Source organism: Rhinolophus hipposideros (assembly GCF_964194185.1).
Source record: "Rhinolophus hipposideros genome assembly, chromosome: 6".
Taxonomy (NCBI): domain Eukaryota; kingdom Metazoa; phylum Chordata; class Mammalia; order Chiroptera; family Rhinolophidae; genus Rhinolophus; species Rhinolophus hipposideros.
The window spans coordinates 51,433,030-51,577,208 of record NC_138052.1 but is presented as its reverse complement, the minus strand read 5'-3'; the positions used below and the strand labels follow the sequence as shown (position 1 = coordinate 51,577,208).

At 35.3% G+C, this 144,179-nt stretch overlaps 2 protein-coding genes and 1 pseudogene across 5 annotated transcripts; 1 reads left to right on the top strand and 2 right to left on the bottom strand.

Annotated features, from left to right (window-relative positions):
* Window positions 1–3,308: 3,308 nt before the first annotated feature.
* LOC308499041 (small ribosomal subunit protein eS4-like) lies at window positions 3,309–4,084 on the bottom strand (annotated as a pseudogene). Its single transcript has one exon. The product of its transcript is annotated as a small ribosomal subunit protein eS4-like (transcript).
* A 41,096-nt stretch (window positions 4,085–45,180) lies between these two features.
* On the top strand, window positions 45,181–118,739 carry LNPK (lunapark, ER junction formation factor). 3 transcript variants are annotated; one of them, XM_081051667.1, is made up of 14 exons: window positions 45,345–45,490; window positions 50,636–50,724; window positions 52,259–52,300; window positions 53,458–53,645; window positions 62,419–62,477; window positions 69,295–69,335; window positions 75,073–75,156; window positions 75,239–75,290; window positions 90,023–90,235; window positions 106,829–106,934; window positions 108,142–108,212; window positions 109,095–109,265; window positions 110,801–110,883; window positions 116,337–117,919. In XM_081051667.1, exons 2-14 carry the CDS (start codon window positions 50,698–50,700, stop codon window positions 116,343–116,345), a joined length of 1,146 nt encoding a protein of 381 aa, XP_080907793.1. In that variant the 5' UTR covers window positions 45,345–45,490; window positions 50,636–50,697; the 3' UTR covers window positions 116,346–117,919. The 3 variants fall into 3 exon arrangements, with proteins under 3 accessions (XP_080907791.1, XP_080907793.1, XP_080907792.1); XM_081051665.1 differs by lacking the exon at window positions 110,801–110,883 and having other exon boundaries at window positions 45,181–45,490; window positions 116,337–118,739; XM_081051666.1 differs by lacking the exons at window positions 45,345–45,490; window positions 110,801–110,883 and adding an exon at window positions 46,041–46,332 and having other exon boundaries at window positions 116,337–118,733.
* LOC308498897 (ubiquitin-conjugating enzyme E2 C-like) lies at window positions 93,049–93,739 on the bottom strand. The gene has a single exon (XM_081051668.1). The coding sequence runs from the start codon at window positions 93,731–93,733 to the stop codon at window positions 93,194–93,196; it is 540 nt and encodes a 179-aa protein (XP_080907794.1). The 5' UTR covers window positions 93,734–93,739; the 3' UTR covers window positions 93,049–93,193.
* Window positions 118,740–144,179: the final 25,440 nt, after the last annotated feature.

Here is a 144,179-nt window from a genome sequence, read left to right as displayed (position 1 = left end):
GTTTGTCTGGGTTCTGTGAACCTTTGAGAAACCCTAGGAATGTGCAGCTTGAGCCAAGGCAGGCAGTTTGCATGAGAAAGACACTGAAAGCAGGCTGGGTGTGCCCCAAAGTTGAGCGGGGCCGGGTCTGAAATCGCCAGGGCAGGGCCAACGAAGAGCGGAAACTCAGAAATGGCAGCCACCTGTGTTCATACACTAGGAAGGTGGAGGGCTCAGCAAAGAAACAATGGCGTCTGCCAGCTCCCCCATCCAGGAGAAAGCCGCCTCTCCAGCTCCCATCCCAGGCCAGACAACTCAATTCCCCACCATTTGTTCCTGTCGCCTTTCCAGCTGCTGCCCCAGCGCTGGAGCTCAGAGTGAGTGATTCCAGTGGTGGGTAAGTCCACGTGCAGTCCCTTTAAGAGGAGCGCCTGTGAGTGCAGCCACACTGTCTTACTCAGTCACAAGCTCCGCTGGTTTTCACAACCAAAAATTATGGGGACTTTCTCCCTGGCACTGGAACCCTGGGCTGGGATGAGGCTGGTATCTCTCGCTCCTTTAGGGGATGGGGGGACTCCCACAGCTGAAATAGCCCTCCCGATCTTTAATGGTCACACACAGGTGTGGGACTCTCCTGTTCCGTGTTTCGGACCTTCCTACCAGTCTGGAGGTGGCTTCTTCTGCACATCCTTAGTTGAAAGGCTTCAGTTCGGCTTGATTTTAGGCGATTCTCACTAACGGTTGTTTTGTAGATTAGTTGTAATTTTGATGTGGTTGTGAGAGAAGGTAAATGCAGTAGTTACCTACTGCGCCATCTTGGTTGTCCCTCCAATCTACTTTTATTTTAAAAACTGTTTTAGTAATCGCTTCGTCCAGATGATTTCCAAATTCTGCACCCTACCCAAGGTAGGCTGGGTGACTCTCCTCTGCGGTCCCATGATACTTTGTACACATTTTTAAAAAATCACTTTGTTTGCCACATTGTTCCAAAATGGTCTCAAATGGCTGTTTGCCCCACTCGACTATGAACTTTCTGAGTATGGGACCATGTCTTACTAATTTTTGGAATCTTGGCTGCAACCAAACAGTAAATAAATTATTCATTTGTATTTTGACCCTCCCATCCCTTTCCCCTGCTGATCTCAGTAAGGCAGCCATGATGATTTATAACTTGTCACTGAAAAACAGATGTGGGAAATTGTCCCATTTCAAGGCTGATCTCAACTAAAGTTAATGATCAGAGAATCACAGATTCTTAGACTTGGGAGAACAATTCCATGTAATGTAACTTATCCACCTGACACTTGGAGGCCCTTCTTCAACAATTCTGTAAGTTGTAGGGTTATGGAGTCCTTCAAGTATGGTAAAGTGGTGATAGGGTCGCGGAGAATCCTCAGCTTACTGGAGGCTTCCTCATTTCTGCCTTCCTCTGGTTCAGAATGTTGTGTGTGGCCATACTGGAGCATGAAGTTATTTGTACTACAGCACATATGTATTTACATACACACACAATGTAGGCTTAAATCTGTAAATTGCTTAAGATGATGAATGGCAGTCTATTACCTAAAATGTTAAATGTAAGTTAGGGACTGAGTAGTACCCAGAGAGAAAATTATTTGTAATTTGAAGTTAAAACCATCTGTCAAAGCAAGGGGCTCAGAGTAAAAAGCAAATGGGTAAGTAGATCCATTGATGGGTGGCAGGGAACAAGAAGAACCCAGGCAAGGGGCTTTTCACTAGAACTGGCAGTCTGGGTACCAGTCTAACTCTACAACCAGAAGAGGAGACTATAAATCTTGAGTAAGCCATACATAACTGCAGAGGCTTCAAGTACCACTTTCCTGTCAAAGTTTTGTGAGAAACCCCGTATGTATTGTGAACAAATCCCAGTTGAATCAAATGTATTTGAGCTGCTTAAGATTGTATTTCACCTAAGTCAGACAGAAAAAGCAGAGAACCCTATGATTTCACTGATATGTGGTATATAAACCAAAAACAATGAAAGAACAAGACAAACAAATGAGAAAGAAAAACTCATAGACACAGACAATAATTTAGTGGTTACCAGAGGGTAAGGGGGTGGGGGGTGGGTGATGAGGGTAAGGGGGATCAAATATATGGTGATGGAAGGAGAACTGACTCTGGGTGGTGGACACACAATGGGATTTATAGATGATGTAATACAGGATTGTACACCTGAAATCTATGTAAATTTACTAACAATTGTCACCCCAATAAATTTAATTAAAAAAAATTGTATTTCACCTATGAGTCAAGAACTTCTATTTACCTATCTTTTTTGCTTGTTGGTCTTGTAGGAAATAGAGGTGTAGTCATGAGTGAGAGGAATAATAAACCATTAAGGAATCAGAATTCTTTAAATTCTGCCTTTGCCTCTTGTTATTTGTTTCTAAGTAGTTTGGGGGTAAAAACTGTCTATTATAAAGGAAAGTATTAAAGTGTTAAAAAGTGAAAGACTTACTTTTGTCCAGATGTTATTTGGTCCATCTTAGTTTAGTCTTTTTGGTAGCTATTCCTTTGGTTGAATTGAAATCTGTCTTTTCTATGGCTTCCACTCATTGATCCTAGTTTTAATCCAGGACCACACAGAACAAACCCAAATGATCTGCCACATTATAGTCCTTGAACATTCTGAGGCATCTTGCTTATGTGATCAGAAGTCACTGAACTTGTGAATATCCTGCACCTAGCACAGTGCTGGCCCATGGACCCACCTCATAAATGGTAGGTGTTGTTATTAGTTGTATTATCACACTCCCTTTGAGCCATTTCTGTCTTCATAAGCCAAGCCCTTTTAGAAAAGTGGTTCACATTGATGTCACAGAATTGACCAAACAGATGTTCCTACTTAATTCCACCAATAACTTTATGTGTAAATGTTAGACACCAGAGTGCTAGACAACTGGAGATGTCCTATTTCTCTCCACTACATGCGCCCTACCTTTATGAAGTGCCAATTTATCTTTGAAGACTTGGCTTAAATTATTTCCTCTTTGAATCTCTTTTCCCTCCTCCAAGGAGAATTGACCATTTCATTTCTTCCTGTGAATACTGTATTTCTTTTTGATATCCCTTCCACACCCCACCCCACCCCTTTATCTAGAATGCTGAACTCTGTTTTCTATCTCTAATGTCAAGCAGAATGCCTGGAATATAGTATGTGTTAAATATTTATTAAAGGAATGATAATGTTTTTGGGTACCATGTCACACAATATGTATGTATGTATGTATGTATGTATGTATTTATTTATGCTGTATTATCTTTAAGTACAAAGACTCTTCCAATCAGGTCACCTAGAAATCAGGTCACCCACTGCTCTGTTTGGTCGTCAGTCTCTTGTCTCTCTCTTCAGCAATGATGAGGTGGATATCTTTTTCTCAGGGAAGAGAAATCCATGTCTTGTTGTCTTTGCCAATAATGAAACTGTTGGCAAGCCAGGTGGCAAAGCTGTTGCCACTGGCATCTTTCAGATGAACCACATCAAAAGAACCAGTATGTCTCTGTTGGTGATCATAGCAGTTCTTTTCAGGTTGGCACTTTGGATCACCATACCAGTGTCACACTTGATCAAGTTGGGAAATCTTGCCAGTTTCCAAATCAATCTGAATGGTGTCATTCACCTTGATGAGAGACTCAGAAAAGCAGATTATGTGAGCATCAAGGGTCCCTAGATGAGGGATTCCTTTTGTGCCCACAAAGATCTTCCTCACTTTGCACAACTTGTGCTTGGCCTCCTTAAGTGTAACATGATGAATGACAAAGCTACCTCTGGTGTCATAGATCAGACAGAAATTCTCTACAGTCTGGTCAATGCTGATGTCGTCCATAAAACCAGCAGGGGAGGTTATATTAGTTTGAACTTTGCCATTATTCTTGATGAACTTTCATGCAGATCTTTACTTCATCTCCTGTTAGGGCATACTTAAGTCTGTTCCTTGGGAAAATGATGAGAGGGAGACATTTCCCTCAGCTTGTGGAAACCAATCGAGGGACAAGAAGCGAACACACTGATCAGTTTACCCAGCAGCCAATGCTATGGAGATGCAACACATTTCAGATGCTTCTTGGGACTAAGAGCCATCCATGACTGCGCTAAGTGCAAAAAGAGGACTGCCCTTTCTTTTGGTGTGTGGAGAAAATAGCTAGGTTATGAAATTTTTGGAGCTGGATGGAAATTTCAAAGATTTCTCTGTGCCTTACTCTTCCAGTTCAGTAGTTTCTCAGCCTTGACTTTGTATTGGAAAACATTGGGATTTTAGAAAAATCCTGAAGACTGAGTCCTATCTACAAAACTTCTGATGTAATTGGTCTGGGGTGCAGCCTCGGCATCAAGATGTCAAGTATTATACTATTTTAGGTTGCTGATTCCAGTGGGTAACCAAAATATTCCCTTTTTGTGGATGAAGAAACTGACTTCCAGGGAGGTCATATGTCCTGCCCACGTTACATGGTAGGTGAAAAGGAATGGAGAACTCAGGTCTCCTGACATCTGTTATAACCACTATTCATAGTATATGAATAGTACTATTCATTTTTGTCTTAAATGAGATACCGCTCTCCACTGGGGCACTGAAGAGCAGCCCCTGGTTTACAGGCAAAGGGAAGCATGTTCACCTTCCAATTTTAGGACAAAGGATTAAGAAGTAGCTTTCATCATTCTGCTTTTCAAGTGGAGAAAGAAATAATATTTTTGTGTGGAAAAATATCACTTTCCTCATTGTGATTTTAGTAAAGGGAATAATTTTACTTTGATGACATTCTACTCCCTGCATGGGACTTAATCAAAGTAACCTCATTTTGAATGAAAACAAAATGCAGTCTGTAAACTTTTAAATTTATGACTGACTTGGCCTGTGTTTGTAAAGGATCTTTACCAGCAAACTAGGGTACAATGTTTAATGTAAATTGTTGTTGCCTTTGCCCAATGTGAGGGGGACCAGTATTATATACCATCTAAACATTTCTCCAAACCTCCTCAAACTGGACGGAGTGGTATTTGTACCAATATCACGCTTTTAGTTTCACCTTAGGGACCATCATTTCAACTCACTTGCAGAAAATAGAGGGGATGTGTTCTGGTTACCTGTTGCTGTATGACAGATTATCCAGAAACCTGGCAGGTTAAAACAGCAACTACTTTATGATGTCTATGATTTTAAGAAGCAGGGCGGGACTCAGATGGATAAGTCCTCAGTTTCAAGTCACATTGCTTGAGGTCACTCAGAGAATCAGCTGCAGGTTAGGCTGTTCCGGAGGGCCTAAGATAGCTTCACTCCCTTGTTTGGCACCTGCAGGGATGGTTCAAATGTCAGGATCAGCTGGGCTGATCAACCAGAGCACCTACATGTTGTCTCTCCAGTGATGATCTCAAGGTATTAGAATTAGGATTTTTCTTCTCCTTCTCCTCCTTTTTCTCGCCATCCCCTTTCCTTCTCTTCCCTCTTAAAAAATGTATGACATAGTTTGCCATTTTTTCCTGTGGCAAAATACATATAACATAAAAGTTACAATATCAACCATTTTTAAGTGTAAAATTTAATGGCATTAAGTACATTTGCAAAGTTGTACAACCACTGTCCGTTTCCAGAACTTTTCCATCATCCCAAACTGAAACTCTACCCATTAAACAATAACTAGCCCCACCCCTTAAACTTGGGTAACCACCATTCTACTCTCTGTCTCTATGAACTTTTCTATTCTAGATACCTCATATAAGTGAAATCATGCAATATTCATTCTTCTGTGTCTGGTTTAGTTCACTTAGCATGTCTGTAAGCTTTGCCCATGTAGTAGACCGTCATTCCTTTTTATTGCTGGATAATATTCCATTGTATATATACCACATTTTGCTTGTGCATTCATCTATTGATGGATGCTTGGGTTGTTTTCACTTTTTGGCTATTGTGACTAATGCTGCTGTGAACATGAATGTACAAATATCTGTTTCAGTTCTTGCTTTCAATTGCTTTGGATATGTGAGGTAGAACAATTAAGTTCACGAACTCATCCTAGAAAAAGTGCTGCATACCTCATTACTGAATATCACTATGGTCACCTTTTAAGTACTTCCCTTGGGAAGCTATGCACTGATGCCAGCACCTAGTCCACCCTTCAAATCAATTTTGGAACTCTTTTTCTGGAATTGCCATCAGCATTGTCATCGTATTACCCATAATGTCTTGAATGTCATCAAAACTTCTTCCTTTCAATATTTCCTTTATCTTTGGGTAAAGAAAGAAGTCATTGGGGACAAGATCAGGTGAGTAGGGAAGGTTATTTGTATAAACAATACAGTTATTTGTTTACTGGCTAAAAACTCCCTCACAGACAGTGCTGTGTGAGCTGGGACATTGTCGTGATGCAAGAGCTATGAATTGTTGGTGAAAAGTTCAGGTCGTCTAACTTTTTCATGCTGCCTTTTCAGCACTTCCAAATAGTAAACTTGGTTAGCTGTTTGTCAAGTTGGTACAAATTCATAATGAATAATCCCTCTGATATAAAAAAAGGTTATTAACATCATTGTAATAAGTTTGCAAACTTAATTATCACAACTTCATATACATAGGAGTGGAATTGCTGGATCCTATGGCAATTCTATGTTTAGCTTTTTGAGGAGTCACCAAACTGTTCTCCAGAGCAGTTGCACCCTTCTACTTGAGCATTCCAATTTCTATACATCTTTACCAACGGTTTTTATTTTATATGTTTTTGATAATAAGTGTCCTAATGGGTGTGAAGTGGTTTTATATGCATTTTGCTAATGACTAGTGATGTTGAGCATCTTTTCATGTGCTTTTGGACATTTGTATGTCTTCTTTCGAGAAATGTTCATTCAAATACTTTGTCCATTTTTAAAGTTGGTTATTTTGTTGTTGCAAAGTTGTAAATTTGACTTGTTACCTGACAGCTCAGGGTATTCAGGGAGAGGATTCTAAGAGACCCAGGTGGAAGCTGCACGATTTCTTATGACTTAGCTTCAGAAGTTCCAGGATCTCACTTCTGCTGTGTTTTATAGATCATGCAGGTCACTGAGGTCAGCCCAGATTCTACGGGAGGGGTGGCAAAAAATTTTTTTTTTTCCAGAATACAATATTACAATGAACTAAAACAATTCAGTTGTTTGAAAAATAGCAATAATAATAATGAATGCTGCTACAACTTTGGATTGATATTACTTCTTTTCTTGAAGTGTTTTCACCCATCAAAGCCTTCACCATGGCATTTTTACACATTTTATAGATCTTAATTATACTATAGAGCTGGGCATAGTTACTTGATTTTTTTCAAAATCGTTTAGTCAGTTTGCTTTATAATGGCAGGGTGAAGCAGGAGGCCTGGGTTTCAGTCTTGGCTCTGCCATTAACTGGCTGACTTGCCTGTCTTGGAGGATGGGCTAGACATTCTCTAACTTCTCCTGTCACTCGGACACAGTATTATTTTAAGAGGGAAGATGAATTGGTCAAGAACTAGGATGTAAAACTGTCTAAGTATAGGTTCATTTGTTGCCTAGAAATATTCCCATGTGTCATTTATTCACTGAGACAGAGAAATAACTCAGCTTAATTGTAATCATTATAACAGGATTAAAAAATAACATCAGTAAGCACACACACGCACACACACACAGTTATGATGGGAGATGAAGGAGGGCTGAAGAAATGTCTTAAAGTGTTGAGGAAGAAGGACAAGAAGTTGACAAATAAAGCAGTTCACAGGGCAGCCATGAGCAAGGGAACCAGGAATATGGTTTTCTGGACCAAAGTATTAGTCTTAAGAGTGTTAGATAGCAACAAGATCTCTGAACAGTGGATAAATCCGTAAAACAAAATATGTGGCAAAAGAATAGTGATGGGTCAGGAGAGAGGGAACTGAACATTTGTAGTGTGTGTCTTTCATATGCCAAGTACAGGACCAGTCGTTTTCATACTGAGCTCATTTAATTTCCATAAGCAACCACAAAAGTAAGCATTACTTTCCCCTACCTCCTGTTCTATTCTGCAAATAAAGAAACTGATGCTCAGTATTCTGCATATGGTCCCCCAGCCAAAGGCCTGGGAGATACCAAAGCTCATGTTTTTCCTACATCAAGCTACTTTCAGCAGGCTAAGAAGCTGTATTCATAGGCAAAAATTCATGTGTTCCCCTTTTTATCTTGGAAGAGCTTGCTACTTTGGGGGATTTAGTTCATTTAGTTGCCTTGTGTACTCAGGTCTTTAATGGATTCAGCAAAAATTATGATTTTGTAGAAAATCATAATTATCTGGCTTTTTGTTGTTCTTCGGGGGGGGGTTGTGCTCTCTAGAAGCTTCTAGATAACCACACAAAAGTAGATCTCTAGATTATATTTTAAAAACCCTTTGTATTATGGAAATTTGTAAACATTCAAGAAGCAGAGAGAAGAGCAAGTACTCACCACTCAATTTCTGCAAGAATTTATCATTGACATTCTTCCATATCTATACATACAGATTCACGTCATTTTTTTTTAGCAGCAGTATAGTATTCTGTAGTATCGAAATATTTCAGTTTATATAACCATTCTCATACTGATGTGTATTTGTCTCCAACCAGTAATAATATTACATCAAACATTTTTTGTACATATTTTTTTGTATTCTAGTGTGAGTTTTCACTTGGGATGGGTTCCTGAAAATCTGTTCAGTGGGTCAAAGGTTATGCATATTTTACATTTTGATAGATAATGTCAAATTGTCATTCCAAACATCTCTACCAATTATATTCCTTCCAAACATTGCATGAGTGGTACAAAAATCTTAGCCTAACAAAAATCTGAGGCTACTTATTCTAATAAAACAATTAAGTTTCCAGTTTGATTCATTAAAGACATTCTCAATGTAAAAATCTATTTGCCATTTCAAAAGAGCATTTCATAGGTGGACATAAACATTGGTCATTAGTTCTTTTACTCCAGTATTTATAGCTGAAGCTATTTGCTATTTAAACACGGTTCACCAAAATTTAATCGCACGAACAACAATTCTGGTTTCTATTAACTCCCTATCCTTGTACATCAGAGACTTTAGTAATGGTTCTGATGATTTATGTCATAAGCAAAAAATGTGCTTAACTCTTGACATTAAAGGTAAAGTGGCTAAATGGCATTCTATAGCTTCCAGTTTAAAACAAAAGAATAACATCATCCACAGATTTGCTTAAACTCTCATACTTCTAATTATTTGAAATTCTAGCATTTCATATGTAAGTTTTCTCATTTAATAAATATTTATATTTAGTTCCTACAATATGCCTGTGTATTCTGCTATGTACTGAGAGGATTTAAAAAAATAGATGTGGTTCTTTTTTTTAAGAAATATATATATTTATATATGTATATAATATTTATAACTATAACTATATATTTGGAGAGAGAGGGAGAGAGAGAAATCTGTCAATCTATTAATCCATCCATCCATTCATTCTCTTATTTATTCAGAAACATTTGTCTCTAGTGTCTCTGTTGTAGTAATGCAGTGGGAACTCAAAGTTGAATAAAAGATGGTCCCTGTGCACAAGAAAGGACAATATAGTGGGAGAAACTAACATGGTCGTGTCCTACTAGGGGATTAGAGAAGGCTTTCCAAGAGAGGTGGCATTATTGATGTTTGAAGGGTATGTAGGATTTCAATAGATAGTGTAAGAGAAAGTTCATTCCAAGCTAAGGAAATATAAAATATGCTGGGCGAAGGCATGCAGGTGCAAAATTACACTGAGAACAGGTTAGATGGAGAGCTTGAGTGATACAGTAGATGTGGAAACTGGAATTGGAAAAATGTTGGCTAGGATCAGTATGGATAAGGGGTATCATTATGGGTGAGAATGATTAGAGAAGACTTTGTGGAGAAGGAGGAAGGACTTTGAAGAATGGGTAGGATTTGATAGGCAGATTGCAGGTGGAAAACATACCAAAGAAGAGAGAACAGTGTAGCATAGCTTTGGAGTTGACCAGGAGCCTAGCGTTCTTAGGGAGCAAAGGATTGGATCTATTTTGGAAACAAGAAGTATCTAACATTGTATCACACTCTTTCCTGCTTCAGAATTTTCACATAGGCTGTTTCCTCTGCCAGGAATCCTCTTTGCCTGTAACAGAATTCTTTTGATAGCCAACAAAAAACCCAAGTCGGATGGACCAGGGGTTTGTTTAGCTTTCAGTTCATAATACCATGAGGGCTCTGTTTCACTGTAATTACCCTGGTTCTTCCATCTCCTGTATGTTGGTTTTATTTTCAAGCTGGGTTTTCTCCTGATAGAGAGATGGCAGCTGCTAGCTCCCAGGCTACATGTCCTTGTTCACGCCCAGGGAGAGAAAACAGCTCTTTACCTCCCTCCTTCAAACAGAAGCCCTGATGATCATTCTGATTAATCCAACTTGGGTCACACGTCCACTAAGAATCAATTACTTCAACCTGAAGTCTGTCATGTACTGATTGGCTTAGGCCAGTCCATCTCTGAACAAATCACTATGGCAAGGAGATTTGATTGGACCAATCAGGAGTCCAGTCCTTGAGATGAGGACAGGCTTTATACCAAACCTGTGGCTAATACACTATGTGTGTAAGAGGTATGTGGGGTGAAAAGGTATGGAGGAAGGTCTACTTTATTTCTTCACTGAATTTCCCAGCCAACTCACATTCTTTCTTTAGTTCTGACCTTAATTATCAGGTTTTCAGGAAGGCTTTCCCTGATCTCCCAAAATAAATTAGAGTCTCCCTGTTTTAGCTCATGGTACCCTATAATTTTTCTTCATAACATTTAATCACCTTTAAATTATATACTTTTCTGTGTGACTATTGGTTAACAGTCTTGTTCCCCCACTAGACTCTAAGCGATATGAGAGCAGGGACGATGGATTTTTCTCAGCACAGGTCCCTGGCTGGCACATAATAAATAGGCACTCCACAAAAGAGTGTGAAATGAATGAATAGATTAATCTCAACTCCTACTTAATGAGGAGAAATCTTACTTTGATCAGCTTCAAAATTGCTATCGTATGAGGGGAGGGGGAACATAAAAATGAATATTAAGCTCAGAGCTGTGTCACAATGTGACCCAAAACTGGTAAGTACCATGTACAATAGATAAGACACTCCAGAAATTACATGGATTAAAAGACTCAGTGTTATTGTAAATGACACTGTCAAGTGTCAGTTTTGCGTAAAAAGTTATGTCATTTGTAATAGTATTCATTTCCACTATCTTTTCTTATCAAGGTTATATCTCACAGCAGAATAAATTTTATATGCACTTACACAGAACAGGACTATCTTGCTTTTCTTAGAATAAATTATCTGCATCAGAAACGCACAATTATGGAATCATAAAGAGGTTTATATGTGGGCTAAAGAAATGATTATAAGCCATAGAACTGCTGTCATTCAAAATATACATTTTGATTCATGGCTATTTCAAAATTTATTTTCATTTCAATTTTGGTATAGTTTTCAATTAGAGGTATTTAGGAAAAATCAGGTTTCAATACTTTGAAATATTCATGTCATGAAATATGTCTACTTTACCCCATCAAACCTCAGCTTTCTGGTTAAAGATGTTTGGAAAATCTACCTGTAGAACATTAATTAAATTTGGTCAAATTCTTTGGACAGCCTTAAGGTAATCAATTTCTATGCTTTCAATGGCAAAAAGTCTCAAGGTTAGATAGGTCCTGAATAGATAATGAAGTATTTTAGTGATCACAATAACTAGTTATAGATTTTATCACTTTTATAATAAACATATTTTTGCATTGTTGTGCAAAAACAACCCAAGTATCATATGTTCAGATTCCTATTAGAATACATGAAGAAATGTATATTTAATGTGATTTCATCTTATAGTCTTTTATTCGTTCTTATGTTATTCTGGGCTTACAGAATTTGAAAATTTCAATTCAGTAGTAATATGAAAATTGAAGGTTTAAGTAATATTTGTTTAATAGGGGATCTAAAATCAGCATTTGGTAGGATGAATGTGGGCTAAACTATTTAGTATAATAACTTGACTTTGGCAATCTCTGGGAGTAAGCACTCATTTGAGAAAATAAATCTTCAGTTGAAAGAAACTCTTTCTCCTCCTGCCCCTCACTCATTGTCTTTATTGATTATTTCTGATATTATATATAGTATTGATTAAAATTTATTATAATCTCATTTTATGAAGAAATAAAGACAATATGTACAATTAAAGAAATAAAAACCCTAGGCCTTTATTTGACTACAAGACATATTTTTAGATTGTGCGTGACAGAGGTAAAGCAGTGAGATAGATTTTTGTGCGTTTTAAGGATTTGTTGGCATTTTTTTCATGTGGGTCACATGTATATCTCAGTCTTATTTTGTTCTGCTCAAGAAAACATTTTAGACAGATCTGAAAGACACCCTTCACAAAACCTAAACAAGAAATTAGCTTTTCTTTAAAATGTATCATTTTTTTTGAGAAACTTCCTATATCTAAGTTCGGTTTTTAATAGCGCGTTAAGAAAACCAGCTTAGCCTGCTGAGATAAAAATCTACATTAGGACATCTGTGTCCCAGTTTTATCTCAACAGTAACTTTGGATAGCTGCACGTGATTGTGTGCCTAAGTTTCTCCATCCGTAAAATGCTTTGCAATACATTTTCAGTGTTTGTTGAGTAAATAAATGAAATAATAAAACTAGGACTTACTGAGTGCTTACCATGGGCTAGGCATGTTACATACATACATTACTACGTACATTGAAGCCCTATAAGGAACATGTGGTTATTAACTATTTTATAGAGGAGAAAGTTAAGCTTAATTAATTTCCCCAAAGTCACACAGCTAGCAATGTGTGAAATTCGAACCCAGACAGGATAAACTCAGTGCCTGTGTTCTTAAACATGCTATGTCTGAGTCTTCCTTTGGCTCCAGGAAAAGAAAGTCAGCTAAAGAAAACTAACACTCCAGATATCCTTTGCCTGTTATACCACGTGAAGAAGGAATTGGGCACCGTTGTCATCGCCCACCATGTGGTGTCAGTAGTTTTGGGTGCAGGTAAACTCCTTTACCTTTTGTGGTCTTGAAGATTGCATTACTAAAGTCCTTCTAAACCAAAGAGAGAGAGAGAGAGAGAGAGAGAGAGAGAGAGAGAGAGAGAGAGAGAGAGAGTAATTAACCTGAAAATATTAAGTCAAAGTATTGCCCTTGGATCCCTTTGGAGGTAGGTGAGGGGTATAGAGCTAAGTGTTACTGCCATCTCTTTCAGAAATTTAAATATAACACCTCCAAAAAGAAATTTGACACCCGGCAGAACCAATGACACATGGATGCTTTAGAACCAGATAGCAGTGGTTGGAGGTTTGGAGGAGGAGGGCCCACTATAGTTTATCGGAGATGCAGAGTATCCTAGTTAATATTTGGAAAGTGTATACATGGACACTGAGGTTGAGTTTATAAAACTCTGAAAACCTTCATTTCATCTTGGAAACAGTGCCACATAGTGACCTATGTGGAATTTGAGATGAGAGTCTATGTTCTTCCTTATAGCTTACATTCTATATTTTGGAATCATATTGAAATCTGATTTATCTAGTGCACACATTCTAGGGCATAAACTGAATGTTTTATAAAGCTGAAGTGAAATGAGAGTGACTCCATTCCCATTGTGGGTGTCCAAGGTGTGTTCGGGCAGAGCTAACTACTTGAGTTTTGAACAAAATTGGAGAAGCTGCTGCACGTGTGAAAGGTCAAGGGGAATGCACAGCTCATTAGGGCAAGCATGAGAAACAGACATCACGGTGGAACAAGTTTATAGCTTCCCTAATCTATTTAAAAAATATTTTTTAAAAAATGCAGTGTAGCTGAGAGGAAGAGAATAGAGAAGCTACCCCAATGTACAAGAAGAGGTTAGACATAGAGTGGAGGAGAGAAATGTAAGGAAAAGAGAAGAAATGTGATTTCTGAGTGTTTCCTTAACCGGAATCACATATCTAAAAGTCATTAATACTTCACAAACTTTCAAAAGTATTTATCAAAACAAGATATTTTAAGTCTCTCCCTCTGGAAAAAAACAAAACAAAACAAAACACAAAACTATTAAGACTGTAATACAAGCCAGTAGACAGCAAAATACTCTGTTAATTTTAGAAGCCTACCATATGTCATCACATATCTAAAAGAGATTAATGCTTCATAAACTTTAAAAAGTACTTATCAAAACAAGAAGATATTTTAAGTCCCTCCCTCCAGAAAAAAAAAAAGAAAAACAAAACTATTAAGACTGTGATACAAACCAGTAGACAGCAAAATACTCTGTTAATTTTGGAAGCCTACCATATGTCATTGCAACACAACAGAATGCTGTTTTAATGGCTCTCTTAACATACCCTGTGGTATCTGAGTATTGGATGACACAGTATCTTTCTGGTTTAATTGTGCATTTCCTTGCTTCCTTTGGTTTCTGTTTCTGTCTGTCAAAACAGAAATATTCTAATGTTGATGTATATAAATATAAAAAATTGTTAATAATAGAACAATTCAGTATCTTTGAAACATTTTTAAAATACAAAGCAAAGCATACATGAAACACTTTACAAATTTTCAATAAGAATGTCTAAAAACAGTTTCCTCTGTTATTTACCTTCCAAATTATATTTAGTGAGAGCGATTTTAATGCAGTTATTCAAGCCATGTACAATGCGTAATTATTAAAATGGATGTAGAAAACAGGGGTATCTACCTCTGAAGAAATTACTTAAATTATGTAAAACAACAGTAAATGGTATTAAATTATTAACTTATAAAACTGAGTAACATAAATGTCTATTTATGATATCGGAGCACAATTTCTTGTATTTACTAAAAAATACTTTTCCTTGTATAAAATATCTAAATAGCTGTGCTTTAATCATTTGAAGTACATTTATATGCATTTAAGATATTGTGTTTATGGAATCAAAACTTATTAAGAAAACATCTGAGTGTTTGATTACCTGTATTAGGAAAAATAAAAAAAAAAGATAAAATTGCTTAGTGTACTTTGAGACAGTATTAATATTAATGCATTTAAGAATGAGGACAGAATTCTTACTCATAATACCGCATAGGCAAATATCATCTTTCCTTTTCTCCACAGGTCTACTTATTTCCACGTTAAACTTAAAGGGAACTTCTCTTTTTTTAAAAAAAAAATTAAGGACAATGAAATGTTATAATTAATTTAATATTCTGGGTAACAAAAAAATTGTCACACATATGAAACTTTTAGTTCTTGATCGTACATTTCAAGGAAATAGAATATAACAAGACAACTTTAACATTAAGACAGTCAAACACAATTGTACTGCTTTGTACTTCAGAAGACACTTGCATCTTGCATAAGTTATTGTCTGTGGCTACAAAGAATTCTGGTTATTTGGCTCTGGCTAGATAGGAGCTTATGTTATTTGCTTCAGTTGTACTTTTGACTCCATATAAATAGTACTGTAAGTGAAATGGTTTTTAGAACTTTTCTTAAAAATCTTTTTATACTACAATAGACTCTTCTTGTGCTGGTATTTTCTTCAAAACTAAAAATCACAAAAGACCTGCAATAACTTATGTTCTATTTGTTCATTTACTTCTAACTTAATGTACTACATTATTAACTAATATAATATTAAATATAATAATATGTACTACATATATTATGTCAGAAGTAAAAGTCTGTCTATCTAGCTATCTATCATCTATCTTTCTATTTATTTATCTATCTATCTATCTATCTATCTATCTAATCTATCTGGTATTAGGTAAATCAATGTAAAATTACATTTATAATGTCTATGACTGAATAGTGCCTCCAATTTAAGAACCAAGTTTAATTGGGAGCTCAGTAAGGGGAGAATATCCTTTTGAACTTTTCAATTTTTGAAACTATATACATGTATTATTGTTTTCAAAAAATGAAAACAAAGTAATTGACATTTTATTAGGCTATAATGGGGCAATAGCATTCTATTACTTTTACCACAGGTAAAATGGCTTATTTTAAAAAGTATCTTGCAGAGTCAGAATTATAATTTTATTTAATTCTCATCTTTTATTTCTGGTAATACTATTTGAATTTCAGTTACTATAGTATGACTATGTCTAAAAAATGATTAAAATAATACAAATCATCCATTTTATAAGAACATTATGACTAAGATTAGAGATCCTGAGGACATTAATGTTTTGGAAAAACATGTATCATGTAAGAAAAACCATTATTATGTTTTTAGGACAATGCACTTAAAGGCCAGTTTCACAGTGGTTCTTTTAAGGTAGTTGACATTTTCCATATTGGAAAATGTGCCTGGCTGCAAGGGAGTTTTTTCCAGGTGACTTAATAAAACCGCATATATACATACATAGTTATGCATGAGAAGATACAGGACATGTATATTATTGTTGATTTTAACTAAGGATAGTTTAGAACAAAAGGTAGGACCTAATGATCTGGTGTTTCAGTGGAATTAAGGAGGCAAAATAATATTAAATACTTGATTTTGGTGCCAGAAATTGAGATTTGGAAACTGGTGACATCTCATCAATTTTTGAATTGACTATTACGCAGCCTAAGTAATAGAAGTCACATAATTCTTATTTGGTTATGTCTCCAAATTTGCTAGTGCTTTTTAATAAAAATATTTTATTGACTTCCCTAATGAGATAACTTGGTCAGATAACTTTCCTTAAGCTCCTAGAGAGTCTTGCTTGCTTCCAAATGTTTAGCTGAGTATATGTCACGGCAATAGTTCATTTTTATTGAGTGCTTACCATGTGCGAAACATTTACATGAGTTATCCCATTTAATCTTCACAAAATATTTGTAATGTAGGCATTATTATTATTTGTACTTTACCAATAATGAAACTGAGACTCAGAGAAGTTAACAAACTTGCCAAAGAGCCTGTTCATAAATGTCAGAAATGGGACTGATTCAAGTCTGTCTGACTCTAAAATCTGAGCTCTTTCTCCTATGCCATCATTAGACTCCAGACCTGAAGTTCATAACCAATTAGACAATATTTTGTTAAAGGGTTAAAGTTTGAAACATCTCTCAATGTTTTGACAAATTGTCCTTAATTCATTGCAGTAACTAATGGGCCACCTATTTCTTCTGAATTTTGTTCCGGTATATTACTAATTCAGTTTTATTATCTATTGTTGTTTCTTTGCTTTCTTTTTTTTTCTTTCTTTCTTTTTTTTTTTTTTTAGAGATTAGATTCTAACTTGCACAGGGATGTTCCAGATCTTTAAAAGTGACAGACATAACAGAGTATTTCACATTTCTAGTTTCTTGCTGTTCCACGTGGAAGTCATTGTCCTTTATGTCATCACAGAAGATACCCAATTTTATTCTTATACCTTTCTTTCTGTGACAAACAATCGAATGCCAGGAAATGCTTCTGTCTATAAGATAACCACGCATTTCAGAAGAATTCAAATCTGAGTTTGCTTTCAAAATAAAATGATTAGCAATGCAGAGAAACTGCTTTGGATGAAGGAAGTAAATAAAGACAATAAAACACCTGCAATGGGTTATGGCCATCTTAATTAACCCTATTTTATGTGCCCTGAGCATTTCCCCTTATAATTTCTACTGCATTATTTTGTTGTTATTCATGCTTTGTCAGTGTTCTACAGTTTCATGCATTCCTCTTTTGTCATCTCAAGTGCTTTCTTGTTTCACCAGAACGGTAACCCCATCTTCTAGTTTTCTGGATTTGTTTTTAGATATCATCCTGAAGATCTCAGTATTATGAATAAATCAGCACTCAATAATACCTACTGAAAATACTGAAATAATCATTTCTGTGTGAAGGGAAGACTTTACACCATAAACCAAGAAATATGCTTCATTTATGAAATACCTTTTCCTAATTCTAAAATCACAGTGTACTTTGAATTATGTGCCTCCTCAAGAGCAAACACCAAAGGATTAAGCTATCAACAAACTCAGTTTTTCATGGAAAATTCATGAGGGGAAAAAATATGTATTACATTTTATAAAGGCAAAACCTTAGGTGGTGAGTATCTCACTGTTCTCAGTTGCAGGTTTTGAAAAATGGAAATGGGAAGAGCCTAGAAACCTTGTTTTGGCACAAGAGCATCACCCTTGTTTGTGGGCATGTTACTCAGACTTGTGGTCCTTCATTAGCAAACCAAGAACACTGGTTTTACTATTAATATTTAGTTTGTCTTTCTGCATTAGATTCATGTGTAATTATTTGCTAAGGATTATAGACTCATAGTATTTGGATCTACACTATCTGGACTAAAACATTTTCCACCACATGGAACTAAGTATGGCATAGAAAGAGGGAGTGACTTGCCCAGAGCGTTTTTCTACTTAAATCTGATGTTTTCCATTCTTGAGACTATTTTGGGGGGTATAAGATAAACACCAGGTGCAGCTAGCAATAAAACTTACCTCTGAAGACTCCAGAAAAGATGCATGGGTTCTATGGGAACGCGTTGGATTTATATTAGACATGATTTCTTATTTTGGAAAATGGTTGAAGGAAGGTCTTCCGAAAAGGGCCCAGGATATTTCTGACTCCTCTCGCTGCCCCTCTCCCACCCCATCAAAGTACTTGCTGAATTTCCTGATGCTGGGGCAGCAGTTAGACCCATAAAAATGAAGTTCATTAATGAGAACTAATTGAAAATTAATTCACCACGACTCCAGGGAAGAGCTTGCATTTAAAATGTTGTGTTGTTAGTGAGCAAGTCTGTAATCATCAGAGCATGGCAAAATACTTCAAAATGACACATAGGTTAATGAGGTGGTGAAGCATCGAAGAACAAAGTCTTGTAATATTAAAATAGCCACCCAGCTTAAAACAGCTGCCTTGTCCCTCCCTTCTGACTTCCCTTTTTTCCTCATTCCACCTTCTGGTTTCACTGTCACCAGGCAGAGCAGACACCACATTATCCCTTCCTCCAACAAATCTTTCCTAGAGAAGAAAGTCCACAATATTCTTCAAGTTTTTATTACTAAATATAAACTTGGCAAATGCCACTTTATCCTCCAAACTTTAAGGAATCCACTTTTTCTTTTTTAAAATGTTCATTATGGAAAATTTCAAACATATGCAATAAAGAGAATGCTATAATGAAATCCCCTCCCCTGATGGCCACAGTTATCTATCGGGAACCTATTTTAAACCATATTATGGTAAATTTGAAAGAGCAAATACTTAGCCTTATATTCTTTTCTTTCTCATAAAATAGATATTGGGTTATAATAGGCTTGCTTTTCTCTTTTCTTTCCCATTTATCTAAAAAATATTAAGGGTATTGTATGTGTAAGATGGAACTAAGAGGGCTGGGATATTTATTCTTTTAAAACGCTACCTATATCTCTTCTGACAGGCCATCTAGGATCATCTTGAAGCATCTTTACATGCACATAGTTCCTAATTTTATGCTTATTTTTGTGGATTTTTCTTTTTCTCTGTTAGGTCTCAGCTATCATTAATATTTTCCTGTGTCTTTTGGTCACTCTGAGTGGGTTTGTTCTCCATGAAAATATCCATTTTTATTTTGTCCTTAACACAATTCAGTTAGGCTGGTGTTAAAAATATTGGTAAACTGGTGTGTAAAAGAATCTGATGAATCACTGCCTTTCCTCTCTACAGTGTTATTTTATTATTTTTGAAATTGAGAAATTAAAGGAAGAATTTTGAAGATAAATTCTTTTTCTCAATTTGGTTATTACCAGAGTCAATTTGTATTTCCTTTGTCATTAGTCCTTTTAGTAAATCTCACCTCTCAACTTGTCCAAAACTTATTATTCAAGTATTCCAGCTTCAATCTCCACCCAAAGAAAATAATAAATACATTCTCTCTGTTATATCTTTTAGAAAGATTTTCAGAAAGCTATTCAAAACGATTCTGGAACTTCTTTGTAAATCTTTAGTACATTCTTTCAAGGTTTAGAGTTTAGATACATCCTCATAGTAGAGCAAGGCCCTCTTAAAATCCCTTCTCTCTTCACCTACTCCTGTGTACATGACTTTAATTCTCCACTTCTTAGAAATCATTTCAGAACAATTCTGCTTTAGTATGTGCTTTTAAAATCTTACTTTAAAAAGTGATTTCCTCCTGTATCACATTATTCTGATTTATTCAACTAAATTGTTTAGGCAAATGTATATTTATGGTATTATTTTACTCTTATGTTTTGAAATAAGAAATTTAAAAATGGAAAACAGAAATCCTGACAGAGTAAAAAGTTAAACAGCCTATGAAAACACCTAGCACTGCCCCAGGTAGAGTAAAAGATTGGTGTTGGGCTTTAACTGTGATTTTGTTTCTTACCGTGTTTCCCCCAAAATAAGACCTAACTGGAAAGTAAGTCCTTGCATGATTTGTCAGGATGACATCCCCTGAATATAAGCCCTAATACGTCTTTTGGAGCAAAAATTAATATAAGAAGACCCAGTCTTATTTTCGGGGAAACACGGTATATATTTAATTGCTAAGAAAAGTTCTTGTGCAATTCAATTTTTAAAAGAAGATTTGATAATAATAGCCATGACCTTATTAGTACTAGAGCCAACTTCAAAGGGGAAATGGAAACATGGAAAGGACACATGAATTACCTCAATTTTGAATGTCTATGAAATGTATCTGATCTGTCTGGTCAGATATGTTCCTCTTTTGACTGAACTTCTTCTGTACTTACCGTTAATTGATCTGAAGGAATATCATGCAGACTATTTCAGGTTTCTTCCTTGCCCTGCTCTGGGATGTACAAGTATACTATGCTCTGTAAGAAACACAACGTGATGACTTAACAGGAATCAGGGAACAGAAAAGGAAATAGAAGAGCTCCATGTTTAAGTGAAGAGCTCCATAATAAGAGAGGAGCCCAAGACTGGATACAGTTGTTTTCTTCTTAACAGAAATGTGACCTTATACGCAGCATGTGTACCAAATGAAATACATGTGCATGGCATTTCTTGAATTTCTGTATATCTCTTTATTTTCTAAAAGTCATACCCATTTTCTGTGCGGCAAGTTCCTTGGCAATTGCCAATGGGGAATTTTAGGACATGAGCAAAAGATCTGAATGGCATATCAAAGAAAATATGGCTATTTTCCTTATTATTAACAATCAGTCAATTAAATAGCTCTAATTTTCCTTCAATAACTTACAATGGAACTTATAGTTGAGACTTGATCTTGTAAAGATTTTTTTTAACTGTAAAAAAAAGAAAAAACAACAGCGAAAAAAAGAATCCTTGGCTTAATTTGACTGAGCATTTCAAAGCTGGTATTTGCAAACTCAGAAAAAAGAGCTTTTCATTAATCCATGATTTTGGAAACAGTTACTCTAACCCACAACCACATACAAATACAAAAATCCTAATGGGACTATTTTCTTACTAAGCCTGTAACAGTTTACATTCACCTAATGGCCTGGGGTTATGAGCAAACTACTCAATTAGAGAATTTAGGCTGGTTGCCCACATATTTTAGAGCAAATTATCCCTTCACAAATGCAGAACCCCCTATATAAAACGCCTAACCAGTATTTCCTGTAAAAAAATACTATTCCCTAAATTCCCACCTTAAAGCTACTAAGAATTTCTCTTTTTGCTAGGGCAAAGATTTTATGGAAATATTTGTTTTTATATCACATACCTTACTGTTGGTCTTCCTGTGGGCTTGTGTTTTGACCTTAAAGCAGCTACAAAATTATAATCAAAACACTTCTAAATAAGATATTTCTTTTCTAAGTACTTTTGCTAAGTACTTAAGCTAAGAACCTTAAGTTGGAAGGAATAGAGTCCTGCCAATTCTTTGATAACAGATCTTCTGCTTGGGGGGTTAAATGAATTTCATGGTTATCCTTAACACTTACTATTTCTTCTTAGGCCTCTTTCATTTAAAAGGGGGTCGGTGCTTCCAATCTATAAACACCCATTAAAAGTTCTCCACCCTTTTATACTTGGCTGCTGGTCTTAATTGTCTGCAGATGGGTGGATCACTGCATTTTTATTTCAAAGGTAGAGATTTGCAAAATGTAAACGAGCCTGTTAAAAGTTCTAAATCAAGACTCTCAACATCCATTAAAGGGATCCATGTGTAAATGGGCATAGAACTCAATCTGAAAGTGTCTTTTTGTAACAAACGTTTTCACCCACATCCAAGTAAAAGTGTATATCATCTCCAATGCATCACACATGGATTCAACACAAACAGTGCATTGCTAGAGGGGTATTTGAAAATTTCAGGCAAACTTGGAACTAAGGAAAATAAGTGTTTGCAAAACATTATATTTTTCTTTTATATTAGTTGATAGATAAGAGATGCCACGTAATTCATCCTACATTATAAATTTCACTGGGTTGAAAAGAAACAAAAGCATTTTGTATATTTTATACAATGAAATAAAAATTCAATACAATATAGACCGATAGCACTAACAAACATATTTTATTGCATTTAATATAGAATCTTAAAATGTGACTATGTGCAGTTCACCTACTAAATTATTATTTTCTATCCTGGCAAAATTCCTTTTTAACAAATGAATGTCAATTCACAGTATTGCTTGTGACTGAGAACTGAAATCCGAGCTAGTTGTTCTTGGCACTGTGGTGTTCTGGCTTATCTTGCCTAAGGGACTGACAGTTTATCTCAGATTCTACAGTTTCTTCCATCCTTCTTTCACTAGCATTTCCCCTTAGTCTTGCTTTTCATTAGCCCACCCTGATGGCTGACCACTTCTAAACCATAAATTAAACAGAAGGAAAACACAAAAGTGTGCTTCTTTTATCTCTGGAAATCAAACCCATCACAAAGTCAGTTTAGTGTGATTTCTCTGGGTCTAAAATAAAATATTCTAAGTAGCACAAAATATTGCTAGAATACCTGTGCCTAAAAACCAGCCTTAGATATACTCACCTTGCAAGGGAGGATGCAGTGGAATTGTTGTGGACTATTTTATTCATTTTGGCTTTGAGCCTTGTCATCTGTACCCAGTAGTAATCTGACAATTGCATTTGTTCCATCTTTTCTCTAAACGCAATGCACTATTTATTTAACTTTAGGGGATTGGTGTTTTTCCTAAACTCGAGTTTTAATATGCAGATTATAGGACAATATTTAAAAAGATGGTCCAGTCTTTGACATTTCATTTTCTCTTAAAAATTTTTCTGCAAGACAAAAAAGTAAGCAAAAGTTGGGTATCTAAATAGAAACAAAAAAATAATTTAAGTTACTTTCCTTCAGCTTGCAAAAATACATTTACAAGCTCTCAACAAAATTTTACTTTTAAAAGCTGTTTTAATATTTGTTATCTTTTTTCTGAGTAAAATAAGCTGATGCTTTTACATGTGGATCTTATTATGTGAAAAGCTGTCTAAGCCTGCTATTGAACATAATCATATGAATTACGAACTGTGACTTTATTTCTTTTATAATCTTTGTAGTTCTTGCCATTACTTTTACATGTCTATGTCTGGCATTATGTAGCTTTGAAACTATGCCAAAAATATTTATTGTCGTATATCTGGCATTCTCATACTACGTGGCTGAGTTTTGTTTCCAAGCTGGGCAAAACTTATTAGCAGATACAGTTTTTGGCATTTGTTTGAAAAAAATCATATGTAATTTTAGTACCCCTCTGAAATACAACCTTTTGCACTCTTTGAAACATGTATGGAGTTGAAATTCCAATACTTGAGCTATCTCTTTTTCCCAATTTTGAGTATAAAGTACATAAAATGGTTATTGTTAAATAACCAAAGAAAACAGAAAAGGAAAGAATGAATTTAACTGTAAACCGGAACATTTTGAATATTCACATGGATGGTCATGTAAAAATATTTCCCTCGTGTGCAAACCCCAGGAAACTGGAGCAGGATTCCGAAGATACAGTGCTAGTACTTATAGGAGTTAATAATAATGAAAACCAGCAAGATATGTATGAATAATTCTTTTACTAATCTCTGCACAGCTTGACTAGTAAAATTCTTTAAAGAAGTGTTATGAAGATATGAAGATATTCAGTTCCTGTACTTGTTTATTATGCTCAGGTATAGCACCGTGATATTCATGTGTTTCATTCTCAATGTATGTTTGTGTACATAGATAACCTGTTAACATCATTTAAGATGTTTTTAAGGTATTATTAAGGTGAAAGGATATTTTCTAGAAGAAGGTAAAATTATGACTCATGAATATAAAATGAACACATACCAAATACTTTATTAATGCATTAATTAATGAGGAGGGAACCAGTTGAATGTTATAAGCAAATCAAAAGAGTACCCAAGGACCCACATATATGTGGGCACTAGGGAAAGTTAAAATACCTTTACTGATAGATGCAAAACTGACCTATGCACTGAGCAATAATCAACTGCATTCTATTGGATATAATTTATTTGCATTTCTATGAAACAGAACCATTTGTATTATCCATATTCTGTAATTTACAGAGTGGTAAGTAATAATATTTGCACCATGTACTTTAGATGTTAAACGTTCTCTTATTTGAAATGTAATATAAATTATTCTGTATTTGTAAATTCATTAATTTTTCGGAATACCTATCATGTGTCAGGTACTGTATTGATGCTGACGATGGATAAAATGATAATCAAAACTAGCCCTCATAGATCTACAGTTTACTGTGGGAGATAGACATTAATCAAATAAGCACAAAAAACAAATGTACAATTGTAACCGTGATCAGAGCTACAGGGGTCTCTGATAGAAGTCTGCAAGGCTCTGAGAGGGTAAAATGTGTAGAACGGTAATCTCAACATAAGTTAATTTTATTTAAGTAGCTTCGCTATGTCTAGATTTTTGTATTTATTAAAGGTGATACTTTAAATTGGAAAGCTGTTTTTAAAAAATTCTGTCTTATTGAGTCAATTATTCTTCTAAAACCTAGTAGTTCTGCAGCACACAAAAAAGTCTAATATTTACATACTTCAATATTATTGCAAAATCATACTGCATAACATAAACTCCTGTGTTAATTTATTAATTGGGATCACAGAAGATAATTATAGATGTTTACAACTAGTAAAGTCAAATTTCAATCAGCTAAGCTAATATTTTGCCAAATGCTCCTTCTGGAATCCTCTCTCCCACCCTCAATCCCACATTGCTTTTCTTTATAGTTCAGCAGCCAGTGCCCTTATTCAAAACAATTACAAGCGATATATGTGGCCCACAGAAAGATGTCACTCTTCAGTGTGTTAGTTACTTTGGAGTCCATGACATCCTGTATTCTAAAATGCTCTCAGTCCCCATTGGGTTACCCAGTCTCAGTATCGCCGAGCACCTTTGTTGCCTATTCACCCCATTCACTTAACTGTATTCCTTTTATCTTCAAAGATCCAATTAGATGATTTTTATGAAATTTAATTTGATAATATAGAATAAGATACAGATGCGTTCACTTTTTGAACAGGTTGTGGATATCCACATCAAAAAAGCTAAATTTATATATATGAATGTAACCCTTGCAAAATAATAAAAGCATACATTTTAGTTTCTTTTTTTTTTCATAGTAGTGCTGATAGTTGCTAGCTAACTCATTCACAGTTGTCCAAATGTATGGACAAGTATGATCGTATGTGTGAAGCCACTAAAAGTGATCCAGCATCTTTAAGGCTTTACCTGTGTCTTAGATTAGATTTCCTAGAGGCAGATCACCAGATGAGAATTCATGTGCAAGTGATTTATTAAGAAAGTACTCCTGGGGGAAACCAGTAAGGGGGTGTGGAAAACAGGACAGGACAGAATACAGACAAGCAAGGATGAATGTCAGGCCAGCTCCCACAGAGGGTAGCTTCATCCTTTGCCTGCATGGGAACCCTGGAACGTAAGTTACATCTCAGAATTGTCCTGACTGGAGAGTAGGGGAGCTGGCTTGTACTTTCCAGTATCCGCCAAGTGAGATCCAGTGTTCCCAGAGCATCTTCTGAAAAACAGCCCGTGTTTGCTGTTGGAAGCAGAAACATACAAAGAGGTAAAAAGGGATTTGAGTATATTTGGTAGAAATATTGATAGTAGTGTTTGCAACATACTGTTTGGTCCCCCCAAATCCATTCTCCTCTTCTTCCCAGGCACATAGATAGACTATGACTGCATCCTCCCTTGCCATGTATGAGTGTCTCCTCTTCGAAGAAGTGGAGTGTAGGTGGTGTGTGCCACTTCTGGGTCTACGATAGCTTCATCTATGTTGTCTTTTTCCTCCGTTGGCTGGAACTTGGGGTGACCCAGTTCCAGTTTATACTAGAAAGATAATGGCAATAATGTAAGGTATAACGATACAACACGATAGAAGGACTGGGAATGAGTTCCAGGAGAACTTCTTGATGATCCAGAGCAGTCACATTGGACTGCCTGGGTAAAAACAGAGCTGGTCTTCAAACCACTGCATTATTGTTGAGTCTCTATCACAGCAGCCTGGGCTTTTTCTAATTAATTCAAGATGCGTCCTTTTTATCCTCACATCCTTGTATGTTACAGATCCACTTTTAATCGTTTATTCTTGATTTCTTCTATGAGGATGTATATTATATGAGAGCAGAAGATTTGTCTATCTTTCTTGCTGGCACAGAATACCCAATGAGTATTTATTTAGTGAATAAATTAAAGTGTAGCTACCTTGTCCTACAATAACTAAAAATTAAAAAAAAACGCATTACAATGAAAGAACTTATTATAATACTAAGTTAGGAGTGATATAGAACAAATGGAAAGAGGTTAATGAAAAGCAATCCAAATGATTAATGAGATAAAATATTGCTATATTAAGAGTAGATAGAGGATAAATTATATAATCTTGAAAAAACAAGGTTGAAGGACACCTTGGATTTTTCGTCTTGGAAAGGTGACTATAAATCGGTTGCTGACCAACTGTTTTCCATGTCTGCAGAAGAAAAACTAGCAGGAAAGAGCTTAAACTGACCTGACAGTAATAGTGATTAAACATTAGAAAAGGCTCCAGACTAATATTGTAGAATCTCTGTCCCTAGTGAATTTTAAGGACAAACCATCTGTCTTAGACATTTCAGGCAGAGCCTTGCAGGAAGAGAGAGGTCTGGATTAAATGACTCCTTGAGCCGCCTCCCTTTCAATTCCAGGAATCTGTGCCACTATGCAGGGTAACAGGGAACCTGACGGCGACATCTTTCACTCCAGTGACCAGCCGGACTGATTAATTGGCATCTCTTATCTGTAAGAGAGAGTTATTTCTCTGGGTGAGGCTGAAGGGGTAGGGTGGAAAGTTGGGATAGGAAGACTAATTTCCTAAATTAATGATATTAAAAAGTATATTTTGTACGTAGAACTCTAATATACTAAATAATTTCCATGTTATCAATACAAACTAACTGGAAAAGTACTGAGATTTTTTGATACATATCAAGTGTTAGTTTTTATTTAGTAAGATTAAGTTTGGAATGAAATTATAATGATTTAATGTCAACAGTGAAATGATACAGAGAGAAACATTACCATTGATATTTATTTATAATATTTATTTACATTGGTGTTGCAACTCTAGCAACAATGTAAAAATACTATTTATGGATACTGCATTAAAATTTATACTATATTTATATTATTTATCAATAATCATATTAGAAGTCCCTAAAAACAAGCTTTCCCTTTATAAAAGTGAAATTTAGAAGAAAGATTTTCTATGTCTTAAAAGTTTGCTTTTTCATTACTGAATAATATCACAGCTATAGTTTTGAGGAAAACTTTTTTTTATTGGTATGTATACACCTTATTTCCCCGAAAATAAGACCTAACCGGAAAATAAGCTCTAGCATGATATTTCAGGATGACATCCCCTGAATATAAGTGCTAATGCATCTCTTGGAGCAAAAATTAATATAAAATCTGGTCTGACTTTTGGGGAAACACAGTATATACATATGTGTGTATTTTGCATTTTGGTATGGAATTGTAACAAACAATTAAAATTGAGAATTTATATATTGTGGGGATTTTTAATTTTAGTAATAGATAATTTTGTGAAACTTTACATATGTGTTATAAATCTAAAGATGAACTTTTGAATTCTTCCAGAAAAGGTGGAAAAACCCTGCTATTGTATCCTAAGGTGTTGTAGTGTTTTATCTATTAATCAATCTATCTTTATCTATCTATCTATCTGTCTTAATGGCAGATGCATAAAGTTACAACTCAGTAGGAAGTTTTTCTTTCATTGGGAAAAAATCTAGTCAAATTAGAAGGCAAATATTGACCGTTCTTTATGTAATGAATCTTGAAAGAAAAAGATGTTTAACCTCTCTCATAATTAGAAAACTACAATGAGATACTATTTTTAAAGACCTATTATATTGTAAAAAAAAATTAAAAATGCTTGTTGTAAACACACTGTTGTCCAGGATGAGGAAAAAGTCACATTCTTGGTGGAACTGTAATTTGGTACAACCTCTATGGAGGGTAGTTTGGCAATATCTATCAAAATTACAGTTGCACGTGTCCTTTAACACAGCAATTCCACTTCCAGAAATTCTTTCTTACAGATGTATATCGACACACAAAGAACTGGCACATGCACAAGTGTACACATTGCTGTATTTTTGTAATTGTACAAGATAAGAAACAACCTGAATGTCCATCGCTAGAAGACTAGATGAAGAATGCTACATCCTTTCAATTGAACGTAATGCAGCCACTGAAAAGACTGAGAACTAATTCTTAAGATATATACATGACAGTGTCTAGAATTACTACTCTTTGTGCAAAAATATAAAAATTAAAACATAATTTAAAAGGATGGAGAGAATGATCTGTATATTCACAAAATATATCTGAAAAGGTACTCAAGGACTGGCAGCAGTGGTTGCCTCCAGGGAGGAGACCTACGACTGTTGAGAACAGGGTGGGAGAGAGACTTCATTTTTACTGTATACCCTTTTGCAGCTTTTCAATTTTGTATCATATGTATATATTACCCATTCAAAAAATTGACAAAGTAACCCCAAAAGGGAAATATTATGAATAATGTAACAACTCATTTATTCTTAGTTTAAGGATTATTATATTATTTACATTTAATATAAAATTATCTTCAATTTCAAAGTGTAGAATTAAAGCAACTCCAAAATATTTTAGACTCCGTCACACTTTCTTTGTGGGTTATAATTAATATTTAAAATATAACAGCACATCTCAAAGCAATTTAAAAATATCTCCCCATTTAAAGACCACAAGGTATCATTCTTTTTCTCCTTCATCCTTAAAGTATGAGGTTCTTGAAGCCAAGGACTCTGTACTCTTTTACCTAGAAGGATAGAATGAGAAAAAGCTACTTTTTAAAAAATCTCTATTTTCAGTTTTATTTCTTCTTAAAACTGCTCACATATTGTGAGTCCCTCATTGCCCAAGGTGATCAGATACCATGTTTTTCAGTGTCATCCTGGGATATTTTTCTTTCAGAGATTTTTTGTGGTCAAAGAGCAGAACTTGGTTACGCCACAGGAAAGAATTCAAAGGTGCACTGAATAAGCTGAGAAAATGGTGAATTTCTTGAAAGAGAGAGAATAGGACAGTACACTTCCAGAGTGGTGGGAGTGGGCAGGCGGGGAGAAGAGCCACTGTCAAAAACGATTTCCCTAAAAAACTATTATTTTAATTATAAAACTAGTATGTGTGATGCATATTTCAAATTTAGTAGATTTTTTTCAAATTGACCTTAAACAAATACCAATTTATACCTCCACCAATAGTATATGAGAGTACACCTTACAGAGCACATCTCAAGTAGAATATCTGAAGTGTTTTACTCTATCTCAGAGAAATAGTCATAAGTAAATTTGGCTAGATAATTAAGATGGAAAAGAAAAACAACTTACTGATATATAAGTAGAGTTCCTATAGAAAGCATAAGGTCTCTGAAATACTCTGAAGTGAGCCATTTTACAAAAGGTTGAGAGTGAGATTTAAATAGCTTCAGCGTAGTAAAAAAATGGAGTAGATCATTCTAGAGTGAAGTCATCTCTAATAGAAATTATTAAAAGATTTCCAAAGTGGTGAGCACTTTTCAATAGCACAAACAATATTTCTAAGATGCAAGAAAAATAATTTTTTCATAGTTATCTGTTGTGAAGGCTCAAGCTTTAATGCTAGACCCCAAGAAATAATGGGAAATATTACTATTGCAGGTATTGAAAGATGGCATCTGTAAAAATGACTGAATAGGAAGAGAATAATTCAAATTTGCTATGAATAATTATAAAGAGAAATAATATTCCAAATTCTTTCATCAAGTTTTCATCACCAGTATTAATGTAAGCCATATTAGAGCCGAAGGCAAAATAAATATCTGATCCTGTCTTTATTTAAAATTTTGGTATTTCGTTCATCATAGATTTTTAACAATGTTGAATTAAAATGCTATTTTTATTGGTTACTGAATTTTTTGATACCCCTTTATATTTTGGACTTGAGGCAAATGCTTTACTCACTTCATCCTAGTTCCAGTTCTGTTGATCACCCAAACAGTAAAATGATGTTAGAAGAGAAATAAATAAAGCCTCTCTTAAGCACCGTTTTCTCAATGTTCTCAATATTGTACGGAGAGATATTAAATAAGAAAAAACAGAATTGGTGAAATACTAAATTTAAAAAAATTCTTATAACTCAGCAAGGTATATAGTCTTATCCATATTTTATGATGAAGAACTTGAGACTCAAAGAAGTTAGTAATTTGCTTGTGACACACAAATGGCATGTGACCCAAATAAGATTGAAACCTATATCTATCTTTTGCCCAAATTCTTCCCAATACACTAGGTTCTTTCTCAGGGAATTGTTGACATTTCAATCAAGCCCTGAAATAAGAGTAGGGATATGCCAGGAGCAGCAGAAGGGATGTCATTCTGGGCAGTGGGGAGAATCGTGGATAAAGCCTGGAGGTAATGTCCAGAGACAGATTTACCATGCAGCTAAGGAGTTTGATGTGTCACGGCCCCTTGGAAGAAATTGTTACAAAACTACTTGATAGGATCTCTAGTAATTTGTTCATAGGATTATATATTTTTGCAAAATTTGCCGAAGTAAAACATTTTAACTCCAAAGAGTGCAGATTGCTGTGTCTTTCCCTTTTGGCTTTCCCTCTATCACACTTTCCCTTGTGTTAGGTTGCTTTGCAATTGGGATCCACCTTAGGGGTACTTGAGTTGGAAATAGGTTATTTTGGATTTAGTGGGATGTATTTACATGGTTTACAGCCACTCACTTCTGTTGTTATTGCCAGCCTTCTCAGGGTAAGAATAACTTCCAGGCATATTCCAATTGCCTATTGTGCCAACTCACTTGGCGTGATAGTATGAAGGTGCAAGGCCAGAGGCTATCACAAAATGAGTGGTATCTGGGTAGTGGGAATCGGTTATTAGTGGAGCAGCAATGAGGTTTGCAATGTATGGAGCTGGAAGCTAGTCTGTGGAAAATTCTATCACCAGATGAGTAAAATTTAAGTGGAGGATTGAGTTCTCATTAAAATCTAGTGAAATTAAAAGTTCTTTACTCTCAGGAATATACTTGCTAATGCTGCATATGTAATTATATATGACTGACATATTTTTTCTTTTTTGATGGGAATTGTGCAAAATAGAGTTTATCAGAATTCCTGTGTTTGTAGGGTATACACTTGTAGCAACACTGAAATGAGTATTCTGTGCGTTTTTCTGCATCCTAATGTATTATAAGTTATCTTAGCCTAACTGATTCATCTTATCCTGACAAAGTCTGGTGGGTTAGGGGAGTAGGCATGCAAAGTTGCCACTAACACAGTGCAGACAAGTATTTCCAGTGACAAAACTCCTGCATATATTCATCAATGAACCAATGTAGGTAATATGAGTAATTTGGTTACACAATTTTCCAGCTCATCACAATATAGCAGCAAATTAAAACAATGCATTTGATTTGTTTCTTTGCATGTTTTAAATTCAGGCTTAAAAAAATTTCAGGATTATTGATCATTCTAACATTCAAATATATCTGGCTTCCTTTTGGAAGCCAAAAATTTGAACTGAAGATTCACAAAAACATCGAAAACTATTTCATTATATTGAAATGTACACTGAAAATGTTAAAATCATGAAGAAAGCATTCATGAGAGCCAAGAAAAGATAGATGATTAAAGTAATAGAAAAGTTTAAGGTTATAAGAATCAGGACACTCCTGAAGAGGAAATGAAAAAGCAAAAGAAATAGAAAACAATAAAGCAAAATACAATTTGTATAGTCAACAGGGATTGGCAGCAGCTTTGTGTTGATGATTTCATTGATTTTAATAAGGACTGTGGTCTTTTATTATGGCCTGTTACAAAAAGTAATAATGTCATCCAATACTTTAATTAAAGCAATTTTTTCTTCAAACTATGATTTCAATAATATTTATATATAATCAAACAGAACAGAATATAAAGTGGGCAAAAGAGATGTTTCTCAAAAAGATATTTTGAAAAAAATATTTTAGTTATACGCTTAGATTCTAGCTAGTTTATTCCAAGGGGGAAAAAAAAGGTCATTAATATTGTTTTGTTTGTAAATTATTTTCAATAAGACAGACATTACTTACACTGGATGCATTTTCAGACTTAATGAATATATTGAGAAAGCTGTGACTATTTATGGAGCACAAGACAACTAGCTTATCTTAGATTACAGATAAGTCAAAACAGCTAAGAAAGAACAGTTCATATTATTTTGAAGTGCTAAAAAAAAAGAGTAAGTGAGGTTATTGCATTTTAACCTTCAGAGGTCATGATAAGAATAATCATGATTCAAAAAACAAATTTAATGGGAATCCTATAAATAATTATTAAGTTTAAGTCATTTTTGCATAAGAATTTTTGAAAATACTCAAAATGAAAAAAAGTAACAGTTTATAAAGAATGAATAGAAATAACGGGAAAATACATACATAATAAAAGGGTTAACAAATAAATAAACCAGACACCAAATACTGCTCCATTATTATAGATTCTATGCCGGATGTGTCCGACACTGATTAGTTGGCCATTATTGTGCTCTACTGCTGTGACTGAAAACTCTATGTATAGTTTTAAACATTTTCACTCACTGAAAACCAGCCTGTGGGTTTATTCAACAATGTGAAATAACTTTTGGACAATAGTAACTTGTGGTTGAAAACATTCATGGAGTGTTGTCCAACAACATGGCTGCTATGAAAGGTGAGGAAAAGGGCTCCTAGCACTCTTTAAAGATATTAATAAGTGTGCAGGATGTTCACCATGTGCAGCTCATTTCTTTAATCTGGTAAGAGAAAAAGCTGCCTCCACAGTTGTTAACCATGTTGGCATTTTATGACAGTTATTTTCCTTTCAGGTTCCTCTCATAAATGGAGTATTTTACATACACATTTTAACTTGGATTAAAAAAAAGTCTAAGTGTAATATAATGCGTTGTCCACTTTAAGCTACTCAAGTCTTACAATATGAGTCAAGGACATTTTATGGGCTCTAAAATATATTTTTCAAAGATTTGGAAGAAAAGCCCCAACACACAAAAAAACGAAAAGCTTATTCAAAAAGATAAAACAAGTCAAATACAATATTTTCGCTACAATTCAGAAAGATACATTGAAATGTTTCTATAAGACATTTAAGAAATTGCAGTCACCTTATTTGAATTATATGAAAGGGATCATCTTTTGTCATCTTCAAATCTGTTTGTAAAGAACTGAGAAAAAATTCAGATAAGAATTAATGGAATATGAAATGAGTGGAAAAGGTAAGCAATTGAATCGATAGAAATTATTCTGACATCAAGAAGTATTTGTAACAAAAAGATTTAAAATCATCACCAAAATCAGGAAGTCACTAGAAGAAAGAGATACATTTTCAAATAGAAGTAATGAATAGACTCTTGGATTGTTTGCTAATCCAGTCAATGAGAGGAGGGAATCATATAAACACATTGGAAAAAGACACAAAGTACTTGTTGATTTGACATAAAATGATTATTTTGAAAAAAGTAATATAAAACTCATAATATGCCATTATAACAAAGATCTCACAGATGGGTTATAATTGTCATTTATTCAAAGAATATTTCAAATTAATTATTGCACAAGGAAAGTTGAATAGCCCTGACATCTTACAGTACATATATTTGAAAAATACTAACAACCTGGTTGTACTTTTCCCACATTTGACAACCATTTTTAAAATTTGCATATTAACACAAACTGAAATATTTCCCTAAATTGTCAATAATGTAAAAAAAATAATAATCAACCAAAAGACTGAATTATCTTTCTCCTCTTTACAGAAAATATTACAAAATCATTGCCACAAGGAGAGGTAATTAAAAAGCATGCAGATTGAACTTCTGATGTGGCCAAGATAGAATAAGCCCACTAAAGCCTATTTCTCTGCTGATTACAAAAAGCAACTACATGAGGACTTTGAAAAGTAAAGAAAAGCAGGCAGATTGGAGAAAGGAGTTAAAACCTGGAGAGGTGAGTTTCCTCTGTTTGCTCATGGTGTTAAGCCAAGAGTGGGCCCCTGTGCAGAGCTGGGGCATCCATACTGCCGACAGCTAAAGCTCAGAGAAATCCTACATCTTTCTGTCCACAAGACCAGGGAGGGGGATGCTGTGGGCCAGAGTGTGGGAATAATACCCTTTTTATACACCTTTTTCCCTTGTTTATGGCTTACAGAGGGCTGGCTTATGGTAAAGCTGAAGCCGTGGGTTTCCTGTCTGTCCAGAGGAGTCGAGAAAAGGGACCTGAGGGCTAGAGAAGGTAAGGAGAATTCCTGTTTTGTTTTGTTTTTTAATTTTTCTTTTCTTCCTCTCTGCCTTACCCCATGAGGTGGCCCCAATTGTAAGAACTGTGCAGCGGCCCGGGCATCTAGGAATTCAAAGGAATCCCATCTTTCTGGCCAAATGATCAGGAGAAAGGACCCCGGTGGGCTGGTGAGTGTGGGAAAAATCCTGGAAGGGAGAGACTTGGAGAAGATGATCCTCAAATTCTGTGATAAGACAGCATAATGTCAGGCTTACAATTGAGTTGCACAAGTATGGTTGAGCTGCCTTTACACACAACACCTCTGACACCAAATGTGTGGGTTTTTCCCTCATACCAACCAATTTTCTAACTCTCTGCACGTCAACTGGGTATCTTTCAATTCAATTCAATTCTGACACCAACTACCTGGAGTTAGCATCAGACTTCACAGATCTGAGGGCTCAGTCCCACAAGACTGCCATCACTTCAAATGCCAGTCATAAATATGGAGTCCCTAGGTTACTCACACTTCTGTCTGACTTAGTTACAAATCAGGGGTTTCCACAATCCTCCTCCCTCAGGTTCAATAATTTGTGCAAACAGCTCATAGAACAAAGGAAAACAGTTTGCTTATTATTTCTAGTGTATTATAAAGGCCAAAAGGGAGAGATGCTTAGGGCAAGGTATGGGGAAAAGGAAGTAGCACAGAGCTCACCACCTTTCCAGCATCTCAATGTGTTCACCAATCCTGAAGCTCCCTGAACCCTGTAGTTTAGGGGTTTTTATGGAAGTTTCATGGTGTAGGCATGCTTGATTAAATCATCGGCCACTGTTAATCACCAGCCCTTGCCCCCTCCCTGGAGGTTGGGGGATAGGGTTCAAAGTTCTAAGCTTCTCATCAAGGTTTGGTCTTTCTAGTGACTAACTCCTATCCTGAAACTATCTAGGAGCCCCTCAGGCAAGAGTCATCTTATTAGCATGCCAAAAACACTCTTATATAGGAGATTCCAAGGGTTTTAGGAGTTCTGTGCCAGGAACTGGGGGACAATGACCAAATATGTATGTTTTATTTTACCACAGTTGGAGACCCAAAGTTATAATACATAGCCAAGGCTTTGAGAATGAAATTACAAATCTCAAAACTCAGACTAACCTTTACGTGGAACATGAGACAAATACCACCAGCCTAGAGAATCAATCAACTAATCAAAACAAAACAAAACAATCCCTGAACCAACATTGGAAGCATCTCCTATAGAAGGAGAGATGAAACTTATGTTTTGAACCTAAATAGATTGATTGCATGCTTCCTACAATTAGAGGGTATAGATCTGCAGACTTCCATGTCCACCTAAGACTTCTGACACCAACTACAAGTTCCGAGGGATTTTCAAAACCACATTCAGGTTTGATAATTCACTGAAAGGATGCTCACAAAACTCAATGAAATCTATTACACTCATGGTTACAGTTTGTTACAGGTTTCAAGATCTGAAAATCAGTATCATTCATTGTATCAACTCAGTAAAAGGAAAACCATGTGATCATCTCAATAGATGAAGAAAAGCATCTGACAAATTTTTTTAAACAGGTAATTCCCTGAGTATGACATATCACAGTAATAAAGAGAAGTCTGTATAGCTGCTGTGTCCACAGAGGTAGCACCAGGAGACGGTATTGGCTCTGCATACATTGCACAGAAAGTTGGTCTTTATCTTGCAGGGAAATATTGGGTCTAATTTCAGTATTGCTTTAGCATTGGGACTTTTCTACAATACATGTATACAGAAGGTACCAAAAAATTGTATACACATTTTAAGAAAGGAAAAAACTGTATTGAAATTGTAATAACATATACTGATGACAAAAGATGAATACTAGTCACATTTTACTTTTGCAATTACAAGAGATGCTCAACAAGGTTACCATTAGCGTTAATTTTAATACAGTTTTTTTCTTTCTTAAAATGTGTATTTTTTTTGGCACTCTCTGTATATAAAGAAAACTAGTGCTTTTGAGTATATCTTCTAAAGTGAAGTTCCTATTATACCACAGCTTAAAAATATCCTTACATTTTTTATTGTTTACAATTCAGCTATACACATATCTGCATGGAATTTTATTTATATACACATATGTTATAGATGAAAAAATATGGCTTGAACAAAAGGTCTGGTTTAATGTTGACTGTTTGGGAAAACTAGCTCTTGAGTTTTATAAGAAATGAGTTGTCTAGTTAGGATTTCCAGTTGTCTAATTTCAGAGGTTTGTCAAGCAAATCAGTCCTACCTTCTTTCTCATATATTGGTTCGTATGTCGCAGCACCAAGTCTTTTTCTCTATTTTATATTCTTCTTTTATTTCTTAGAACTTTCTTTCATTTCTCTCATCTCTTTTTCATTCTTCCTCCAAACTTTCACAATCATTTTTTTTTCAAGTCCTTGGCATTTTCCAATTCTCTCTTTTTATAGGACATCCTTTTAAGCACTCAGTCTTTCATTGCTGATCACTTTGTGAATCATCATGACTTAATATTTTTCCTGTTTGTTATGGTCTACACATGTTTTACTAAACTCCTCAGGGCAGAAAATTTTATCTTCCGTATTTTATGCTTTGTAAAATGCCATGGACTCTTATGACTCCTAGTAACACGAAATCTCAGTGTGACTTAGCTAAAGCTATATCTTCCTTGTTTCATGTATGAGATTTACATGCATACAAGAAAAGATTCAAGTTATACCAGCTACCTGATTTGTCATATGTATCACTATTTTCAAGGTAGCACTAGAATGCTACCTTTTGAAATTACTGGGCACCCAGCCTATAATTTATTTTAACCTGCTTAATTTATATATATATTTTCCAGAACAAGCAAAGTTTTGTTTTGTGTTTTCATTGTAAGAAGAAAATGTTCCTCTCTTTTTCAATAACTAGATTGAGCTCACATGGAATTGTCTACATGCCAGAACAGAATACCTTGTATTCTAGTTTAAATCATGCCTTTCAGACACAAATTGTCTCTGGAATTATGTATTATTTATGATAATAGGAATCTTTGTTAGCTTTGACGAATGTCAATATCAAAATACATTGATATTTTCAAAGTTCTTTCACAGCAATCTAGACTTTATTTCCTACTTTTTTAGCACACATTTGTTTCAGGACAGTGTGGTGATGAGTTTACATCAGAAATGAGCAAACTGAGGTTGAGGAAGCGTACTGCTTATTGTGCTGCGCTCTGAGTTCTTCTTGGCTTTGGTACTGTCCTTCCCCAACTTGTCCCTTTTCTCCCAAGTATTATTTGTCTTGTCTACCAAACCCACCTTCAGGAGGTAGCTGCGAGTAGCTTCAAGTGCCACCTCCCTTAGATATGTGAACATTTTTAGTCTGGCTTCTAAAAGCTGAAAAAATCTCAGCCACAGGATTTGAGTAGTGTGACCTTCCTGGTATTGTTCTACTTAGATTAAAGGCTTACTTGATGAGCCACCAAACATAATTTTGCTTAATAAGGAAGTTGTGTATGTATTAGTTTTCTTTACCTGCCACAACACATTACCATAACTTTAGCATCTTAAAACAACAACTCATCTCATAGTTCTGTAGGTCAGAAATCCAGGCTCATTGTGGCTCAGCTGGTTCTCTGCTCTGGGTTTCACAAGGCTGAAATCAAAGCAGTAGTAGGTGTATACCTTTCTGGAGACTCCAAGGGAGAATCTGTTTCTAAGTTCGTTCAGGTTGTTGACAGAATTTAATTCCATGCAGTTAGAGAACTGAGTTGTCCATTTGCTTGCTAGCTGTCAACCAGGAGGCATTCCCAGCTTCTAGAGCTTGCCTGCATTCCTTGGCTTATGATCCTTTCCCTCCATTTTCAATGTCAGCAACAATGGTTTGAGTCCTTCTTATGCTTTGAATCTCTCTCACCTCCTCTTCTGTTTCATCTCTCCTCAGGTTCCTGTTTCTGCCACATATTTCTCACTCCAATGAAAAAATTCCTCTTTGGAAGGGCTCAAGTGGTTAGATTGGGTTCACCTATATAATTTAGGATAATCCATAACTGTAATTACATCTGTAACTGTCCTTCACAGTAGTACCTAGACTAGTGTTTTATTGACTAACCAAGGGGTGGGAATCTTAGAGGAACATCTTCAGAATTCTGCCTACTATAAGGTAGGTCTGAGACCTGCATGACAAAATGATAAATTTTTTCAGAGAATGTATGAAGCCACTTGAATACATGTAGAGTCATACCATAGTCTAGAAAGGGAAGGCTCATATGGAAGAATATTATTCTCCCTGAAATTAACATACACAATTAAAAAAATCTAAGTGGTTTTGGGGGGGTGTTCTTTACAATTTTATTGTAAATACAAGAAGAATAAAATGGGTAAAAATAATGACATTAGAGTAGGAAAGAGAAGGTATATTCCCCAATTCATTTCATGAGGCTAGCTGTATAACTTTGATGCCAAATCCAAAGAAGGATATTACCAGAAAGAAAAATTACAGGTCAATCTCATTCATGAAAGACGCCCTCCCAGATCTTAAACTAAATATTAACATATTCAATCTAGCAATACATGAAAAAGAAAATGGATCAATAGGACAGAATATCAAGGTCAGAAACAAATCCACACATATGTGACTACTTGGTTTATGACCAAGATAGCATTGCAGGTAGGGTGGAGAGGACCATCTGTCAATAAATGGTGCTGGTTTAAATGTCCACATTGGGAGGAAGGGAAAGGGTATGAGGACTACAGATTCCTTACTTTCTTCATACATAAAAAAGTTAACTTAAGGTCTGTTTTGAACTAAATTTGAAAAACAAAACAATAAAATTTTAGAAGACAATATAGAAGACTACCTTAATGACTTCAGGGTAGGAAAAGTCTCTTAAACACGATACAGATTCCACTGATCAGAAAGGGAAAGAGTGATACATTTAACTATATTAAGAATTTCTTTTCATCAAAAGACATTATTAAGAGAGTGAAAAGGCAAGCCACAGAGTGGAAAAAAGTATCTGTAGTACCTATAATTGACCAAATACTTATTTCCATATTATATGATCAATTAATACAAATCGATAAGAAAAAGACAAACAACCTAATATAAAAATGTGAAAATACCTGATGCTCATATGATGCTCAATGCTCATGTGAAAATGATTAATAATCAGAGAAATGCAAAATAGTGCCACAGTGAGTTGGCATTACACACCTATTAGGTTGGCAAAAATTTAAATGTCAGACAATTCAAGTGTTGGTGACGATGTGCCCCAACAGGAACTTTTGTATGTTATTGTTGGTTATATAAATTGGTACAATCATTTTGAAAAATTTTGGCATGTTCTAGTGGAGCTGAAGATAAACATGCCCTATGAACCAGGAATTCCATTCCAAGGTAAAGATTCTATAGAAATCTACGTTTATGTGTTCTACGACACACACACACACACACACACACACACTTTCAGAAAAGCATTGCTTGTAATAGCACAAAGCTTGAAATAGCTCGTATGTCCATCAATAGTAGAGTAGATAAATTATAGTATAGCCATGCAATATGGTAACCTAAGCAATGAAAATGAATAAACTACAGCCACAACTTGTGGATGAATCTTTAAAGACAGATAGCATTGATCAAAAAAATTTAAGATGTAAAAAAATCTTACTGTATGATTCCATTTACATAGAGTTCAAAAATTGGCATAAGTTATATTGTTTAAGAATGATTAATTAGACAACAAAACAAGAAAGAAAAGCAAGAAATGTTGATAATCATGATAGTGGTTATCTCTAGGCACTCGGGGGTTATAAAGGAAGGGGCATATTGGAGCCTTTTGGGGTGTTGGCAATGGTCTACTTTTTGATGCAGTGGAGTTAGTTACACGAGAGTTTGAGTTATAATCTTTAAGTAGTACACTTCGGTTTTATGAACTTTTCTGTGTATTTGTTGTATTTCCCATCACAAAAAATTTATTTTAAGCTTCTCTTCCACCCCATTCTTCCTGATTCTTCCTCTAGTTAGTAGCATCTACAGTGCCTCACAGAGACTTGAGAGTTGTTATAGAAAGACTACAAAGACTGAACAAACAACTCAGTCTTTCAAAACAAAAATACTCCCAAAGTAGGGTCTCAAAACTAAAAAAAAGCTTTGCTGAGAGTAAAACACAGCATTTGACCCTATTTCTCTCCCAGCCTTGGCCAGATTAGCTTAAAAAAAACCAGGGAACTGGGAGGAGTTTATGGAGTACAACAGTGAAGAAAACTGGGGGACCAGCGAGGGAAGGACGAGGTTCTATGGGAGTGGTGGCAAAAGAGCATCAGAGTGGGCTGAGCACCATTCCAGTGGACCGGGCATGAGGCCTGTGCTAGAAGCCAGGAAAGCTGTTATCAGAGCAGCCTACGAGGGCTGCCTGTGATGCCTGCATTGCATCATCCAGCAAAGGACACCAGGTGTCCAGCCTAGGACACCTGTGTCAAAGATGGAGGGCGAAGTCTTGGACTACCTGGTGCTGTACCATCTTTCTCTCTCCACTCTTCCCATCCCTTAAACTCCTAGAGGTTTTATTCTGCACCCAAGAATCTATATTTTTAAAAGGACCTTGGGTAATTCTCATGTAGGTGGCCTCTGGTACTGGAGTACCATTGCCCAGGGAAACGGTGTGGTAAAAAGAATCACCAGTTGCACTGGTTAAAAAATCCCGATTTCTGGTTCCTCTACCAGACACATAGAATCAGAATCTCTGGAGAAGAAACAGAATCTCTGGAGAAGGCCTAAGAATTTGTTTTTTTAACAAAGGCCCCGGGCGACTCACAAGGAAGTCTGGGAAACTGCTCTAGAGCCTTTAACTTTTTATTTCCTGCTTTCTCTGCAATATATTTAAAAACAAAACGTTTACAATAAGATATTTGCATTTTGAAAAAATAAGTACCTTGTGGAAAAGGATGGATTACAGACTGTAAAACTTTTTTGTTCAACCCAGACTTCTCAGTGCTGCAGATCCATAGATCTGTTTACATGACGTCTCTCCCTGAAGTCACAAAAACATCTTTTTTTAAGGATGGTGCAGCTCACAGTGGCCCATGTGGGGATTAAACCCCATAAGGGGACCCCAACCTTGGTGTTGGGGGTCAGCACCACACTCTAAACAACTGAGCTAACCAGCCACCCCTACAAAACATCTTAAACTCAACGTGTTCAAATTAAAATCAACATCTTCCCCCAAACCAGATTCTATTTCAGTGTTCCTCACATCTCAGTGATAGCATTACTATCCATCCACTGGGCCATACAGAAATCCTGTCATCTCTCACTCCTCCCTCTGCCTCAGTCCCCATTCTGCCCCATGAAATCTAAACCCATCACCAAGGTCTCCCATTTTATTTTCTATATTGTTCCATTTTCTCCACTTGTCTCTATTTCCTCGTTCCCACCCAAATATACTTGAACTACTACCAATACTAAGTACCACCCATAAATCCTAATTGGTATAATGCTGGCCGTATTCATATTCTTATGCTGCAGCTGGAATGATCTTTTCAAACACAGACCTGATCAGGTCAAATCCCCTCCCCACTTCGCTCTCAAGAAAAAAAATAAAGGTTCTCAGTACGGCCAGTGAGGTCCTGCTTAGTCTGATCTTCAGCTTCATACTGTAGCACTCTCTCTCTGAAATCTATGCCCTAGCTACAATGGCCTCCTTTCAGTGTCTCTGGCTTGTAATCTTCCCTCTTGACAAAAGGCCTTTACATAAGATGTTTCCTTTTCTCCTTTCTTCAGTTTTTCATCCTTTAGCTCTCCATTCTAGTGTGACTTCCTCAAGGAAGCCTTCCCTAACCTTTCTGACCAGATGAATGGATGACCCTATTGTAAGCTCTGGTAGCACTTACCATGTTTCCCCGAAAATAAGACCTAGCCAGCCAATCAGCTCTATTGCGTCTTTTGGAGCAAGAATTAACCTAAGACCCGGTATTATATTGTATTGTATTGTATTGTATTGTATTGTATTGTATTATATTATATTATATTATATATTGTATTATACCCGGTATTATATTATACCCGGTCTTATATTATAGTAAAATAAGACCGGGTCTTATACTAATTTTTAATCCAAAAGACGCATTAGAGCTGATTGTCTGGCTAGGTCTTTTTGGGGAAAAACGGTATATCTCTTGCAACTTTCATTTATTCCTCTAAATTAGTAGGGCTCACTTATTTAATTAGGCCTTTTGAAATTCCTTTGGCTAGAGTAGTTTCCTTTCTCATCTTCTCTGGTGTTCTTCCAATTTCACTTCCTAAGAATCTAACCCAATAATATTTTAGGATTAGTAGGGAATAATTCTTTTAATATTTGGACACAGTTAAACCACCACCTTCATTGGCTTTCCCATATTCCCTCTAACTGATGTTGCCTTATTGTTTTTTTAATCTCTTGAACATTTGTCTCTACCACAGTACTTATTCACTCTATATTGTGTTTTTTGTTTTCTTGAAAATTTCTCTTACTGCTGTCAGTTGCTTTAGGACAGCTGTTTTATTTACCTCTGTATCCTCAGCACTTAACACAGGGTCTTGTCTTCAGTAAATATTTGGATGGACCCCTGTAGCCTGTAGTCTAGACATATAGTGCATATGTTGATTTCTTAGCTTCTGATGTCTTTCCTTACTGTGCCTAACAAACTCTTACAAGGCAGGGGAGGCATAGTGTTCCTTCAACAATATACATTATTTTCTACTTTTCAATTTCCTCTTTTGAAACATTGATACCTTAAAAGTTTGTTGGATTAAAAGTTAGATTCAGTACTTCCCTCCCTCCCCTTGCCACGTTAAATGTCTCCTCTTCTAGAGCAATTACTGTTTCCCTGAAAATAAAACCTAGCCGGACAATCAGCCGTAATACGTCTTTTGGAGCAAAAATTAATATACTGCCCTGTCTTATACTATATAAGATCTGGTATTATATTTTATTATGTTATGTTATGATATGATATATTATATCATACCCAGTATTATATATTATATTATACCCGGTCTTATAAGACCAGGTCTTATACTAATTTTTGCTCCAAAAGACACATTATAGCTGATTGTCCGGCTAGGTCTTATTTTTGGGGCAACACAGAACCTACAGAATTTTGTCACAGGATTAGGTTTTTGGGATCTCTTGCACTCACCTAGTTCTTCTCTGTCTCCCTCCTCCAGTTTTTCCCCCTTTACAATAGACCTTGATGGCTCAATTAAAACTAGAGAACAAATCTTTAGCAAGTGGAAAACATTTCTTCCCTATTCTCTAGGGAAAAGAGATCTTCCTGAGATGTAGTAATTGCGTAACTGCACAGGCCATTTTTAAAAATAGTTTAAAACAGCAAAGATTGGAAAACAAAATGGTTAAATTTCCGTATCAAAATCGGTAAAATATATATTATTTTGTAAATTTCTGGATTTGTAAAGTGCCTGACCCAGAGTACACAAGAAGTAAACTTTGGTTCCTTTCCCTTCATCCTTGAAGTTTACAAAATTGTAACTAAAGATTTTAGCAGCCAGCACAAGCAACTCCACAGTGAATTATCTGGTAGCTTCCAGGATAAATTATTCTTACCATATAGACAAGTACATTCAGTTTCTTTTCTGACTTTAACGGTGTGTGCTGTCCAAGTTTAAGCAGCGTATTAAAATGATTAGACTCTAAAATTCGTGGAACCATTTTATTATTTTAAAATGTGTATGTAACTAACACAGAAAAATCCCATGAAAAATGTTTGCACACGGGTAAAACACACGACGGAAGTTTTGGCTGAAGTTCCTCTACCCTTCTCCACGTTGCCTTGTGTGGTTCATTTGCTGTTTAGACTTGTCGTTCCCATTTCACTGGGAAATGTGATGCTCTTTGGCCCATGTTTCAAATCTGAGAAAATGTAACCTGGGTGGTTTATTTGTGGGCCCGTGAAGGGACTGTTCTCGAGGCGACCGTTTTAAGAAAACTCAGCTTATGCTGCGACCCACAGTTTGAAATCCACATCATTTGGCGTTTTAAGTTTACCACACACCGCTGAGGTAAGCGTGTCGTCATCAAATGACCCTTTTTGACGTCCTCTAGTGATACAAGCCTGGAGTCTAGGCTGATTTTTATTTTTTCTCCCCCAGTGGCTTCTTTGGGGACCGGCGTCTTCTAACACGTGTAGTACTACCTTGCTCCGCTGCCCGCTGGATGACAGCTGCCCCGCGACTCCAGGGAGAACCCCCTTCCTGAAGCGCCCGCCTCCGCTCGGTGGTCTAGGGGCTTCGGGGTTTTCTTTCTCCACGGAGCTTTGGCAGAACGGGCTTTGAAAGAAAGGATAAGGGAGAGTCAGAAGCCACTGTATTGGTAAGCGTCATCATAAGTGGCATTACACCTCTGAGACGCGACGACGAGCACCCAGTTTGGCCGCGAATCCACACCGACAGGCGGCCCCGGGCCCAACGCCCGACTCACCCTCCCCACGCTCCCTAACTGCTCGCCCCGGTCACCGTCACGTGACCCGGAGCGGCGCGCGCCGGCCGCGGCCCGGATTGGCCGGCGGCGGGAGCGCGGGGTTTGATGGGAAGGAGTTGGCAGGGCCCCTGGCTCTGTCAGTGGCGGCTGCTCCCCGCTCCGGAGGCAGGCTGCACGGTGGCGGCCCAAGCTGGCCGAGGTGGAAGCCAGCGCCGGGCGTTGCCCGCTTCTTGAAGGTAGAGTGCTCAAACTGAGGGCAGTTCGGAGGGCTCGGCAGGGGCGAGGCGCGCTGAGCTTCTCCCTGGGAAACACGCTCCCGGTTCCCCCGCTGGCCTCTCCCCGGCGCCCCCGCCCCGCGCCCGGTGGCCTAAGCGCCCAGCGGCGGCGGCGAGTCTACGCCGCTCGCCGGGTCCCTTTGATTTCCCCACACAATGGCAGGGGGGGCTCAGGAGTGCCGGAGACCCCTTTCGGCCCCGCCAGGGGAGGAGGTTCCCTAGCCCTGTTCTCCTCGATCCCCGGGCTGTGACGGAGTTGAGCTGAGCATCAGCCCCTTGGCCGCCTCTGTCTCGGCGAAGGGCCAGCAGGTCCTCCGCTGGGGTATCGCCTCGAGGGCTCTCCCCGGCTTCTCGGTCGGAAAGTAGGAAAGGTCGGGAGGGACCGAAAACTGTCAGTGTCGTGCCGCTCGGCCCAGGCGTGTGGGCGTGGGTTCCGTGCGGCTCAGACCAGCCTCTGCGAGCGTCCTTGTCGGAGGGATGCGGGGCGGTGGGAGGGTGCGCGACGTTGCTCAGGTGTCACAAGCATGGCAGAAGAAGAGCAAATCTGAACGACGTCAGTCGTTTTAATTCTCGAATGTTGTGCATGCGGACTGAGAAGAGAGTTGGGATCGGTGAACTCAATGTTGCTGATGGTTCCCTGACAGTTCTAAGTAAAACCTGTGACTCGCTGCGTTTTCCACCTTCTGCTTTTCCCTCTCGGCTTCTGGTTTGTGGGGCCTAGTGTCGACCGTTTTCTGCTTTCTCCGTGGCCTGGGTGTCACTATGGACAAAGCTGCCCCTATTCCACAGCGGTTTGTGTGGTGGTAAGCTGGTTTCGGGCAGACGTTCAAACTGGCAGGGAATGCTAATCGCTGGTCCTCAGCAGTCCCCATAGTTTGGTGTTGGGAGGACCAATCTGATTTTGAAGTCGTTTTTTAAAAGGAGTGATGCAATGAAAATTAGAAATTTAAGTTTCTCTGTCATCTACTGAGATCAGCCCAGTGCCATTAATACACTTATATTGTGTTTCTATATTGTTAAATCAAAAAAGACTGTAAGAAGAGGAAGAAGTTATTGGCTATCAAACAAGTATGATGTCATATAGAAATCTTTCTAATCAAGTAATCATTTTTGGTAGTGTTTAGTTCAGAATCAACACTGACTTAACCCTGAAGATCAGAACTTAATCATCGTATAGTTAAAAGTGCTTTTAGAGCTGTACTTCTTTTCAATAATTTTATTGTTTGAGCAATAAATATAGCAGGTTGAGATATTTCAGAATTGCCTTTTCAGATAGGATATTCGAAAGTTAGAGTTCTGAAACGAATCACTTTTAATATTGAACAGTACAATATACTGTAGAGGTATTGTTGATAGTGATTGCATGAGTACTTTCTACTTAAGCTTGAAACTTGATAAACATAAAACTAAACTTCATTTGCTCTGAAAAGCCTACAGGTTATTTTAATGGAAGGGTCTGCGCAGTATTTTGCTTTATTTTTTATACTAGAGAAAATGAAAGCAATACAATTTCGGTTAAAATACAAAGTGCAATTTTAAAATTATGAAATAAGTCTTTCTGTTGTAGGAAGTTAAAAAGAAATGCGTTCCATATTAGAAGTATTGTCTGTACTACATGTGTTTTCTGGCAACAGTAATAACAATGGCTACAATTTATTATGCACTTAAAATTTGTTGGACACTGTGCCAAATGATACATTATTTCATTTAATTCATAGTAGGATTCTGTGAAGTATAGATATGTTCACCACTTTACAAATGTGGAAACAGGCTTAGAGACTTTAATTTACCCAAGATCACATAGATAGTATGTGGTTGAGCCATATTTTGAAACTAGACCTTTTTTTTTTACTCCATTATTTTAATGTGACTTGAAGTGAGCTGAAAATTTAAGAATAGCATGCCCCAAGATTTTAAATTCTGACATCCAAGCATGAGTGTGAGTTGCAGTTAATAGAAAACACACAAATAATATGGTGGGCGTTATTATTCATTGAAAAACACGTTAGATACACCTAACTTTTAAGGTCATGTCAGGTTCCATTGTGATAGAGTTGAAAGAGAATTTCTGTACATGTTCATGGAAGAGTTCTTGGGGACAAGCCACTTGAGATTGAGCCATCTGTCCACTCAAGGGCAAGCAAATTGATTTACGCTTCAGAAAGAAATGCTAGTTATTTGGTTCCCATGTAGTTTCCATGTGTGGAAGCAGAAATAAACTAGAAAACAGCCACGACCACAACCGTTAAAACAACAATTTGTATTGAGAAATTAGAATGTGTTAGGCACTGCTGTAAGTACTTTAGAATGCATTATATCATTTAAGCTTTTCAATATTTAAGAGGGTCCTTAACTATCCCTACTTTGCAGATGAAGATATTGAGTAACTGAGGTGAGTAACTTATTTGCCCAAGGTTTCATAGTAAGCAGTGGGCCACAGCAATTGGAGTTAAGATGTTTGGGTGGCAAGGAGGGAAAAAGAGTTTGAAAATAGAAGAGGTACGAAAGCTATAGAAAAATAGTTGATTTATTTTTGTTATGCTTTCATATATTTTGGAAAGTACCACCATTAGTTGTGCATTATAGTAAATCAGCTTCTTTAACAAATACTAGAATTTGATAGGAAAACTGCTGGAACAATGAGGTCGACTGGGACTGGTTCTTTGATTACAAACCTGAAAGCGTGGATATGGCATTTAATGACTATTGCCTTACTGTTGTTAGAGAGGACAAATTGAAAAGCACAATCCTCCGCTTCAGGGATCTTGAAGGCTGAGCCAAAGTTTGTTTCATTAACACTAAAACAATTCTCCAAGCAAATAATTGATGTCAAAGTTGGTATTAATTGCAATTTTATGCATATATTTCATATTACACTTATTTTAAAAGTGATATACAGTAAACAAAGGCAGTGCTGGTAGACTTCTGGTGCCAGTTCTGCCCCTAGCCGGAACTGCATGATTTTGGCAAAACATTTTTAGCTTCTCTTCCACGCAGATTTAGGCATTCATATAAAGGAATTAGGCTACACGATACACTGTAGTAGCAGTCTCTTATGTTTATAACTCACTTTCCATTTCAGTAGCTCTGTTTACCAGCTATTTGAGAATGTCAGAGGTACTTTCATATATTTTAGGTATAAATATTCCAATCTAATCTATATGTAGCAGACTTTATTTCTGATTTTGTGTTATTGAGAATAACTGGTTGCTTTTTAAAAAAATCAAAACTAAAATGCTGTGTCTGGCTCTGCTACTTAATATCTCTGGGGCCTTAGCAAGTTATTTCACTTCCCTAGCCTGAGTTTTCTAGCTTGTAAAATGGAGGAATAGTAGTATCTAAATGATAAAATTCGTGTAAAGCATTTGTTTTAGGCTCTGCTGGAGAATACGTGCTTACCAAGTGTTTAACTGATATTATCATTGTTGTTATTACTTTTAAATATTAAAAATTCTGATTTGTGATGGCTACAAACTTAACTTTGAGGCATGTTACTCTGTTACAAACCCAAATGTGTAAGTCAATTGTGTATAAAGCACTGTGCTAGACACCATACGTTACTTCCAAAATAGTGGGATGATGTATACTTTGAAAATACCATGTTAAAGTGGTTCATCTAAATCTTTCCTCCCCAGTCATCTTTCTTGGTGATTGTTTTAGCATCTTGAGATGGTTTTAAGATCTATTTAATGTCTTAATGCAGAAATTTATACTTTTATTCATTAAAGTTCCTGGATTTCCTACAACTGCATTTTAGAAATTTGAATACTGAATTAACATTGAAAGATTAATAATATTTTGACTGCAACTTAAATGTGGTTTATAACGTTTATTATATTTATAAACATCAAAAAATTTCAGGGCAGATTATAGGTATTTCTGTCCCTAGAAATTACTTGTAAGTGAAAATGTTTCATAATTAGGCTCTTTGTTACTTCTCTAACCAAGAAAGTCCAAGACAGATATGGCTTATGCTAATTCCAACCTATAAATACTGTTGCAGAGTGAATGTACTAACTTAGTACTGGCATTGTTTTGTGATTACATATATGGTTTAAAAATAATGTAAGAATCATGGCCTAACTTTTTTTTTGGATGGAAATGCAGTATATACATTGGTAGTACATACTGTAATTTGGTAAAAAGATGTAAGTTTGAAAGTATTCTTTTACTGTTTCAACTTAGAAGAATAAAAATTTATATAATTATTGACTGGTAAATTGTTTTAAAATGTAATATTGCTGATACATTTTCATACATATGGTAATATTATAATAAATTTTAGAGTAATAAGAAAACAACTAAAAGAAGGGATATATTATACAACTAGCTGATATGAGGGTCAACTAACTTGAGGGGAACTTAGACACAGTTTCAGAGAGAAATGTTTGAGTGTTGAACAGTAGTGAATAGATGAGAAGTCTGAAGATAGAGTGGCTTTGGGCCATGCTTTATCTGAGCTATTGGACAAATCACTAAACCTCTTTTCACTTAATGTCTTTATCTGTAAAATGTTAATAATGAAGGCTGTCGTGTGTAAAGTGCTAGTATTATTAACTCTAACTCTTAGAAAAGAACTAAGGCTCAGAAACATTAAGTGATTCACTCAAGGTCACAGGTAGCCTTGTAATCCTTATATTTTTTATTGAAAATCCAGTTGGCTTTCTATTACTTGTAAGGTGGTGTTATTCTAAACATTGTAAAACACCCCTAATTCCAAATAACTAGTTTAGAATGATAGAAATAGTTGTATTTAAGGATATAGAATGAAAGTAATATAGTAAAACTTTTTTTACAAGAACAACGCCGGGGACCCACTTTAAAGAATAGAAAATTGCAAAGCGGTATGACTTCTAAAATACCTTGCTATTAAGCCTTTCCAGATTTAGTTCTACTTTTAAATATGTACTGGTTTGGAAGAAAGGATTTTTTTTTAGAAAGTGGACTTTACCTCAAGACTGTTTAAATTAAAATTCCACATAAGTGGAGTCCAAAGAAATTAATCTTTTATAGTATTTTTAAGCAGTATTACAACATCTAAATTTTATAGTGGATATACTGTGTGTTATAACTTAAATTTTTAAAAAATACTTGCTTTATTTCTAGTTGTGAATTCCTTTGGACAATTGATGATATTTATCATTGTGCTCAGTTTCTACAAGTAAAAGATGGGTGGATTATTTTCTCGATGGAGGGTAAGTTACTTTTCTTTATGGCCAGTTTGTAGTTTAATATAACAGTGTCAAATAAAGCTTTTTGTAAAAGTCTTCTTTGTGGTATAGACTTGAGTGGTAGTTTGATATTATCCCTTACTCTGTTTAATTTTTTATCTTTCTTATGAATTAGTTTTTTATTTGGACTTTAGTAGTTTTACCTACTATATAGGTATCCAATGTCTCTGTTTAACGAATTATTTCACTCTGACCTATGAATTGTTTTTATTTCTCTATTTATGCATTCATGTACAAATAATATCTTTTCTTGTTTTCTTCTCATTGTACCTAAATTTCAATGTCATTTGAAAGAGAGTTGAAATTAAGTATGTTATACAATACTTATGTTTTTACAGGCTATATCCTTTGCTTAAAGCTTGTCACAAATATTTGCTGCAGTCACACTAAGTATACTTTTAGGAATTATAGGTTAAACAAAATTAAAAATGTAGTGTGATTTTATTGGTTAAGACTTTAGAGGAAGTATCTCAAATTTAGAGCTATAAAATTAAAATATATTTATAAATGCTCTTCTCTAGTATCAGGAGATAATGTAGTCTAGGACAAATTAGTTTGCTTATTATTTTTGGGCTCCTTTTTAATAATGGAGTCTAGCAATACTTGGTAAACAGTTTAGTTTGAGCTATTGCTGAAACTGTTTTATTTTGGATTGGCATTATATTGACCCCCTCACCCCCCAAAACTTTTTAACAGTTCTGCCTGAGGATCAAATTTATCTGTTCTTCCTTTGTCTTTCTTGTTAGGTTAAACCATATGAAATTGCCAATATTCAACAGCTTTGACTTACATAAATAGCAATTTCATATGGTTCAACCTAATGTTAACAACGCTTGTGGGAACTACAATGAATTGATATTCATTACACTCTTAGATTGTTGAGTATATAATTGGTAAATATTTTCTCAAGTGTTGTATAAGTCATTTAGGCTGGTTTTTATTCTAGGTGGTATAAAAAACATCTTTAACAAATAATCTCAGCTCTAATGAAGTATTCTTAGATGCCCTTTTAAAATCTGACCTTCAAAAAAGTACTTAAGGAATTCACAATGAAGCTGGCCTATTGATTTTGACCTCCAGAGTCCTAAGTGAACTTTTAGCAATAGTAAATCAGACCATCTTTACTCCTGAATTTTTAAATACATATTTTTTTGAATAATCATAGCTAAGAATATTTTTCTTGAAGGAAAATTTGTTTGTATAAAAGTATGTTTTGTTGGGTTAAGAATGGTAAAAATTGAGCTATCAGAGTTGAAAAGTACTTCTAGGACTAAAAAGAAGTATGAAAATGCTTATTTAATCTTATATAGTTCTGTTTACAATTATAATTTTTGTTTGAATCTAAATCTTATTTATAAATAAAGAGGAATACATAGTGTCCGACAACATTTGAAAAAACAATTTTGGATAAATATGTTCTTTTATGATTAAATCAAGGTGTTTCTAAGTTTGCAGTAACAAGTTTTAATGCTGTTTCTTATTTTTATTTCTATAACAGACAAAACCTTCAACTGTAGAAGTTCTGGAAAATATAGATAAGGTATGTTTTATGGCTCTGGGGCATTTTAATTCATTTTATGTAAATATTTTAGTATATATTATTTTGGAGCCTGGATCTGGTATGGAAATTTAAAGATGATGTAGAACAAGCATGAGAACTTTAATGTTACATGATCTCAAAAAAATTTAAAGTCTATCTGACTTAAGGAGACTGTGTCGAGTAATAGAGAATGAAATTCTGTTTGAATGAAATTAGATCTACAACCTGGTGTAAATCAATGTTACACATAGTATAAAGTAGATTATAAGATAGTCTGCAACAATTTTTATTAGTCTGCAAACTTCACAGCTTGTTATGCTTTCTGTCATTATCAAAAATGGCTATTCCTTGGGAATACTGAGAGGGATGAATAGATTGAAAGAATATAGGATGGGTCACTGTTTCAATTTTTATTCTTTCTTTTTATAGCTAGACTTCTTTATAGGTGTTATCCAGGAAGAATTATTACTTGTTTGGTTTAACAAATACTATTTATTGATGCCAGTTTCTTACCTCTGATCTTTGCTAATTTGATAGGTTAAAAATAGTATCTGAATTTTGCATTTAAAAAAGTAATTTGTCAGAGTAGGCATATTTTATTTATTTTTATCTTCATTTTTAGTTTTCTTTTTCATGTTCCTTTTAAAATATTAAGGTATTATATTTCATTGTACTTTAAGAGTTCTTTTTTTCACATATGCAAAGTTTATTGCTGAGCACTAAATCAGTTTAAATATAGAACTAAGAAAGAAAAACAACTGTAGGAATAATTGTTTTAAGACAGAACATAAATGTTAAACCTTGACATTAAAAATGTTACATATTTGAAAGCTGCCAAGAAAATGAATCTTTAAAGTTCTCATCACAAGAAAAGAAACATTGAAACTGTATGGTAATGGATAGCAACCACACTTACTGTGTTGATCATTTCACAGTGTATGCAAATATCCTAATTATGTTGTACACCTGAAACTAATAAAATGTTGCATGTTGATTACAACTCAGTTTTTAAAAATGACAGGAAATAAGGGACAAAGAAAAAATTAAGAGTGCTAATTTCTACAGCTTGCCTAGCAACTCTCATGTTAAAAATTTTGTTAATATTTTAATATATTTATGAAATTTGAGATTAATGTAAAATGATTTTCTCTTAATAGGAAATTCAAACATTGGAAGAATTTAGGGAAAAAAATCAGAGACTACAAAAATTATGGGTTGGAAGATTAATTCTTTACTCCTCAATTCTTTATCTGCTTACATGTTTAATTGTATACTTGTGGTATCTTCCCGATGAATTTTCAGCAAGACTTGCCATGACACTCCCATTTTTTGCTTTCCCACTGATGTAAGTAAATTGTTCTTTTTGTTGACCTTTGCTCTTTCTCACCAGGTAGTTTAAATATATTTAGTCTCTTTTTATTAGGAAATAGCAATGTCTCAGATTTAATAAATTTGCTTCTTTTTGGAGTTTAAAAAATATTTCTTTAAAAAATAGAACAGTTGTTTCAAACCTTTCTTTACAATACCTGAAGAATATGACCCAGTGACAGTATTAATGGCTCTATATGACAATCTTTTATGGCACTCTAATAGATGGTCATGCTTCCGTAGGGGTATAGGGCATGGAGAGGGCATTTCAGATTGTGAGTAGTGGCAAGTGACAGAGGGTTTGTAAAACAAAAGGAACAACTGCCTCAATGATTGGAATATATTCCATCTATCCCATCTCTCTTCTCCTTTTTTTAGTTACTGCTATAAAGCATTTGACCCTTATAGAAATATTTTATAACATAGCGCATTACAGAAGTTGTGTTGTGATTGAGAGTTTTGAGAGACAATTGAATAAAAAATGTGTCCATTCAATCAACATTTGTGGGTATCAATTGTGTAGACATTGGGTTATAATGTTGTATGGTACACAAAAAATACAAAATTTGTGACTGTAGATGTTAGGCTGCATACATTAAATTAAGTAATAAGCATGATGAATATTATGAACGAGAAGTACCTAATGCTATGAGAGCATTTAACAGGGGCCCTTGCACAGTCTGGGGTGGAGGTAGGGTCAGGTAAAAGCCTTTGTATTCATTTTCTATTGCTGCCACAAGTTTAGCAGCTTAAAGCAACACCCATTTATTATATCACACCTATGTAGGTCAGAAGAACAGATGGCTTGACTGGGTTCTTTTGTTAGGGTCTTAAAGATCTAAATCAAGCTTATTCGCTGGTCTGCGGTCTTATTAGGAGTCCTTGGGGGACAACTCTTCTTGCAGGCTCAATCAGGTTATTGGACAACTTCTGCATCTGACTTCCTATTCTTCCCTTGGCTGAGGAAGCTCTGCTTTTAAGGGTTTAACAGATTATATGGGACCCAGCAGGATAGTCCAGGATAATCTCCCTATTTATATATTGGAATATATTGGAATGAGTAATAACTGGAATGAGTTAATTAGATCTGCAAAGTTCCTTCACAGCAGCACCTAGATTACTATCTGATTGTATAACCAGAAGATGGAAGTCTTGGGGAAGGAGAAGGATATCTTCAGGAGTCTGCTTACCACAGCCTCCCTGAGGAAGTGATGTTTGAGTTTAAGATTGAAGGGATGAGTATGTGTATAAAGGACTTGTGGTGTGCATGGTGGGTAGTGTTTTAGGCAGAAGGAACAGCATATCTGAAAGCCCTAAGTCTGGGGGAGCCTTTGGGATAGAGCATGGTAGGTTTCAAGAATTGAAAGAGGCCAAAGACTGGATGATAGAGGAGTCTGGATAGTTAAGCAAAGGGTATTTCTTGTGGCCTTTTAGTTCATGATAAGGATTTTAGGCTTTACTCTAAGAGTACTAGAAAGTCATTGAAGATTTTTAAGAAACAATATGACATGATCATATTGTTATTTTTAAAATACCATTGAGGCTACAGTATGGAAAATGAATTAGGAATAAAAATGCATCTGGCGCAGCAAGTTAGAAAGTTATTACATTGTCTAGGGGAGAAGTGATTGATGGTGATTTGCACTTGAGTCGTGGTAACAGGGAAGAGAAGCACAGTGGATGGTTTGAAGAGATTTAGGAGGTAGAACCCAGGCAATATGGATAGGTCCTTAGTAGTTAGTTGGATGTGGGGTGAGGGGAAAGATTTACATCAATGACAAAATCCAAGTTTATGGCTTGGGAAATTTGGTTGATGGTAGTGTCATCTAAATAGGGAACAACATTAGGAGGACCAGCTTTGGTGACCACTGAGACTAAAATACCTGTGTTTCTATTCCGAGAGCTACCAAGTAGAATGGTTAAGTATGAGTATGAAGCTCAGGAGATAAATTTGAATAGGTGATGTAAATTTAGGATTTGGCAGCTTTTAAATGTCAATCAAAGCCATCATCTATTCGTAAATATTGAGCACCTGCAATGTGTTGCAGGTGTATTGGGCTAGTCTCTAGTGATTTAGAAAGTAATGACAAGATCTGTGTCCTCATGGAGCTTGCATTCTATTGGAGTTGGAGAGACAGAAATGAGAGAGAAGTAAACAAACAAACATAGTTAATTTAGAGAGAGAGAAGTATAATGAAGAAAAACTGTGATAGAGAGGAATAAGCTACTTTAGGTTGGTCCTGGATGGTCTCTTTTGAGTAGGTGAAGTATGAAATTTGAGTTGAGAGCTAAAGTATGAAAAAGGACCAGCATGGAAATAGTTGGAATTTATGGAATATTATTTGTATATACAGTATATAATAGCACATATATCCACAGAGAGACGTAGGAAATGATTATTCTCAAATTATTAATGATAATTCTCTCTAGGTGGTGGAATTTTAAGGAGGGGTTTTATTCCTATGCTTTTTTAATTTCTTACAAAACCAAAATTAAAGAGTTGAGAGATGTTTCCAAAAAGAGAGAACAAAAAAAAATGTAAAGGCTGTGAAGTAGGAGAAAGCATGACTTATTTGAGGGTCCAAAACATAGATATATCTGGAATGTGTGATAGAGAGAAAGAGTGGTACAAAGGGGGCTGCAGAATCAGGTAGGATTTAGATCATGGAGGGTCATAGAGAGTTTTGAATTTCATTTTGGGTGAAATGGAGCGCTTACAAAGGTTTTGGTGGAAGAATGGCATGGTGAGACTTAAGAGGATCAGTATGTGCTGCTTTGTAGCGGTTGAATGAGAGGAGGACGAGTAGAAATGGGGAGATCAACTAGGAGGCTGTTATAGAAGTTTAATCAAAAGATGAATATGGGTTAGACTGCTCAATGGCAGTGGAGTTAATAGACGACTTGTAAATGTTTTGGAAGTAAAACTGAGACAACTTGAGAGGAAATGGGAGGTAAGGGAAAAGGAGGAATCAGGGTGATACTTAGGTTTTTTGGTTTGACATGAGGGATCTTTTTCTTTGGGACCACTATAGTAAAATTTTTTTGTTTGTTTAGTCTTTGTGCCGGGCACGTTCAAGTTGGAACTTTTGGAACTCATACAATTTTAGCTTTGTATGTAGATAGAAGAGCCCAAAATTGAGTGCATGCATATTACAGAATAACTGGCTCTGCCATGTCAAAGTTTTCCTTCTCTTTTGAAATCTTATGAAATGCTTCTTCTTTCAGGTATGGTAGTGAATTTTATGATGCTGAGCCCCTTTCCTTTCTTTTCCTTTTATTCTTTTCATAAAAAGAGGAGAAAAGAAATTTAGAAAGGGCATACGTGTGAGATGTTTAGTTGACTTAAGCATTTTTAAAAACTTTTAAAAAACCCATTTCCATATAAAAATTGATTTTCTGATTATAAAAGATTTCTCTCTAGTTGCAAAAGAATGTCTGACTGCTGTGCTGATTTTAATGGCTACGCACAAATTGTCATCTACTGGATCTGCTATTATGATTCAGAAGACATTTTTTTTTTGGCAAGTAAATCATATACTAATTGTTTTTAAAAGTAGAAAAACTTCATTTCTTTCAAAATGTTTGTTTTTTCTTCAATTTGATCTTTCTACTATTTTGAGTATGAAGCTTTGTTGTCCTTACTATGTCCTTCTGCCTGTTCGGCATCACCTGCATCTAGTATTTCTTGGCTTGTTAAGCTTCAGAGCCATTTCTCACTTTGTCTCATTCACATCTGTGACCTGATTCTCAACTGCTGCAGCTTCTATTTCAGTGAGCTTTTCACTTTTGGAAGCATAGACCAGTTATCCAACAAAGAATAGAATTGTCCTCCTGATTGATGATAATCAAAAAAGCATGAAATAAAACACAACAACGTGAAAGTGGATGTTGTGGTAGACAGAAGGAAGACTTACCACAGGGCGTTTTTTTTAGTGTGAAATGTGAGCTATTGCCCAAGCTTTAACCCTGGACTTTTTTCCTTTGGAAACAAAAGTTTTGAGATCTGGACCAGGGTTTACTTTAAAGAAATGGGTTTACTTTAAAGAAAATGGAGGCAGAGGAGCATTAAAATGTATTGCTTTGCTCATTACTGTGTACATTGATTGCAAGGCTTAGAAATCCACCTGATAACTGCAAAAGGTGACTGCTGTCTCTGCAGCCCAAGTTTGCCAAATGCTTTTACTGGACATAAGCATATATTGCAAATCATAACTATTCTAAAGTTATCTTTTATGGTAGCGTATCAGTACTCTATATAAGATGTTTTGAGATTTCATATCTTTCTTTCAGGATGCAATATGGAGGACCTTAGTGTTTTCTGCCTTTCAGGTTGAATAATATATCTCTGATCTTTTCAATTCTTATTGAAACTGAAATTATAATCTAAATGCTGAATTTATTTCATAAGAATCATAAAGACTATACTCCATACTGAGGGAAGGTGTGGGTCATAGTCCAAATTTTCTATTTCTGCATTATGCTGACTGATACGCTTTACCTCGAGAGTTGGTTCATTAACTATAAACTTTGTCTCTACTTTAACGAACTCTATAGGCAATCTTATAGACTTTTACTCCTGATTACCTTATTCTTACAGATGATAACTTTCTAGAAATTCCTTTCCCTGTAAGATCATTTCAGAGATCAGTTAGAATAAAATGTTCACCTTCCCAGAGGATTTAGCCATAGTTTTTCTCTGTTTTTTTTTTTTTCCTTTTCGCTGCTTAAATGTGGTTCTGGGGAAAATTTTTAAGCAGAAGAACTGAGGAAGGTGGCACTGTTCCTGTTTCTCAAGTTTTCTTGTTTTTCTACTAAATTGAAGCCATTTGAGGATAGAACTTTGATCTTACCAATTTTTATGCCTTCATCACACTCCTCCAGCCTTTTGAAGAAAGTTAAACATTTGTTGTGTGCACTCTAATAAGAATAGAAAGTATCTCTCAACTATAGTTGGTGCTTAAAGGAGAAGGTATCTGTAAACATTCCTTAATATTTACTCAAGGAGAACACAATTGACCCTTGAACAATGTGGAGGTGGAAGTGGGGGTAACAATCCCCAGAATAGTAAAAAAATCCTCATATAGCTTTTGACTCCCCAGAATCTTAACTACCAATAGCCTACTGTTGACCAGAAGCCCTACCGATAACAAACAGTTGATTAACACTTATTTCATATATTTTATATATTATATATTGTATTTTTACAATAAAATAAGCTAGAGAAAGGAAAATGTTATTAAGGAAATCATAAAGAAGACAAAATATATTTATTGAAAAAAATCTATGTATCAATGGACCTGTACAGTTCAAACCTGTGTTCAAAGGTCAACTGTATTTACTTTTGTAGGTAAGAAAAATCATCTCACCTACAAAAGCATTCCTTTCATAATATTGATAAATATTTGAATAATGATAGATATTCACTTGATAGAATTTTGTATTTAAAGAATTATGTACCTGAGACATAATTAAGAGATATTCTACTCTTGGATGGGAAGACACAATATTGTAATGAGATTAGTTCTCCTTAAATTAATATAAAAATATGATCACAATAAAATACCAACGATACGTTAAAAATTTTGGCACAGTTATTTTATAATTTTTAATGGAAAAATAAGCCCATAAGAATATCTTGAAAATTCTAAAAAAGAGAGGAATTGAGATAGATGCAGAGGTCTACCAGGCATCAAATGCATTATAAAGCTTCATTAAGTAAAAGTTTGGCACAGTGTGTAAATAGAGACACAGACCAAAGAATGAGACATGAGAATTCCCAAAAGGAATTTTTCTATGGTTTTTATATTTGATAGAGCTGACATTTCAAATCAAAGGGGAAAAATGGTGTTGTTATATCCAAAAACAAACAAATAAATAGCTAGATAAAGTAAAATAAAAAAGTAAATCTTAATTCCTACCATATGTTTTATACCACAATAAATCATTGTTATTAGTTTGTCTGCATGTAAAGGTTATTCTTGCTAAACCCTTTGATGATTCAATAAATGGACAACATAGTTAACATAGTTATGCATATTGAGACCTGTATATCTTTTCAGTTTTAGCTTTAGCTAATATTTAAATCTCATTTAGAAACATTTCAATACATTGGAGAGGGCTTCTGGGGTTGTTGGAATGAGAGTATTTAAGTTGAGCAGAAAGGATGCATGATTTCTCTTTAAGCTATGCCTGTCTGTGTCATTGTTGGAACCAAACTGAGGAGTTTCTGCCTGTAGCACATGTATTTTATTTTCATTATTCTAAACATGGATTTTAGGCTTTACACTTTGAGAAGTTTATCTTGCTACCTCTTCGTGAGATAAAGTTTTCCTTCTCTGGTTCTGTTCTTTTGAGTCCCTGAATGATCTCCATTGCTTTTGGGAGCCCTTCCACATATTTTGAGGATTGGGTTTTAGCTGTATCAAAAAAGAAATTTGCAGTTTTGTTTTTGTTTTCCTTGTTTGGGTGATTTCTAAGGAAAGGAGTGGGGAAAGAAGATTATGCCACTATTCTCAAGTAGGAGTCATTAATAGTGTCTTTAATAGCTTCACAAAATGTTGCCACATTTTCACAAATTATATGTAATTATTGGGAGAGCAAAACCTTTGTCAGGATAACTGAAACGTAGATTCCTGAAGTACTTTAATTCTTTTTCTAAATTTTATTTTAAAAATACAAAAGAATTCCATTTAATTTAGCCTTAAAGAATAGCTAACTTGGATTTTGTACCTTTTCAAGCCCTGAAGACTTGGCACGTGGAAATTTGTATTATTTGATAGCTCATTTTCTCCTGCAGTAGTTCTGATAAAAACCAAATGGAGAATTTATTGTCCACCATGGAGGGTTAGTGAGTTTTATTTTGAAGTGAGGGAGTCTATTTCAATTCTTGTAGTTTTTACTCTTTGAAAATTACATATGCTTTAAAAAAAGTATCTACTCATTTAAGAAAATGTACTGATTTCCTACAGAATTCCAGTCACCTTCTTTTCAATTCCTTCTTTTATCTTTTCTGTTTTCTTTCCTTATGCTTTTTTCTATATTATCTTTCTCGGCTTGCCACTGTTTCAGTGGCTTTGCAGTGGATAAATAGTATAGGACTTTTCTGTTCTTGTAGGATCTTTGAGAGTGATGAACAATGTGTTTAACCTTCTCTCATTTTCTTTCCCTTGATAGGACAATACTCAGTGTCTCTTTTAGTCTTAAGTCATTGTGCAGATACCATGTAGGAATCTGGTGCTGGTTGTTTGGTGTTTTCATATCATGAAAATAAATTATAGCAATATAAAAAAGCTTGTATTAGTTATCTATTGCTGTGTAACAAATTGCCCTAGAATTTAGTAGCTTAAACCAACAAATGTTTATTATCTCTTACAGTTTGTGAGGGGCAGGAATGTGGGGGCAGCTTAGTTGGGTGGTTCTGGCTCAGGGTCTTTTATTTATGTATAAATTGCAGTTAAGCTGTAGGCTGGGGCTGTAGTCATCTCAAGGCTTAACTAAGGCTGGAGAATTTACATTTAAGCTCACACATATAGCTGTTGGCAGGTCTCAGCTCCTGATCACTGGCTGTTTTCAGAGACCTCTGTTTCTTGCCACATGGGCCTTTCTTTTCTTTTTTTTTTCTTCACATGGGCCTTTCTATAGAGTTTCCTGAATGTCCTCATGTCATAGCAGCTGGCTTCTCTCAGAATGAGTAATCTAAGAGATAGAAATATAGTGAGTGGAAGAGGAGACCCAAGATGGGAGCTGTAGTCTTTTATAACCTAATTTTGATGTGACATATTATCACTTCTGCCATATGCTATTGGTCACACAGACTGACACTTGTGAGAGAAGACTGGACAGTGGTGTCAATACCAGAAGAAAGAGTTAACCTTGCAGGCTGACTACCAAGAATAGCAATGATAGTTTAGAGTAATGAACTAATTTTCATGCTTATTATCTGAATTTATATTCAGATATAATTTATTTCTTTTATAAAGTGATGAATAATGTTTGTATATTCTGCGATGTTCTATGGAGAAAGAGGTATTTTGCTATATTTACTTTGAATTTAAAAGATGGCCTTGATAAGTTTGTGATTAGGATCATTTTTTGATCTTTTTTTTTAAATTCTCTTAATTTCATTTGATGTCTTATTAATGCAATGCTTAAACAATTATCCTCATAAAATCTTTGGAAGGAGGTGTATAGCTAAATTTACTTCTCAAGTGTTTATTTGAAGGTAAGATTCTTTCCCCCTCCAGATAGCTTATTCTATTTAGTAGAGAAGATCTCTCCAATGTTAAATAATAGGAAGGGAGTAGCACTTACATTTGTATAATGCTCTGGATTTGTACAACATCCTTTTCCCTTAATGAATGGGAATAGACAAATTTTTGGGGTTGATGCTTACTTAGTAAGAAGGGATTATATAATTTGTTCTTAATCTTTTGTGGGGTTAATAGACCCCTTTGAGAATGATGGAAGCAGTGGTCTCTCCAGAGAAATGCATTTATGCACTCAAAGGCAATTTTGCAATTCAGGGGACCTTTAGAACGTCCATGGATTTTAGATTGAGAACTCTTCCGTTGAAAGCACAGGTAGACTTCTGATGGTCTCTGAAAGAAACGAGTACTTTTTGATTTTCAACATATAAAATGAAACAATCTACCTAACTCATTGGAAATGTATATTTGTTTTCATTTTATATGGCTTCTAATTTACTTATTCTAATGATGGTTTTTTGTTTCTGAATTTTGTTTCCTCTGTAGCATCTGGAGCATAAGAACAGTGCTTATTTTCTTTTTCTCCAAGAGAACAGAAAGAAATAGTAAGTTGATTTTCTAAGTTCTTATAAATGCATTACAAAATCCATTTTATAGTGCATTAAAAAAATCCATCTTATAGTGCATTGGTTTGTAATTGAATAGTAGGTTATGAAATGCTGTATTGAAATGACAACGTGGTAAATATTGAAGAGGTTTACTGTAAAGTGTAAGAAAGGTTATGAATGATCAAGATAGTTCTGTTTTTGTTATTTCTATCTTGTTCATTTAGAATTTTTATTTACACAAAATGAATTCATTTCTTTAAATCAAGAGAAATTATATTTGTTAATCTATAGAAAACTTATTGAGTAAAATATGGTAACATGCCTTTTAATTTATTTTATTAATTATACCATTCTCTTTAACTTCACAGGCCATAGGCTTTTAATTAAAGTATGGAAATTATGATAAAATCTTCTGTAGTTGTTCTGTGTATGTACAGATTTTAAAAATTTTCAGGTCTTAAAACTCTGAACTCTAATTAACCAAGGCTATGCAAATTTCATTTGAAATGAACTTTATATGTGACATACTTTTTCTTGTTTTAACTTTTCATTATAGAAGATTTCAAATATATACAAAAGTAGACTGAATAGTATAATGAACCCTTACATACCTATCACACAATCTAAACAATCATCAACTCATGCTCAGTCTTTCGTTTTTACCCCCACTTTCCCACCTCCTATATGACTCTGGAGTATAATATATTCCAAATATATCTATCCATAGCAGACTAAAAAAATTAACACAATACATTATAATACCTAAAAAAGAATTTTAAAAGAAGTCCTGAGAAACACTGGTTAATAACTTGTGTAAGTTTCAGGTGTCCAAATTGTAATTAGATAACCTCTGTATACACTATAGTGTGCTCACTAACAATAATCTAGTGAGCATACATTTGGTCCCCTTGACCCATTTTGCCCTTCCCCAACTCCTCTTTCCTTCTGGTAACCACCAGTCTGTTGTTTGTGTCTATGAGTTTGTTTTTGTTTTGATTTCAACTGTTTTTTGATTTCAAACTGTTCTCCGTGCTCATCTAACCATCCCTGGCAGACTTCCTTGACTCCTTTGCCCTCTTTCCCAGCCTATTTGTCTGGTAAAGCGTACCTTGTTCAAATACAATTACATGCTTAATCTATGACTGGCAAAACCCTACCCTGGTTAAAAACATTCATATGGTTAATCTATGCCTGTAGCAAAAAAAGTAAATTTGTTAGAGGAAAATCATACAATACGTTGACCAGACTTATTTAAAAATGTCTATGATTGCAAATACCAAATGTGCGCATATACTTAACATTTCTACCCAGCCACTCTCACCTGATGTCTCACTTTAAGGAGACAATAGAAGTAGGTAGATGGGAGCTACCTCTGCCACCAAATGTATCAAGTTAGCTCCGCCTGTTACTCAGTATGTTGTCATCTTCATGGTATTCTGAGAGACTGACTTTGATCCATCTCTGGTTAAGCTCCCATTTATGCTCTGGATTCTGGATACTCTGGCCAGCAAGAACTTTGCTCTTGCAGTTATCCCTTCCTGGAAGGGATCCTCTCCTTTGCATCATCTGTGTCTATTGGATTGTCCCTTTTGGCATATAATCCTGACTCAACACAGTCATCTGGTGGGAAAAAACCCTGTGCTGACTCCATATTCCCTTGAATCTAGCATATATTTCTCTCCCCTTCAAAGTCCTCTCATGTCACAATTATCTTGAATCTGACCACTTTGAACCTCCTTTACTGCTATTGCAGTTCTAACTCAGGTCATCATCATTTCTTGCTTGCACTACTGCAAGTGGCTCCCTCACTAGTCTATTTTGAAGGTATAAATCAGATCTTGTGGCTCTTTTGCTTAAAATTCTTTAATGGTTTCCCTTTGTAACCAGAGTTAAATCTGAATTCTTAACCCAAGTCTCTGGCCTACGGCCTATTTCTCTAACTTCATCTCCTTCCACTTACCTTTTTTCACTTTTGCTTTAATCACACTAGACATCTTTTTGTTCTACAAATAATTTTAAATTCTTTGAACCTCAGTTTTCTTATTTATAAAATGGAAACAAGTATTTGTTTGCAAGTATTCAACAAAACTATATGTGAAAGCATATAAATGCTGTAGAGTGTAATAATACACATGTGGGCTGATGGTGTGTAATATTAAATTGAAGTGGGAATAGCAAGTATCCTTGTCTAGTTCTTGATTAACCATTAAGTATGATGTTTGGTATGATTTTTAAAAATATTGATATTTTTATTAGATTAAAGGAAGTAAGCTTATGGTATTGTTTCCAGTGATATTTAGTAACATAGTGGCTGCGGGGAGGATAGGAAGAAGACTAAAACAAACATGCTCTCTGACTTCCTGGAAGGAACAAAATAGTGAAAAATATAAGAAACCTTATTTTAAAAAAGTCCTTGGAAGTACTTCTCTAGGAAATCAAATGTTTCAATATTTTGACTTACAAATAAGCACATCAGGATGTGGTAATAATATAAAAGAATTTTTCCTTTAAAAATTTATTTTAAGGATCCTTTCATTTACGAAAATTTGCTAATTCATTTGAATAAGTATTGCATGTACATCTAAATAGACTTCATAAAAGATTGTCTTGTAGTCTTACACATGTTTTTAAAGCATAATGTCAGGATATATATACAGAGGGTGCGAAAAAAAATGTATACACATTTTAAGAAAGGAAAAAACACCTGTCACATTTGTCTTCTGTAATTACAAGGGGTGCTCAAAGTAGTTGCCATCAGCATAATTTTAATAGTTTTTTCCTTTCTTAAAATGTGTATACATTTTTTTGAGATATGTGTGTGTGTGTGTGTGTGTGTGTGTGTGTGTGTGTATGCCTGAAGCCATTGGTTGTGTTCTTGATTTTTGTTCTCTATTAGTTTTACTTCCTTCATTTTACAAGTCAGACCTAGTATAGATTAAATTAAGAGATGGCAAATTAAGCCTGTGAGTTAAGTCCTGCCCATCACCTTGTACAGAGCTGATGATCTAAGAATGGTTTTTACATTTTTAAATCATTGAAAAAATTATAAAGAATGATATTTTGTAAAATGTTAAATTACATGGAATTCAAATTTCTGTTTTTATTGAAACACAGCCATGCCCATTCTTTTATGGGTTGTCTGTAAATGAATCTGCTTTCATTCTATAATAGCAGAGTTGAGTAGTTGTATGTGGTGCTCTCAATACATCAGACTGATGATGCACAACAAATCACAGTGACATAGTTTTAACTTGACAGCATTTCAAGTGCCACCTACAGTGTATTGCTGTATTGTGACAATTTTATTTTTTGTTACCTGTGCAAACTCATTATGTAAAAACAAGAAAAGAAAATTGGACTCTGAATGTTGTCCTTTAAGGATACAATGGAATGTAGACTTTTGCTATCAAATCACAAAGCATTGTGTTTATTATGCAGTGACATTATAGCTGTGCTAAAAGAATAAAATATACATTAACTAATACCATATTAAGTACTCATTGACTAATGACCATACTAAGTACTCATCATATTCCCAACTCACAGCTAAGCAATGGTCAGAAAAATCAGAACATTTAAAATGTAATATCTTATCATAGCAGAAATTCTTTATACAAATAAAAAGTAAAAATGGAACTTCAAAGTGAGTTTCTGACTGGCTTATTTGCAAAGCAAAGAAAGCCATTTACCAATGGTGAGTTAATTAAATTGTGTTTGAAGCAGCTGAAGAAATGTGTTCAGAGAAAATATACTTGTTTGGTTAGTAGTCTCTGGCAAGCAACAATTGCCAAAGAGCAACAACAATTGCTCGAAGAAGTGAGAAAATTGGAAGCAACATAGTCAATTTAAAAACAAGGCAAATGAATTCAAGTGAATTCATCTTTCTTGGCTCTTGATGAGTTGACAAATATTACTGATACTGAACTTAATTTTAGTTTATTTGAGGATTCAATACTGAGCTTGAAGTGACTGAAGAGTTAGCCCCTATGAGAAGTCTGTGTAGAACAGTTCCAGGAGAGAATATTTTTGAAGGTCAAAAAACCACTAATTCAGTACAACCTGAAGTGGAATCTGCTAAGATGTATTATAACTATTAGTAGTAAAAATATGTGTCAAGCAGAAAAAGGCTCAGTTGGATTAATTTACAAAGCTCATTAAAATGTAAGGTGTTTAAATTATATGGTTATTCACTGTGTTATTCAATAGCAGGTAATTTGTAGAGCATATTCGAGCTTATCATGTGTTATTAAACTAATAGTAATGTTAATGGGGAATTTTATTTGTTGTCATGGACTTAACTATCGTCAGTTATGTGATCTTTTATTAGAAGTAGAAGCTGAATATCTAGACCTGCCGTACCACGTAGCAGTTTGATGGTTTAATAGTGGTAAAGTTGTATTGTGATATTTTGAGCTCAGAACCCAGATTGAAAGTTTTGGAGTGAGAAGAACCACCTTCAAACACTGAATGAATGCTGACTGGCTTTGGAAATTAGCTTTTGCTGCAGATTTTATAATGGTTCTTAATGAGTTTAACCTAAGATTGCAAGACCAAACAGTCCCATATGTGAAAACTTCATGCCATAAAGTCATTTAGAAAATAACATTGTAATGACAAAAAGTAATTTTAAAATTGCTATGAAAAGTTAAACAAGCAAGATCTCCATTCCACGCATTTGCAGCAAATCCATAATCCGAGCTCAAACTATAGTTTTAGCAGTTGTTTTCAGAGCTCATGCAAGTATAAGGAAATTTCCATATTTCAAAATCCATTTAACTGTACAATTGGGGAGCTTTCACTAATATTCAATTGGAAGTGATTAATTTGCCATGTAACGACTTGATAAAAGGCATATTTCATGAGAAAAAGCTGAAGAATTCTATAAATGCCTTCCAGACAGTAAATATGCTCAGTTAAAATCATGTGCTTGTGGATTGACTTCAGTATTTAGCAATTATTGGATTTTTGTGTACTATTAGCTGTATACATTGGATTTTTGAAAATGTTTTTTCACACACACACACGCAAAGGGAACACACACACATGATAAGGGAACACTAACTTTGAACCTTAGTTAAGTGCAGTATTATCCCCCCACACAAAAAGAAAATAATTCCATTATTTTCATTGCCAAACCTATGTTACAGAAACTTGAACTCATTATTATTATTATATTTGAATTTTGTCAATAAAAGGTTTGTGGAATTTCTCTTTTGATTTAAAAGTACCAACTTGATTTTGTGTTTTGGTCAGTAAAGCCTAAAATATTTACTGTGTGGTCCTTTACAGAAAAAGCTTGTTGATCTTTGGATTAAATGATAGGTATTTGGCTTGGTCTCATCTAACTAAAGATGACTATTTCCTTCAGAGATGTCAGCAGATTATTTTCTCCCTTTAGTAATAAGTCTGCTAGCCTATTAAAGACTACTTAATGTACTTTGAAAAAAAATATTTTTGAAAAAATGTTTTATAGGGAAGTCATCTTCTCTATAAATTTGTAATTTTTTTTGATTCTTATATAAATAATATACTTTTAATTAGATATTCAGGTGTTTGTTACCCCAGAACTTTAAAGAGATAATTTTGTTTATAAATTTAATTAAAAATTAAGAACAATCATTTAATTTTATTTGATAAAATATTTAAATCAAGTTATAACTTATTCATCTTGCCAGCTGGAATAGTATTCCTATTTGTACTAGTTAAATATTTTTAGATAAAAACTAGAAACCTAAAATAAATTTGCAAAGCAGATATTGACATTCATAAGTGTTATTTTTTAAAAGATTTTATTGGGGAAGGGGAACAGGACTTTATTGGGGAACAGTGTGTACTTGCAGGATTTTTTCCAAGTCAGGTTGTCCTTTCAGTCTTAGTTGTGGAGGGTGCAGCTCAGCTCCAGATGCATTTGCCGTTGTTAGTTGCAGGGGACGCAGCCCACCATCTCTTGGTGTGAGTCGAACTGGCAACCTTGTGGTTGAGAGGACGTGCTCCAACCAACTGAGCCATCTGGGAGCTCAGCGGCAGCTCAGCTCAAGGTGCCGTGTTCATTCTTAGTTGCAGGGGTTGGAGCCCACCATCCCTTGCAGGACTCGAGGAGTCGAACTGGCAACCTTGTGGTTGAGAGCCCGCTGGCTCATGTGGGAATTGAACCTGCAGCCTTCGGAGTTAGGAGCACGAAGTTCCAACCGCCTGAGCCACCGGGCTGGCCCCATAAGTGATATTTTTTGAAATGATTCTTCATGTTACACCATGCTAACCTAAATAAGCAGGGAAATCTTAGAAAAGTTTAATTTTGAAAAGTAATTAGAATCCTCTTCCTTTCCAAAACTTCTGCTGTGTATAGTACTGTAGATTTTCAAAAGATTTTCTTTATTACTGCTCAGTATCTTGAAGGTTGAATAACTTAATAAAATATATTATGCACTTATTGTAAACAAAGAGAACATTTTTATTACCAATGCATAAAAAGATTTGGCATTAATTTTGTAAATTTGGGTGGGATATTGAAAGGAAGGAGAAGTAATTAGTAATGTTTCTGAAATACTTTATATATCTTTTTATACTTGGAAAAGAATTGTATTCTATGTAAAGTCCATTTTCCCCTACTTTGCTTATAATATATAATATAGGCAAAAATATGAACTATATATGGGTAAAGATTGTGATAATTTTTATCTGTACACATCAGTGAGAAATCCTAAAATGAGCAAGTTTTCTTGCAGTTGCTTAATATATCATTTGGCATGATTTTTTTCTTATATCTAGGTATCTTAATATCTGATTTAGCTTTGATTTAAATCTTGTTTTCTAGATGAAGCATTGGATGATTTAAAATCACAGAAGAAAAAAATAGTAAGTTAAATTTAACTTATATAAAACTAATTAAGAATTGAATCATTAATGTTTATATGTTATAAGTAATGACTTTCTAAGAAACAAGTATGCTTTTAGATAGCATTTTAATGATGAAGCTAAGTTATGAATATTTTTGCTGGTTAATAATGATTGACAGGAAAAAGTAGTTAGATGGACTTTTGAGATTCTGAGAAAGTGTCAGTTGGAAGTTGAGAAGTAAGTAAATGAATCATATTGGAAGACTAAGTGAGGCCAAGGGATTAAAAAGGTGGGTGTCCAGATTGATTATTGATTAGGGCCAAAAAAGGACTAAATATCTACCTATGTCAGTTCTCAGGTTTTCTTGACACGATAAGGCAAAGAGAGAGGGAATCAAGACGATTGGTTGTAAACGACAAATTTAACATGAAAAGGATGAAAAAAAGGGAGCGAGAGAGAATTTTTTCCTTTGGTTTCTTCCATTTTCTCTCAGCAACTCTGATTACATGGGTATCGATTGTGGGGCCAGTAAAATGCATCCTTCCGATGCATTGGAAAGAGGGTCAAGAGTAAGAAAGGAAGGGCCCTACATATTTAGAGGTTAATATGTAATAGTCTCTAATAAGTGAATTGAACTTGGTTTTTGACTTGAATTTACATATATTTTTAATGTAATTATTTTTGAAGTATGTAAATGATAATTTGATAGCATTATCATATTATATGGAAACTTATGTAATGAAATTTAATCAGATAAAAATGATCAATGTATTTTAATCTAACATGTAATATGTAACAATTATTTTGAAACTGATAAAAATTAGGAAGGTTAAGATTAATGTTAAAAATTCTTTTGTGAATTGATAATAAAAGACACTGGTCTTGAGGGTTTTAAATACCTGAAAAATAAAGGAACTTTAATTATGAAAGGATTCCTTATCTATTTTGTTTGATGCTTCTTCAGTGTTCTGTGAGATATTTATCAAAATTGTATTAGCATTTTTGATGGTTCTAAATTGAAATGTAGAAATATTCCCGTTATATTATATTATATTTTTGACATACTGTACATTATAGAGCAGCCAGAATTCAAAGTGAGGAAATACTGATGGTTCTCTGTCATATAGAAGTTGTGACATGCGTGGTTTTGTTTGCTGATGTGATAAAAAGAAAGAGCTGGTAGTAATGGTTAGAGTTAAGCACTACTTGTACCAAAATGGAGAAATATTGATTAACGTAGAAAAGACACAGAGGAAGACAAAAGAAAAAAGCAGAAGAAAATAAAAATTTCTGAGTGATGAGAAGCTGTTCCAATGTCAGTGGCATCATATCACCAGAAAACACAGTCTTGGAGAACATATAATTGGGGAAAAACCTCTCAATAGAGTAACAGAGCAGACTTGGAAAATTCTGTGAAAGGGTTAGCCAAGTTATTTACTTCTTCTTTAATAGCCCTTGAAGGAATCACAACATAAAAGATGCTTCATCTAGGCCTGACAGTTGGGAAATTCAGTTCAAGATTCAATAGTTGTGTATATCTAAATGGTTCATGAAGCATCATGTGAAATAGTTCACTATGGCATTTCTCTTGCAGTATGATTAAAGAAAAATATGTTGGCTACTCTAACTCATTTTATTAATTAGGGAACACAATTTACATTGACTTGACCGATGCTGATTATAATACTGTTGCTACTAGGAACAAGTCCCTGGACTTTATTGCTCAAGCCCCTAACAAAGCTGCTTTGTTTGAGTAGCTTTACACTTTGTTTTAGAACAATAGGTGTTAAGGCTGAATTAGTAAGTAGCACAGTCCTAGCTAATGATTGTGCTGGCAATGAGAGGAGAAAGAAGGGACATTACTTTGAGCAAAAGCTAAATGTAATCAAAACTGATCTTGTCCATTGATGATTAAGTTTAAACTCTACACTTATAGCCTTAAAAATACTTTTATTGTTGAAATGCCTGCAGGAAAAATAACTATTAGTCTAAAATTATTCAACTCCTATACCTTCTCTTACTAACAAAATTAATACAAGTTTATATTCACTACTTGACATTTTATTAAATGTAGTTTCCTTAAGGATATATCTCTTTAATCTGAATAGATTTGTAATGTAATTTGTAATTTATAAAAGTTTAATTTGTAACAATGAACATGAATTATCAACTGATTAAAAAGTTAAATTACTTAGAAAGGAAAATGAGTAACATCTTAACAATGTTTTAAATCTACGAACTTAATGTAAGTACTTACTAAAAGCTAGGAATTAATCTTTATTTATCTAAAAAACTTCCAAGTCTGAATGTGTCTATTTTTCCACTCACATAATTTGTGGTTGGTCTTTAAAAAACACTTAGTGTGTTTTTTTTTTAAAATCGCTGTTCAATAGGTAATCCCTCTGCATCCATGACCATCCCATCAAAACAATTGAAAGACAACATCCAAAACACAAGTCAAAATGATCTCTTTAAGTGGCTTCATGAAAATGCCGCGCTTTTTCCAAATTAGTATTTCTATGTGGTAGTTCCTTTCTGGCATTTTTCTGGAAATTTAAGTTTTTCCAAATCCTGAGAAAAATCAGTTGAGAAAGTGGGAACATGGGAAGAAGTGTTATAATTTTCTGAGAGTTAAAGCTTAACAGTCAACTACAAATGTTACTGGTTCAAAGAAGTCCACTAATGTCAGTTGAAAGCAAGAATAAAATTCTAACATGTTGAGCTGTAGGTTAATGTGGACATTTCTGGGAATAGGAAAAAAGCATGTAGAAGAGAAGTGGCACAATCTAATTAGTCAGTCTTGCTTTTGTGGTCATGTTATAAGTGTGTTTTATGGGCCTGCCTGTTATTAATGGTGAGCTATTCTTACAAGTAAATTATATCCATAATATACTTTTTATAAAATCCTGTGAATGACATTCCGTGAAATAAATTCTGGAAGCAAAGGATGTCCTTAAATTGGCAATTTCAGCATGTGATTCTATGTAGGGCTGTTAAATAACCTCACTAGCATTTCAAATGTTACATTTTTGTATTACCCAATAATGTTTGCTGGCATTTTCCAGTGTTTGAATATTCACCATAGGCTACAGATCTTTGTAAATGCTTTAACAGAAGAAATGCAGAGAGAAAAGATGTGACTGTTATTGTGAAATACTCCTATATGAAATCAGAAAATAATATAAAATCTGAATTAGTAAAAACAATATTGATTTCAACAGCAAAACCAAAATGAGGGTAAGCAGACAATATTTTCATTGTTGTAAAAACATGAGTTTAAATGATGCAACATGTACCTTAATGCTCTGAATTTAAGATTCTTTTTGGCATATTAATAATTTGACCAAAGTCAGTGCAAAACGAAAGAAATTTTTCTGTGTCTGGAATATTTGTCATGAAACAAAAATCAAGAATATGGGATAGGGCAGTTAATGCTTTGTGTTTTAAAATTTTATTTCAGGAATAATAATTTAAATATTAAACTTTTGTACAATTTTTCAAAATTAAAAAACTTGACATTTATTTTGTGTTAGTATTCCTTTTTTGTATTCTCTATGATGAAATGTCTATACCAGGTAGAAATAATTGTTATATGTTATTAAAATATAAAATCTTGCCAAAATAATGTTGATTCCTAATGAATAAGTAACCATTTATTTTATTCTCTTTTTTAAATAAAAAACTCTGAAATTTTAGTATAACCATATCACAGCAAAACAATTCACTCTTTGTTATGTCATTCATTATTATTATCATATATAAAATATTATGAAAAATACAGAGAAACTTATAATTTAGGGAATTCTGAGAATCCAGTTTCTCACTCCTAAATTCTGGGATTAACATGTTGGATATCTGGAAACCAATTTGTTTCAAAACACTTTTTTGTTTCAGACCCATTCTGAATAATTAGGATATCATTGAAGATTATGTGTTATTGTGTTAGGTACTTTTATAGACTCTTTCCTACATGTTATATTTAAATTGCACAGCAGTGCTATGAATATGATCTTAATGTATCTGCTTTACAAAAGGGGGAACTGAGGCTAACAGACTTGGTTGAAGTCTTTCTAGCTGATTAAGAAGAGATGTGCTTTGAACCCAGATCTTTTCTGACTTCAGAGCTTCAAGTTTATGTTCTTTCCACTGATCAGAATGCCTATTTAAAACAAATTATTCACTTAAAATATTGTATGGATAAGTGTATTAATTAAGCTATTATATAGCCCCATGTAGCTTTTTAAATTTATGTTACTTAAAATAGAATAAAATTACAATTCAGTTCCTCATTTGCATGAGCAACATTTTAGGTGCTCATTTATCACATATGGCTTAGTGGCTTCTATATTGTGCAGATATAAACCATTTCTATCATTCTATAAAGTTTTATTGCTGCAGCATTGGTATAAAAAAATCAAAAATTAATTTGTAGAGATCAGGGATTCAGCTCTTTGATAGTCCATGTGATTTTGGGGTATATACTATCATGCCCTCTCTCTACCCTTATTCCCAGTTTTTCTCCAACTCAAATGATATTACAAACATTTCCTTTACATCAGAAAATTAAACTTTCTTGTTTTGAGAATTTATTATAATTTTGCAATAATTAGAAAAATGTTTTAGTTTCACTAAACCAAGGTTAATAAATCATTCATTTAAGTACTTAGCTTTTTAAATGTTAAATTGAGTTTTTAATGAGGAGTCTATTAACTACTATTGTGGCAGCATATTTTTAACTGTATTTTTAATTTGTTAAATGTGTTCTGTGTTGCATTTTAAAATAAGTGCCCTTTGTAAAATGACATTTAATGAATCTAAGTGGCTATCAGTGGTCACTGAAAAGGAAAAGATTCTGTTCCACTTTTGTAAAAGCATTTTGTTTTATATATTAGCCATTTGTCATAAATTTGACTATCTAACACTAAAGTTAACTTTTTCTGATATTGGGCCATAACTGCTAAAATGATACTTTACTAGTGATTACTTTTAAAATTAAACCCATGTATTAAGCCATAAAGTGACTTGAGTGCATTGTAAATAAAATGCTATAATAATGAAATGTTTTAATTACAGTCCCTCGTGTGAGCATAGAACTCAGTAAAAATTTTACTTAAATTCTTACTATGTTCAGTTTTTCCCCTCTAAAGTTGTTTGAATCTAAATAAAAAGGGGGAGCTTCAGCTTTTAAAGTCATTTGAGCAAATTCCATGGCTGTTCTCCCAGTTAGTGAGTTTTCACTGCATTTGCAGCAAGCTAATTGCTTCTGCTAATAAATAATCTAAAATCGATGCTGACAGCAGTTAATTGGCACAGAGATTTTATTTTGTAAAGCTCTTGGCTAACGACCTTCTTTAAATTAATAGCATTAAGTGCTGTGAGGAAATAAATCTGAGGAATTGCTTGTCATTTGCTTGTCATGTCTAATAACTTCCAATAATGATGGCTGATAGATTTTTGCACATTCCATTATTGAAGTTGGTGCATGTAATTATTCTCCTCATTATATGTAAACAATTAGCAATATTTGGTATTTCCTTGCAGTAAAACTGTTAAATACAAGTAACATTAGAGGTCAGAAGTCATTTTAAAATCTGGATTTTAATTATTTGAATGTAGGAAGTCTTTCATGCTATCTGGATATATTATGTGCTGTTTATTTTAAGCCTTGTATTTGAGCACTTTTTGACTAGCACTTATAAAATAAGTAATATGTGTGTTTTAAAATGTAACAATTTATGGAAATTTTTGTTCGCAGCTTGAAGAAGTCATGGAAAAAGAAACGTATAAAACAGCTAAATTAATTCTTGAAAGATTTGATCCAGACTCAAAGAAAGCAAAGGTAAGTCTGTGATATCACTACTATTTTATTACAAATTGCACATTGTAATAGGTCACTGTAATAACATTATTGTAATTGACAGGAGTTTGAGCCGCCATCTGCTGGAGCAGCTGTAGCTGCAAGACCTGGACAAGGTAAATAACTTTGTACAAACTGCTGCTGCTGTTGGAAAGATCCATATTTATCCAAGTGAGTTCAAAAGTGTGATAGAGGTGTGTAAAAATTTATGTAGAATGCTTTTATGTTAATTTTTATTTGGTAATTTGGAATATGACTTGGAGTGATGGCAATAGGTTTACTTCATTTTGATTTTATAGGATTATGATAAGGTATCTGTTGAGCTTTAATATATAATTAGTTTTAATCTTTTGAAATCTAAGTAATTTCACCAATATTTTGTAAGTTTTCTTCCCCCTTTAAATAAGGATCACTTAGAATATCTGTTATGAAAATTCTTCCATTTTTATGATTTACTTTTGAGGTAAATTTAATGAAGATTTTTGTCAAATTTGAAGTTTCTTCTAAAATAACACTTTAGGAAGAGAATAAAATAATTTAGAAATGAGGAAAAAATTGAATTACTGCTATATAACATTGTCTTTCTTTTTGAGGTAATATTGCCAGATTATTAGTGAAACCATCACTTATTTTGTCATTAAATAGTATGTAAAATTTAAAAAAATCGTTATTTTAACCGGTTACATAGAATATCCCCAAGACTGGCATGTGAAAAGGTATTTTTGAGTTTGCGTTGGCTTCCCATTTTGTTCTCTTCTCTAGAACATAATAATATAGTTTGTAATGCTTTTGTTGCAAATCTAGAAGATACTGTTGTAAAAAATTTAACGTCTGTCCTTTTAAATCATCAGCATTTAGGCTGGTTTATAAAGTTAGGATGACATTTAGAACTTTGAGAAGTCAATTCTTTTATAAATATCCACAAAGACGATAAGTACTAAGTAAGCCATAATAGTTTTAGGTTTTCTAATTGGCAGAGCTATGTGGGAAGAACCCCACCCTCTCCCATATTCCTTAAGTCGGATTTTGGGTTTTAGAAATATTAGCCTGCTCTTTTGGTAAATATAAAAGTTTACATATTATTAAAATAAACTAGGCATAGATACTTGCAATGAAACTCCTAATTACTAATCAGTCTAAATTTTTGTACAATTTATACTTCTTTCTAGTAATTATAAAAAAAAGTTTTTGGCCTATAGGCTAGGTTTCTGTAATTTTTGCAGTATTTTGTATAACTGGTACTAACTTTTCAAAAATACTTTCTGAATAACCTTAGTGAATATGTTTTTAAAATATGATAATTTGCAGAAAGCTGTTGCTGTTACTTTTGAAAAATTCTGTTCTTTTCTCTCTTACTAAAGGACAGATGTATGATCCCCTTTACTGACATTTTTAAGTACTTATTAATATTTAGGCAGCATAAGTTACTTCAAGAGCTAAACTTAACTTTCCTTAGAAACTTTGAAATCCAAATACATTTTTTCCTTCTAATGTCATATCATAGTTACAGAAAAACCATTGCTGGTCTTTCTGTTTTGGATTCCTGTGGTACTGCTTTTAGACATTCTTTTCTGGAAAATTAACATTTAGCTATATATAAATGAATTGTTTATTTAAAAGAATGTACAGGCACCATAGGGAATAAACAAATTATTAAAATATGGTTTTTGACCGTAAGAAGCTTATAACTTTTTTTTTTTTTTTTTTAATATTTTTTCTGGACTGTACTATTATAGTAATCCCAGCTCTTCCAGGTCTGTTTAATTAATTGCTGTTTGGATTTTTTCCTTATTTAGAAAAATTCTAAACTATTTCAACTTTATCCTACTTTTTGAGAATTATAATTTAGTTTTGTTGTTTAAATTAATCCTGTCATATCTCTTTTAGGTTCCCATTATTTTTACAGATGACTTTGTCATATGTTTTATTTATATTTAAGTTCTGTTTTTCTGTGTGTTTAAAGTTAAGTCTTTTTACTTTGCTTGAACCAACCTTCCTTTCTCCCTCCTTTCCTCCCCGTTCCCTCTACCTCCTGTTTCCTTCCCCTTTCCCTCCCTTTCCTTTTCTTTCACTCATTTCCGAACTTAAATAATAGAAAGGAGAAAAAAAGTACTGAAGATGTACATATGTACATATATGTGGCACTTGAATAGATTTACTTTCCAAAGCTAACTGTAAATCTAATTGTGGTGTCCTTGTTTTACTAGTTCTCTTGCATGATTGCTGAAAACAGAACTTTGATTTATGTGTAGTAGGTATCATTCTGTTATTTTTTATTACCTACTTGTTAATGAAATATATTATACTGAGATTGAGTATAGGTTTTGAGAATAGCATTCTTTGATTTGCTTAGATTTAGTACTAAAAGGAGTGTAATGTTTACTGGACATGATATTAACCCAACTACCTCTCCCCTTTTTAATAGATTTCGTCTTTTAGAACATGTTTAGATTTACAGAAAAATTGCAAAGCTAGTACAAAGAGTTCCTATATACCCGTGTACAAAGCTTCCCCTACTATTAACATCTTACATTAACAGAATACATTTGTTAAAATTAATGAATATTGACTTACTATTATTAATTTAAAGTCCACAGTTTATTCACATTTCCTTAGTTTTTATCTAATGTCCCTTTTCTGTTTCAGAATCCTATCTAGGATACCACATTACATTTAATTGTCATGTATTCTTAGGCTTCTTTTGGCTGTGCCAGAAAATCAGTGTCATCATTTGATGTGAAGGAATAAATGAACATAAAAAGCAGATATATGTATAAATATACATATATCATTAAATAGAATGATATGGTGCTTGGATGCTTAGCACTTATTCTAGTTCTGCAGAAATCATGGACTGAGAGATGGAAAGATTTTATGTCATTTCTGGATTAAAAAGCAATAAAGTTTGGATTTAATGAAAAATGGAATTTGTCACAGTGTAAATTCCTGAATAGCTTCTATAGGATAATAAATCTAGTTATTTGGGGATGGTAAAAAACTAAATTTTTGTTCAAGGTTTAGTTGGTACCATGTTTCCCCAAAAATAAAATCTACGCCGAAAATGAGCCCTGGTTGAGATCATCAGCCAGAGGGACTCATTTCGTATGTTTTGACGATGTTCCAGAAAAAGATGACATCGTCATCTTTTTGTATTTGAATAAATGTTATTGTTGTACATGAAAAAATAAGACATCCCCTGAAAATACACTGTAATGCATCTTTTGGATCAAAAATTAATATAAGACCCTGTCTTATTTTTGGGGAAATACGGTGTATAGGACTAAATTTGACTTCCGTGTTCTAACTTCTGATTTATTCAGGGTTGTTTTTTTTCTCAATAATGTTTAATGAGTTTGTGGTATCTGCCAGGCATTGTTTTAGGCCCTGGGGACATAGTACCCTGTTGCTCTGAAAATAAGACCTAGCCGGACAATCAGCTCTAATGCATCTTTTGGAGCAAAAATTAATATAAGTCCTGGTATTATATCCAGTATTACATATTATATTATATTATATTATATTATATTATATTATATTATATTATATTATATTATATTATATTAATTATACCCGGTCTTATAGTAAAATAAAACTGGGTCTTATATTAATTTTTGCTCCAAAAGACGCATTAGAGCTGATTGTCTGGCTAGGTTTTATTTTTGGGGAAACATGGTAGTGAACAAAACAAACAAACAAAAATCTCTCTTTTTATATGTGTGTATATATAAATTTATCTGTGAAAATAAAGACATGCTGATGAATTGATGAATAGGGAGTGCCTTGAGTGAGGATGGGTTGAAGTTTTAAATAGGGTTGTCAAGGAAGGCCACATTGATGAGGTGACATTTTTTCAAAGACATGAAATAAGTGAGAGAATGAGCCCTACTGATATCTAAGGAAAGAACATTCCAGACGGAGGAATCAATAAGTGTAAAGATGGAGTAGAGAGCATGCCCAGACTGCTCTAGAAATAGAAAGGAGGCCAGTATGGCTGGACTAGATTGAAACATATGGAGAGGAATAGGAGAAGCAGTAAGAGAGGCAGCAAAGGATCGTAGAGGGCCTTGTAGAATGTAGACCATAAGAACTTCATTTTTCAATGATTTAAAAAAATGTTTTACTTTTTTGTTTTGAACAGAGAATTGACATGATCTAAATTATGTTTTAAAAGGCAGCTTACTGTGTTGAGGCTGCAAAGGAAGCAAGGATGGAAGCAGGGAGACTACCTAAGAAGCTAGTTCTGTAATGTAGGAAAGCACCGATGATGACTTGGACCTTGAGTTAGGAACACTGGAGGTGGTTTAAGAAGTAGTAAGAGTCTGCATATTTTGAAGGTGGAAGATTTTCTGATGGGTTGAATATAGAGTCAGAGAATGAGGAGTCAGAGATGATCTCCAGTATTTTTACCCGAGTAACTGGGATAGAGTTGCCATTTATTAAGATGGTAGATATTGCAAGTGGAACACTTTTTGGAAGGGGGTTGAGGTGAGGTGGTGAAGAACAGGATTTGACATGTATATCTGAGATGCCTACTAGATAGACATCCAAGTGGAGATATTAAGGAAGCAGTTGAGTATGAGTCTGGCAAACAGGAATTATCTGGGTTGAAGATACAAATTTTGGGTGTCATCAGTATGTGTATTAAAACCACAAGACTGGAAATGATCACCAAGGATGTAAGTGTGGGGAAAGAAGAGGACCAAGGCCACCCTAGGGCTCTCGAACATTCAGATACTGAGAGAAATAAAGAGGAACCAGAAAAAGAAACTGAGTAGTGGTCACTGAGATGTGAAGCCCAGAAGAGTGTGGAGAAAATCTGGAAAACACCTAATAAAATAGTAAATTTACTTAAGTGTCATATCTGGGATGCTAATTGAAGAGAGTGTTTCAAAGTAATAATCATCTGTGACAAAAATTGATGCCAAGTAAGTTGAGGGTTGAGAATTCAACACTGATTTTAGCAATGTTGAGGTCCTTGGTGATCTTGAAAAGTTTTGGTGGAAGAATGAGGACAAAAACCTGATGAGTGAATTTAAGAAAGTATGGGGGTAGAGATGTTGGAGACAGTAACAAAAGACAATTCTTTTGATTAAAAAGCTAGAGGGGGGAAGCATTTTCTGTATGAAAGAAATGATAGCATGTTTGCGTGCTACTGGGAATGGCATAGAAGACACAGAATAATTGATGATGAAGGAGAGAGTGGGGACAATTGATGGAGAACTGTCCATGAGGAGGCATGAAGGTGTGGGGTTTCGGGTACAAATGGAAGAGTTGGCTTTTGATAGCTATAGGAAGGAGGGAAGACAGAGATATGGGTAGGTGGTGGGAAGTTTCTTCTGGTTTTATCTTTTTTCCTAATGAGAGGATGGGGAAAACATTGGGGTTCTGAAAAGAAGGTATAACATAATTCTCTAGGAGAGAGTAAATAGATTAGGAAAATGTAGGAAGGCCAGGGGACACTAACATCCACTTAGAGTTAATGGTCATGAATTTAAAGCATGGTTGTGTGTGTTTTCCAGTTGTGTTTAGCTGTACGGGTACAGGCATGGAGTAGGCCGAGAGTTGGTTTTAACCAGAGCTGGGGTTTTGCCTAATGGGTTTGATAAAGTGATAAAGGGGCAGGGAGGTGAAGTTGTATAACAAGGGAGTGATTATAACAATGTATTATGGAATCTAAGATGATCATGAGTTAAATAAGGACATTGAGAGGGGGCTGATAAATGGTCAAAAGGTATTGGCAGTGTTAATATAGGGGTCTGCAAACTACAGCCTGCAAATCTGGGCCAACAGCTCTTTTACATGGCTGTTGAATTTATTATGGCTGTTGGTTTTACATTTTTACAGTGTTCTAAGAAATAACAAAGAAGAATGAGAATGTGCAACAGAAATTGTATGTGGTCGACAAAGTCTAAAATGTTACTGTATGACGCTTTACAAAAAATATTTGCTGACCCCTTTAATAACTAATAATTAATGGATCATAAATCCCTTTGGAGTTGAAAGAATAATAGAGGAAATAAGCTGGAAAGGTAAGTGTTCTTTGAGAGTGGGATACTTGAACTTGAGAGGGATGTAGTTATCCTTAATGGCAAGAATATAGGACTAGATAGGACCTTAGGAGTGAATGGCTGAAGTAGGGAGGCTGATAAGATTATGAGATGTTGACATCCGATAGCTAAAATAAATTCTTAACAGACCCTTCTATATTTGTTTTTAAAGGAAGCCACCTATACATTCTCTTTTACCTTTGTACATAACACTACGTCTCTACTGATGAAATTAGCAAAAGAAAAGTCAATTGTATCCTGCCACAGCTAAATTTGAAATCAATAAGTATTGCAGAAAAAATTAATGGCTCTAGCAAATGGATTTTAACTTCTTATTTAAGTAGGTTTTTAGAGTTTACTCACTTGTGTTCCGTGGATGTATTGAAGATTAAAGTAGAAATCATTAATCTCTTTTGATCTTGATAGCAAATGGGATGGTACTTCATATTGAGCTGTTTTTTTAGGGATGTACGTTTGATGAAGAAAATCTGGAAAACACCTAATAAAATAGTAAATTTACTTGAGTGTCATATCTATACAGTTACAGTTATCTATTATGTAACAAACCACCCCAAAACTTAGTGGCTTAAAACAGCATTGATTTGTTTTGCTCATGAATTTGTAATTTTGGCCAGTTTTGGTGGAGACAGCTTATCCCTGCCTCACATTGGCAGGAGCTACCTGATTGTGAGTGAGAGATATGCTACTAAGATGGCTTATTTACTGGGCTGACAGATTGGTGCTACCTGTTGGTTCATCTCCACATGGACCTCTCTAATGGGGTCACTTGGCTCCTAATGGGCTTGCTCCTAACATGGTGGCTGGGTTCTAAGAGCAAGCAGCCCAAGAGACAGAAAGTAGTCCGGAAAACTGGCAAACCTATATTCTCGTGATCAAACAGTAACAGAGCACAGATTCAGGGAAGGAACATATACGTCTTCTTTCCCCCATTTGATGGGAGGCAAATCAGAGAATTTTGGACTCTTACTTTAAAACTGCCAACTGTACCTTAATAAAGGTAACAAAGGTATTTCTATCCCCCTCCATTTTCAGTGTTCATCTTAAATGCCATTACCATGCACCCTTTCTGCATCCCATCACTGAGTTTAATCCTCTCTGTCTTGGACCCTCCACGGTACTTTGTTGGTTCCTTTTTTATAGCACTTACCTTGCATGAGTGTATTTTTCAATTTTTGTATTATCTTTGCTTGCCACCTCTACATGCGGCTCTGAATCCCACTCAATAGTGCCTTACTCATAGTGGTTGCTTAATAAATGTGTTGAGATAAAGGAAATAAACTTTTTTTTAGAATTCATGAATTTGGTTTAAATGTTGTAAAATACTAATTTATCAAATGGGACTTTGGTGAATTGCATGGTGCAGGTTGTTTAAAATTGAGAGAGGTAGGAGACAAATTAGAGTAGAAATAAATCATCAAGGTGATGAAAAAAGTGAATGTTGAGATAAAGAATCATAAAGCAAAATGTATCCTTAATTTAAAAAACAGAACAACAAAGTAAACTCAACTAAAGGCTGGCAAGTGGTATGAGTATATTATTAGCAATTTTTTTGCTTGAAGGTAGTTTTTTTGGTCTCCTAAAGTTAGGCTGAAATTCTCAGTGCAGCAGGCACTGCAAATTCAACTGATTAACAGTCCTCATTTCACCTGTAACCTTAATTCCTCTTGCATGTAACATAATGTATTTATAGGTTCTGAGGATGAGGAAGAGGATGAGTATTTATAGGTTCTGAGGATGAGGAAGAGGATGAGTATTTATAGGTTCTGAGGATGAGGAAGTGTTTGGGATGCCATTACTTTGCCTCCTATACTATGTAATTTGGGTAATAGATAGTTGGAAATTTGATACTGAAATGCAGGAGGAAAGTAAATTTTTTTCTTAGACCTTTATTAAGCTCATAGGCAGAACTATATCTTTATAGTTCAGTTACCGTGTTTTCCTGAAAATAAGACCGGGTCTTATATTAATTGTTGCTCCAAAAGACACATTAGGGTTTATGGTCAGGGGATGTCATCCTGAAAAAATCACGCTAGGGCTTATTTTCCGGTTAGGTCTTATTTTCGGGGAAACATGGTACCTTGCCACATTCTGGGGCTACAAAGATGTAGTTCCTGCCTGGTAGTTGTTGGTTAAAAAAGGGTGTGCACATGTAAATAATCTTAGCATACTAAGGACCACAATAAAGGTAAGCACAAACACAATGCATTATAAATTTTAATAATAATTTGCTCTGAGGGACTCTTCAGATCTATTTCACATGCAAAGACAAGAAGAGAGAAACAACTTGGTACACTGAGGGACTCCAAATAGTGCCATATGCCTGAAAAAGGGTGGTAGGGTTTAGGTGAGGGAGGGGTAATTATGAAAGATTTTGTATGAAAGATTATGGAGTTTGGGACTTTATTTTATAGGCAACTTGGAAAGCCACTTGAGGCTTTGCATTTTAGATCAATTTTGCTTTATAGAAAGAACACTTTTTTTTTTTGTAACATGGAGGATGGATTGGAGAGAGCAAGGCTGAAGACATGGAGATCAATTAGGATACCATGTTTCCCCCAAAATAAGACCTAGCCGGACAATCAGCTCTAATGTGTCTTTTGGAGCAAAAATTAATATAAGACTTGGTCTTATAGTAAAATAAGACTGGATCTTATATTAATTTTTGCTCCAAAAGATGCATTAAGGCTGATTGTCCGGCTAGGTCTCATTTTTGGGGAAACACGGTTATCATCTAATATATTCGTAGGTAAGCGATAAAGGCCTGAACTAAAGTTGTGGCAAAGGAGTTGAAAAAGAGATTTAAGAGAATTCAGATTTAAGAGTAGATTGACAAAACTTGATGGCAATCAGATTTGGAAATAGGGGAGTGGGAGGAGGAATCAAGATGTCGCCTAGGTTACTTTTGGCTTAGGTTTCTGGTTAGATGTTAGTGTTTTAAGCAAGATAAGGAACATGAGAATTGGAGTGGTTGTGTAGAAGATACGTAACGAATTTGCTTTTGGAAAATTGTTGAGTAGGAATTACATCCAGGTGGTGCTGCTTATAGGCAGTTGATTATTTCATACGGAGCTCAGAAAAAAGGGTGAGACTGTAGATACAGATTAGGAATCATTGGGAAGTATGGGTGACAGTTACTGAAACTATGGAATTGAGTGTAATTGCCCAGGGAGAGAAAACAGTAAGAGGACCTATGGCAAAACCCCGTAAGGGTATATGGAGAAAGAGGAGCCCAGGAAAAAGACAGAAGGAATGATCAGCGTTAACAACAGAATTAAACTGGCATCTAAAAAAGTTGAAGTGTAGTAGAGATGGCACCCACTGCTACAGACTGCAAAGGGTCAGGTAAGTAGAAGACAGATGAGACCATTGTATCTGACAGGTTGTGTAACAGATGAGGGTCGTGGTGTCATAAACACTGGGATTTGAATCCTGGCTCCATCTTATTTCACTGTGAGACTTTTGGTAAGTTACATAGCTTCTGAGCTTTTGTTTCTCCTTTTGAAAACTGGGAATAGGAGTTACCTCAAAGATCTAAATATTGGTGAAATTAGTAAACTCACATAAAGCGCCTAGAAGAGCAGCTATGCTAATAACAATAATGGTTCGTGTAACCAAAGCAGTGGTACTTTCCAGGGGTGGGGGATACTGTGGTAGCAAAGAAGGTCCAAAACCAGATTGTGCTGTGTTGAGGAGTGAAGTGTTGGGGAAGTTTTTCTTTTTTCAAAAATCTTTGCCTCTATGTGAAGGAAGATGTTATGGAATCATTTCTGTTAATAGAAAGCCACCAACTTCTGGTAACCACTAAATTATTGTCTGTGTCTATGAGTTCCTGTTTCTCATTTGTTTGTCTTGTTCTTTTGTTGTTTTTGGTTTATATACCAGAGGGTAAGGAGGGTGGGGGGAGGGAGCTGAGAGTAAGGGGGATCAAATATATGGTGATGGAAGGAGAAATCTGGGTAGTGAACACACAATGGGATTTATAGATGATGTAATACAGAATTGTACACCCGAAATCTATGCAATTTCACTAACAATCGTCACCCCAATAAATTAAAAAAATAAATAAATGTTACTTTTAATAACCAGTAAAAAAAAAAGCCACCAACTTATTGAGAAAACAATTTTAGTAGAGAAGTATGGCAGAAGCTGTATTTAAAAGAGGTTAGTGTGAAGAGGATGTGAAGATGTTATAGTGAATGTAGAGTTTAGAATATTTGAAAGTAAGAGACATCAGATGTGTGATCTTTCTTACTTTGGTTATTTAAAGGAATTATATTTGTATAAATTTAAACAATAGAGACCAGAGTATATGTAAATTGAAAAATAGAAACTCTCCTGAAGATATATCACCATATCCGACGTAACTGCATCTTATAATCATACTTCTAAAGAGCCAAATTCACCCTAAATTTAAGTTTTCACATCTGCATATGTGAGTCATTCATAGGCTTAAAGATTTTTTTTCCCCTCATTAAAATTTAGTGAAAGTTTTTCTTATGAGGTTTAGAATTGGACACAATAGTTCTGAAAGTCTTTGACCAGTGTTAGGGAAAATATGAGGATTGTGTTTGTAGTACTGCCAACACTTTTTAAAGAAATTTGAAACCCAGAATGAATAAAAGACTTTTTAGTTCTCATAAGAACAGGTGATATCAGCTAGGATGGAAATCTAGGCCTGCTAACTATGTACCGTATTTGCCGGCGTATAAGACGACTGGGCGTATAAGACGACCCCCTAACATTTCCACTCAAAATACAGAGTTTGTTATATACTCGCCGTATAAGACTACCCCCTCTTCCGCACACCTTCCACACACCAAATAACTTTCAGTTTAAAATTTGCATCATACTTCTTTCTTTTGGCTGGTGCCATGATAGGGATGATAGGGGTTTGACTGGTCGACATTTTCTATGCTGTACTGTACAATGGTGCAGTATTGTGGTTGGCTGTTGGCTGTATACAAAGCCTGATTTGATTGGTCCCTGCTCCCTGTTTGCCCGCCCTGTCACTATAGCAGTCTGGTCCACCCTTGCATCAGCATCTCCCTGGGACCTCACTAGTGCGCAAGTGCGAGCTCTTCAAAATTCTAACAGGCACCATGATAGCGCAAAATCGCGAATCTTCAATGCATATGTAAAGAAACATACGGTAACCCGAATTTACCACACTCGCAAAATCGCACACAGCCGACCATACACCCAGTATGGTATCGCGATTCGCGATTTTGCGCTATCATACTGGGTGTATGCTCGGCTGTGTGCGATTTTGCGAGTGTGGTAAAATCGCATAACAGCAAAATCGCATAACAGCTGAGCATACACCCAGCAGCGCTGCTGATGCCTGAACGGTATGTGGAATGAAGTGGGCGGGCATCGGGAGGCCACTATGGCACGGGGCAAGCACTATGGGCAGTCTATCTGAAGTGTACCTGGCGTATAAGACGACCCCCCCACTTGGAGGCATATTTTTCGGGGCCAAAAAATCGTCTTATACGCCGGCAAATACGGTATGCTGTTCTTCCTACTACAGCATAGTACCAAAACAAAGACAAAACCTTCCACCAGTATGTAAAGAAACAGTATTTAAAATCTGATAAATTAAGAGATAATTATTTGTATTATGGTACATTCATCTCAAGAATTATTTAATAACAAGTTAGAGTTATAGATTTAAGGTTTTACATAAATTGTGAAGTTACACATTTAAACAAGTTTACAAATAACTTTAGGAAAACATTTAACTTGTAAATTCATATCTATTTTATTTTAATTGATTTAGAAAATCTAGATGGCTTGGTTTTTGATTTATTATAATCTCTGGAACCTTTAGATGTATACTACTTATATTGGTTATTGCTCATTAAGTACTTTTTCTGTGTTCTGGCTAATCTCTTTGCACTGATGGTCTCATTTAATCTTACCATAAGAGGTAAATATTCACATTTTAAGGAGCCTGAACTTAGACATGTTATTAACTTGGAAAAGCCTATATGCACATGTAATAAACAGGGTGGAGCTAAAATTTAAATTAAGACACTTTAATCCCAGAGTCTGTGCTTTAGCAATCATCCTGTTTTATCATTATTTAAACTTTTCTTCCTTTTGTTTATTGTGGTATTGTAGTTTTTAATCTTATTTTGATTTTATTTGCTTAATTTTGAATTTGAAAATATAGACATGTCCTCATATTCAGTGAGAGTGATTTTTATCAAATCATTGACGGATCATTGATAAGTATGTTAGAACATCCTCAGGTCAAGAATTGACCTCATGGAACATTCCTTATGCTACTTTGCCAGATTGATGTGGAATGTTTGGTAAATCTTTTTGGGGGGGTGCTATTTTACATTTAAGTATAGGAAATATTGAATATAACAACATGACTACTTTGCTGAGTACTAGAAACTTTTTGGAGTAATTATAGTACGAGGCATTTGTGAATGGCAAGTGACTTAAAGTTGAGAAATCTTAGCTATTTTAAATTGAGACTACCAGAATACTCATATTTCATAACACGTTAGCAAATGTACACTTGGACTGTATCATAAGCTATTTTTAACTATTGATATTGTAACTCTTTGTTACTTGCTTTTCCTTTGAAAACGATGAAACTGTGTTTTTCTCTTTACTGACTAATATTTCTCCCCCTCTGTCTGCCTAAATTGAAATTTAGATGTTATTAAGCCAAGTCTCTCTTATGGAATGCCAGACATCGTGTTCCTTGCTTACTAGTTATTTATAGACCTCACTTTTCAATAGCACATGAAGAGTGGTAAAAGTGTGCTTTGATTAATTTTCACAGAGTACATGCACATTCAGAAGAAGCAGTCTCAAGTCTTTGTTCAAGAAGTAGAAGGATAATAGCTACTTTTAATGTACTCTAATAAAGGTTAAACTTTCATTTACCTGTAATAAACAACTATGTTACTGGTTTATGTAAAAAAACTTTTATTTATCTGGAAGAAAATGTCATATTTTTGAGTTACGTTTTACCTGAAAATCTGCAAAAAATGATTTACAATATTTAATGCCTTGTTTTTAAAATTAATTTTAATGACCCAATCTTAATGATTTCACTGATCTTAGTACCTTTTGAAGCATTTAATGGCTTTCTTAATGTGTAACTACCTTTTAAGGTGACCCTTGTGATCATTAAGTGACCAGCTAATTTGTAGGAGATATTAGGATATAGTTAGTCCAGGTAAAATTAGAAATTTTCTATATAAACCGCATGGAAAATAGCCAAATATAGACAGTTTCATTTATCCATTTATATATGATGACATGCTTGTTATTTATTATTGCAGTGGTTAGATTAGAGACTACAGTAAGAATCAGTGGAAAGTTAGTTGGTCCCAGTAATTATAATTAACTGGTCATGTGAGAATACTTAGTTGTGTGAAAACACTGTCCTCTGAAATAGGTATTCAATAAAAGTGAGCTATCAATTTATAGATATTATCTTATTTAATCCTCATAACAATTCTATGAGTTAAGGATATTATTACCCTAATTTTATAGGTAAAGAAACAGGCTTAGTGAAGTTAATCCATTTGAGGAAATGTAGCAACAGCCAGGAATCTAACGACACTTTTCTGACTGCAGGGCCCAGGTTCTTAATTAGTAGACTAGATTGTGGTAAACTGAAATTTGATGCTGAAGCTGTATTTTTTATTGCAATGAACTTTGCACGAAAATCTTTAACTGTGAAATAGAGTCCAAATCTAAAGTATTTTGCTTTTGGAAGTATGCATTTTTACCAGTCATGCCTATTAAAATTTAACTTACATAGTTTCAGCCTACTATTTCAAGATTTGTGGTAATTTAATGTGATGTGTAGAATTAAAAAGCTGTGTTTCTTGAGATCTTACCATCAACATTCAAGTAAAGTATTAGTGGGAATTGGGAATGATAGAATTGAATTTTATGTTATTGAGTTAGAAGATCATGAAACTTTCTGTAAAGCGCCAGATAATAAATATAATAAATGGCTTTGAGAGCTATATGGTCTCTGTTGCAACTACTCAACTCTTTTAAAGCAGCCATAGACAATATATAAACAAAAGAGCATGATTGTATTTCAATAAAGCTATGAAAAGAGATGGTAGCCTGGATTTGGCACATTTGCCAACCCTTGTTACAGAAAGTCTTGTTATTTCTGCCACTCAAGATAAGATTTATTTATGGTGATACATTATTTATGCCGAGTGGAAGTTTTCCTTTATTGAATGTATTGCCAAAAAAAACTTACTAAAAAGATAGCAATAGTATAAAGGAGAATGGGCATGGTACTTCATACTAAAGAATACTTTTTCAGGATTTCTGTAACTACTTAGAGTAATTACCTCAAATTATTTGACAATTCCAGAATGTACTTATTTCTTAGAGTTATCATATTTTTATCTTGAAAAACAAATCTGTAACTTTTACTAATTCTGATAAACTTTCTTTATCATAAATTAGGAAGGATTGCTGTAAAAGACATGACACTCAGTTGGTTGATGACTTTATTTCATTTGAATTTATTTTGAAGAGTAATATCAGTAGATTGAGATTAAGGCTTGTTGTGTAAATACCTATATGCAGTTGACTTGTGGGACCAGAACTGGAGAACTCTGTTATAGTCAATTTTCAATGTTACATTGTTCTTTTTACAAACAGGTTTGGCCTTACAGATGCCTTCTGGTGGCACAACACTTGATTAGTTTAAGTACTACTTGTGGTATTGGCTAATGTGGTATATTGGATATTTAATATATACTTTTTATTCTTATTGTCAGAGATTCGTCAGCGAACTGCAGCCCAAAGAAACGTTTCTCCAAAACCAGCAAGCTCTAGCCAGGGTCCTCCCCAACAAGTTCCAGTATCTCCTGGATCACCAAAGGACACTTCAGCCCCTGGTGGACCCCCAGAAAGAACGGTTACTCCAGGCCTATCGTCAAATGTGTTACCAAGACGTCTCGGATCCCCTGCTACTTCAGTGCCTGGAATGGGTAAACAGAGCACTTAATGTTATTTACAGTTTATATTGTTTTCTCTGGTTACCAATAAAACGGGCCATTTTCAGACAGTATGGAAATGGCATTTCATTTGGAAATTGCAAAGCAGTTATCTGATTAAGCAGGAGTTCCATATTCAATTAGCCATAACTCTTTACAGCTGGCACCTTGTGATACTGAAACCTATTTCTTGAGCTCATTTAACTGTTATGGGTTCTTTGTTTAAATGGCAATAAAACTTTGTAGTATTCTGTAGTCAACAGTATAGCATATCTTTTTATATTCAGCTTTAGAGTGGCTCCAGATTTATATAAAATGGGGATAGAAGAAAACACTTTTGGAATATATTCATGCTTTTTGCTAAACCCTTCACATATATTTTTAAACATGACAATTACTTAAGATATTTCAGGAAGAATATTCCTTCATTGTGGTGTACAGTACTACTATTGTTAATATGAGCTGGTAAATTGTTCTTTCTTTAACCCAAAGACAATTAGTATTTACTGACAGATACTTTAAAGCATAAAGTCCTATTAAATTAATTGCCTTTACTCTATTTCATTTCTTTGGATTCTTCTTTTAGCGTGGTAGATCACTAGAAGATTGCATTTTTGGAGCATAATAGATTATATTGCCCTGTAACTTTCTTTTGGGATGTGATTGGGACTTAGAAATCCACTACGTTAGCAGATAACATTATTTTATGTAGATTCCCATGTCAGATTCTTGAATATGATAGTAAATTATTTTCTTTTAGGGTATTTAATTCTAATTTAGATTACTTTGGTATTTTATGACTAATTATTAGCATAATTTATAATGATTTTGAGACTAGTCAGTAGTTAGTATCAGATATTCAGGACACTTAACGTGTATGTAATAAAATCAATAAGTAATCTAAATGTTACTATTACAGTAGATTTTTTTCCCTACTCTTCCTTCAAAAACAGCAGCAAAAGATTTTAGAAAACAAGAAAACTATTAATTTATAAACAAATTAAGAAATCTGGCTACAAATGAAATGTATACAAGTCATAATTTTAAAAATAGTTGAAAAAAACTAAAAATAAAATCTAAAAATTGTACTTGGTTTTAATATGAATTTTACATATAATGATGTCTCTTAAGGCAGCCATATATTTTGTGAAATTGAGAAAAATTAAATAGAAAATTATTCATTTTCCATTTATCTGACTGATTTGAGATACACATGATTTATAAAATTCTTTGTTGTTTAATGAAATAAACGTTTTTGTGAAAATGCATATATTATATATATTTGTGTATCTAGTTTCAAAGAAACAGAAGTTTAGCAAGTTATATAAATAAAAACTGTATTACACATATAAGAATAGGATTATAGAAGGAATAATGGCATAAATTTTGTGATCATGTAAATATAACATATTTTACTAAAGTTTTTAAGTAGTTTATCTGTAAAAGACTGTTTGTATTTAAGTTGTACATTGCCAAAAAATATGAATGAGTTAAGTGATTTCTTATAGAGAAGATTAATAATTCATTTTTTCATTATGCCATATTTGTGGAAGAGAATCAATTTAATGTGTATTACCACAGGGCTCCCATATGTTTGAAAATTAATAACCAGCAGGTACTTGATAATTTGCCAAGCTGTGTAAAAATGACCAGTATTCCTACAATGATTGCTCTTGATGTTTGTATTAATAACTGTTATCGTTAACAGTATGAATGCAAAGATGCATTATTTAAAAGTTATTAAGTATGTGAGGGGTTTAAGATATTTTTGTGAAATCTGTTGTTTTATGTATCCAGAGTCCTTTATGGACATTTTAATTTTAAACATGTAGAAGTAAAATATTCCAGCATAAGTTAACTTGACTTAAATGCTTTCAAAATCTAATTTGGCATGCTTATTCAAGTTGAAAATTTGATGAGGGATGACAATGTCTGCATTAAAGTTTATTTTTTGATGGTAATGATTGAATGTTGTTAATACAAGTAAACAAATAACTTATCTGATAAAATCTAAAAATTGTACTTGGTTTTTAACACTCAGAGTTTATTCTAGAACTTAAATTTTATTTACTGATAGCTACAATTTTAACATCATTTGACCTTTTTTTTTTAGACAGTAACAGCCTTTAGGTTTGTGATTATTTATAAAACAAATCTCTTACTCTTTAAAATATTTATATAATATTTCTACCCTAAAGTCATTCTTGAATGCTTTAAAGTTTTTGTTAGTCTTTTTGAAACCTTGTATCTTTGTATTGAAAGACTTGTTCCAACAAGGTCTAATTTTGTTTCAAAGTCTTTTGGGAGGTCTCCATGTAAATCTCCATTGCTGCCCATCTTACTCTTATGTTCATCCTGCCTTGTTTTACAAAGGCAAGCGTCAAATCTTACTTATTTTTATTCTCCCACCTTCTTCTCAGTGCCTTCTTCTGTGTTGAGTCTCAGTTCAGAGTTATCTTTTGCAAACAGTTCTCTCTTACTTTTCAGAGATTGTGGAGTTACAATTTTATAAATTGTATAAATTTATAAATTTTATAAATTGTAACTCTATTCTTGGTAACTCTATTCTTGTTGTTACTGTTTTTATATGCTGTAAATCATTAACTAAATTCTAGGTTATTCTTTTACCCCACACTCTTTATTCCTCTCTTCTGATATTGCATAGTTTATTACAGGAACACAGTATATCTCTCCATTTATTTAGATCTTTTCTCTCAGCAGTGTTTCATAGTGTTCAGTATATAGATTTTTTTTTTTTTTAAACCAAAAGGTATTTATTTAATATATTCACCACAGGGGTTCAACCAGAGACTTAATTTAAAAACACAAACAAAACAAATATGACACCACAGCTGAAGATACAGAGTCCTATACAGAAATTAAGGAAAGAACAGACCATCTCAGGAAAGAAATGAAAGACAGCACAATGAGAGAGACGCTGGACAGCCCGGGTCAGGGCTCTTGGCTGGAGACCTGCTTTGCGTAGGTTTCTTGCAGGTACTTCTTAAAGGCTGTGGGATTTTTCCAGAGCTCGGCAGCATGTGTGTTCAAAGGGCTATCGATGTTGGGTTCTCCTAGTAGGCTCTGGATGGAGAGCAGGATGGTCCTGACGTCATACAGGGCAGACCACTTGTCCTTCAGGATGTCCAGGCAGATGTTACCCTGCGTGTCCACATTGGGGTGATAGCAGGGCGTGAGGAACTTCACCGTGGGCGCGTTGTAAGGGTAGCCACTGGGGAACTCTAGGGAGAGCTTATACCTCAGGTCTTCATGCACTGTGCCAGCTGCTCCATGGATGGTCCCCACCCACTTGAAAAGGTTGTCTGATTCAGGGAAGGCAGAAATTCCTTTGTCGCCAGACATCATGAGGGTCATCAGCTCCTGCTGTAACCTCTTGCCCACGGAGCCTCGAGCGGCGCCCCCGCTGGGCTCGGCTCCTTTACGGGCGGCGGCGACACTGGCGGCGGCTGGGTCGCGGTTCTGGGAGGCCATCCGGGCGGCACTGGGAGGGACACAGGAACTCGGGAGAACACGACTCCAGTATATAGATTTTGCACATTTTTTTTTTTGTTAAATGTACATCTATTTTTATATTTTTGATTAAATTATAAGTGGTATTTTAAAAAAACTATTTCCAATTGTTCATTGTTAGTATCTATAGCAGTACAGTTGATATTTGTATATTGACCTTATAGCCTATAATCTTACTAAATCCACTTATTAGTTCTAATAGCTTTTTAAATAGGTTTCATAGTATTTTCTACATAGACTATCACATTGTGAATAAAGATAGTTCTACTTCTTCCTTTTTAATCTTAATTCTTTTTATTATTTTTCTTGCTTTATTATACTAGCTAGAACCTTTAGTATAATGTTGAATAGACGTGGTGAGAGCAGACATCCTTGCCTTATTGCTAATCTGAGAAAAGCGATTACTTTTCACCAGTCAGCATGATGTTAGCTGAAGGTTGGTGGTGTTTCTTTCTTTTTTTTAAATATAGGTAGCTTTTTCAGGTTGGAGAAGTACCCTTCTATTCCTAGTGAGCTGCAAGTTTTTATTAGTAATAGATTATGTACTTTGTCAAATTCTTTTCTGCATCTATTGAGATGCTCATGGGGTTTTAGTTTTTTTTTGTTTTAACATCTATTCGTATGTGAAATACATTGATTGATTTTTAAATGTTAAACCACCTTGCTTTCCTGGGTTAAATCTCACTTCATCATGATGTTTTATTTTTTATAGATATTGTTGGGTTCAATTTGCTAAAATTTTGTAAAAATAATCAATTTTCCTGAGAGATATTGGTCTGTAGTATATATATCTCTATATCTATATCTCCCTATTTTTTTGTAATGTCTTTGGTTTTCATATCCGTGTATTGCTGGCCTTATATTTAGTATGAGAAGTAGTCCCTTATCTTCAATTTTACAGGTAAAAATTTTATAGATAAAAATTTTATAGATAAGTTTGTGTAGAATTGATATTATTTCTTTCTTAAATGTTAGGTAGAAACTATAGGTTGAAACATTTTGACCTGGTGTTTTACTTGTAGGAGAGGTTTTTTTAAAAACTAAAAATTAAAACTTTAAAAGAAAACAACAGATTAATATCCCTCATGAACACAGAGGCAAAAATTCTTAACAAAATTTAGCATATTGAATGGTTATCTATTTCTTGTTGAGTGAGCTGTGGTAGTTTTGTAGTCTTTCAAGGAATTTGTCTATTTCATCTAACTTATAGAATTATTTGGCATAAAGTTATTCATAGTGTGCTTTTATCATCTTTTTAATATCTTTACAATCTGGATTTATTCTATTTCTCTCATCCCTGATAACAGTATTTTGTATCTTCCCTCTTTCTTTTTCTGATAAGTCTGGCTAGAGGTTTACCAATTTTATTGATCTTCACAAAGAACCAGCTTTTTTTATATTATATTTATATTTTCTATTTTATTAATTTTCTCTTTTTAAAATATTTATTATTTACCTTTATTATTATTTATCTTTAATATTTCTTTTGTTCTTTTTACGTTGGGTTTCATTTGCTCTTTGCTTTTAGTTTCCTAAGGTAGAAGGCAAATTCATGGATTGTAGACCTGTCTTCTTTTGTAGGTGTTTAGTGTTACAAATTTTCATCTAAGTGCTGCTTTAGCTGCATATCATAAATTTGATGTTTTTAAAATTTTTACTCAATTTAAAATACTTTCTAATTTCCCTTTTAATTTTTTGTTGAGCTCTAAATTTTTTTGATGTATATGATTTAGTCTCCAAATATTTGGAGATTTTTCTGATGTCCTTCTGTTGCTGATTTTTAATTTAATTCTAATGTGGTCAGAAAACATACTTTGTATTATTTGAATCTTCTAAAATATATTGAGACTTGTTTTATTTCTCAGAATATCATCTGTTTTGATAAATGTTTTATGTTCACTTGAAAAGGATGTATGTAATCATGTGCCACAAAATGATGTTTTGGTTAACTATGGGTTGCATGTATGATGGTGATCCCGTGAGATGATAATAGCGATGAATTTGCTGTAAGAAATGGAGGATATGTGGTTCAGAAGGAATTTATATATTTTTTAATGGGAGCAATGTCTGTGGGGCTTGGCAGTAGATTCCCTCTCACTCACAGGACCTCAGTTTTGAGTGCACAGGTTACACCCCCATCAGTCAGCCACTGATTTGTTTCAGCACAGAGGAGCCTGTCCCTGCAGTGCTACGTATTCAGAGGGCGCTCCAGCCCTCCCAGATCTAGCTTGATAGTCTTCAGAGCGTATTGCTGTAAATCCTTTGTTGATGACCTAAGATCCTGTACAAGGACACAGGCCCACAGGCGCTACCTTGACAAGTATTAAGTGCCACTGCCACTTTAGTAAAAGCTTTCTGTGCTAGTGTCGAGCTAGCCTGTCCCTGAACTTTGGAAATATTTTTAGATTTGTAATGATGTAAAGCATAGATAAGTTTTATTTCTTCCATCAATTCAATGCCAGAAAGAGCCCTTTGCACCAAATAGGGTTAATGGAAACAAAAACAAATTTCCAAAGTAGAAATATTGAGTATTCAATTCTATATCCTCTCCATGTTAAATAGTCTCTTTTTTCGTTTTTATGAATAGCACAAAGTTCTTTAATCTGACCACTGCTCCAACATGCGGTAGCCAATACTACATTGCCACACAATCCTCCTTTTATCTCATCTTGATTTCTTGTTCCCACTGATCCTCAAGCTGTCTTGCACTCCCTCCTGAGAGTCACTACAATTGTGGTGATCTGTGCCTTACCCAGCCAATTTGTCCTTGATATTTCCAGTCAGTCCAGTCCACATTTCTGTTCATGGAGTAGCATTGACAGCTTTGGTGGTCTATTTCTGACCCCAGTGGAAGGAAGCAGGGAGTGGGCCTATGGGACAGCGTTTACATCGTCTACAGTAGTGGACAGTCATGTCCTGGGCCTTCATCTTCACTCACCACTCACTCACTTACTAACCCAGAGCAACTTCCAGTCCTGCAAGCTCCATTCATGGTAAGTGCTCTCTACAGGTGGACTATTGTTTATCTCTTATATGATATTTTTACTGTAGCTTCCTATTTAGATATGTTTAGGTACACAAATACTTACCATTGTGTTATAATTACCTACAGTATTCAGTATAGTAATGTGCTGTACCGGTTTGTAGCCTAGGAATAATAGGCTGTACCACACAGCCTAGGTGAGTAGTGGGCTGTGCCATCTAGGTTTGTGTAAGTACATTCTGTGATGTTCGCACAATGATGAAATTGCCTAACGATACATTTCCCAGAATGTATCCCCATTGTTAAGCAATTCATGACTGTATTCTGTTCCTGTTGGGTAGAGTGGTTACAATTGTCAATTAGGGCCAGTTGGTTGTAGTGTTGTTCTGTATCAACACTGTATCGTTACTGATTTGCCGTCTGTTTATTCTGTCAACTATTGAGAGAAGGCTCCAACTTATAGTTGAAATCTCCAACTATAATTGTGTTCTTTGTTTATTTTTGTGGTTCTACTGGTTTTTGCTTCATACAGTTTAGGATTGTTACGCCTTCTTGATGAATTGACTCCTTTGTCATTATGAAATTACTTTTTATCTCTGAGGATATTCTTTGCTCTAAAATCTACTCCTCTTGATGTTAATAAGCTACTACAGATTTCTTTTGATTAGTGTTAGCATATTTATATATACTTTTTCTATCATTTACTTTTAATCTATTTGGTCTTTATATTTAAATTTATTTTTTTGTAAGCAGTGTATGTTGGATTTTGCTTTTTTATTCATTCTGACAATCTTTGCCTCATAATGAGGATGATCATTCAGGCTAAGTACATTTAATATAATGATTGATATGTTTAGGTTTGAGTTAGAATTTTCTATTGTACTATTTTTTTTTTCTATTTGCCCCATCTGTTCTGTTGCCTTTCTTCTCATGTTCTGCCTTTTGGATTGAGTATCTTTTATGATTCCATTTTTATCTTTTTTGTTGCCTTACTAGCTGTATTACTTTTTCATGTGATTTTAGTGAGTGCTTTGGGATATATAGTGTAGATCTTTCATTTATTGCAGTTTATCTGCAAGTGATACCAGTTCACATATAGTTTAAGAATCTTTTTTTTCCTTTAATTAAAGTTTCATTTGGGTGATAATTGTTAGTAAAGTTACATAGATTTCAGGTGTACAATTCTGTATTACATTATCTATATCTCACATTGTGTGTTCACCACCCAGAGTCAGTTCTCTTTCCATCACCATATATTAGACCTTGTTTACTCTCTTCTAGAGCCCCCTTGCCCCCCCACCCTCTGGTAACCCCTAAACTATTGTCTATGTCTATGAATTTTTGTTCCTTCATTTGTTTGTCTTGTTCTTTTGTTGTTTTCAGTTTTATATACGACATATCAGTGAAATTGTATGGTTCTCTACTTTTTCTGTCTGACTTATTTTGCTTAGCATTATAATCTCGAGCTATCCACGTTGTCACAAATGGTCCTATTTCATCTTTTCTTACCGCCAAATAGTGTTCCATTGTGTGTATATACCACAACTTCTTTATCCATTCATCTATCAAAGGACACTTTCGTTGTTTCCATGTCTTGGCCACTGTAAATAAAGCTGCAATGAACATTGGAGCATTCAATGTTTCTGAAAACTTTATGGATAAATGTTTTCAGATTTTTTTGGTAGATACCCAGGAAAGGGATTGCTGGGTCATATAGTAATTCTATTCGTAATTTTTTGAGGAACCTCCACACTGCCTTCCATAGCTGCTGCACCAGTCTGCATTCCCACCAACAGTGTATGAGGGTTCCTTTTTCTCCACAGCCTCTCCAATACTTGTTACTATTTGTCTTGTTGATGATAGCCATTCTAACTGGGGTGAGGTGATATCTCATAGTGGTTTTTATTTGCATTTCTGTGATGATTAGTGATGTTGAGCATTTTTTCATGTCTATTTGCCATTTGTATTTCGTCTTTGGAGAAATGTCTCTTCAGGACCTCTGCCCATTTTTCAGTTGGTTTGTTTGTTTTTTTATTGTTGAGTTGTATGAGTTCCTAGTTTATTTTGGATATTAGACCCTTATTAGAGGCACTGTTTGCAAAAAAATCTTCTCCCATTCAGTTGGTTGCTTCTTTATTTTGTCGATGGTTTCTTTTGCTGTACAGAAGCTTTTAAGTTTGATACAGTCCCATTCATTTATTTCAGCTTTTACCTCCATTGCCTTTGGAGTCAAATTCATAAAATGTTCTTTGAACCCAAGGTCCATAAGTTTAGTACCTATGTTTTCTTCTTTGCAGTTTATTGTTTCAGGTCTTATGCTTAGGTCTTTGATCCATTTTGAATTAATTTTGGTACATGGTGACAGATAGCAGTTCAGTTTCATTCTTTTGCACATGGCTTTCCAATTCTCCCAGCCCCATTTCTTTTTTTTTTCTTTTTTTTTTTTTTATTCTTGTTCAGTTTTTTTATTGTGTTGTTGAGATGACAATAAATAAAGAGTTGCAGGACATAGGCAATCTATAATATAAGTATTTAAATAAATACTGAGGTGTATGGGTCTAAGCCTTCTACAGATTCTTACATGAATCCATACTTCTTTTCTCTTTCTTATAATAAAATAAAGCTCTTCAGTTAAAGCTAGTTCTCATACCCCACTCCTAATCCAATGAAGTATACATTTATTGTAGAAGCCTCATAAAATATAAGAAAAAATTTTAAAGGAAACAATAAGTTCTCGTAATATGACACCTCGATTACTCACAGTTGGTATTATGTTATATTAATATTTTCTTCCACTCTTTTCATGTATGACTGTGAGCATTCTATCTTTATTTTTTATTTTTATTTATTTATTTATTTATTTATTTATTTATTTATTAGTTTCAGGTGTACAAGACAAGGTAATACTTAGACGTTCATCATTTATATCCCTCACACTGTGAACCCTCCTCCCCCCCCAGCCCCTTTTCTTGAAGACGCTGTCTTTTCTCCATTGTATGTTTTTTGCTTCTTTGTCAAAAATTATCTGTCCATATTTATATGGATTTATTTCTGGGTTCTCAATTCTATTCCATTGGTCTATGTGTCTTTTTTTCTGCCAATACCATGCTGTTGTGATTATTGTTGCCCTGTAGTACAAGCTGAAGTCAGGGATTGCAATACCTCCAGCATTGTTCTTTTTTCTTAGGATTACTTTGGCTATTCGGGGTCTTTTGTGATTCCATACAAATCTGATGATTTTTTGTTCTATTTCTTTAAAAAATGCCATTGGGATTTTGATGGGGATTGCATTAAATCTGTTTGTTGCTTTGGGTAATACGGCCATTTTAACTATGTTGATTCTTCTAATCCATGAGCATGGAATGTCTTCCCATTTCTTTGTGTCTTCTTCAATTTCTTTTAAATTCAATGTCTTATAGTTTTTAGCATATAGGTCTTTCACATCCTTGGTTATGTAGATTCCTAGGTATTTTATTCTTTTTGTTGCAATTGCAAAAGGAATTTCTTTCTCTTGCCTGATTGCTCTGGCAAGGACTTCCAACACTATGTTGAAAAGCAGAGGTGATAGAGGACAGCCCTGTCGTATTCCTGAATGTAGAGCAAAGGGCTTCAATTTTTCACCATTAATTATGATATTGGCTGAGGGTTTGTCATATATGTCCTTTATTATGTTAAGATATTTTCCTTCTATACCTATTTTATTAAGTGTTTTAATCATAAATGGATGTTGTATCTTGTCAAACGCTTTTTCTGCATCAATTGAGATAATCATATGATTTTTGTCCTGTATTTTGTTTATGTGATGTATCACATTGATGGATTTGCGAATGTTGTACCATCCTTGTGCCCCTGGGATGAACCTCACTTAGTCATGGCGAATAATTTTTTAATGCATTGTTGCATTCAATTTGCTAGAATTTTGTTTAGGATTTTGTATTCTTCAGAGATACTGGTCTGTAGTTTTCTTTTTTTGTGTTATCCTTACCAGGTTTTGTTATCAGAGTAATGTTGGCCTCATAAAATGAGTTAGTGAGTATTGTTTCTTCTTCAATTTTTTGGAAGAGTTTGAGTAGGATAGGTATTAGATCCTCTTTGAAGGTTTGGCAAAATTCACTAATGAAGCCATTTGGTCTCGGAATTTTGCTTTTGGGAAGGTCTCGGATAACTGATTCAATTTCCTTACTGGTGATCAGTCTATTTAGATTTTCCAGTTCTTTATGATTCAGCATAGGAAGGCTATATTTTTCTAAGAACTTGTCCATTTCTTCTAGGTTATTGAATTTGGTGGTATATAGTCCTTCATAGTATTCTTGGATGATATTTCGTATTTCTGTGGCATATAGGCCTTTTGTCCCCTGATAACTTCCCCTCTTTTATTTCTGATTTTGTTTATTAGTGTCTTTTCTCTTTTTATTTTAATGAGTCTAGCCAAGGGTTTGTCAATTTTATTAATTTTTTCAAAGAACCAGCTCTTTGTCACATTAATTTTTCTATTGTTTTTTTGTTCTGTATTTCATTTAGTTCTGCTCTGATTTTTATTATTTCCTTTCTTCTGTTGACCTTGGGTTTCATTTGTTCTTCTTTCTCTAGTTCTCTAAGGTGTAATGTGCGGTTATTTGTCTGGGATTTTTCTTGTTTCTTGAGATAGGCCTGTAATGATATAAATTTCCCTCTTAAAACTGCTTTTACTGCATCCCCCAAATTTTCGTAGGATATATTTTCATTCTCATTTGTTTCTATGTATCTTTTAACCTCTCTTTTATCTTCTTTGACCTGGTTGTTCTTTAAAAGTATGTTGTTTAATCTCCACGTATTTGTAGTTTTTCCTGCTTTCTTTTTGCAGTTGATATCCCATTTCAAAGCCTTGGGATCAGAGAATATGCTTGGTATGATTTCAATCTTAAATTTGCTAAGGCTAGTTTTACGTCCCAATATATGGTCTATCCTTGAGTATGTTCCATGTACACTGGAAAAAAATGTATAGTCTGATGTTCTAGGGTGAAGTGCTCTATAAATGTCAGTTATGTCCATTTTATCTAATGTGTCATTTAGGGCTGCTATTTCTTTATTTTCTGTTTGGATGATCTATCCATAGCTTTCAATGATGTATTTAGTTCCCCTAGTATAATTGTGTTTTGGTCAATTTATCCCTTTAGTTCTGTTAGTAATTGCTTGTATATTTCGGTGCTCCCTGATTGGGGGCATAAATATTGATAACTGTTATGTCTTCTTATTGTATAGTCCCCTTATTCATTATGAAATGTCCATCTTTGTCTCTTGTTACTTTTTTTATTCTGAAGTCTGTTTCATCTGATATTAGTATGGCTACATCTGATTTTCTCTGGGTACCATTTGCTTGGAGTGTCAATTTCCACCCTTTCACTTTGAGTCTATGTTTGTCCTTGTAGCTGTGATGTGTCTCTTAGAGGCAGAATATGGTTGTGTTTAGTTTTTTTTTTTTATCCAATCTGCTATTCTATGCCTTTTTATTGGTGAGTTCAGTCCATTTACATTTAGGGTGATTATTGATACGTGAGGATTTCCTGTTGTTCTTTCTTTGGTTTTCTGGTAAGATGGTGTCTGTCTCCATTGTTTCTTTGCTTTTTGTTGTTGTCTGTTATTTCTGTGTGGTGGTATTCTATGATTTTTCCCTCTGTTTCTTCTTTTATTACAGTGTATATTTCAGTTCTGGATTTTTTTTGAGTGGTTACCATTAAGTTTATGTAAAAGAAAGTTTCATATAAAGTATTCCATTTTCTGCAGCATGCTTACTTTCTCCATTCCCATATTCCAGTTCAGGCCTTTACTCTCTCTCCTTTTATGTTTTGGTTGTCACAAATTATCCCTATTTATGCTGGTCAAATAGCCTCCTTTAGTATTTCTTGTAGTGCAGGTTGTATGTTAGAAAATTCCCTCAGCTTCTGTATGTCTGGAAATGTCTTTATTTTTCTTTCATATCTACAGGATATCTTCTCTGGATATATTATTCTTGGCTCATAATTTCTCTCTTTCAATAGTTTGAATATTTGATTCCACTCCCTCCTGGCTTGTAGAGTTTCTACTGAAAAATCTGATGATAATCTAATGGGCTTTCCTTTGTAGGTTACCGTCTTCTTTTCCCTGGCTGAGTTGAGGATTCCTTCTTTGTCATTAATTTTTTTTTTATAGTTTTATTTTATTTTATTTTATTTGTCATTAATTTTTGACAGCTTCAATACAGTGTGCCTTGGAGAAGGCCTGTTGGGTTTGAGGTAATTAGGTGTTCTATTTGCTTCTTGGATTCGAGGATCCAGTTCTTTTCACAAATTTAGGAAGTTCTCATCAACTATTTGTTTGAATATACTCTGTGTTCCCGTCTCTCTTTCTTCTCCTTCTGGTATGCCCATTATTCTTATATTGCTCTTGTAGAGTCAGAAAGTTCTTGTAGAGTTCTTTCATTTCTTTTAAGTCTCAAGTCTCTTTCTTCTTCTATCCGTGTCATTTCCAGATTTCTGTCTTTGCTGTCACTGATTCTTTACTCCATTGAGTCAACTCTACTACCTAAGCTGGCTATCTTCATTTCTTTTATTGAGTTCTTAATCTTCAGAAATTCTATTTGGTTCATTTTTAAAATTTCAATCTCTTTGGTAAAATGTTCATTTTGTTCTTTGACTGTGTTTCTGAGTTCATTAAACTGCGTGTCTGTGTTTTCATGTATCTTGTTGAGTTTTTTAGGAACTGCAATCTTGAATTCTATCATTTAAGTCACATATTTCCATGTCTTTAAGTTCATTTTCTGGAGATGTTTCATTTTCTTTTTGAGCTTTCTCATTCCCTTGGTTATTCATGGCAATCAATAATTTATTATTTCTTTTTCTAGATATCTACAGGAGTGGGTTCTGCAACAGGTTGATAGAAAGAGGTCTTTCTTTTGTTTTCCAGTAGGTGTTGGTAGAATGTTTTATTTTCTCTCCGATTGCAGCCTTTTGTTCTTTCTCACACTGTAGTGTTATATTTTCTCTGCACTATTCTAGCTTCTCACACAATGGGGGGATTCCCTGGAAGGCGGGCTTCTCCTCTGAACAGTTCGCCTGGGTCATAGAGCACCACCTGGCTGTGGGGATGTGGAGAGTTTCCGAAGTTCCAAGTTCTTCCTGCACCAGATTCAGAGCCCATGTGTTTCAGCAGTTCTGTTTACTCCTGAGCTAGGTCTGCGTCCTGCGCCCCCGGGGCCCCATCTCCGCACTTCTGTCTTCCCTCCTCCCCTGCTCACGCAATTTGCCCACCTTTAGGTGAATTCAGTCGTGAGACTCTTCGTCTTGCTTGTCTGCCGTGCAAGGAGTCCTTTGTGGAGTTATAGTTGTTCAATTTGTTGTAAATTCCAGGAGAGATTTCAGGAGGCTCACCTCACGCTGCCATTTTTATGACATCATCTAGTTTAAGAATCTAACAACAGTATTCTTCCTTTTCTCTTTTCCTGGCCTTTGTGTTGTTGTTGTCATACATTTTGCTTCTATATATGTTATAAAACTTAAAACAAATTATTCTTCCTTTTAATTTTAAAAAGATTTAAATAAAAATTTTGTAACTCCTTTCTGGTACTCCCCTTTCCTTTGTATAGATCCAGCTTCCCATCTGGTGTCATTTTCCTTCTGCTTGAAGGACTTCTTTTAACATTTAGTGTAGTGCAGTTCTACTAGTGATGAGTTCTTTCAGTTTTGTAGGTTTGAAAAAGTTTTCGTTTTTGCCTTAGTTTTAAGAGATGTTTTCATTAATATGTGTTGTCACACAGCAGCCTAACTGTCTGTCCCCTTGTGCCTATCCCTAGAGAAAGAAGAGTCTATGAGACCATTCCTTTCAGGCACTTTGCTTCACCTTTGTGCTTACACTTCATGTCTCTCTGTTTGGCCCCCAAAAGATGGTTGGTCAGCCAATGACGGGTAAGATTCCTCACGGGAGGAACACCCCAAGCCAGGTGGAACCATGTGGGGACCACCAGGAGAACTCACGGGGTCGATAGAGGTCGGCACAGTCTCCCACCTTCCCCCAGCTAAAGAGAGCTTCTGCCTATGTGGCTCTATTCCTTCCCACAACCTGCTTGGGAAGTGAGTCAATGATGTGATAACAGCAGTTCTCCTTCCATTCTTATCAATAAGTTTCAGCATAAAGGATTTGTCCCTGGGGAGGCACATGTCATAATTGTTAAGACATCATGGGACTTTCTATTCCGGCTGTTTGCAGGCAAGGGTGATTGATTTGAATCAGTTTTCTGGTATGATGTATGAGACTCACAGACTGTGGAGAAAACAATACTACTTCTTTGTGTGTTTATCAATAAAAGCCAGAAGGCGGCCCGATTTGGGGCTCTCAGTCCTTTGAGGCTGGGAGACCCTTAGCCCCGTTTCATAACTTTCTTAATTTCTATTTCTTTCTTAACCCTTCACCGCCCCTTCTCGTTCTCTCACTGCCTGTGTTGCTCTGGATGCCACAAATACGGAATTCTAATTTGATAGTTTTTCTTTCAGAACTTCAAACATATTGTTTCATTGTCTTCTGGCTTACTTATTTTCTGATGAGAGATCTGTCTTCATTCTTACCTCTGTTTCTCTGTGTGGAATGTATCTTTTTCCGACTGCTTTTAAGATTTTATTACTAGTCTTAAGCAATTTCAATATGCAGTGTCTTGTTGCAAATTGTTTCTTGTGCTTACGTTTGTTGATATTTTTAGATCTGTGGGTTTATAACTTTCATCAAATTTGGAAAAAAATTTGCATTATTTCTTCAAATATTATTTTCTTCTTCTCCCTCCTCATCTTCTGGACTCCAACTATATGTATGTTAGACTGCTTGAGGTTGTTCCACAGCTCACTGATGTTTTTTAAAAAAAATGTTTTTAGTCACTTCTCTGTTTCATTTTATATGATTTCTATTGTTATATCTTTGTGTACTAATATTTTTCCTGTAATGTCCAAACTGCTTGCCATTCATCCCGTCTGTAGATGTTTCATCCTAGACATGGTAATTTTCATCTGTTCAGTTTGGGTTTTTAAAATTTTTTGTATGTCTTTACTTAACATTGAATCTTTCCTCTAGATTCTCAAACATGTGGAATATAGTCATTAAGTGTTTTAATATATTCGTCTACTGATTCTGTTATCTCTGTCATTTCTGGGTCACTTATGATTGATTTTTCTCATTATGGGTCATGTTTTCCTGCTTATTTGGATGTGTAATAATTTTTGACCTGATGCCAGAAGTGAGTCATGCCTTATTGGATGCTGGATATTTTTGTATTATTGTACAAAACTCCTATGATTACTTACCAGTGACCTGTGAGTTACGAAGTTTTCCACTGTGGCTGGTGGAAACATACAACATTTTGGCCTCTTGTGAGCACTGTTACCTTTAATATTTGGGGGCAGTTCTTTTCTCTGTCTTCAGGTAATCTCCTCATATGAATACACCAACCAGTACTCTTCTGGAGAGTCTTGGGGATCCTCTGCAGATCTGTGGTGCTCCTGCTCTGTGCATTCTCTCCTACTCTTTCCTGTGAACTCAAGCTGCTTTGGCTTCCCCATTCCAGCTTTATGTTATCATCTCAGGGAGACTGAGTCACTTCACCTGGGTGTATCCTCCCTTAGCTGCTGCCTGGAAACTCTCTCCAGGCAACAAACGGGGGCAATTATAGGGCTTGTATTATTTGATTTTTGTCTGTCAGAGATCTTTATCCTACATTGTCCGATACCCAATGTCTTTTGCACAGTGTTTTGGTAGTTTTAGGTGGGAAGGTAAATATGTCCCCTGGGCTCTGTGGTCCAGAGAATAAGTCCCTAGTTTATTATTACATAAGCTTTTAAGATTCTGGGCATTCTTAAAATTGGTTTGTGCAGAACCCAACATAGTTTCATTTCTTAATATATTACATTGATATAATCTATTAAATGAAATATCACATACTTAAACACATTTTTTTTTGTAGAGTAGTATTTTTAGTGAAAATTTGAATGCTCTACAGAGATTTATAAGAATATATTTTTGTTTTGTTATTTATTGTTTTATGTTTATTATTGATGTCATATGTATTTGTTTACTAGGTCTTCATCCTCCTGGTCCACCTTTAGCAAGACCCATTCTCCCCCGAGAACGAGGTGCTCTAGACCGAATTGTTGAATATTTAGTTGGTGATGGTCCACAAAATAGGTAATGTTTACTAGAGTGGTAGATAGATGAAAATAAAGAAAAAGTTTTTTGGACATGGTGTGTGTGTTGTGTGTACACGTGCTAGATGTTCTCTAGTTTTGTGGCTCCTGTTTCCTTATTTTAGAACATAATGGAGTGTTTTGTAGCCCTGAAGAGAGTACATATTCAGTTGTTTTTCAGTAGGAGTTTGGATCAATTATTTAGATAAAATCTAGAAAAAAAATATATAACAAACAATATTGTAACTCTATTATAACCCCACTCTTAGAGAAATGGATTCACTTCACTGAAACTCTTAAACTTAAGGAGCACATAAATAGTGAAAAATGGCAGGTTGTAAGAAATGGAGTTTTATAGATGTACTGGACTTTGATGATGGTAATAATTTTAATAGCAGTGAAGACAATTTACATTTGGCACTTACAGTTCTCAAAATGCTTTTCTAATTATTGTCTTATTTGATCCTTACAATAAATCTGGGGAGATAGGTATGATGTGAGCAGAGCAATTATCATAGTTTAGACTTGTAAAAAATTCTTAGGGTAGCAAAGTTAAATATTTGACAAAGGTATTGGTTGATATTATCATTTTAATAAAGAGGCTAGAATTTAAAGTTAATATAATAAATTTCATGTTATTCAAAACAGAATGTGGTTTGATAGGGCCAAGTATTTGTTACGTACATACACAGAGAACAGAAATATAAATAGAAAACGAGGAGATGTGTAAGGGTTACTGGGAGAGATACAGGAATTATGATGTACAGAAATTAAGCTTTGGACTGAAGTAAACAAAATTAAATTTATTTCTTTACTACAAGATTTCTCATTGTGAATCTCTGAAGAGGTTCCATTTTTTTCTGATCTTATCTGACCACAGATTTGGGATCTTTCATTCCCAGGAATATACTTTAGGAAAAACTGAAAGTTAAGTGTTCTGTACCAAATATGTTTCTGCTAATTTAGTAAGGATTCATTTGACTGTTTCTTAGTTTATTTTTAATTTGATGTATAAATTATATTTTAAAATGATTGAAATTTTGGCTGTTGTTATGTTTAAAGAATATTGTTTTTTATTTACTAAGTAGCATCTAATCTGTTTTGACATATTTAGCTATGTTAAAATATAAATTAGCTGTGATAGCTAATGTAGCCTGTCCTGGGCTTTGTTTGCATTTGTAACTAATCTGTTTTTCCTTTTGGTGTAGGTATGCCCTGATATGTCAGCAGTGTTTTTCTCATAATGGCATGGCTTTGAAAGAAGAATTTGAATACATTGGTAAGAATTATTAGGCAGTTAACTCTCAAATATTTCTGTGCCAATTCCCCTGTAATGTCATTTTATTTTAGGTATCGTCTCTGTATATATTGTTCAGGCATATTGTTCTTATTTTAAAACACAGAACAAAACAAGAAAGACAACTTAGATTTTCCTTATACAATGTACAACCTCTAGGCCAGCAGTTCTTAGACTTCACTGTGCATCAGAATCACCTGAAGAGCTTTTAAAAATTATGATGTCCAGGGCCGACTCACAATGAGTCTGCTTTAATTGATCTGGGGTTGGGATCCAGGCATCAACACTTTTTAAAGCTCCTTAGATGATTCTCATGTATAGCCACTATTGAAAAATATTGTGCTAGATTAATTATGCTTCTCAAGTATGACATACTACATTTTCTTGGGCAAATGAGCAAGGTTCTGGATTTAAAAATACGTAATGATTTTGGTGACTAGAAATGTAGTTTATTTAATACATTTAGATCGTCATTAATATTGTTTTGATATTAGTTAATGTGCTATGTAACTTATTTTTTCTTCTTTAAAATTGATATTCTAATAATTATTAGAAAGTATGCTTTGGCCGGTTAGCTCAGTTGGTTGGAGCGTGGTGCTGATAATACCAAGGTTGCCAGTTCGATCGCCTCATGGGCCATTGTGAGGTGTGCCCTTCTTAAAAAACAAAACAAAACAAAGTATGCTTTAAAATTAGCTTTGGTTAGAACACTGCCATAATATTACTGAAAACATGTAATTTTATAAGGGATACATAACTTTTGAAGGGTTCTTTGATTATTTGCAAAAGTAATCTTGAGAGTTACCTGATTAGTCCTTGAGTTTTCTTTGATTTTTGGTTTTATTTTTTAAAAATTCTCTGCAGCTTTTCGATGTGCCTACTGTTTTTTCTTGAATCCTGCAAGAAAAACCAGACCTCAGGCTCCAAGACTTCCAGAGTTTAGTTTTGAGAAGAGGCAGGTTGTGGAAGGCTCAAGTTCTGTTGGTCCCTTGCCCTCAGGAAGTGTGATTGTATCAGAGAACCAGATCAGTGAAGGTATGAATATGTTAATTAAAAAGTTTTCTCTCTTAATAATGTTTGCTATTTCACAATAAAAGCATAATGCTTTTGGATAAGAATGGATTAATTTATCATATTTTGCAGCATGTGTATATCAGCTATTGTTCTGATACTATAGTCTCCTGTTTAATTGATATGATGTGTTTCGGTTTTAAAATGCAGGTTATGTTAAGTGTATCGCGTTAAGCAGCATCTAACAGCTAGGTAAACATTGTTTATGGAATGACCTCATAACTGTTGGGAGATTTGACTGGTAATTTTTTTTATGGAATCAATTTTTAAATTTATATAAATGACGCAGATTATGAGAATTATGAAACACAAGAGTAAAATTCTTGTAAGATTTTTAATTAACATTGATAAAATAGGTTTGCGCTTACTACTTAAATTGGTAGAAGTTACTCGAAAGCAGGAAATCTTGGAATTGGAAAATCATCCTTGCGTTCTTTGGATGACTATGTGGATAGGACTGGTGTTCCTTTGAAACAAACATTTTGTCTTGCTCCACGAGACTAGCATTGCTGATACATGCCTTTGAGGACACGTTATTTTAGAGAAACAGAATTTATCAGAATTCATTGGGTCTTGCCCTCATCTTGTAATTGTGTTTTAGGAAATCTTGAAGTTTATTGAAAAAATGGAAGAGATGAGTTAGAAAAGCTGACTAATCTTGCTATTAAAATTAGGTGAGGAACTATTTGTTAAGCAGCTCTCAATTGTGAAGATTGCGCAAAGTACGACATAGTCCATGATATGTTGGTGCTATGCCTGGTATAGAAAAAAAAAATCCATAATAGAAGTTTAGTTCACATAATTTATTTAGCAGTCAGTATCCATCCTTTTAATTTCTAGGGATTATCATTTATATATATCTTACTTCTTTATAAAAACATTGAGTAGGGAAAAATTGCTTTAACTGAGAATAATATGAGGCAATGAATTTTCAGATATCGGAAGTTTAGTATGAAAATGGAGTATCTCTCTCTTTTTTTAACTTTGAAGAGTGAACCTAAAATACGTGTGTTGACTTGGGCTTGGCTTTTGGCTTACTAACAAATACCAAAGTGAATTTGAATACAGATACCCGTAGCAAGAGGCCATGTATATGTATGTCCAACACTGAATCAATGCATTCTTTTTCTTCAAGTCTGCAACATCGACTCCAAACACATGTCAAATTTTTTCTTTTGCGTAAGTCATGCTCTGAGCTGCATGTTGTCACATGCAAATCATCTGCCTTGCCATTGCAGCCTCTTGGAAATGAAAATGAAAGAATTTCATACTGAAGATGCCTAGAGGAAAATTTGAAGTCCTTTCCATGAGTAACCTTGCTTATGAAAACTAAAGTGAATATTTGAAGGCCAATAGTTGGGACAGAAAAAATAAGAAAAAAACAGCCAACAAAATAAAACTTTTGATAATGAGTCCAATGCTTTATATCTTCTGCTAAGGTCAAGATAGATAGATAGCAAACCACACCCAGCTATACCTTTCCTTCTCATCTAATCTAGGAGGATCAATGCCCCAGATGTCTCACATTCTGTCTGAAATCTCCGGAATGAAGTCTAACTGGCTCAAATTCAACCCTAATAAGGTAATGTTAATAGGTGAGGACAAAACTTGAGACAAGGTCTGCTGACTTCATAGTGCTAGAAACTGAAGCAACAATTCCACTTGGTTAAGACAGTGTCTAGTAACCTTTTCATACTTCTTTTTGGATTCATCACAATGGCTATGAGCACCTTTTACTTCATTGGCTTTCTAGAAGAATGAAACTTTTCTCCAAGACTTCTATCTCAACACTGATATAGAGCTATCATTTCCAAGTTGGATACCTTTGATACGACTGGAAATATTTCTGCTGAAAAAATGAAGCTGCATTTGTTTTGAACACAAGTGGCATACCTTTATGATTAAATTGAACTACGTACGTAAGACCATATCATCTCGATCATCTACTCTCTGTGCTGACGGCCATTGTAATTGAGGGCTTAGATTTCTGATTTCTGTGTTCTTGTAAGAAACTTGAAGTCTGAAAAAAAGACTTCCCTGCTATAATTTTTATATTTTTTTGAAGTATTGAAACAGCTCCTTGATAGCAGCAATGATTAGATTATTGAATTTAGAAATGGAATGAAAAGGTAACTTTCTTTCGTTTGAATTTTTCTTTCAACAAATATTCTAAAATTATTTATACAAATAATCTAACATTAATGGAAGAAACCTTTTTTACCCAGTCTATGATGTGGGACTTTGAAATTAAGTTTTGTCTTGATTCTACTACTGGAAGATTTTGCATTTAGGATGAGGCACAAGGCTTTTGAAATTTTTGGATGACTCTTTAGAACAACATATGAAATCTTGGAAAGGTTTCATCAAAGAAGACCTAGAAGAAATATCTCGCATTAAATGCTCCTTTGAATTCCTAGAATTTTTTTCTATAAAGGTGTATCAAATGCTTTGATAACAGAGTATTAGAGAAACACAATAAATTAGGACTATGGATTACGTTTTTATCTAAGAGCATACTAGATATGGTATGCCAAAGTAGTGAACTGCTTTTAGGTTCCTCAGTTTCTTTTATGGTTAAATGAGAAGTACAGTAATACTTGAATCTCTGCTAAGCTGCATTAAAGTGGTTTATTAGTTTTGCTTTTTTAAAAAAAATATGCATTCCATAATACCTGATAAATTTTCTTTTGTTAGATATAGTAAAAGAGCATGAGATTTCTATATTGTTAGTATTGCCAGTAGTCATTTTAGGCTAGCATGTTTAAAAAATGTTAATATTTGTTTTCATTGCTCAATTGTACTTATCTACATCTTATGCAATTGTATTAGTAAAAAATAGCTTTTATTCAACTGGAAATAACTTGCTCATAGTAAAACTCATGGCGTCTAATTAATACTATTAAAAACAGCAAGTAAAATTTATATAAGGTAAAATTTATCTTGGAAATCTGATTTTTGTTCTTCCTTTCTTTTAAGCAATATATTCTCACCATTAGGTTATGTTGAACTAGAGAAAATTCTGTTTTTAGTATTGTTTATTGTGATGCTCTAGGATATTGAACTATTTGATAATGTAAATTTTGTTGAATTCTCTGTGTTTACCAGATACCAAAATTTATACCTTTATTTTTATTTAATTATGTACAGTTTACTCAAGATGTAAACTTAACTGTAGTGTTTTTGCATGTTTTCTTTAGACAGATATGTTTTGGCCTTTACACCTGTTTTGGCCTCAACACCTTCACCTGATAGCTTTACATCATTGCTTAATAATGACATTCTTACTCATCTGATAGATTTGCTCACCAATGGTAAATCAACAGGATTGTGTGTATTGAATATGAGCTATTTTTTCTTAGAAGGTTATTATTTAATTGAATTTTATTCATTGAGTCATTTCATTGGGTTGAGTTTTGGAATGAAATTCATGTCTTTGTTCCTTAAAATAAGTAGGCCATTTTCCTTAGGCAGAAATTCTTGTAAAAACTGTTTTGTTTAAAACCTGTGAGTTCAAAGACAAATGATCCATTTCAATTTAACAGATTTCTTTTGGGTAAATTTTATAGTTTATGTATGTAGTGGGTATTGATGTGTTTGCAATGCAAAAAAAAAATTTTTGTTATTGTAAAAAGGAATAAAGAGTAAGACTCTAAATTAATTCACCCAAATACAAGGGGTTTTTAAAGGCATAATCTAACTAGAATAATGTATTTTTCTGTGGAAATTATATATTTCCTGTGGAAATATATGAAATTGTTTTGCTAGCCAATTCTTTAATTTTCTTAGAAAATCATTCTTTCAAGAGCTAGACTAAAAACCTAAAGGTAAGTTGATGTTCTTACACGTTTTTGCATGTGCGTGGTTTATAGGTAAGACAGTGGTATTTGTTATACAAGTATACTCAGTTTATGAGTTTGAGTTGTTTAGTTGAGTTGAGGCTTTTCCAAACAACTGGAAGCCAATTGTTACAATTTGGTAGAAAATGCTTCTCTCTCATGAATATTGGGGTGGGAGCAGGGCAGGGGGCAGGACTGGGGAAAGGAACAAATTCCATGGGTCATTTTTGTTTTACCACATTGAGATGTATGGTTTTCTGGCATTACAGATGCCAAAGTTGATTTTAAAATTTTTCTTACAGATGGAATTAGGTCATTCAGGTGACTTTGTTTCAATTTTAGTCTAAACTGGTGTGAACAAAAAAGCTGGTTTCTCTTTTAATATTTTATGCCCAAATGTTGGTATCTTCTGTAATGTATTTTATACCACCAAGTTATTTTAAAACACAACTTCACAGAAAAAACTTACTGTGTTTATGAGAATAGGCAAATGATACTGTCCTATAAAAATAAAGTACTTTTGGAGTACATTCAATAATCTTACATCAAGCTCTGTGGTTTGTTTATTAAACTGCTACGTAATTCTCTGTTAGTCTTGCATACCACTTAAATCTTGTTCGGATGACTGCTCACAAAATATCGTTGGCATCCAAACATTGAATATCTGTGTCATGTAGACTAGCTGATGTCTGCGTTATAGGCTTCATGGCACATGCCAGTTTTTTGTAGTGTTACTGCTATTAAAATTACTTTTCTGTAAATTATCCTGGGAGAAGAAAAGTAGTCATTAATAGGTTTTTTGATTGTTTTCAAGCACTCCCTATCATTTCACTAATCTTTAGTCTTCCATATATTCTCTGAAAAACCATATAGTATTAATGATCAAGCTTTGTATGATGTTGTGTAATTATGACAGCACATGGTATTTCTTAGAACTCACCTGTACAGATATTTAAAATTTTAAATAGTATAGCTCTCCTCTTTGTTTTAATTGCTTTTTTAAGACCCCAGAATTTTACAGTTAAATTGGATTTGACTAGTGATGTGTTTCTGAAAAGAGTTACATCACAAACTCTTGAACTTGGATACCCCATGAACTTGGATACCCCAAGTTCATATGATAGCCCATGAACTTGGATACCTCTCCTGTTCAGTACTGAGGTAGTCTGTCAGACAGAATATGCCAAGCTATGTGGGGCTATGTTCACTTAAACACCTTTATTGGTGAGTTGAGTCCTGGATTCTGAGCTTTTCGTTTTTTTCATTTTATGTGGCTTTATTGGTTTGTTTCAGACAGATTATTGTATTACAACACATTTTAAAGTTCTTAGCAAGTAAGTATTGCTCTGTGGCCATAGATTTGTGGAAAATCGTAATTTAAAATTCTACCCTGGATAAATTTTGTGAATTCTGTGGAATTGCAAGTGGTTGGTGACTCCTGACATTTCTACTGAAGAATTTGCTTGCCCATGTAGTAGATGTGATCTGTGCATATCCATAGAATTTCATTTGCACTTTCTGCTTTTCCTTTGTGTACTGGAACATTCAAATAACAAAATACAAATAACCTGCTTTTTACCTTTGTTTTTTATAAGAGTCACAGTGGTGCAGCAATGCCATTCCTTTTAAGATAAAAATAGCATTTTTGTGATATTTGGTACAAATGTGATTTGAGAACCATTCCTCTCTACTTTTTTTATCAAGCTTTTTGTTATCTCATGTGAAATTTTCATACAAGTTAGGGACATCTCATTAACTTGGTTGTCCCTAACTGTGAAATTTTGGCCTTTCATTCTAGATATAAAAAGAGGGAAAGAGGTTGTAATTAATTCTGTAAACTTGAGTACAAGGTATCTGTTTAAAGAATTAATTTTTAAAAATGTTTTTAAAGTCTTGGCATAGAGTTTGTGAGATACAAATAATTTGTGTTTATTAGAACTGATATTGTAAAATCATGAATTTGTAAGACCTCTACATTAGCATGCGTGCATATGTAGCACATAGTTTCTTTGCAAAACTGTTAATTTATTTCGCAAAAGTCAGGTCTGTGCTATACATGGAACTAAACTGGAACGTTTTGCTAATGTAGACTGGCCTGTCCTCCAGATTTTTGGAATCAGTAACATTTGTACTATAGTGTAGGGTTCTTCTTCGAGGGTCGGAAAATCTGCTTATTTATTTAGCTTATTAGTGGTTTAACTATACCTCTCCTAGTAAGAATAGTAATTACTAGTTGCTATTTATTATAAAAACAAAGAAGCACCTCAAAGCTAGAGTTTTATCTTTGACTTGGAAATTGGGTGGCCCAAAGCTCTATGTTCCTGTCATTCCTTCCCCCAACCATTCTTTAAACTTTAAAGAATTATAGGGCCTTTATTTAATAAAATTGTTATTATTAAATTATTATTAAGATATGGTGAACTCACTGAAACTCAAAAGAGAGTTTAGAGGGAGTAAATTTTCAGGTAGGGACCAAGACATTTATTTAGTTTATGTTACCGAGACAGGGACAAATGGCCTTTCCTTCCCTTTCTCCCCCTGACACGCTAGGTATGTAGCATATTCTGATCCAGAGGTGTAAACCCTGAGGCTTTGCCTTGCAGAGGGATGAGGGGAGACTTGTCATGCCTTTGGAAAAGGTGGATCCAGACCTCTCCATCCTTCGCTAGTAGAGATGTAGATTAGTGTGGGAAATAGCATGTCTACACACATGTGCATGCGTGCACACACACAGAGATACACGTTTACACTTTTCTCACAGAGTTCGCTGGGCACAAGGGAGACATTTCCTTCAGGAAACATAATCTGGGAGTTAATGCATTTGCTTTATTTGCTGGGCTGTTATAGCACACAGTTCTGTTGGGGCTTTATTTGCTATATTTGGACCTTCAGCATTCAAATGCATCTTTAGGAAAATTCCTAAAAATTATGATGAAAGTTCCTAAATTTTATGAAAATATGAAGCTTTAGATAAAAGTATATTTATGTGTTTGTTTCCCCCCAATTTTTTTTCCTCTTCACTCATACCAATTTATATAGGTATGCTGTATGGAGTTAAGTACATATTTTAAAAGATTTTAAGGATAATGTCGGATCATTCTACTGTTTTTCAGTTCAAGTACATGTGTGCTTATCTAATGCTTATTTAGCAATTTTAACATTTGGGAATTCCTAAAGTCTTGACTCTTTATCTTTTCAGAATCTTTAGAGGAAGAAGATGTTCTTGATAGCAGTACAGAACAAACAGAGGACAAAATATCAGATACAGAGCAGACAGACCAAGTGATTGAAAAAGTATCTGGTACGGAGGAACCACAGGAGAAGCAAGAGGAGACTGAGAACGAGAATGAGGAAACCTCAATGAATGAAGCCAAACCAACAGTTCCCACAGCTGATTCTACTCCTAATCCTGAACTAGGTGGAGACTCTTTGATGACAATGTAGTAAATGTTTCCATGTGCCTTCAACTGGATATTTGTAGTCTTGTTGATGTCAGTAATTGCTTTTTAGGTGGTGCTTTCTGTTGTTTTTTTTCTCTAAGGGTACGCTTGATGTCATTTGAATTAAGATTGCCTAGCTATTTCAGTATGTCAAAGTTATATATCTACTGGATATTAAAACTAAAATCAAGTGATGTCAGTAAAGTAATATCCTTTTGAATGTACAAAAACCCACACTGGTTAGATAGATTTTAGAAATTTATTTTCCATTCTAAAAGTAAACAAACATGATAGCATTCTTGTTTTCTGTATATGTGACCTGTAAATAATATCCATTTTGACATAGGAAGAACTTTGGATAGGAATAAGTTCTAATAGTGTTTATTTTAAGGAATGAAACTCAATTAAGATTTTAATACTTCATCATTAAAAATGGATAGAAGTTTTACTCTTGAGATATTTGCCTTGGGGCAAAATGTCTACTTAGGCATTTACATTAAGTGGTATGAAAGTTTTAACTGTAACTATATAGGCATTGGTGTGAAGTCTCAGTAAGAATGCAATTGAACAGTCAAGTGCAGTGTTTCTTTTTGATGTCTCTTATTTTGCAGCTGGGCCAAAGGCACATGATGTATATAATTAGCTTATGTTTACATATTAACATATAGGGAATATTTCTGCACTTGACTGTACTTGAATTCTGAGCATTATTTATACTTGTAAAATAATGATGATATTATAAGTGAATTTTGTGCTCTTGTGTGTATTTTGTTAAGGAAAATAAAGATGATTTGGCAGCAGTTTCCTTTTGTTAAATATCTAGACTTCTTCAGACAAAGTCTTGGTAGATGACTTGGCTACCTGAAAAATCTTAGTAGGGAAGAGCTCACAATACAGTAAATCTATAGATACGGCTGAGACCAAATTATGATGCTTTTCTTGAGACTTGTTACCTTTTGAATTCAGAGGAGTAGTGATATTTAGAGGCTCTAATTAGAGATTCGGTTTTTCTTATTCAGAAAAACTGTAGGCCATTTGTAATTTAATTTTGAGAGACATACAAGTTTTGTGAGAATAAGTAGTTAGTTACTGGTAGTTCATTGGACTTAATATGTGTATTAAAGATTAACTGGGGGAAAAATTTGATGCAGAATGGTAATTTTTGGACCTTAAATACAATCTGGTTATCTTTTCTCTCTCTTCTCCATTATTAAAAAATACTTGAAATCAAGTTATTATTCCAAAACGATGAATATATAGGAATGGTGTATATGGCAAATATTTCTAAGTTGTATAAAGTTTATTAAAAATTTAATAAAGTAATATTTATCATTTAAAATTCACCTTTATGATTTAATATCTTATATCTGATAGGTATTTTTTTCAAGGAACCCAATTTGTTAATAGTCTGAAGCATCATGGTATAGTGACCAGAGTTTTCGAGATTGCGAAACTGGGCTTACATTCTGGCTCCGCAGTCTTGGGCAAGTCACCTGCTCGCTCTAAGAGTGCTTCTTCATCTGTAAAATGGGAAGAATAACACCTACCCTTTGGGGTATGGGGATGATTAAAAATAAATTTTGTAATGTTCCTAGCTTACTGCCTGATAATATATTTTAAGTAAATGTATTTAAAATATATTAATTATGTATTGTTGATATCCTTATGAAATATGAAAGGGCCATAAACTCCTCTTCTTGCAGATAAGGAAATGAAAAAATAATATGAACATATGATTCAGCTGTGCAGAATCAAGCCAATGTTTTTTATATCAACTTTTATCATATGCATAAAAACAATGATATATTCCTATATATATGTATCAAGGAAATAGGAACCTGAAACTGGAATATAAGCACTATGGAATATCATCTTTTTTTTTGAGCATTCCATCATGTTTTAGTAGCACCATGCTGAATCTTCTTGTTATAAAACATTCAAATTCTCATGTACGTTGCTTGAAAAGACCTCAGAGAAATATAATTTAATTACAGAATCAAGCAGAGATTATGAGGACTTTCTTTGAAAGAAATGTGGAAGAAGGCTAAAAAGGGGATTTTGTAAAATTAATGTAACAGGAAACATGCTGTCATCATATAGTGCCTTTTAAAATAGAAAAGTTTATTCTGATATTATTGTAATAAACAGTGGATGGTTGAAGGAGTGGTACAATGTCCTACTTCTGATTAGTAGAAATGAGGAAAAGCAAACTACTAAGTGCTGTTATCTAGAGTGATCTTAACTTCCCTACTCACATGGCTCATCATCTCAACTTTTCTCACTATGCCCTCAGCATCATCTGCAGACAGGGTCTGGCTTCTCTCCATCGCTCCTCCACTGTTACGCGGGAACCTCATGGGCCTCTTTCAATTCTCTGACCATGCTAAGCCCCTTCCTGTTTTAGGGCTCCGTTTAAGTCTTCCCTCCTCAGAGAGATGCCCTCTCAAAATCGCTATCTAAACTGGCCTCTGCCTTTTATTCTCTTTCATGTCATTTTATCTCTGCTATTTCAAATAAAAGAAGTATTTTATTTGTTTACTAGTTTACTGTCTATCTTCACAACATAAAGTCTGTGTGTGCAAGGGTCTTACTTGTCTTATTTACCACTGTGTCTCCAGGACCCTTGACATGTATTTATTATGTGAACAAATAATTTCTTATAAATCCTGTGAGAACTCTCAGTCCTTAACTTCCTTCACTGCTTGGCAGTGTTGACATTGTTAAGCTCCCTTCTGTTTGAAATACCTTGTTTTTCTTTTGGATTTTGAGTTCTCTCACTATTGTTCTTAGTACTTCTCTGGGCCCCCTTTCTCTCAGTGTGCTTTGCAGGCTTCTCCCCTCCATCCTTTAAATGTTGCTGTTCCATAGTTTCTACCTAGTGTCAGCATTTCTTTACGTATCCCTTCTCTAGAGACTGTCATCAAACCTCCATGGGTTTAATTATCATGTCTCTCCGATTCTTACATCTCCAACCTTGATCTGTTTCCTTCACTTCAGAGCAATATATTCACCTGCCTACTAGAATGTCTCTCTTAATCAATACATTAAAAAATGAACACTATTGTTCTTTCAAACCATCAAAACTTTCAAACCACCTGTGTTTCTCATCTCATCAAATAGCGCCATTATTCAAGCCAGAAACTAAAGTCTGTCCACTCATCCCTTTCCCCTTTTTCCTATATCTTAACTCAATTTCTGTCTTCTTTTTTTGTCTTCCAGTTGTAGTCTCATTTCTTCATCCCATTAACATTACAGTAATAATGATAATAAACATTTGCATTCGTACTCTGTGTCAGGCAACTTGCTATCTGTTGTATGTGTAGTATTTGTTCTTTGGCAACAATCCTGTGAGGATTTTTATCTCTGGATTATAGAAGAGAAAACTGAGGTGTAGTGAGAGTAAGCAACTTGGTAAGTAGAAATTCTGGGATTTGAATGCAGGCAAATGACTTCAGAAGTCTACTCTTACTGTTGTACTGCCCTCTACTTCAGGCCCGCGCCACCTCAAAACATCTAACTGGTCCCCCTTCTGCAGTCTCGCCCCTTACTACCTGTTCTGTGCACTGTACCATGAATGAGTTTTCAAAATTGGAAATCAAATTATGCCACACCACTGCTTAAATACTTTAATGATTCCTCATTGTTCTTGGGATAAGGTCTCAATTTACTGATAAGGCCTACAAAGCCTGTGTAATTTTGCGACTAGTTACCTCTGGCATTTCTCACCACAACTACTGCCGGTGTCACCTACCCCGCCCTCCACACACATTTTTAATGCAGCTATAATGTCTTCTGTGCTTGGCATATGCAAAGTTTTTCCTAACCCCACAACTGCCTCGTGTTCTCTGCCTGCGATATCTTCCCACTCACATAGACACAGGGACACTCAATAAATAGTTATTGAATTGAAATAGTTCCAGCTAGAACCCAGGTTTGGAAATTTTGCTAGTTAAGTTATGCCTCTTCTTAAAATTGGTCGTTTTCATTTTATGTTTTAGACACAATCACGATTGTTGTAGAGAACATAATTGAATCTGGAGAGCTATAGCTTCATGAAAGAGAGAGAGATTTTAATTATGTAATGATTTTCATTAAATATTGTATGCAGAGTGTCAGAAAAGCTAAATGACTTATACAAGGTCATAGGGATAGCCAGCATCTCAGCTAAACCAGAACTCAGATCTCAACTCAATGCAGGATGCTTTATTTCACACCATCAAGTTTACACTGCTAGTCAATATTGGTGTTAGAGTTTAAGATTACTTTAAAAATGTAACACGTTTTCTTCTATTTCTGGCTGATAGCAACTACTTAGTCTCCTAAAAACTTTTTTTCTTATCATACTACTTTACAATATTACCTGTTGGATTGTGTGCAAATCAGTTAGTCGAAGGGTCAAAGAAGGGGGATAATTTAAGGAATTATAGACAGCTATTTTGAAACAATCATGGTAAAATTTATAGAAGAGATTTAGATATAGTTCATGAAGTTTCAAAGAGCTCTTAAAAATAATGCAAGTAATTATGTAAAGATGAAGTAAGATAGATATGGTTGTGAATGGATCTGCCAAATCTTATAGTTTGTAATTTGACTTATTTCAAAATTATTAGATCTAAATATATTTACTTAGTTAACAAGTAAATATATTCAGGCTCTGAATTTAGGCACATAAATATAGAAAAGTACATTTATTAGAATATAAACATAAAAAATGAGTACAGAATTAAAATCTTGTTAAATTGTATCACTCTATAAACTTGTCTCAGCCTAATTTTTCTCCTCTTCAGAAACGAATCTACATTTTATTCTTTAATATTTAAAAATGCCTTTTTAGAAATTGTTGAATTTACTGAATAGTAAGTGTCCCTGTAATTGCCCATTATCAGTTTGTCTTTGTGTGAAATTAAGATGCCATTTAATTTTTCCATTCTGTCTCTCCAGAGGTCTTGTTATATGTGGTTTAATTTATCCTACTCATGGGTTTTAGGAGAAGAGAACACTATCCACTTTTATAGTTGTGTATTATATAGAACTACATTATATAGTTCTATATGACATTTTTAAAAACCTAGATTTTCCGCTTTATGCATTTTTCTCTTTTTTTTTTTTTTAAATATTTATACCTTCCTTTTTTCTTTGGCAGCAAAATTGATAGATGTTGGAAGCATTCTGAGAAGATTAAAAAGTGTTCTCAAAAATCTCCCTCATAAATTAGTTGTTTTAAGTTCTTATTCCAGGATTATATGAGAATAGGCCAAATTCTTAGCTGCCAAAGACTTTTACCAGATCCCTGGCACTTGATTAGGAAAACTGGGAGAAATAATTTATTTTTTGTGAAAATAAATATTTCTCTCTTAGTCTGATTTTGAAGGGTGAAGAAAGTGAGGAATTAAATGAACATTTTTTGAATACCTACTCTTGGTCAAGCACTGTGCTCTAGGGACTTTTTGCATACATTCTCTTACAGTTCTCACAACAACTGTGTGAAGAGATGGAATCCTATCAAACAGGGATTAAATGAATTCCCCAAGACCACTTAATTTATGGATCTTCTAAGTAGAATCTTTAAGTCTTTGTCTTTTTTGCTGTGAGCCCTCTCTTTTGGTAGCTGAAAGAAATAGACTACTGCTCTTTTGAGTTTCTCATTATTTTTGTGATATCTCAAGTGTTACTTCATCAGGGCAGTCTTCCCTTAGCCTAACACTTGTCAGACTCTCCACTCACACACTGTCCCCTTGGAATTCTGTCATAATATTATCTTCAACACCAGATTATGAACTCCTTGAAGGCAGGGCCATATCTGTTTTTGTTCATTATTACATTCCTGGTGTCTGACATATTGAAGACACAATAAATTATCTGTTGAATAGGTAGTATACACGCACGTGCACACACACAGAATGGGAAAAATTGCCGTATTTTAGTACAGATTTTATAATGTGGGGAATTTTGCAAATTATCTAATTGAATTATTTAGTAGGGAAAGGGCTAGATAACTTGTACCTCGTAATTTAGGCACATTCCAATGGATTCCTTTGTCTTTTTGTTTATTATTATCTATTATCCACATTGCTGTTGGAGCTTTTTCAAAGACAAAATTTAAAAAATATTCTAAGGCTCATTTGTGTATGGCTGACTCCTTAGGTGGCTTGTAAGTATGCTCTTCAAAATTTAAATTACTTTTCCAGACTTCTCTCCCACCACTCTCCCGTGTGCTCTATCCACAGATGAGTATTACATATTTCTAAGAGATGCCCTGCTCTGATCGTATATGATGCTACTCTTGTTAAAGTCTCATTTCTTTAAGACCCAGCTTTGTCTGTAGTCTTCTGAGTGACATCTTTCTCAGCTTTCCTAAGCAGTTACTTGCTTTTTGACCCCTTTGTATTTACACACTGCATGTAACTTGTCTCCTGACCTGTTTATTGTCAGCCTCCTTCATTTGATGGTAAACACAGAAGACAGACCTTGTTTCTCAATTTTTATTTTCTCTCTCTTGCTCTCCTCAAACAAAACAACACGAATTAAAGCAAAATTAAAACCTGGCATTGTGTCTGCCACATGTATGTTTAGAGAGTGGATTCGTGTAATTGTGAGACCTGTCTTGGTTGCCATCAATACGTGGTTGGTGTGCTAGTTCTATCTGAAACTCCTACAAATAAAGTAGAAAGTGAGAAGAACTAGCTCAAGATACGAGAATAGGGAAACGGTGAGCACACTGAGGGTAGGGAGGAGTCATTTGTTTTTGTGTTCTTAGTGCCTGACATACATCCTCAATAACTATGAACTGAACTAGAGATTACCTAAGAGCAAATGTACTAGGATGGGATTACAGGGTAGGAGCCATTCCCTAATTCACATGAATCCATTGAATTTGGGTGAGGTTTCTAAATCGTATATAAAGTAATTTGAGTCTGTTTAACAAACTCCCATTCTTGAAGACTCCTATCTCCCCCACCCCCGATCCCATATTTTACGTACCTATGGAATGGGATATTTAAAAATACCTTTTTGTTTTTATGTTTATTTTTATTCATTATATCATTTCTGACCTATTTAATGTTATAATTGATGTTAAGTTAGGACTTTTCTGGATGACGTTGCTTTTTTGACACTGTGTCTGGTGAAGACTGGATACACACACACACAGACACACACACACAATATAATTTAACAATATGTCTTCTTTCAGTATACAGACCATAGGAATTCAGATCTTAAAGTTGAGTACTTGCCTCAAGAAACAAAAGGCAATGTATACTGTACATGGCAAGTATAATTAAAACTTGCACTGGTGTGGTATATTTTATGAATTGTAGTCACTTAATCTTTTTTTCCCTAAAAACGAAACATGCTACTTGTGCCTTACTATCTATAGCAAGAATTCTAAAGGCTTTGCCTACCTGCCAAGAGTTGACACATTTTATTGAATTATAGTAGTATGCTTTGTAAAAAAATCTTTTTCCTAGGAACAAAAAGGAATCATATTTTAGAATGAACTTGTATTCTCAATTATGAGTGTTCACACAGCCAAAGAATACATGAATTTTCAGAATAGGATGGTGTGAATTAAAAAAATAATCTAAACTGAGTACAGTCAAATAAAATTTATACGCTTGAAACATGCTTTGGGTGGATTGTTTTCAGCACATATTTTCTTTTGGATTTCGAAGCCCTGGATTCTTTTCTCATGTTTCTCTTTGTTAAAACAATCTCCTATAGTTGGGCTTAATGAAACTAAATGGTATTATATTTAAGGACAACACTCATTACTGAAGAGTGGGGATTTTCTCTTTCCTGCTGTCCTCCTGCCTGCCCACCTGCCCCCGATCCCTGGCCCAGAGCAGCTTCTGTTCAGGTTTTAGTAGATTCTGATAAGACCAATTTATTCCCCCAGAAAACAATTGTACGCAATAGTTTGAAGCAAGCCTGAATGTCCAGCACTTCTTTTAGGTCAGGATGGCATGAGACGACTAAATTGTGTGTCAGGACAGGAGTGCTGTGTGCTTGGAGTTGGAAGAGGAGAGGTGGGAGGCTGATGACTTGCCTTCTAATAACGCGGCTGAATTTGGGGCTGCTGCATTCCAGATGAGTAACAAGAGGTGTGGCCTCGGACACTTCTGTTTTTAACAGTGCCACCAATAGACATGTAAACAATTCAATTTGTGCATTATAGGTTTTATTGTCTCTAAAGCGTGATTTATGCCCTTATTTCTGCATTATTGTCCACAAGGTACTGCCCTCTGTCAGAGGGGCTGTGCTATCTAATTTTTTAGACCTTTGTCTTCATTAGTACAGCAATTTTACCTTGTGATCATTGTACTACACCTCGTTGATAAGCTATGACAGTATGAGATTCATGGTGCTAACATCTAACCTTGCCACCGGCTTCTTGACCCTTCTGCTTCCGAAACACGGGTTCATTCTTTTTTTTAACCTAAGGTAGAACTCTATCTATTTTTCACACACATTGTGGGCAGTTTAAAGGTTGGTGAGAATCAAATATTGTGCTTTCAAATTTGATAATGTATGAGTGCAGAAGGATGACCTTTGATACGTAGTCATACATCAACATGACATGAGCAGTAAATGCAGCAATTACCTTTACTACATTGAAAGGGTGCTTTAGTTTTCATCTTCAAAGCAATTATTACAAAAACAAAAAATAGTATTTAAGTTATTATGAAACTTGTAAAATTAAGCATCTTTAGAAAAAGTCCTAATTTATGCAATTATTTTCAACATGAGTTTGGTTTTCATGAGATCCAGTAGTTCACCACCAAAAGATGTTAGTTGTTGACCTGGTAGTATTAGGCAGATTGTTATAAAACTACTTCGTGTTTTAGGAATAGGTTATTTTTCAAAAGGATTAAATGCTGTTTCTGTACAAAAAATTTTTTAAAGTCTATTGAAGTGTTTACCCAGTGGTCATCTAAAGGAATATTTAGTGATGACAGGATCTTTCTATTGTGGCAACGCACAGCTACACATAGTTTCTGCCACTGTCTATGGGAGTGCTGAGCCAGTGTGTTCATTCATACATTCACCTCTCCTTTAATCAGTGCCTTCTATGTGCCAGGCATTGGAGCTATAAAATGAACGAGACATGGACCCCACTCTCAGGGAATTCATAGTCTAGTAGATGCATTTAGTCTAATAGTTCAGTTAATCTTGAAAAGTCCCAAGGTGAAAAAGTAGTAAGCTGACTTAGTAAGTGCTAACTGAAATGTGCATTGGACTTACAAAGTCAGGAAACCAGGTTTGCATTTTGACTCGGCCACTTTCCAGCAGTATGACCTTGTGGAAAAGTTCCATAACCTCTCTGAACCTTAGTTTTCTGAGTATAGAATAATAGTCCGTAGTGCACTGAACTTTTATGAAAAGTAAAGAATAGGGAGAATCATATGGTTCTTGACTTTTTCTGTCTAACTTATTTTACTTAGCATGATAATCTCAAGATCCATTCATGTTGTTGCAAATGGCAGTATACTATCTTTTCTTATGGCCGAGTAGTATTCCATTGTATATGTGTACTACATCTTTATCCAATCATCTATTGAAGATATGTGAGATATAAAACTAAAAGCAACAAATGAACAAAACAAAACCTCATAGACATAGACAACAGTTTAGTGGTTACCAGAGGGTAAGGGGGAGGGTGGTAGAAGAGGGTAAAGGGGGGCAAACATATGGTGATGGAGGGAAACCTGACTCTGGGAGGAGAACACACAAGGAAATATATAGATGATGTATTATAGAATTGTGCACTTAAAAACTACATAATTTACTATCCAATGTCACCCCAATAAATTTAATAAAGATAAAAAAAAAAAGAATGGGGCGAGTCTAGGCCAAGTCTGGCCCAGAACGTGGAACTTCCTTTTCTACTTTTCATCATTCCTTTATCTCCCTCTACACCTCTCAGTCAGCCAGTTTACTATTTCTCTATAAATTTTCCTTTTTCTGGTATAGAGGTTATTAACAAGGATTTAGGGAGTCCAAAGGCCTCTGGAAATTTCGGGCAGAATTTTGTATGTGTGCCTGCACATTTTTCCAGGAAGAGACTACATAGCTGTCATCTAATTTTCAAAGGGGACCATGAGTCAGTAGAGCAGGAATGCTGTAGCTCTCTTCTAGGAGAATAGCTACCAAAGATATTACTTAAAATTACTGTAATATTTGGATTAATGATGTAAAAAAATCAATTGAATCTCAAGTACCTTTTCTGTGGCATTAAAGAACCCTTCAAATTATCCCCATGGGCAGAAGCTATATGCCAGGCACAAAGCAGCAATGCTACACCAGTGGCAAAATTAGTATAAAAATGAAACTATAGTTCAGTATGTGGGTCTTGCGTGTTTTTAGTTGCTGATAGTTTTATCAATGACCACTTTTACACATGAGAATTGCTGAAAACTTGTCAGGTTAGTGAAGTTGAATTTTGAAAATAAGATGGTTGTATTATAAGGAATCACAAGGTATCTTACTGAATTTTGATATTATAAATATTACATTCCACTACCACTCCCTGTTTGTTTTTTTAATTGTCCCTATCACCCCCATTAACCTCCTGCTCATGCAGTGATGTCATAAAATTAGTGTTGTTTTTTTTTCATTAACACCTTCCTATGTTTCTCTCTCTTGGTTTTTAGTATAAGAAATCTAAAGCACCCCGATAAGAGAAAAAAACTTAAAAGCTGTTTCACTGCATTCTATCACTGTAATGCATTAATTTTGTTTTAGCGTTTCTTTAAGTCTTTATTTTTTTGGGCTTATATATGTTATCAATGGATACTTACACAGTTGTATTCCTACACCAAACTGTGTCTGAGGGAGGTGCGCTGTGTGGGGTCCTGATTGCCTCCTGTAGCTTCTCTCACATGAACTGTTGTGGGCAAACTCCTGAGTCAATTACTAACTGCTCGGTACCACCTGAAGCCATGAACATCTGGTCACGGGAAGAGGTTTGAACCCTTAACTGTTTACAGACCACGGAGCAGCTGTCAAGTGGTAATGAGTTTCCCCCCTCATACTTAGGCAAATGCGTGCTGAGGACTTGGGTGCCTGGTCTCACTTCTCTCCCTAATATCTCCTCTTCCATTTTTCTTTCATAATACATCTTCAGATTGAGTTTGTACACTTGCTTTGTAGGTCGAAACCTGTTGCACTGTAAAATGAAGTTCATCCCGTAATTATTTGATAGTGAAAAAAAAATAGGTGATCCAGATTTTTAGGAATGTTGAGTGTTTAAATGATGCATTTAAATGTTTTAAAAGTATTTTTAATAATGTGAGAAAATTCTCATGGATTAATATTAAGAGACAAGTGGATATAAGGTTATACAGTATATTTATGTCTGGTCTCACAGGCAAGGACACAAACATGTGTATATGTATGTTTATAGAGAGACTGGAAAGAAATACAACAAATTTGTGCTTGCATCTCTCCAGGTCCTCCGGGCCATAGAGCCCTCTTCCTAGAGCGGCCGCAGGAGGAGGAGGAGGAGGCACCGCTTCTCCCTTCCTCTGGGTGCCAACCGAGCTGCTGACCGGAAGTGCAGACCTCCCAGGTTCTTAGCGTCCTTTTCAGAATGCCTGTCCTAACTCTTAGCATTCAGCCCACAAATGGTTCTTGGATGCGCGGCCTTTGGCAGAGAGATGAAGGAGCTGTAGTCCCTGTCTACATAAAGAGCTGCTGTACCTTCTAGGAGTTGGAGGTGGCTGCCGGATAGTAGAAAGCTGTCCTGATGGCCCTGAGCCTGGCGGTTGCGGGCCATGTAGGCACTCAAGTGTTTTGCTTGTGTTTTTTTAACTATTTTTTTTCTGTTTTGTTTTTATTTATTTAAATTTTTTTCAATTAGATTTGATATTCAATATTATATTAGTTCCAGGTGTACAGCATAGCGGTTAGACATTTATGTAACTGATGACGTGATCCCCCTATAAGTCTAGCACCCACCTGACACCATACACAGTCATTACAATCTTGTTGATTATAGTTCCCTATGCTCTATTTTACATCCCTGTGACTATTTTGTAACTGCCAATTTGTGCTCTTAAACCCTTCACATTTTTCATCAGGTGTTTGTGGATGGGGAACGTTCGGGTGGAAGAAAGGTGGAAGTCCTGAAAAGGTCTCTGTGTGCACGGGGTGTGGGTGCCTGGAGATGAAGCTGGAGAGGTAAGTGAGGGCCATCCTGAAGGCTTCGTGCACATAATAAGACATTTAAACAATGTCCTGAGTAGCCTAGTCGGTGTGTTATTCAGGACATGTGAGCTCCGATTTGCAGTTTAAAATACAACTAGCAGCCAGGCTGGGTTGGACAAGGAAGAAATCTGAAGATTTTTGCAGTAGGGTGACAGGAGGCAGGATGACCTGACATTATTTATTTGTTAGCAGTCTTGTCTCTTCTACTAACACATAACTTCTAGGACAGAAGACTATCTGTTTAGTTCATTTCTCTTACCCAGCATTTAGCAGAATACCTGGCACACAGTAGGCCCTGACCAAATATTTATTGGATGGATGAAACAATGTTCTGTTGATAGGACCTCCTAACTGATTGGATAGTAAATGAAAATGGTAAGTACTGGAGACCAATCACTGAAGATTGGAAGAACATAAAAGTCACATCCTGTTCAGTGGGTGTTTGCTGAGGATTTCTGGGCTGACCACCGACAACAAGCTGTAGGGCAGAAGCCCAGAATAGGCTCCAACCTCTGGTGTAGTCAAGGGAAGGCCCAGAGCCCAGAATCTGCTAATGAGTACCAGTTCTAGGGTTTAGTCTCACCAACAAAGAATGTCAGTTTCCTTTCTGCCTACTCACATGACTGAATTTGAGAACATGCTTTTTTGTTTTGTTTTGACTTTACCATCCATATGTGTAGAATCCATGATGAGCTGTTTGTTTACCTTCACAGATAATGTGGACATGAGTATCTTCATGTCTTTCTTTTTTTCTTTTGTTGTATATTTTCCCGTAGGAGATTAGTAGTAAAATAATCTTATATTTTATAGGTCTTACTATTTATTGCCTCATTGCTTTCCAAAAAGTTAATCATGGCAACAGCAACATCCACTTATGCAACAGTTACAAACTGAGTATTTACTGGTACTAGGCTCTGAGCTGGGCTCTAGAGGCATAATATGAGCAAAATGGACACAGACTCTGCCCTCATATAGCTGCCAGTCTAGTAGAGGAGTGACGTTAATCAGATCATCACAAGTGTATAATTACAAACTGGCCAATTGTGTGAATTGAAAATACTGGCTTCTAGCCAAGAGGCAGAAAATAGTTTTCCAACCATTTCAGCCGCGCTAATGGTGGTTTTGGGGGTTCCGTTCTCAATTTTACTACTGTATTAGCTAAAAAATGGTTTCTCAGGATTGCTTTGCTTGTTCTAGTTTTGAAATTACCTGAGTTGTGCCGTCCTAGTTCACCTGCTCCTTAAGGAAATTCCTCTATTGTAAACCAACAACAAAACAAATTACAAATTTATGCCTAAATTAAAAAAAAAAAAAAAGGAATAGCTAGAGTGTACTTAGGAACTTGTCCTATCCTCTCCTCCTATTTATCCTTTAACTGACTCCTTACCTCTGAGCGCTCTGTCTCTTAGTGTTTGAATCCCAGCTCCTCCTCTTCTAGCACTGTGACCTTCGACAGGTTATTTAACCTTTTTGAGCCTCAGTTTCCTCATGAGTCAAATGGAGCTAATAATAGCATCTTCCTGGTGTGCTTTTTGGCCATGTGTGAGTATTTGTTTATGTGGGAAAAAAATAGACCAGAGCAGACTAGAGTCTCTGGATCCTGGCAGATTCTATTACCATACTCCAAACAGTACTTGTGTGGCTCACAAAAACGCAGTGTTCACTAAGACAGGAATGTACAGGATACAGTTTTCTATTATGAAAATGTAGAACAGGTAACGCCCCCCTTTCTACAGGAGACCTCACCTAGTCTGGATGACAGAGAAGGCCTTCCATAAGGAGGAGTCTTAGAGCTGAGAAGTCAGGTCAATCAGGGCAAAAGCTACCTGTCGTCCTACTCTTCTCTCTCACACATGCAATCCATCTGCGAATCCTGCTGACTGTACCTTCTGACGACATATCTCCAGTCTCTTCACCTCCACCACTCCTGCTGTAGCCCAGGTCACCAACTGTCTCTTGCCTGGACCACTGCAGCAGCCGCCTAGCTGACCTGTTTTCATTCTCTCTTTTATACCCTCTTCTCCAGCAGCAGCCAGAAGAATCCCTTCATAATGGGTCATTTTGCTGTTGCTCAAAACCCTTCCGTGCTTCCGCATCACACATAAATTAAAACCAGATTCCTTACCACGGTTTATAAAGCCCTACATGACCTGCCCCGGCTACCTCTCTGCTCTCATTTTCTGTCACGCCTCCTTTTACCCACTCCATTTCAGTCACACTGGCTTCCTGGCCGGGCCTCAAGCAACCCCTGTAGGTTTCTTCAATGTGTTTCAATTGCTGCTCTGTCTCTCTGGAATGTTCTTCACCATTTACCTGCATGGCGCATTCACTTACTTTAGTGCTCTGCTCAGGTGTCAACCTCTCCAGAGGGATCTTCTTTGGGCACTCTTCCAATCATGTCCTCTTCTCTCACAAGTCCTTTACCCTGCTTTATTTGTTGTCATAGCAATTTCAACTCCTGACATTGTGTTTTTAGTTACTTACTTGTTCAGTTATTTTTTTCTGTTTTCTCCACTAAAATGCAAGCTCCATGAGAACAGGAATTTAACTTTATTCAGTGCTAGCTTAAGCAGTGCCTGGCACGCACTACGCGCTCAATAAGTATTTGTTGAATGATTAAATCATGAATGAATGAATGAGCCAAATAAGCAAAGGTGGAGGGGCTTTGGTGGAGGTCCAGATAGAGGGGACTCCCTGTGCCTAGGGCCCTGGGGGTTTTCACAACTGAAAGAAGGTCTGCAGGGCTGGGATACAGACAGGGAGTGGTAGTGTTAAAGAGGAAACCACAGGCTCAAAATGGTGTCACTTGTACTAAAGCCCACAATACCAAACCTAGAATTAATACCTAACCTGATTGCTATTTTAACCTCTCCCAGAAATGTAATCTCAATCAACCAGTCTGGAATTTTCTGGTCAAGCAAAAGCTTGCTAGGTGGGCTGCTCTCTGATTTGTGAATTGCTTAATAAGGCCAATTAGATTAAAAAACAAAAGAAATACAACAAACTTTAATTATATTTGGGTTGTAGAATATGGGTTACTTTTTTTCATTACCTCTTACCCTATATTTTCCAAATTTGAATGTCAAGATTGTATATTACTTTTAGCAATACTCATTTTTAAAGGAAAAAATTAAAAATATAGAATAATGATCTATAACAAATCACCATGTTACATAAATGTTTCTAAATTCAAGTTACTACTTCAGTTATTCCCAAATTCAAAACATTTTCACATGTGCAAAGTCTTGGGAAAAGTTGACTAAGTTCAACTTCAAAATGAAGAGGAAAAAGAGTGTCTGAGCAGTAAAAACATAGAGACCTCTCCTACTGTGGAATAAAGAAGAAAAATGAATGCTTTATGAATGATATGAACTTAAAAATTAGGAAGGAATGTGAGAAGCTTAGTTTTCTTCCTTTCTGCAGCTTAAATAAAGTGTTCTCATCTTGTAGAATGGTATGAAAGTCCCCCCACACATTTACATACGTTCTCCGCCTCCCTTTATAAGCACATATACAGACATACAGTTCATTAATTCCTTTAACTAAGGAGAATGAATCAAAGGTTTTGTCTTCTAATAAGTAGTTGCTTTGTTATACACAAAATGGCACCATAATCTTTGATCTTCCCTTGATACATTTCTTTGGAAATCTCACAACTAAGTTCAGATTGAGACTGCTTCTTGTTTGATGTTCAACTAATTTCTTAAATCTGGCTTCTGATAAGCATTTAATCACAATATTTCTGATAAGAAATAATCACAATACAGCATACAGTGATGCATCTAAGTGTAGTGTGGTCCACAATTGTCTTGTGATAACAATTATAGAAAAACCTGATTCAAGCTTCCCAAACTGATAATTTGTGATCATAGAGAGGAAAAGGAATTTCATGAGTTAGAAGATTAAATAGGTACATTTATAGTACATGTAAGATTTTATAGAAATATGTACTTTTGGGATAGTTATTTTAAATGTTTAATTGTGTACTGCAGTACCAGGGGCCACTCTGGTGGACTAGGCTCCTACGGGGAATCATAATTAACCGAATGCTTAGCATATAGCTGACCTGCTCTAAGAGATCTCATACTCACAGTGTTATTTGATCCTTAAAAGGATTCTTTGAAATCGATAATTTTCATCTCCATCCTCTAGATGAGGAATCTGAAGTTCATATAAATTCAGTAACTTATCTAAGGCCACACAGCTAGTAAGTGGCAAAGGCAGGATTTGAACCTAGGTCAATCCACATGTTTCACTGTACCACACTGCCTCCAATCTTATCTGTTTGCTTAAAGCTGGCTCTTTACTAGCAACACTCTCTTTACCTTATATACTTTAAATGAGTAAAATGTCCATAAAAATGTTCCATTGTAATGTTTCTGTTCAATATTCTGAAGAATATCTTGAAGAATCCCTTTAGTAAGATGACTATTCCTTAGGTTGCCCTAATGTTGTGAAACACTATTGGATATGCTATTATTTTAGAAGCTGAAAAAGAATATCATACTGCTTGCTTGCTTCTATTCTGACTCAGAAGGAGCAGTGTGCATTCTTTCCACTTCCACTGTTGGCGATGTCTCTTCTGGGATACCATGCAGAGTTGAGTTGATTTATGAAAACATCACATAAATTATACTTCTATTCTTGATGTTGAGTGAATTTCTAGAATCACCTTCTAAATTCTTTCACTCTGTGCCATTTAAAAAAATGTCTTTCCAATGAGATTTTCAGTGAAAGCACAGAAAAATAATGAATATTTCTTGTCTATCAAAATATTTTTCTGAACGCTTGTCAGTCTGGTTTATACGAAAGATACAGACTTCTCCCTGTGCATTCACTGAGGGACTGTCCCAGACACCCTCCCCTCTCCACGTAGAACAGTGCGTGGCAAACAGTATGTTCTCCATGTTTGCAGAATTGAATTGTTTCTTAGCAGGATACTGTGCCCCTGGTACAGATGTTTATCTTCTCTGAAATTTGAGATTCTTGAATGGAATAAAGCAAGCTCCATTTGGGTTTTCCTTGTGCCTCTAGGTTTTCTATTGAAGCCAGGCTGGGAAGGGTATGGAAAGCCGCTGTCTACCACTCCAGTCTCCTTATGCTTTACCTACAGGTTCAGGCCTGGGTGACCAACTGCCTTTCTTTACTTACCCTTAGTCAGAGGATCCCATACCAGTCAGCTACCTAGTCTGGCCCTTCTCTCCTTCCGTCCTTTCACGTCCTTCCTCTGTGATCATCCTGTGCTCACCCAGCATTTGCATCACCAGTACTTTGCATGTCATCCCATTGAACGTGGGGTGGACATCAACCTTTTCCTTAGTCCTTATGGCTTTTCTGTGTAGTTTTCATGACTCCCATTTATTGTATGTAATTCAGTGTTGTGATAGTTCTATTCACAAAGAGTATGCTTTCTATAAACTTCGACTAACACATTTTGCTGTCAAACATTATTGCCAGATGTTTGGTAAGGCAGGTAAGGAAGTAGTTTCGGGCTCTGAGATCAGGCCCTCCCAGGAGAGTGATGAGGAAGTGGACTAGCCTATTGCTTCCAGTCACTTCAACAGTTCTTTACTCAAATATCAAGTTGCTTTCTCTGTCCTAACAACACCCTCCTTAAAATATCCCTCCACTTTTCTGTCCTGCTTTTTGTCCTCCATTAAAATTGTCTAAAGCTTCTCTATTATCACTAACATTCAATAGCAAGGGTATTACCATCTAGCATACTGTATATATTTACATCTTTGTTTATTGCACCCCTGCCTCCGGTAGAAAGTAATCCATGTTGCCAGGAATTTCTGAACGTTTTGCTCCTCGCTGTATTCCCATCACCTAGCAGTTGGCAGGCTATCAATAAATATTTGAATTCTCTAGAAATAATCCGTGAGCCCGGAACATTAGTAAATAGGCTAAATTTTCCTGGGATTTTTGCAAAGGAGATGGACAAGATGGTTTGTGTCCAAGAGGAGATTCTCTTTTCCTCTCCTGAGCATAGAGACCAAATTGTTTTGACTTAAGAGAGCTGTTGCCCAGTGCCTTGGAGACCACTATAAACAGATCCTTTTTAGGTCAGTACAACATTTAATCACGCAGTCTAGGTAATAATGTGCATGAGAATCTAAGAGTGAGATGTGCCATGCTGCAAAAGTCAACTGGAGTTTGGAAGAAAAAAGATTTATGAAAATTCTTTTTCATATTACCTTCAAATACAATATAAACATTTGACCTATAAAAGCCTAAAGAAGTAAATGAAAAAAAGTTTCCTATTTTCCCTCAGCTCCACCCACCAGCCACCTTCCCCCTCAGCTCCATCACCACCTCATTGATGAGGTAAAGCCAAATTTATTGACCAAATGGTAGATTGCCCATGCCATTTGCGTTTTCCTCATCCATTTTCTGTGTCTAGACTTTTGGCCGTTTCTCTGTTTGTTGCTATTTCCCACCTGGGATGACAATATAAGAAGATGCAATTAAAGTTGTTAGTGTTATCACTTATGGTAAAACGTTGGAGAAAAGAATAATTATTGGCTAAAAGGACATTTGAAGGGTCTATATGGATTGTACCTCCACATATTTCATTAGCATACATAATTGTTAGCAATACTAATGCATTAAAAATGATATTATTTACTTTCCAGTTTGCATTATTAGCACACCTGTATTTCATTAACATACATAAGCAAGAGCAACACACATGTAGTAACAAATGAGCTTTCTTTACTTAGCCATTTTTACAAAGTTAGTGAGTAGCTATCAAGGCTGATGTACTAGTATATGTAAATGTAAACACCTCTGTATGCTATGGTGACATCTTTAAGTAATTGATAGCTCAGCATGAAAATTGTGTCCAGCTTTAAGACCACTCTCAGTTAAAAGGTTAATCCTTTTAATAGTTGAATAGGCTGCCCTCTCAGACATATATCAGAGAAAAGAATTTATTTTATAAGGTGCAGTCGCATTGGGTATGCAAGGTAAATAACCTCATTAAGAATGGAATGTGAAGGAGATACAGTACTATTCAAATAGGGCAAGAGGGGGCCGACAAGGTAAAACAAAAGGCAGTTATGGAAGTCAACCACTGACTTCATTTTGTGTTTCATATTTTGTGCTGAATCAAACAGATTAAAAGGGCCAGCTGCTTAGCATCAAGGAGGGCTTAAAAGAAAGAGGCTTGAATAAATTCTTTTGGTGAAAAGCAATAGGGTAAACACAGCCTCCTGGCCATTCATTAATTGGACAGTCCCAAAGGGTGGAAAATGTTAACTACTATGAGTATGTCTTCAAAGGGCTGTAAATGAAGAGATTCTTCCTGGATCACAAACCCTGATAGACCTTGGGCACTTGTTTTCCAAAGGCATGGTATCCCCTGATGGATGACTTGATTAGCTGTCCTCTTGTTTGACTGTTAGAATTTCAAAATCATTACCTCTTTATGAAAGCTTCCTCTTCTACGTGAGGTACTGGGCAATGGTCTACCACCTGCTAGTACCAATATGCATTGTCATCTATATCTATATCATCTACAGCTATTATCATTTACCAATCATTATAAAAATTAAATTGCTCTTGAGCCCCCAGAATTGAATATTCCTAAAATGGAAGAGCTCGATGGATTGTGGAGGTTATTTTGCTCAGGTTTCTGCCTCTAGATTGTGAAAGGAGTAATACACATAGGATACTCAGATGTCTTCTATTTTCTCAAAAAATACCATGTCAATATTTGGGCAATAGCTTTTCCAGTAACGTCTCTAGTATGTTTTTATAACATGAATTAGCTCTTATGCAACTGGTAAATAGGAGAATGAGGCCAGTAAGACTTGGAAGTCATGTTGGTCATACATGATTTCTCTCAGCTCATTAATGCTTTGCGTTTCCAAACAACAACAGCTGAATGCAGCAAGCTGTGGCACATAGACCACAGAACACACACTCAAATTAAGTTAAAGAAAAGACCGTCCTGTGAACAGTTTGGCCACGTGCTTTGTCTTAGAAGTGCTTGAGTGTGGTTCTCTCTCATCTTTGGGTATTTTGCTCTTGTCTCTGCAAGTTAGCAGCCTCCATCCTTCATTTTATCTCTTTCATCAACCTATCTTCTATGTTTCTCTCTCTGCTTTCTTATTATGGTAAAGTATACATCTTTTTTTTCAAGGTAAAAATTCCTGTGTTTACAGTCGTTTGCTTTTTTTAAATCAGGACATTAACTTAAAAAAAAACACCTGTGAGACTATTTTTATTATTACAAAATTGCTTAAGTTTTGGGTGATCTGCTTCTAACTCTATTTTTTCTGTAAGTGCTGCGATTTTGCAGAATGCAAGTATTTTTTGAAACATATGTATCGCTTATAGCAGAAGAAAGAGCCTGTGGTTCATTTTCTGAATGCATGTTATGTGGCTGTTATAACTGCACATTTTCAGGGCTTGTCCGAGGAAGCTAAACTAAAGTTGGAGCAGGATTATCTATAAAGAGCAAAATACTAAGAGGTTCCAAGATCAGCCAGGACACTTGCTGAGATTGTTGAAGGTTTATTAGCATCAAAGTTCAGAAGTGTAATAACCTATCAGTCTTAGTGTAATAATGTTCTTATTCCTTAGGCCACTCCTAGTTCCAGTGAGTGAGAACATATAAATGCAGCCTAAGCTTGTAATGGCGACTTCTCTGAACCTTCGTGCAACCACTAGAAATCATTTTTGGTGTCAAGAATATAGTTTGCTCAGCACGCAATGAAGCTTCTTTGTAAACCTTTCTCAGTTACATAAGAATTCTGAATTTTCCGGTGGGATTTTTATTTTCTGCTCCTCTCTCCTCTGCACCCTCGCTCCCTTCTCCTCTCCCCACCCCCCCAGCACGCAGGACTCTTGTTCTGTCCACTGATGCAGTTGCTCATTACTCATGGGCAGATTACATGGATGTGAGCTCATAGGTACTATTGCAATTCAATAAGCATATATTAAACACCTACTACATGTAAGGAACTCTGCTAATGAGTTTGTTAACGTTCCCAGGTCAGAAATCATTGTCTTACCAGAGACCTTCTAGAAGCAATGCCTTAACCTAAGACAGCAACCAGAATGGAATAGGGACTCAAGTATTCTTTCAGTGTCTCTTAAATCTCTTAAGGGACCAACCCTGATATTTTGCTGGATGACCTATTTGCTGTGGTGTCTGCAAAGAAGCTGGGAACTGAGAGAAGGAAGATGGGAGGCTGATGAGTACCCATACCTCAGAAGCGACATTATTTTGTACCTGGTTTTATCCATGACATTAGTTTAATGATGTGTGTATGGTGGGTGTGTACATTTGTGTATGTGTTTAATTACTCCACAAAAGACCATGAAACCTTAAAAGTCTCGACAACTAAATTTCTCTATGTCACAAAGCCACAAAGCCAACCTGGAATAGTGAAATTCCCATGAAATTAAATTGATCCTCAAATTATTGCTTAAATGATAGGACAGTAGAAACTTAAGAGCATCTTAATGCTAATAGGAATTGCTCAGCTAATGCTATGCAAGACCAGTTGAGACGTGCGCTAGGCAGGCTACAAAAAAGCCATTATGCTGATCTTTTCATAGATGCACAATTTGTTTTATTCTTAAAACATTTGAGGTTTAAAGTTTTCATACCATGCTTTATGAATAGATGTGTAATGAGGTTGAAAACCAAAATAGTGCTCACCACTGTGCAGAGAAATAGGAAAAAGAAGCTTTAGCTGAGTGCTGCCCATTTGAATCCCTTTTTCTAAAAATCCAATTTAATTTTTCTATTATTTGTCTCATTAACCCCAAGATTCAGAAAATTGAATGCTACCTAAGTATAATACGAGTGACAATGCAAAATATTTTTAAAGGCCTTCCTTTATATATTGATCTTCTTTTAAGCATTTAAAATTAAAATGTTTTTATATTATAAAACTGTTTTGCAATATATATATGTGATTTCCCTCTAAGTTTGGATCTACCTGTCGTAAATGCATACTGAGCTTTTATTTATGCTTTGAAAATATAGTAGATAAAAAGCATAAGTGTTTCTGATATTATGTTTTGTCATCTTCAGCTAAGAAGATTGAAATCTTGAGAAACAATTTTCTGAAGAAATGAAATCGTATGCCCTCCTGAACCCTTGGGGGAAAATAGCCTCTCTGTTTGCTCAGAATATGAAACAGTGAAACAGTACAAGTAAAACGGACAGGCATGCCGGGCATGTCACATTTCTATTTGTATCGTTTGAAATGACATTTTTAAAAGATTTTCTGGGGTTTTCTTTCTTTCTTTCTTTAAGAAATAATGGGTACACATAATATTTGCACAATCTTGCTGAGGTAAGAGTTTCCACATTAGATGTATTTATTTTCTGGAAAATGTGAGAGATTGCGTTGTAACCCTTGTGTTCTGTAACTTGACAGAAAATATGTAAAAGAGAAAATTTTGGAAGTGTTCTATAGTGGTAACATTTCTGAAAAAGTGAAGAGAATCCTCCAACATACTTGTCTCTTGGGCCCTGAAAATGTCCTCACTAGACCCATCAGCCTCATGGGGTGGGTGAAAGAATACCTTATAGAGGAAGAAAACTTTATAAGAGAACAAAAATGAAAAACATTGTTTATCTCTTAACTGCTATGTTTTTAAAAGAGAAAACGATTACCTTTCGAGTAAAGAATTTCTGGATAGTGTCACATCTCATCCCTCAATGTGATAAATGTCCCCCTTGGTCTAAATGATAGTCCAGGTAATGCAATATTGTTGAGGTTAGAATGGAAGATTCTGTAACATCCAAAATAGTCTTTTAAAATTTATTTTTATTTTTTAAACAAGTTGACATCAAACATTCAGATAGTTTTGGTGGCACATCTCTTGCCCTTATTTTGAGATCTTAGACTTCAGGAGAAGAGGTTTTCCTTCTCTTCATTTATGAATCTGATGAGATAAATCATATAAATAAGATTTAAAATGTTTACTTTGCAGGCAAACTATATTATAAAGTTATAACAGTACATAAATGAGCAAAATCACCTGTCAGAGGCAGTTTGCAAATAATGAAAGAAAAATCTATCTCCATATTTATAGTCAAATGTTATTTCTGACACCAAGTGGTTTTCTAAGCTTGATTACTCACTTTAATCAACAAACTTGGCTCCAAATATTTTGGCTTGTTCCAAAAGTCTAGGCTTGTCTCCAGTGATAAAGGTTAGTACCATTGAGAATATTCGGAGGCATAGGTGGTAAGCTGTGAAAACCATCCCAAAATGGCCGCCTCACAGACCAAGTACACAGTCCTAGGCTGATGGCTTTGAGGGAAAAGGCACACATTTTGGCTTTAGACTCTTGCATATTTGTTTAAAAATCATTTGCTTTGCTGTGGAGTCAGATCTTGTGTACCATTTTGACTTAGAAACGCATCTCTTCCGAATTCTTTAAGAACTCAGGAAACTGTTGGAGCTGCCATGCTTTAAAGCCTGTAGGAGCACCTAGCCCTACAATTTCTGGGATCAGAGAAGCGGGATGGTTTTAGGAACGGTGGCTGCAACTGAACCACTTGGCAACATTAATTGAGTTTCTGGTTGCGGATCATTGCCTTCAGGAAAGGATTCCCTGATCAAACTCTTTCTGTGTATACTTAGGTGCTACTTTAACTTGTGATACAGCAGCCCTTGCTTGTAGGTTGTTTTATAAAAGTTTTTTGAGTATTTTTCTGTGCATTAATTCTTTATGTTTGTGTTAGTCAGGACCGTTTTGACTGCATGTGGCAGGACTCCAACTTGCTCTGGAAAGCTGCAGGTTCATCTCATGTGACCTGAATTCAGGCAGGGAAGGCATGTGGCTAGACCTTAGGGATAACAGGATCTAGACATTCAAATGCTCTCGGACTCCTGCTCTCTCCAACTCTCAACTGTGCTTCTTTCTGCCTGTTGGTTTTGTCTTCAACCACTGCAGAGCAATGTCCTCCACATGGTGGAGAACACATGGCTAATCCTGCCACGTCTTGCATCTCACAGCTCCTGCCACTAGATTTGCCGGTTGTTATTTCCCAGTTCTAGTTCAGCCCAGCCCAGACAGCCGCACCTCTTGATCCATCAACTGTGGCCAACAAGGTCATGCAAGAACATGGCAGCTCCCACTGGTATCACATGGTTGAAGAGGAAGGGGGTAAGGAGACAAATTCTCAAGAGAAGGGAGGTTTGAAACAGAAAACAGGAGAGCCGTCCACCGCCGCTTCTAACCAGAAATATAAGTGGCACAAGGATAGAGGGGGTAGTGTCCCAAGCAAAATGTTATGAATGCTGAATGTGTGTTTGAGACTGACACCCTCCCACAAAACTTTTAGGGCTTGAAAAATATAACTGTTCTCCAAACTATAGAATTGGTAAGAGCGAATCTCCCACATTTCCTTGACCTCACCACATAGGTTATCTGTGATGAAACTACAGTTAAGGATGTGGGCTCCCCAAGTTGAAATCTATGTTTCTGTCTGTGTGACTGACCCTGGGCAAGTTGCTTAATCTTCTGTATCTTAACTTCCTCATCTGTTATCCCTTCCTCATAGAGATATTTGAGGATTCAATGAGATTTCAATACCTGTACCTGGCATATAGTTAAGAGCTTAACAAATATTAGCTGTTATTATTTTTAATCTCAAGTTAGATATTTTTTAAAAAACTCTACAGGAAAATGTCTATGTGTCTGCATACGCTGCTCCTGCTGGGATGGCCCTTTTCCTACTCTCCTACCACGCAAAGCTCTAACTGTGCCATAGACCTAGCTTTGCTCCTCTGGCTGCTCAAAGCCCCCTATAAACAGAACACGGTGACACGCTGTTGTGAGGTTGCTGCTTCTCCCCGCTCTGTGAGAACCTGGAGAGTATGGACTGCTTTGTTCATTTTCATATGTTTAGAGTTTAGAATGAGAGGAGATCAGTTTTTTGTGGGATGACTGAAAACATACACATTTCAATTTTCTCTTGTTGGTGCCTCTGCTATCCTACCTCTGCTGTCCTACCTGGCATTTCTTTCTTCAGTCCTTGTCTTACTGAAATCCGACCAACCCTTCAAAGCACAGTTCAAATGCTGTATTTTTCGTCAGGCATTCCCTGACCTGTCAGTCAGGTATCTGCAATCTCTTAGCACACTTTCCTCCCTAGTCACGTGTCACTGTCCTGTGTTGTCCATGTTGGCTTACCTAAAAACAAATGGGACATAGAGGTTTTGTTCTTATAGTTATGTAAATAAACTATGCAGTCAAATAAATGTACCTCTTTGCTTATAAGAGGAGTATGTGTAACTAAGCCTGGTTTTAAAAATACCAGCCTAATGTTTGTTTAAATAGTTATGTGCCTTTTTATAGCCAGCACAGGGCCCCTTTATTTCCTAAATTCTTATAGTTAATTTTAAAACTTGTAATTATATTCTTGGTAAAAAGATTGAGCCCATTAAAGGATTCATTCCATTATAAGATAAATTGGGAATTCTAATTCCTGACTCTATTAGATTTTAATTTAATTTAAGTTGTTAAGCATACAGAAGCCAAATAATCTAAGGAAGCCAAAAGAAAATTTGCAAAAAGGAAGAAATAAGTGAGATTTATGGTATTTCTTGTAGGTATTAGGGATCAAATTAAAAAATAGCGAGCAATCTATGGACAGAGCCTAGCTGCCAATGTTGGAAATGTGAATTATAACTGAGGATAGCCAATGTCCTAGGGGCTCCTAATTGTGAAGAATTATGGCCAGAAGTCTTCTCAGTCTCAGGTTGTATAAAAGCTCTATTTCTCTGCACTTTTTATGGTTCGGATGGCCATGTTTTTCCAACAGGAGGCGCCATATTAGAGAAGGGAACAACTTGCAATTGGTCCTACTTCCAGCTTGAGTCCCCTGTCTATAGACAGAGGATACAATACCTATCTATGTTGGTGAGGTTCCAAAGGCATGCAGTCTGGGTGTGCATGTCACTGAGCCCCAATGTCCTTTCTGTTTCATTGTTGGCAAACCTTTATTTTCCCATTCCACAAGTAGCAAGTATTCATTCATGGGATATTTTATCTAAATATTCATTAGTGTTAAAAAACACTGTGCTTTTAATGCGTCAATGGTTACATCAAAACTGTTAAGTTAAAAAAAGGGTGGGGGGAGATATTTCCTAAGCACAGCTGAAAATTTCCAGGCTGATTTACTTTAAAAAAACAAAATATTTTAAACCACTATTTCTATTGGCTGGCTTCTAAATTGGTCACCATGGCTCTGTCTTCAAAAGTCTAACAGAACAGCCTGAAACATTTGAAAAATGCAGGCATGCTGTGTCAAATAACTTGCAAGACTGCTTTTTTCCCCCCAGTGACTTGATGGATTTCCAGAGCTGATCCTTTCATCTGATTACATCTCCCAGCTTCCATCTCAAGATCTTGTATCATCTGTTTTTCTCTTCCCAATTCCCTTCTTGCTCTCCTTTCCCCTCCATCATTTCCTCTTCACTAGTACTTTCCTACCAGCCCAGAAATTCAAGCTTTTGACATTCCCAAAGAATTTTTTCTTCATCCCGCCTCTTTATACTTGCCTTGTTTCCTCCTCTTCCTAGCCAAGTGTCTGAAAAAGAAAAGTCTATTCCTGCTGCCTCCACTTTAACTTCAGAGTCTGGCTTCTGCCTCCTGTGTTTACTGCAACTACCCTTGCAAAGATCACCACTGTCCAGCTAATGCCTAGCTCCATGGCTTTTCTCTACTGCCCTACTCCACTAGGCACTGCTGACAGCTCCTTCTTCGTCTGGTCCATCTGTACCTTCACTTTCCTCATTTGAGATCATTCTAGTTCTGGCCTTCTTTATCAGTCTCCTTCAGTGGCTCTCCTTTCTCCTCTCACCACACCATTAGTGGTTGACATTGGTTTTGGGTCCTCTTCTTGTCTCATTGTACATTTTTTATTGGTGAACTCACTTATTCCCATGGTTGTAACTATAGAGTGTGTCCATACACTGATAACTTCAAATTTGGTGTTTCCAGAACTGAGGTGGCTGTAAGTGACATTTGATCCCATAACTTTGTATTTCCAACTGTCCATTTCCTGTATCGCATTCAGTTATCTTTAAAATATATAATTCTATTTATGTTACTTCTCTGCTTAAAATTCCCCAATGGCTCCTTGCCTCGTGTAGGATAAAGGCCAAACCCTAAACAGGCTATGGGCATGTAAATTGCTTCCCAACCCCTACCTTAGCTTCAGCCACACCAGGGGCCAGACTTTCCTTGAACCTGCCATGTCTTGTGTGCCTCTGGGCTTCTGCTCCCGCTGATTCCTCTCCCTCATCTTCTCCTCCTTGGTTTGATGCTTGAGGACTCCTTATTTTTAAGGTCCAATTCAAATTTCAACTCCTCTGTGAAACTTTCTCTAATTCTCTCTTCCCCTAAGCCTAAGA

Coding starts and splice junctions, on each gene's coding strand:
- LNPK (XM_081051665.1), top strand. CDS start 50,698: ATGGGTGGATTATTTTCTCGATGGAGG. Junction 52,301..53,457: donor TTCTGGAAAATATAGATAAG/GTATGTTTTATG, acceptor TTCTCTTAATAG/GAAATTCAAACATTGGAAGA. Junction 106,935..108,141: donor GGTGATGGTCCACAAAATAG/GTAATGTTTACT, acceptor CTTTTGGTGTAG/GTATGCCCTGATATGTCAGC.
- LOC308498897 (XM_081051668.1), bottom strand. CDS start 93,733: ATGGCCTCCCAGAACCGCGACCCAGCCGCCGCCAGTGTCGCCGCCGCC.